This window comes from Pelophylax lessonae (assembly GCF_965119305.1).
Source record: "Pelophylax lessonae genome assembly, chromosome: 6".
NCBI classification, from domain to species: Eukaryota; Metazoa; Chordata; class Amphibia; order Anura; family Ranidae; genus Pelophylax; species Pelophylax lessonae.
The window spans coordinates 25167734-25311320 of NC_138773.1; the positions used below are offsets into that span (position 1 = coordinate 25167734).

General features: G+C 42.9%; 2 protein-coding genes across 2 annotated transcripts; both read right to left on the reverse strand.

Annotated features, from left to right (window-relative positions):
• Positions 1–13170: 13170 nt before the first annotated feature.
• Positions 13171–74110, reverse strand: LOC309558502 (uncharacterized protein; the record flags this gene model as incomplete). The annotated part of the gene is made up of 5 exons (XM_082261582.1): positions 73792–74110; positions 51059–55767; positions 27101–27135; positions 24389–24702; positions 13171–17867 (listed from the first exon to the last, which is right to left on the reverse strand). Exons 1-5 carry the CDS (start codon positions 74081–74083, stop codon positions 13171–13173), a joined length of 10047 nt encoding a protein of 3348 aa, XP_082117708.1. The 5' UTR covers positions 74084–74110.
• A 21407-nt stretch (positions 74111–95517) lies between these two features.
• On the reverse strand, positions 95518–105856 carry LOC309558503 (interferon-induced very large GTPase 1-like; the record flags this gene model as incomplete). Its single annotated transcript, XM_082261583.1, has 2 exons — positions 95518–100184; positions 105571–105856. 2 exons carry the CDS (start codon positions 105854–105856, stop codon positions 95518–95520), a joined length of 4953 nt encoding a protein of 1650 aa, XP_082117709.1.
• Positions 105857–143587: the final 37731 nt, after the last annotated feature.

Genomic DNA, 143587 nt, shown 5'->3' on the forward strand with positions numbered 1-143587 from the left:
TGGGTACCATTTGGTTGCGCTTCTTCCACCGCTCATCAGGCTAACTTTAATATTTGTTACTCATATTTTAATATTTGTTAATAAGCCTAATATTTTAGTTGGCATGGGGATTCGTCCTCTGGTCAACTCGACAAGAGTCTTGTCTTTTCTTCCTTTCTTCCTTTTTTCTATATCTTTCTCTGTCCCCCTCCTCCCCCTCCTTCCCCATTTGGACCTTTCCCTTTCCCTCTATCCCTTTACCCGTGAAATTTCAAAAGATGGCTTTTTCTCACCTGGGGAAGAATACTATGATTATTTCACACAATGCAAATGGCCTCAACGTTCCCAAAAAGAGGAGGAAATTGTTGACCAAATTGAAAAAATGTAGGGCCCAACTCGTGTTTATACAAGAGATGCATTTTAAAGGTGATAATAACCCTAAACTTACTGATAAACACTTCCCCACAGTCTACACCACCTCGAACCCACTGCCAAAAACTAAGGGAGTAGCCATTTTACTAAGCAAAAATGCGCCCTTTATTGTTGAAAAAGTACATGCTGATCCAGATGGTAGGTTTATCTTTTTAACAGGTTCTGTGAACGGTCGCCCCATGACATTAGCTAATGTCTTCTTCCCTAATAAGGCCCACGTGTCCTTCTGCACAAAACTCATAGACGAACTTAAAAGCTTCGTGGTTGGTTGCATCATTTTGGGAGGGGACTTCAACGTTCCGTTGGACCCCCTGCATGATTCCTCCTCCGGTAAAACTAGCATAGCTTATAAGAAAATTTAAAAAATTAAAGATTTGCTGAGGTCTTTAAATTTGGTGGATACGTGGCGATCCTTACATCCCTCAGAGAAGGACTTTACACACTATTCAGCCCCGCATAATAAATATGCAAGAATAGACCTTCTTTTTATTTCTCAAAGAGATCTACCAGACTTACTAGAAACCAAGATAGGGCTCATTGCACTATCTGATCATGCTCCTATCTCGATCACAATCAACACTGATACTGTTTGTAAGCCAACGTTTAATTGGAGATTGAACCCCTCACTACTAATTGACCCAAAGATTAAATCAAATATACTATTGACTATCTCTAACTATTTTCGGGAGAACTCTTCACCTGACGTTTCTCCGATCACCATCTGGGAAGCACATAAAAGTGTTGTCAGGGGGGAGTTTATTAAATTCGGCTCGAGAAGAAAAAGAGAAATTAATCTGTGATTTGGTTTCCAAAATTTCTCGCTTGGAGGCCCAACACAAAATTTCTCTAGCACAATCTCTTATGCAGGAATTGTCGGACACGAGAAAAGCCCTGGCAGATGTTCTTATCTTAATAACAAAACTAAAAGATCTCTCTATTTAAACAGAGCAGTCTATTATGAACATGGCGACAAAAGTAGCAAATATCTTGCCAGAGCACTCAAGGACCTTCAAGCTGCTTCCCACATTCCTTTTATGAGAGATAAACAAAACAATAAAATTCATGACTCAAGATTCATCGCGGAATCGTTCCGCTCCTTTTACGAAAATTTCTACAATCTTCCTCCACAAACTCGACCAGCGGACCTTCAGGGCTCCAGGGCCTCACTCATTATCCAATACATTAAAGATAGTGGCCTCTCTAGCCTCACACAGTCAGACATTACTCAACTGGAAAGAGACGTCTCTTCAGAAGAGGTTCAACAGGCGATCAGTTCCTTGAAATGTGGTAAAAGTCCGAGACCAGACGGGTTAACCTCCCAATACTATAAAACTTTTGACTCAGTATTAACCACCCCCTTAACGGAGGCCTTGAACACTCTCTCCAAACAATCCAAACCTTCACCCGAATTCTTAACGGCACACATTACGGTCATCCCCAAAAAAGATAAGGACCCGACCATTTGCGCCAATTATAGGCCAATCTCCCTCCTTAATCTAGATGTCAAACTTTTGGCAAAATTATGGCAAATAGACTCAGACTCCTGCTACATCTCATCATAGGGCCAGAACAAGTAGGCTTCATGCCTGGTCGAGAGGCCAGAGACAATATCATAAAATCTCTCAATTTGATTCATGAAGCTCGTAAAAATGGCCTGGAAGGCTTGATACTGTCAACTGATGCTGAAAAGGCCTTTGACAGAGTGGCCTGGGATTATCTCCTGGCCACCTGTCGCCACTTAGGTCTAGGCAACAATATGATGGGATGGATCTGGGCTCTTTATGCGGACCCAATAGCCAAGGTCAAAGTAAATAATATCTTCTCTACTCCGCTACATTTGAGGAATGGGACGAGACAAGGATGCCCTCTATCTCCGATTCTATTCATATTGGCTCTTGAGCCGCTGATAAGACATGTGAATGCTGAGCCGGCGATCCATGGATTCCATGTGGGGGATAGAGATTTCAAGGTCTCCGCTTACGCAGACGAATTATTATTTTACATCACCCAACCTCATATTTCGATACCAAACTTGAACCTTAAATTTCGGACATTCAGATTTTTATCCAATTTTAAAATCAACCATTCAAAATCGGAAGCGATGGATATTTCCTTGTCAGATAACATTAAATCTTTGACCCAAAGTAATTGCCCATATAAATGGGAAACTAAGTCATTAAAATATTTAGGAATCCAGCTTACCCCTAAAATTGACTCTCTCTTTGAGGCACATTTTATTCCCCTTTTAGGTAACATAAGTAGAGATCTTCGAAATTGGAATTTAAAAAGTTTCTCATGGTTTGGGAGAGCAGACATCTTAAAAATGGTCATACTACCCAGACTACTCTATTTGTTTCACGCTCTCCCGATTAAAATTCCAAATAGCTTTTTTCGTAAGTTACTTATAGTTCAACGTCAATTTGTCTGGGCTCTTAAGAGACCCAGAATTAGCCTGCAGATTTTACAGCTGTCTAAGGTCGGAGGAGGAATAGGCCTACCAGACTTTATCAAATATTATCAGGCTTCCCACATCACAAGGGTGGTCGACTGGCATTGCCACTCCCACCAAAAAGATTGGGTAGATCTGGAGAGACTCTGCTCGAGATTTTTTGCACATAACTTGATCTGGACAAATCCCGCTAACTACCCCACAGAAATTAGGCGACATCCCTTGGTTTCCCCCACACTATCAATTTTCAACCGCTTAGCCTTAGATCACAAGCTTGTCTCGAACCCTGGGCTCATGACACCTATTACAAATAATCCTGACTTCATTCCTGGCTTAGGTTTCAAAACGCTGAACGTGAATCCTCAACAAATAGACACCCCACTAGGTGTTAAAGACTGCCTTATGCACTCACGTTTATTATCCTTTAAGGATTTTAATAGGTTAAAACCTAAAGGCTACACAATTTCCTACTGGAATTACATGCAATTACATGATTTTGTTCGGAACCAGAAAGGCAAACTCCTCTTGACCAACCCGGTGACGGCTTTTGAGAAAATCTGCGGGGATCAAACACCATGTTTTAAAACCATGTCCCAGGCGTATTTCAACCCTCCATTGAGACGCCGGACAAATACAAAATAGTGTGGGAGAGAGACCTGAATTGCACCATTTCAGATAAAAATTGGGCGAAAGCTTGTGTTTTCACACACAGGTGCTCCCTAAGCACAAAAATTCTGGAAACTTTGTTTAAAATCCGCAATGGTATCTAACTCCGGTGAAATTGAAGACTTGGTCTCCGCACAGTTCTGATAATTGCTGGAGGTGCCTAAAAGAAAGGGGAACCTTCCTACACATATGGTGGTCTTGCACTCAAATTCAAACGTTCTGGAACAAGTTTATTCACCTTATAAAAACCATCACAGGCACCGTTCTCACTTTAGACGCTGCCTGCTGCTTACTGCATATAAACAATTTTTCTTATAAGAGATATAAGCGATCTTTGTCTAGACATCTGTTGAATGCGGCTAAGGCGGTCATTCCACTTCACTGGAATTCCCAAATTACGCCTTCGACAAAGGAATGGGCCGAAAAAGTCAAACTACTTTACGAAATGGAAGAGATTGTAGCCATTAAGAAAGAAAATGATATTTCTTTCCAAAAAACCTGGAGACCTTGGACAGATTTTGTCCTTTCCGATGCTTTCACAAATCTCATTACTCATTAGATGTGTCAGTGAAACACTTGTACTATGGTAATTCTAATTAGCTGTATCATCTTTTGACGCTGTTAACCCTCCTATAGTTCAAAGAGATATACCTCACAACCCTTACCAGCTCCCCCCCCCCCCCTCCACCCTCACTCATCTATTTTCTTCCTTTCTAACTTTCTCTTCTTTTTCCTTCTTTCTTCCTTCCTCAAGGCTCTAAGCCTTAGGTGTAGACCTCGGCCTATACCCTACCCATGTTCATTGACTGAATATTACTCCTTATATGTGGGTTTCAGTATATAGTTATTGTGAACTGGTTCATTTTGATTCCTGGTGAAACCAATGTATATAATACCGTTTTCATTCGTTGCATTTAACATGTTATTTCATTGTTGCTAATGTTTGCTTGATTATTCTCAATAAAGCTTTTTATTGCAAAAAAAAATCAACATAGTAATAAAGATGAATACATGTAACACAGTAATAATTTGTAAAAAACTTGTCATAGCTGGACAAAAAAGTTGTGGAGCATAGATTTCCAATGGGCACCCGACACCCTACGCGTTGCGGGAATACCCATCATCAGGGGTGTGAGCGAAGGAATTCAACATGCATACATAAATACGTTTCCTGCATAGCTGACCAAGTCGAGATGGAAGAAGGATCCAAAAAAGGTAGACAAAGAGAGAAGCAGATCAAAAAGGAACGTCAAGAGTGGAGATAAGGAGATGGCCCGAGAAATGTCTCCAACACAGGTCCCCTGTATAGGGAAATTACTTTGCTTGATTGTTATGAGAACTCCAAATAAAATTGTGAGCAATTCTTCAACAGCTGTTTCCATTGACTCAGACGGAGGTCACTAGTATCCACTATCCTGAAGCTCATCATTACCAGGGGCTTTCAGGCTAGGATTGTCTTCTATAGTAGCTGATCAATGTTATGATCGTTATGATCCAGTAGTGCCATTCATATATGGGCTTCAGTAAGGACATTTCATGAAGAATTGCTCACAATTTCATATGGAGTTCTCATAACAATAAAAATGGAAAAATCCATGCAGGAGAAAATGTAAAAGAATACAAATGGCAGATGTATATATGCATAAGTGTGTTGTAATTGATTACAGGGCTACATGGCTCTCATGTCCTATTCACAAAAATGTTGAATACCAATAGAACTAAAAAATGAGAGGTGTTGCAGTTCCTATCCACTCTATACTAAACATGGTTCCAAGTTGGGGTATTATAAAACCAAATTAAAAGGCAAACTGTTGGTCATTTTTGGGAGATAATGGAGAGGGACTAGAACAGCAGTCAGGTTTTTGTTGTTGTCAGTGCACCCATCAGAGAGATTTACCGGGTCAATTTAGTAATGACATTAACATCTACTATGTACTTAAAACTTGTTTCTGCTCACTCTTATGCCCCGTACACACGTGCAGATTATCTGAAGACTTTTGTCTGTAGACTTACCAAAACCATATAATATGAGGTCAAACCTAAACACTTTCAATTTGTATGCAATCCGGCAGGCCCTTGCACTACATAGAAAAGGTAAGTCTGCAGACAAAAGTCTGCAGATAATCTGCACATGTGTATGGGGCATTAGGCTGATAACATCTTGTGTGTAAGTCATGGCATGTGCCCTTGGAAGCCTGTTAGGAAGCACTGTCTGGCATCACAGGTGTGGTCCTTAATAGAAATTATTATTATATAACTCATGCACTGCAAAAGCATAAAAGAAAGCTCCAGCTAGCTTGCAATGATACGTGAATGTCAATGAAATGTTACTTATTCTTTTACAGGTGTAACCCTGCTTGTAGTGCCTGGAGGAGGCCATCTTCAGGTAATCCACTCGGATACCTTTGTGGAAAGTGAATTTGTTGTGGTGCAAGTGGATAATGGATTCCCCATGGTTTCAAAATGGGGGGTGTGGATCTGTTGGTGAAGAGCGGGGCCTTTTGTTTACATTATTTTTCTGTTTGTGGCCTCTAAAACACCAAATTAAACAGATTTTGGCCATGCTATTTGTGTGTGAGGAGTTATACTGGGAAGTATAGCTGGGTGCCACAAAGGGGGACTTTACAATAGGGTGCTTGGGTATTATGTGGTGTACCAGATATGACAAAAAAAATGCTATTTGTGTTGTTTGTTTCCCTCTGATGCAGCTGGCTTGGACTAGCAAAACCAGTCAAGTTAAAGTGTTTTTAACCCTAAAAAAATAAGAATGGATCCTGTTCCTTTAAACTATGTTATACAGTACAGTGCTTGTGCTGTGTAATTTGACTCCTTCTATCACCTGAAATACCTGGCTGATCCTGCCTGGTTCTTCCCTCCCCCCTGTAAACTGACCGCGGTTTATCATGGTTGTTGGACCCTGACACCGTGGTCAGTTCATGTGCATCTGTCATCAGCAGCTCTGCTCTGTCCTCCTCTCCCCCTTACTCACTGCCTGTCAGCTCCGATCTGCTCCCAGCCCTCCCCTCCTGCTGCTAACATAACTGTGTCTTCTTGCTACAATCTTGTCTGTTATATCAAATGATGTGCCCCAGTGTATGTGTTTTGTAAAAAATAAGCTGCTCTCGACATTATTTTATACCACACTCTGCTCTCACATGACCGGCCGCATCTCTCCTCCTCTCCTCTATTCTTGGCTAACGCCAGCGGGGGTTTCTCGGCTCCTCCTGCTGTAGCTGTCAGATCGAGAGAGGAGAGAGGTGGTCGGTCACGTGAGCGCCGAGCGGCGCTATAAAATAAGGTATACAATGGCTTATTTTTTACAAAACACATACACTGGGGCATAACAGACAAGATTTTAGCAAGAAGACACAGTGGCTTAACAACTACTTTAAAGTCTCCTCTGAACCCCCCTCACAGATTTTCTTTCTCAACTGAACCCATATGCAATTACATTCTGAATTCATCTTTTTGGACTCAGCATTATGTGGATCATAAAAAGGACCTGCTGAGTTCCAAGGTAGATCTAATGGCACTTTTCCACTGCAAGTACTGGCTCGGCTCTACTTGGCCCTGCTTGGCCCGGTTTGCTTTTCCACTGCTGGTACCGCATGGTACGGTGTTGGAACGGTTCGGTGCGGTACGGTATAGTTTGCTTTTCCACTGTTTATAGTACTGATAAGTAGTGGGCAGGATTACTCTGTGGTTCCACCGCCTCTACTGCCGCATAAACAATGACAGTGATGATTATTGACCAATCACTGCCTTGTAGTGAGGACCAATCAGGCTGCATGGCAGGGGTTGTGGAATTTAGTACCGGTACGGTACTCTTGGAACCACAATCGAGTAGGTAATGTTTTTCAGAGCCGTACCGTTCGGTTCCATGCAGTGGAAAAGCGCCGCCGTACCGTACCGAACCGTTCCTACACCGTACCATGCGGTACCAGCAGTGGAAAAGCAAAAAAGCGAGCCGTACCTTTCGGTTCCATGCAGTGGAAAAGCGCCATAAATGTTTGAAAAGGTGATTGGTTGCTTCTTACCCCCCCCCCCCCCCCCCCATCACAAATTATCTTAGTCTTATGCTTTTAACCTAGTTTGGATGGACTGTGAGGGGGGTTTACTAAAACTGGATAGAGCAAAATCTGGTGCAGCTCTGCATAGAAACCAATCAGTTTACAGGTTTTATTGTCAAAGCTTAATTGAACAAGCTGAAGTTAGAAGCTGATTGGCTGCCATGTACAGCTGCACTGGATTCTGATTGCTCCAGTTTTAGTAAATCTCCCCCAGTCTGATTGGAACGTATGGTCATGAACACACTCCTTTATTTCAAAGTACATCAGATCAATGATTTCTTATAAGCTGTATACTAAGTTTATTTAATCAAGTCATGTATGGCATCAGGTGTGTGTGTGAAGAAGAGGTTTCCCTGGTCGTAGGACCAATGCCTTCATGAATATTGTTATCTATAATATCATAAGAGCTGTTTGCGCTTATAGAGACACAGGTGTGAGCCATTAAAGGATTACTTAGTTACATAGATAGACAGGTTGAAAAAAAACACAAGTCCATCTGGCTCAACCAATAAAAAACAAAAAAGAAAACCCAACCATACAATCTCATATACACAATCCTATACCCGCAGTTAATCCAGAGGAAGTCGAAAAACCCCAGCAAAACATGATCCAATTTGCTACAGCAGGGGAAGAAATTCCTTCCTGATCCCCCAAGAGGCAATCGGATATTCCCTGGATCAACTTTACCTATAAAAATTAGTATCCATTTATATTATTTACTCCAAGGAAAGAATCCAGGCCTTTTTTTTATAGCAATCTACTGAGCTTTCACATTTTCACAGCTCTTACGGTGAAGAAACCTGACCATATTTGGAGAGCAAATCTCTTTTCCTCTAGATGTAAAGAGTGCCCCCTTGTCTTCTGTGATGACCTTAAAATGAATAACTCAACCCCAAGTTCCCTATATGGACCCCTTATGTATTTATACATGGTGATCATATCCCCCCTTAATCTCCTCTTCTCAAGAGAGAATAAATTCAGTTCCTCTAATCTTTCCTCATAGCTGAGCTCCTCCATGCCTCTTATCAGTTTGGTTGCCCTTCTCTGCACTTTCTTCAGTTCCCCGATATCCTTTCAGTGCCCAAAACTGAACTGCATATTCCAGATGAGGTCTTACTAATGATTTGTACAGGGGCAAAATGATATCTCTGTCTCTGGAGTCCATGCCTCTGTTAATACAAGAAAGGACTTTGCTTGCTTGGGAAACCGCAGCTTGGCATTGCATGCTATTAATAAGCTTAGGATCTACCAGAACACCCAGATCCTTCTCCGCTATGGATTCCCCCAGTTCTACTCCACCTAGTATGTATGATGCATGCATCTTACCCCCCCAAGTGCATTTTCCACAGTAAACTTAATTTGCCACATAGTTGCCCAATGAAACAATGCATTGAGGTCAGCTAGTAAGTTGGAGACATCTTGTAAACAAGTTATTCCACTGCAAAGCTTGGTGTCATCTGCAAAGACTGAAATGGTACTTTTAATCCCAGACCCTATATCATTTATAAAGGTATTAAAAAGTAAGGGTCCCAACACTGAACCTTGGGGTACACCACTGATAACCTTAGACCATTCAGAGTAAGAATCAATAACCACTACTCTCTGAATTCTATCTTTTATCCAATTTTCTATCCATTTACAAACTGATCTTTCCAAGACAGTAGACTTTACCTTACACATTAGCCGTGTGTGGGGAACTGTGTCAAACGCTTTTGCAAAATCCAAGTTTACTACGTCTACAGCCACCCCTCTGTTCAAGGTTTTACTTACCTCCTCATAATTACTGTATGTAAAATGGGAAAAATTTCACTTCAGATGTTAAATATTTACTAACATTTATGTGAGCAATTGTACACTTTTATGTATTTATCACTTCCGGAGCTCCCACAGCTGCGAGCATTTCTCATAGCACCTAAATTGATTTGCGCTGGCACATTAATTAATCAATTGGCCAGAAGTGTCCTTTTTCTTTAGCGAATTGGCCTGCCAGTTGACATGTCTTATTAAGCCACGCATTAACTTCTACTGTCACAGAGACATGAAATAAATGGGTGCAGTGAATGAAATTATTCTTTAACCACTTGCCTACCGGGCACTTAAACCCCCTTCCTGCCCTGCCCAGCACTGATGGGCACTGATAGGCTGCACTGTTGGGCACTGATAGGCAACACAGATGAGCACTGATAAGATGGCACTGATAAGGTGGCACTGGTGGGCACTGATGGGTGGCACTGATGAACACTGATGGGCGGCATTGAAGGGCACTGAAGGGCACTGGTAGGTGGCACTGAAGGGCACTAATAGGTGGCACTGATAGGTGGCACTGATGGGCACTAATAGGTGGAACTGATGGGCACTGATAGATGGCACTGATGGGTGGCACTGATAGGCAATGATAGGCACTGGTAGGTGACACTTATGGGCAGCACTGATGATGGGGCACTGATTGGCACTGATAGGTGGCACTGGTGGGGACTGGTGGGCATTGATAGGTAGCACTGGTGGGCACCAGTAGGTTGTGCTGGTGAGCACTGGTAGATGGCACTGGTGGGCACAGATGCCCCTCTCCTCTTCGGGACTGATGTCCCTCTAACAGCAGTGGCAAAAAAAAAAAAAAGCTGATCTCCGGCTGCTGTGTTACATCAGCTAATCACGTGGTAAGGGGCCAAGACTGGCCCCTTACTCCGATCTGTGATCAGCCGAGTCTCATGAACTCGCTGATTCACAGTGCGAGTAACGCACGCCCCGCAGGGAGCGCGCAGGCAGCTCATGCACGGGAGGACGCACGTGAACGCCCTCCCGGCAATTAAGGTCAGAAGGACGGCTACAGCGCGGACAGGAAGAAGTTAATACATTTACTTTTATTGTCAATCTTTTTGCATTTTATTCACAACGCATCTTTTTTCTTACAATCACATTCAAGGTTTTTATACACTGCTGCAAAAAACATCTAACATCAGCTGCAAAACAGCAACTGTGAATCACATTTTCTGGACTTTTCATCTCTTATTAAATGGGGCTTCATTTTACAGTAGTGAAATGTTGACCTTTTTTTGGTAAGAAATCTACATCTATCTATCTACATCTGATTATATGTTATATTTTTTATCTTGTAAGCAGCATTTATACAAATGACTCAACATAAGGATTACACCGCATTTTACTGTGTAACATAAAAATTATTCTTAACATTGAAATTACGGAAGTAGTAATACAGAAGTATTTACTGTAGTGGTACACAAACCAACATTTGTCATTATACATAGACTATAAAAAAAATGTAATAAAATACACAAATACACAGAATGCATTTCCTTCCTTTTTCTTTAACTCAATGGAATCACACCAATTAAGAGTCCCAGAATTATTTTGCATGCCCCGTAACAAGAAGCCAGTGTCTGACCTAGAAGTTGGTTTTCCTCTACTGAAAACTGGGGTGGCTGCTCTTAGTGAAGGAGGACAGGTGGAAATGTTTTCTAGTTTCCACATGTTCTTTTTATGGAAATGTTTCAACAAATTATAATTTAACATGTATTATTAATACATGAGTTCAATTTTGTCATGGACATGCACTTAGCACTGATGATTTTAGCTGAACTTATTTAATTTCACGGTCTTGGGACCAGTCTGCAGCTCAGGAGATGAAGAATCTATGAACAGAATATTCTGACACCTCTCTGCACTCAGAGCACATTTCTCTTTAATAGTTTCCCATACCACCAGAGTGCTCATACAAAACCTTAAGCTAATTTAAAGTCGACAGAGTATCCAAGCATTAAATGTTAATTTTGTGTAAGAATTATGTGGACAGAGTTAAAAGTATGTTACCGTAGTTTAAAACCGAACATCTATTCGAAAACAAAAACTTTGCAGGACGAATGTCACAAGCATTTACCCAGCTATCATGAATTCTGAATGTATGCTTAAAGCGGAGTTCCACCCTAAAAATGAAGTTTGCACCGTCCGCTAGCTTAAAAACACGTGAAAAAGAATTGGATAATTTTTGTTTCACTTACCTTGTTTTTTAATGAACATATACTTACCTTCCTTACTCTTCCTCCCTCTGCGGCCGCGGCCCACAACGTCACTTCCTCCTTGCATTGACTCCTGGGAGATGAGCGTCATTAAACCCAGGAGTCAATGCGCCTGCACCGGTGTCACTCGTCACTTCCGGTTCAGGCCCGTCATTCCCTGCTAAACAGCTTCTGGGCATGTGCAGAAGCTATTCAGGGATGACGCGCCTGCACCGGAAGTGACGAGCAGGACATTCTGGGACACCGACGTCACCGAAGAGGACACGAAGAGGGATGCTGCGGCTTCAGCTGCCCACACCTGAGATGGCAGCGCTGGGCAAGACATTTTTTAAGGTAAGTATTTCTTCTTACAGGTAAGTGAAACAGGGGACAGTTCAGAGGTTATCGTTGCTTAAATGCACTAGCCCTGACTGTCCCAGGGGTATTTTTAGCTAAAAAAAATTTTTTTCCCGAAACTCCGCTTTAAATCATTGATTTCTTATGATATATAGCTCCATCTAGTGGACACATAATGTGGTCTTTTTCTAAAATACCTCTATGAGTTAAATACTGCATTAAGGCTACTAAACGAAGCTGACATTCAAAAGAAATCACTGTATTAAATTTATACTAAATTCTTTTTTTTTTTTTTTCAAAAATAACAAACATGTTATACTTACCTGCTCTGTGTAATGGTTTTGCACAGAGCAGCCCAGATCCTCTTCTTCTTGGGTCCCCCGCCAGCACTCCTGGCCCCTTCCTCCTGCCGAGAGTCCCCAAAGCAAGCTTGCTATGGGGCACTCGAACCGAGCCCCTGCTCTGTGTGTCCATTCAGACACAGAGCTGTTGCTCGGCCCCGCCCCCTCTCTCTCTCCTCATTGGCTTACTGACTTTGACAGCAGCAGCAGGGGCCAATGGCGCCCACTGTGTCTCAGTCAATCAGGAGGGAGAGTCCCACACAACTGAGTCTCTTGTGCAACATCGCTGGATCAAGATGGGGCTCAGGTAAGTATTAGAGGAGCTTAGGGAGGCTGCTGCACACAGAAGGCTTTTAAATCTTGATGCATAGAATGCATTAAGATAAATAAACTGTCTGACTTTAGAACCACTTTAAGAAAAACACAGTCAGAATTAGTGACAACTTGGAAAATGCTTGAGAAATTCATCCAGCAAATTTTTTTATACCTAGGCAACTTAAAGTTACTGTACATTGTTGTCTGAAATATGTGGACACATTTTTACTGCTTAAGAGCCGGTTCACACTGGGGCGACTTGTCAGGCGACCTGGTCGCCTGACAAGTCGCCGCGGGTCGCCTGCCATAGATTAGCACAGGACCCGTTCTAATAGGAGCGACACAAGTCGCTCCGACTTAGAAAAAGGGTCCTGAGCTACTTTGGGGCGACCTGGAGCGACCTGCATTGACTTCAATGATATGAAGTCCGTGCATGCCGCTCCGAGGTTGCGGTGCGAGCTGCGCACCGCGACTTCACAGGTCGCCCGGCAAAGTCGGGTCGCGCCTGTGTGAACCGGCTCTTAGAGGTGTATGTTAGTAAAAGTATGTTAGTTTACATTAAACACTTTCTTCATGCTGTTGATAGCTTGATCTTTGGTGATTTTCTTCCAGTCTTCTGGAAGTTCAGCTGGTTCTGCACTGTATTCTTCTGCAAAATTTTTATTAAACTGTACAAACATGTATTTCCAGTAATCCGAGGACTCTATACTGGGGTCAGGCTGGATGGCCCAATCTGGATAATATGTTCGATACTCTTTGTAGGGATGATATTGAAATCCTGTGTCAACATTTTGGAAAGTGGCAGTGGATACAACCAGAGTTGAACATATATCAATTACCAATTTTTCATCACTCAGCCATCTCCATGCTCCCAGTCCTGTGGATCTGTGGATCGATGAAAAGTGCTCCTTGTGGTCACCACCTCCGGCCTCACAGGGGACACCACAGAATGGGCACTGCTTTCCACATCCAACCACCTTCCTGAACAATTCATCCTGAGGCTTTAGCGTCAGTTTGGAAAGTACAGTGTCAATATCCAAAGATCCCAGCTCTGTTAGGATTTGTTGTTCCGTCTCCGTGAGGAAGTGTTGAATGGCAGATGAAAGCTGCTCAACTGCAGCCGTGTTATGGAAGGTGATCACTTTCATCTCATTCTGTGGTATTACCAGTTCCCTTTGTAACATTTCACAAACCTTCTCTAAAAATGATGAAACATCAGGACTTTGTAAACATGATATGTCTTCAAGTACAGTTTGAATATCTGTCTTTATAGAGGACAGAATCTTTGTGTATAAATTTTCCAAAATTACTGAACCATCATACCTTTCATAGATGTAATCCAATATCCATGATTCAGAAAATTTCTTATATGACTTAATATAGTCTATATACATCTGAAAGGACATTTCTTCCAATAATTTTTCCAGTATGTTATACTGGAAAAAGGTCCTGCTACTGAATAACATACTCTCAGAGCTGTTTAGGATGTCATCCACTATTTTTTGTCCAAGATGTTTGAAGACATAATCGGTCATTGCTGGTTTGAGACATCGTTCACAGAATTGTCTGGCTCTGTTGTGGCTTTCATCTTTCTCTTGAAATATGCTGATGAATATTGATAAATATTGAGGTTTTAGGTTCTCCAGACAAGTTATTGGGTCATTATTTTTTATAAATGTGTCATGCATCCTTTGAAACATGTGAGCTGCGTTTCCAAAAATGATAAGTTTGACATCGAGCTCAAAACGTACTGAGAATGGAAGTCCAGTGGCATTTCCAAGTTGTGTATTGATAATGTACAGTAATTCCTGACAATAGGTGTCATCGTAATCCTCCGGAGTATCCACTTTTTCTTTAATGTACTTATCACACATATCGATTAGAGAGACAGCAAATACCTCTATCATTTCAGATGTTTTTTTATCAAGGCCAAATGTGTGTATTAAATAATCCCACCAATAGCAATCGATATACCTTTTTCTCATTTTAAATGTACGCTGTCCATTGTTTGCTAGATTTTTTACGCACTTTAATTCTTCATGTACATCAGGCCCTTTGCTGCTCAGGTCATTCCTCAAATGTTGTAAAACTGCTTGGCCAACATTAAGTCTATCTAATTTCTTTATCTGTAAATCTGTCACAGTTTTTTTCCACATTAATTCGAATTCTTGTTGTATTTTTTCATCATTTAATTTAACGTTCATCTCCCTACAGTTTTCCAAGAGATCACTAATTTTTTCTTCTATCAGCTGTTGATATTGATTCTGGATGTTCTGAATCTTATACTTCCCTTTCTGGATAGAAACTGCTTTGGTACATTTGTTTAGAGCATTTCTTTCAAGCTCTTTTCTTAAGAAATTTACACTCAGTCTAAAATCTTCCCGATAACGTTCTATAAGATGAACATTTTCATCGTTATTGTCATAGTATTTTTCCAACAAAGCTAACATTTTGTTTTCTTCCTCAAACAACAACTGTTGCAGTTTTCTCCTGTACTCCTCAGAGGTTTCTGTATCCAAACTCTCAGATGACTGGTTTTTTATATTATTTTCTGTGCTGATGACAAAGCTGTAGACTTTTTTGGAGAATTCCCATTCCCATGATGAAAACTGTATAGACAGCTTATTATAAGCATCAGCTACCAAACTGTTCCGGAAGCTGAAGATGAATTTTTCGTGTTTCACCGCTTTCCACAAACTTTCTATCCATGTGATAAATTCACCAATGCTGCATGAAGCATTCTGGGATTTCATTAATTCAAACAAGTTCTGCTTCAGATTATGAACATTTTCACTGTACCCAGAGTTCACTGGAGCCATTGGAGGAACCCCCCGCCACAGACCAGGAATGTACCAGCTATGTTTGTCCAGATCGTAGTCTAACACATCATTGAAAGATGTGATTCTACTTTTCTTCTCCATTTTTGCAGCCACTTTTGTCATTTCATCCAGCTGTTCCAAAAGTTTCTTTCTGTCTCTCATATTCTTTTCATAGGCTGACACGTCACTCACATTTTGATGTACAAACTGGCAGTTGGGTTTCTTTCCTATTTCTTTCATCCTAAGAAAAGCATGGACCACAATCTGTAAGATATCCTTCATTTCTGTGGTGTTTTCCATAGACATATTGATGATGGTGATATCACTCAACCCCACCACTAGTGTGGCCAGTTCATTGTCATGTTCATAACTATCCTCCAAAGATGCTAGTTCTGGAGCTTTCAGCCCCTCAGTGTCAATCACCAGGATGAAGTGACAGCCCAGCTCCTCCTGGAAATTCTCTTTCACATTAAGAAGGGTCATGAAGGCTCCTCGTGTGCATCGTCCACTGGCCACCGGGAACTGCAGACCAAACATGGTGTTCAGAAGGGTGGATTTCCCCGTACTCTGCACTCCCAGCACAGTTATTACTCTTATTCTACATCCTCCTCCTGTTTTTGTGTCCAGCTCATTTAGAACATCAGTAATCCACTTTAGGGGGATGTTGGAGGCATCTCCATCTATAAGCTCCAACGGGAACCCATCCAAGAGAAGATCAGCAGCAATCCCCGGAAGTCCAGTAAACTGTGCTCTCTCTACTGAAATAATTTCTTCTTTAACCATAGAACATTCAGCCTCATAAAACTGCCCTAACTCACGAAGGAAATGTTCAATCCCTAAAGAACTGTCTGAGATTTTTTGATCTACCTGCTTTAGTTCTTCTGGATTATCTGAGCTGCTTTTACATTTTTCCCTGTATTCCACTTGTAGAGCAGACAGATTCCTCCTAGCGATCAAATCAAGTTCTAGTTTCATCCACATAAGAAAATATTGTTTCTCTACTTGAGACAAATGGGTGATTGCATTAATAAACAATATCATAGCATCAGTCAAACTATGTTGGTTTTGTTCCTTATGCAGTGTAATACGTTGCTGTTTCAGTTGAGACTGATATTCTTCCGTTCCCACTTTCCCTTGTTTTGTCATTCTGCAAAGTTCTTTTTCTACTTTGGACAATTGTTTCCACAGATCCCCTTGTAGTTTCAGCATTTCTTTCTTAAACACTTCCACATCTTTGATTACAGAGGTAATATTACATGCGCATGCTCTTGCTTTTTGACATTCTGGATTGTTCTCATCTACATCAATCTGGAGCCCATATGTTTGTTTTTTCAGAGTCTCCAAAGATAGTTGTTGGATTTCTGTACTTAATAAACTTTTGAGGATGCTCTGTATCTTTTTTACAAATTCAGCCTCATTTGAATTGTTCCTTTGGACGATAATTTGTTTCTTATTAATCTTTAATGTTTCCATTATTTGTTTTAAAAAAGTTTGAGTTTCTGGGTTAATATTTCTACCTGGACCTGGAGTAACAATAAAATAATACTGGGTATCAGTGTTATTACATGTGGACAACAGCCTGAATTGACTCTCAGAAATATTCTCAACAAATATAAACACAGCTGATGAAATTCGAGTGAGAAACTGGAACTGCTCCCAGTTGGTTTCCAGGTCTCCACGTAAGTTGGTCACTGCGATGGGTTCTGGGAAAACATCTGAGCTACCACAAGGAAAATACCAAGACATTTCTACCAGTCCATCAGATATTTCCCTCTTAATGTTCCCTCCTTCCATATCATGGTAAATGAAAAAGTTGTGATGTTGTTGGGCTGGATTTAGAATCTGGTTTAGGATTTTAGATTTGGATAATTTATCTTTTCCTAACCTGGCAAATGAGAAGATTGGCATGGAAGTATTCACCACATTTTCTTCTCTAAAACCTTTACTGCCTGTTAATGACTGAGGTCTCCATTTCTTCACAATGCCCCTCATTGCCCAAAGCAAGAAGGTGCAGTGTGATCCCTCACCAGTAGAGGGGAGTAGCAGAGGGACGGCAAACTGACACATGGACATTTTGGTTACAATCTCTTGTTGAAGAAAATTGTCTGAACAATGCAGGAGAACACAGAGGACATCCAGGGGGTGGATGGTATTTGATATAACATTTTCAGCTTGAAATATATCAAATGCATCATCATCATTTGATTCTAGGGTTGGATCTTTCTTGAGTTGAGTATTTCTTGAGGTCCTGGTCAAAGCCATGAGGTTTCTCAAGAAGTGCCATGGAATTTCTTGAAAATCGTAAAGTTCTACTTCTTTTAAGTTTTCAGATCCAATGCTCAGAATATCACGCAAAGTTACTTTTGAAGACAGGTGCTTTTCCATATTCAGCTGTTCTACAAGCCCCTGAAATTTGTTTTTCTTCTCTGTAAATGGAAAATAAATACTTATATTAAAAAAGACTATTTCACAAAATGAAAACAGTAAATCGTTATATATATAATAACACTTCAAAACCATGGAATATTTATATTCTATGCCTTTCAGAGAACAGCTTTAGCTAAAGAGATAGTTGAAATAAATACTGTACAGCATATAGAAACCAATTCAGCTACCACATGTTTGTTAACCTCCCTGGCGGTAGATTATGATTATCTCAGATTTTCATAATAATTTTCAGCTGAAAGCGGTACCATTATTTTGTGTGTGTGTGTGTGTGTGTGTATATATATATATATATATTATATATATATATATATATATATATATATATATATATATATATATAAAACTGCAGGCAAGGGCACTGGGGGGCAATTTATTTTATTTAGTAATGTAATCCATTAGGATTACAATATATCAGTGTGTTTTGTGTGTTTTACTTTTTGAATTTGCTGCTGGTTCCACCCCCCTACAACGCGACGTGACGCGATGCTCGCAGGCAACAGAAGCTGGGGCATAGAGGATCAGGCGTAACATCGGACCGCCGTATGCTGCGGGGATACATCGCTGGATCCCGAGGAAAAGGTAAGTAACCTCTTTTCCTGGATCCAGCGATGCTCCCTGGCGGTACCCCGAGTGTGGCTCGGGGTTACCGCTTATGGCACTGAAATTCCACCCCAAGCCACACTCGGGAATACCGCCAAGGAGGTTAAAGAGGAGCTGACTTTTATTATGACAATTACCTGTCCAGGGATCCATAAATGTCCTCACCCAAGCCAATTCATCAGTTGGCTTTATTTGCAGGTGCAGGCATCTCTAGTAAGGGAAACAGGTAATGAAGCCATACGTGAGTCATGCTGCGCCTTGTGAATGGTCCCGTAGTCTTCTGGGACCTGTGATGTATCCCAGAAGACTGCGAGGGAAGGAGGGGAGTTTTCGGCTCAGCTTGCTGTGGCGACCTGAGCTAGAAGTGGGAGCAGGTACCTGTCAAAACTGCCCCCCCCCAAAACAAAAGTGCTAAATGTGGCAGTGGATGGGAAGGAGGGTGCAAACAAGCAGAGCTTATCCTTTTCGGTATGTTGCTCATTTGTTAAGTTCTGTGTATTGCCATTAGAAGAAATTGTTTTGGTATTTCTGCTTTAAGAGCTGAAACATAAAAATTGCCAATGCAACACACTCAATAATGAGGGTTTGGTGGTTGGTTGCCCTTCCCCCCTCCTTTTTTGATTTTTCTATTTTTCTTACTTTTTTACTGTTTTTCCTTCTTGTTATATATATATGTTTTGCACACAAGTTCATGTATATACAATACATACATCTCACATTCTTCACACATACTATTCCTTTCTTGTTAACAATGGTAGTTTTATGTCATTTATTCTAACACATAAGACACATCTTTCAAAGCAATCAAGGTGGAGGACTTGTTGGATTGCTCTCCATGCCCCCCATTACATCTTGTCCTGTTTGCACTGCTGGGCCTTTTGAATCCCACACCCACAGTTCCCGGGTCAGACTTGGCCAGGCGACTACCATTAGGTTATAAACATGTGATATCTTGCAGATTTTCAAGTATGGGTCCCCTTTTGGATGGCGCCCAATGTTTGTAATAACAGAATACATTGTATTATGAGTGTCATATATTCCTAAACTATTTCTACTTTATAGACAATTCTGTGTGCATCAACCCCTGAGGAAGTGATGCCATGTCACGAAACATGTCGGGTTATATAGATGCAAGTTCACACCTATTTATGTCACTGTTGATCTGTTGGAAATTGTATTTACCAATAAATCTTTACTTTATCTATGTTTTTATTGAGTGTTTTGTGCCTCATCTAAAGTCCCCCCCTTGACAACGTTGTAATGAAGAAACGCGTTGGGAGGAGCTAGTTCAGCGTCACCACGTCACACCCAGTAGACTGCAGCGATACATGCATTGTTTTATTCTTTGTGAGTGAGTGTATCTCCTATTTATCTTCAATAAACTATCATTGAGGTAATGCACTATGGTCTCGCCCCGTCTGTTTGTTGTCCCCCACCTTCCATGAGTCATCCTGTGAGGCATTCTGAGAGGGGTCTTTGAGTGGAGTCTGAGTCGGTTCCATCAGGTGGCTTGGATGTCCTGGGAGCTGCTGTGCTTGAGAGATAGGCTGGAGTAGTCCTGAACTACCCGATGCACATATCCCACTGCTTTCTTGCGCAAGAGCCTCTGTCACAATATCTCGAATATATAGAGGTGTGGAAGAGATATATAGACGACATCTTTGTTCTATGGTCGGGCCCCCTTGAGAGTTTAAAGTATTTCGTTGAAATTCTCAACGAAAACACCTTTAACTTACATTTTACATATGTTCATGATCAGAACAAAATCCCCTTCTTGGATTTGGAGATCTACAGGGACTCTAACAACCTGTTAGCAACAACGCTCTTCAGAAAACCTACCGCTACTAATTCGTTACTACACGCAAACAGTAGTCATCCGAAACATGTCATAGAAGGCATACCAATGGGACAATACTGTAGAATTAGACGCAATTGTTCATAAGATTCTACCTTCGAACTAGAAGCAGAACAATTACAGACAAGATTTCTAAATAGAGTCTATAGCAGAAAAAGCACTAAAAGGGCGTACAAAAATGCGAAAGATAGTCCGAGGGACCTCCTCCTATTCCAAGGAGAACCTGCTCCAACCCCTAATAAGACAAGAATGATCACAAGATTCTGCTCCCAATCTAACCAACTGAAGGCAATTATTGCCAAACACTGGCATTTGCTAACGGAAGATAAAATTCTAAGTAATTTTGTTGAGAACAGACCGAATCTAATTTTTAGAAGAAACAAATCTATTAAAGACTTAGTAACAGCCAGTCACTATGAACGAAATAAAAGAATTGATCCATGTGCAAAACTCCCTCACGGAACCTTCCCATGTGGGTCGTGCATTTATTGCAAACTTATCGCTACAAAATCCCAGCAAACTCTTCCCAATGGCAAAGCTTTTGTCTCAAGACACTTTGTCACATGTCAGACCATTGGGATCATATATCTGTGGAAATGTGAATGCCCAGCATTCTATGTGGGCAAAAATAAGCGACGATTTTGGGAAAGAATCAAAGACCATGTAACATACACAAAAGGAGGAGATTTGGAGAGCCCGATTGCCCGACATATAGCATATATACACAGATATAGACGCCCTAAATTTAGATTCTTTGCCCTTGAAAGGGTCCATCCAGGCCCCAGGGGTGGACCCTTTGATAATGTCATTCTTCAAAGAGAATCACGCTGGATCTTCTCCTTGATGCGTGTGTCCCTCCTGGACTTAATGAACACCTGAGTTACGCTCCCTTCTTGGAATAATGACATTATCTAATAAGGGGTATTTTTGAGAGGTCCACCACCTTATAGGTGAATTCTATTATTTCTAAAATATGTTGCTAAGATATGTGTCAGATCATGCTGTTCCTGTCACATTCAATTCCCCCCCTCCCCCCCTTTTTTTTTTTTTTTTTCTTTACCCCCCTGTGGGACTAGTTATCTAGGGGGGACAATAGAGACCTATTGTCCTGTGTTCGATTACTCCTATTTTATTTACATGTTTAAATGTTTAATGAGCAATAGATCTATGTCTACAAACTTATTATAATAAGACATGTCTGAGAAAAATGTGCAAATATTCCTAGATATAACAATATATTATATGTCATAATAAGACACTTTGCCGTCTATATCAAATGTCTCTGTACATTGGAATATAATTATAGATACTTTATCCTAATGTTGCATATATTTATTCCTGTACTTACCTTATCATCTAACATCGAATATTGGAAAAATAATGACTATTAGGAATGACACACTTCTCTTATTTTAGAAGTCATTCTCAAGTCTAATAGGAAAAAAATTGTTAGTTCTTGATACGTTTTATATATTTATATGTTATGACACAAATATAAATGTACACTCCGGGTCTGATTTTTAATGGCCCATTGACTCTATCGCCGTTTGTAAACCTAAGATCCTTTTGTCCCTTCTCTCTTCCCATACTATAGTTATCGTAGACACGAATGTGGAGCCTCATCGTCACTTCCGGTCTCTCGGACCGGAAGCTGGCGTAGCGTGCGTACACAGGAACAGCCTCCCGCATGTCCGGTTCGGACATTTGGCGGGCGGATGTGGGGGGCGGGAGACGTGAGGGAGGCGGGTTTGGCGCCACTTTCCCTGCTCATTTAAACACTGCTTTGGCGAGTGGCTGAGCATGTTCTGGCGGATCGAGGGGGTAAGCGCTCTGGGAACTTCTCTGTCAATATGGTCTCTATCTAGTACGATCTTGAAATAGGGTAAGCTATATTCAATTTTCCATCTCCTTATCTGTCAAATTTTGGAATTTTGATTGATTTTTGGAACCTCTTTCCCTTTTTTGACTCCAATCTGCAGATGGTCTCTCCTTCTTAAAGTAACATTGGCTATATCTATGCCGGACTGGCTGGTGTTTTTTCCCAACCCTTGGAACCATCCAATAATCTTGAGGATCCCCTCTAATGCCATTATATACCCTGTTTAACCTTTATCTGTGCTGGAATCATACCTATACACAGATATATATCGAAATGGAAATATGATCACCCCCTTGCTATTCTCGAGAATTATTTCAAAGTGACACTAATCAATGGCTTTCCCATGGTGAGTCACTGTTTGTTTACACATACGGTTTCACGATTGCACTCATATTGTCCTTTCTCTATCCGTAAGACGGACACTTAATTCATAGCCTATTATTCTTGGGATCTACATCTCTCACCGGATATAATAGACGTCTTTTTTCACCCCCTTTTTTTTAAATAAGCACTTCTCTCTTCTCACCCCTCACGTCCTTTCCAATTATAAACACACCCTTCTCTATTTTATGGCTAACTGCACTTATTAAGATATAATCTCTGGTATATTCCATTTTATATGATACAATACAGGTAAAGCTGAGCCTCTCTTCTTTCATCGATACCTACCTGCACAAATATGTATACATCATACAACCTGACCGAGCTGTTTATAATTGAATTTAATGGTAAGCGTTCCTTGATAGAAGTCTCTTTCTCTTCATATATCAAGACAGCAGTTGTAGTAGCCCCCCCCCCTTTTTTTCTATTTTTGGTTTATATGGTATAAGTAAGGACTAAGGTGGTAGCCAATTATCTTACATCTACCCTCCCCCTCCCCTCTCGTTGTGGTGAGTATATCTTCCTCGGGGGGTTTTTTGTCCCCTGTGAGGCTTCTCACCCAATATATGCCCCCCCTTTAGGTCATCTGGTAAACCTCTCCTTACAAGTGGGTATTGTTTGGCCTTTCCCTTCCCTTTTTTCCTGTTACTCTTCCCTTTCCTTTCCCCTCCCCCCTCCCCCTTTGGTTTTTTTTTTTTTTTTCCTTTGTACAGATGTATCACATCCTTATACCTTTATCGTAATGGGATCTACATATTTTTATGAATATACAGAAACAACTATCTTTCTTATGTAGATAAAGAGAGTTGTCAAATTAAAGATTTGAAAGTAATTTTTTTGTCTTCTCAGAGAATGATAATTAAATAACTTATGTACTATCGACTATATATAAATTATGGGCAAGAAAAAAAACCCTTAGCTGACCCACATATGGGAAATAAACTGTATATTTGTTATATGTCCTTTTCAGGAATTAATAACCTAAGTATACTAAGAATCTAACATGTTTTGGATGTCATACTTATCCTTGGCTAATATATATTATTTACTCTATAGAGTCGGCATATATATTACGAATATTTTGAAACAACTGGAGCCTGAGGAAGCACTTATAGCGAAACGCGTAGTTCCAGCAACTATTTACGCTCTTTCACAACCCCCTTTATGGGGCTGTTAGTGTCGAAGTAATTTACTATTTTGTATAATTTATGTATGTTAATGTGTAATAAACATGTATGTCTATTTGTTTTTAATGTATATGAAATAAAAACTTTTTTTATAATTTTAAAATGGACTGAATCTGGAAAAAGTTATTACATCTGTGGCACACTTAAATCCCCTTTGGTTCCATATCTGTTCAAGTGCAACAGACCTGGAAACCCCCTCTCCCTTTTCTTTACAAATTTGTACAATGGGGAAGGTGCCAATCAATTACTAAAGATTAATAGAGCCAATCTCTCCCCCACCACAACCATCATGTACAGTAGCATATGTTCTTTCTTCTTTGAAGAGAATTGTGGAGAGACTCTCCACAGTGGCCATCACCTTTAGACACTGGCGGAAAAACTGAGGTACTTCCTGTGTGGGAGGGGTTATATAGGGGGGCATCCTTTCTGATTGGTTGCCAGTGTCCTTCACCTGTAGGTGGCTATATAACCCATATGTTATTATTTATGGCTCTGTTTCCTGTGATGTACGAAAAAAAATGAATCCAGGATATCTCATGCTACCCGTAGACATGAGAGATTACTCTACTGCCTGTGTTGTCCTGTGCAATGACTCACCTTCATAAAGGAACTCCGGCAACCTGGACATTGATGGAAACCTGAGAATCATATTATTGAAATGATCTAGGAGTTTCCTTGAGGCTGGTTCCCCCTTCTGAATTATAATATCAATCATCTTTCCCGTTCTCACCCCGGGATCCTCATCATACTGGAGATCCATATATTCCTCCAGGGATAAGAGATGGAGGGAGTCCAACTCATCACACAATCCATCCACATCCTCTTCAAATATTTCTACTAATTTCTCTCTCAGACATCTTACAGTTGACGACACTTCCTCAGGAGATGACATGGTATAAACCATTTCATGTCTGTAAGTAAATATAAAAAAAAAGAAAAAAAACTAAAACATAAATATTCTGTAGTAGTAATTGAACTAAGTCTAGAAAATGTTGGTTATTATAATATCATAATATATATATATCTATACTAGACATTAAGCCCATTAAATTAACGGGCGCTAGAACATATGTGGTCAAACATTTGTAAAAACAGACTTGTTCCAGTTAAGCGAGAGCCTCTGTCAGCTCTGCATCCCTGTTGCCCTAGCAACGTCGGGGACATGCGCAGAGCTGACTGAGACAGAGCTCTCGCTTATCTCGTTCTGTTTTTCTAACAACGCGAGAGCCGCATGATGTAGCCAGCTCTGCGCATAGCGTCCCTGTTGCCCTAGAGCTGTAACGGCTGCTGCCGCTAAGCAGTAAGTCCACGCTAGCGCGTGCCCACGCACACCCACCGCTTCAACAGTTTCGCCCGGTAATATAATATAATATATATAATGTTTTTTTTTAATTAATTTCTTATTATTTACTTTTTATGATTATTATTCTTCCCGCCAAAAAATGCATCTGATGGACTGCGCACGCGTAATAATGACGTAAACCCCAGCTGAGCGGAGCAGTCAGCTGGAGTGACGCCATTTACCGCGCATGCGCAGTCCGTCGGATGCACTGACGGAAGGCATTATCCGACATGACGCCGGCGCTGGGTGGGCGTGTACAGTAGCAGATCCAGCTGGGAAGGAGAAGTACTTCACCTCGGTGGCGGAGAAGAGCTTGGCTCTGGTGGAAGACGCCTGTCGGATGATGCCTCTGTCAAGTCAGATAATGCCTTCGAGGCATCATCCGACAGGCCTCTTCCTCCGGAGCCGCGCTCTTCTCCGCCACAGAGGTGAAGTACTTCTCCTTCCCCAGCTGGATCGGAACGGCAGCCAATCCTGAGGAGGAAGTGAAGTGGGCGGGGATCCGCTCCTGTGTAACACGCCCACCCAGTGCCGGCCGGCCGCCCGAAGTCTCTCTGCGTCCCAACGACTGTCCGTGCGGCACATGCGCAGTAGCGCAATTCCACGGACACAGGGACGGACGCAGAGACACTTGGATATTATTATATATATATATATATATATATATATATAATCATTTGGGAAGGATCAGAAAATAAAAGTAGAACCTGCAATGAAATGTCAGTGCCCTAATGCCTTTGTTCCCCAATTACATAACGAATAATGCATTAAATTTAATGGTATTGCAATCTTAATCCATAGGGTTCAATATTGAGTTGGCCCACCCTTTGCAGCTATAACAGCTTCAACTCTTCTGGGAAGGCTGTCCACAAGGTTTAGTAGTGTGTCTATGGGAATTCTTGACCATTCTTTCAGAAGTGCATTTATGAGGTCAGGCATTGATGTTGGACGAGAAGGGCTGGCTCGCAGTCTCCACTCTAATTCATCCCAAAGGTGTTTTATCTGGTTGAGGTCAGGACTCTGGGTGGGCCAGTCAAGTTCCTCCACCTCAAACTCACTCATCCATGTCTTTATGGATCTTGCTTTGTGCACTGGTCCAAATCATTTGGTGGAGGACAATTTCATGCTCCCAAATTTGTGGAATTAGTTTGGGGATGGCCCCTTCCTGTTCCAACATGACTGCGTACCAGTGCACAAAGCAAGGTCCATAAAGACACGGATGAGTGAGTTTGGGTTGGAGGAATTTGACTGACCTGTACAGAGTCCTGACCTCAACCCGAAAGAACACCTTTGGGATGAGTTAGAGCAGAGACTGCGAGCCAGGCTTTCTCGTCAAACATCAGTGCCTGACCTCGCAAATGCACTTCTGGAAGAATGGTCAAACATTCCCATAGACACTCCTAAACCTTATGGACAGCTTTCCCAGAAGAGTTGAAGCTGTTAGAGCTGCAAAGGGTGGGCCAACTCAATATTAAACCTTACGGACTAAGACTGGGATGCCATTAAAGTTCATGTGTGTGTAAAGGCAGGCGTCCCAATACTTTTGGCAATATATTGTATGTGTAATTTATAACAGCATAAAGTTAATCAATGGTGTGCAATGTGTAGAAGTGATCAGAAGTCCTGATATGTCTCTGTACTCTGAATACTGTACATTAGATCTGAAGGGTTGCTATATTATATTATATTATATCTTAATTTACTTTATTATAAATCATATTATGTTACATTATGTTATATTAACTACTTACAAGTAAGGCCATCCTATGAATGAACTCAAATATCATTTCATATTCCCATTTACTACAAAGGTTTTACTATAACTGCACTTTCCTACACTAGGAATTCTAAAAGTAAATTTAGATATGAGAAATCTACAAAGATACATGTAATATATGAGCTGTAGAAACAAATTAAAAAGATGAACTTACAGGAAAAGAAAGACAAATTATCTGTAATCTACTGACCTGCCATCCATCGTCCTGTTCTGTGGAGAGGAAATCTGGATATCTGGTCACACTATGCCCAGTTCTCATATATATAGAGGGGGAGGGTAAATGCAGAACTATTCTGGAGAAATGAAACTAACATTTCCAGTATCTGTTTTGAATTTGGTGTTTGCAACTCTGATGCCATCTATTCAGATAGAAACACAATCAACTCCATTCATGTCTTATTCAGCCTATTTTTTTCATGGTTACCTTTTCTCAATGTAGGTGTATGTATAGCCAGAATCTTTTTTTTAAGCTTTGGGTGGTGCAGGGGAGGATTAGAACCCTTGTCAGGTTGTCACAACTTTTTGGGGCTTTGTTAGAGAGATTTACCGTTGATTATGGTTTTCCCAGACAAGAGGTGAGACAGGAACCTGACTCATTAAAGCTGAACTCTGAGCAAAAAAAATACCACTGCAAGGGTTAAATACCTAAAGTATTCATAACAAGGAAAACATTTGTCTTTGTAACAAGAGATTAAATGTAAACATTTTAGAGAATGCTAGAGGGAACAAATACCATTCTCAACATTTACTTGCTAATACCATCAAGTGTTCTCTAGAATTGTTACAAAGATGTATATATTTCCTATGCTCCTCAGCTCCATCTAGTGACCATAATGTGGTATTTTGTCCATAATAAAAATACATTTGTACAAAAGAGAAAGCAGTTTAAGGAACATTCGTATTTGGCTTGCTTGCAGTCTCTGCTCTAATTCCTCCCAAAGGTGTTCTATTGGGTTGAGGTCAGGACTCTGTGCAGGCCGGTCAAGTTCCTCCACCCCAAACTCGCTCATCCATGTCTTTATGGACCTTGCTTTGTGCACTTGTGTGCAGTCATGTTGGAACAGTAAGGGGCCATCCCCAAACTGTCCCCACAAAGTTGGGAGCATGAAATTGTCCACAATGTCTTGGTATGCTGATGCCTTAAGTGTTCCCCTCACTGGAACTAAGGGGCCAAGCCAAAGCCTTTAACCACTTGCTGACCTCTCCATGCAGATTTACTGCGGCAGGGCGGCTTGGCTGCACATAATCACGTAGAGGTTGTAGCGGGCTGCGTGCGCCGCTGAAGCTGCGCTTCCACTGTGAATAGACACAGCGGGAGGCAGACTGTGGGAGGTGTGGGTGTGATCGCTGCTGACCTCTCACGATCTTCAGCTAGACTGACAGGAAAACCATCTAGAATGTAAACAATGCAAGACGGCTCTCCTGTCAGAGAGGCAGGGAAAGATTGTGTGATTCAGCTAAGCTCAATCACCTCCATCTCTGTGCCTCTGTTCAATCCATCCTCCCCCACAGTAAGAAAGCACAAATAGGGAAGACATTTAACCCCTTGATCACCCCTAGTGTTAACCCCTTCCCTGCCAGTGTAATTTATACAGGAACAGTGCATATTATTTAGCACTGATTACTGTATTAATGTCACTGGTCCCCAAAAAGTATCACGAAAGTGTCAGATTTGTCCACTGCAATGTTGCAGTCCCGATAAAAATCGTTGATCCTCGCCATTACTAATAAAATAAATAAAAAGTCCAAAAATCTATCCCATAGTTTGTAAACGTAATAACTTTTGTGCAAACCCTGATGAAGTCACGTGACGGTGACGACACACGCAGGGCAGCTGATAGACTATCGGAACTGTTGCCGGAGGACCGGCCGACCATCCACACCCTTTATGCTGCTTTGCGGCTTCATTTTATGTGAGTTTTTTAGCCTTTTGTTTAATACATTTTTTAAAACAATATTATACTATTGGAGCCAATTCTCGCCTTATTACTGCCAGTGAAAACCATCCATTCCGAGCATCCACCGCCGTCAGGACGTACACACCAGCTGCAGAAGCAAACCCCGGAGAGGTGTGGAGGTAACACGAGGTTCCCGTAGCACAAACCGGCCGTAGTGTTGGAGCTTATGCTGTCCTTCAGCAATTTGTAAGGTAAGCAGGTAGTGTGGCCACATCCACCAGGGATCCTTGCGCCTCCTTTCTTTATCATATTATCCACCGCTGCAGATCTGAGTGACCCTTGTCTTTGGAGGAAATAGCTGGAAGGGACTTTGTCTATTTGACTCCAATTTGAACATTACCCACAGACTGCTTTTTAAATTCACCAGTGTGCTATCCATGATTAGGAGGAGTCCCTTCATTCATTTTTTTGCTCCTATTAGCATAACATGTGCCTGTATGCTATTTGCCGTTAATTAATACCAATCTGATTATCCCCTTTCTTTGGTTTATTATTATTGGAAAATTCATTACTGGGTTTTCCCTTATTATTTCTTTGTATATATTTATGATTCCTTCGTAATTAATGGTTTTACACTATTTATTCCACTGCAGTGATTTAGATACAACTGCCTATCATCTTTTGATTGCATTCATTTATACACCTTTGTCTGACTGCATTTCACATACACCTCTGTCTACCTGTAATACACCATTTATCCTTGCCTTATTATTTATTTTAGCACTGTGCACTTTACCCACCTGGCCCACTACTATATGTAGATATATGCCTCATGATATATAATGGCACTTTTCCACTGCAAGTACTGGTTCGGCTCCAGCTCGGCTCAGTTTGCTTTTCCACTGCATGGTACGAGTCGGCACGTTTCAGCACTGTATAGGCTCTACTCGGCTCGGTTTGTTTTTCCACTAAAGTAGTAAGTGGGTGGGATTACAACGATTCTCTGACCAATCAGTGGCTAGTAGTGACAAACAATCAAGGCTGCATGCAAAGGATTGTGGGATATTGTATAGGTACGGCCCGCTTGGAACCCCAACCGTGGTGGTACTGTTTAAGCGAGGCGTACCGAGCCGTACCATGTAGTGGAAAAGCGCCACTGTACCAAACCGTACCGAACTGTGGAAAAGCGCCATATGTGACTCAGCATATCTTTTGACTAGCGCAGCATCATTTCTTCTCTATTCACCCCCTTGATGTATTTAAACGTTTCAAACATGTCTTCCCTTTCCCTTCTTTGCTCCAGACTGTACATATTAACCACCTCCCACCCGGGCCATAGTACATATACGGACGGGTGGGAGTCTCGTCCTTCTGAATGGACGTTCCGGAACGTCCTTCAGAAGGAGAGAGATCGCGCCGCCGCGAGCACGCGCAGCGGCGCGATCTCGATGTGCCTGTGTCCCTAGGACACAGAGCAACAAGACTCGGCAGGAGGGCCCTGTGATTGGCCCTCCTGATCACATGACGGCTGTGACCAATCACAGCCGTCATGTAATGTCAATACAGCCGTTGTAACGGCTTCGATCTCTTCTCCTCCTGACAGATCCTGTCAGTGTGAGGAGAAGGAGAGGATCGATTCTGCAGCTGGGGTGATCAGTGAGTATTTCTAATTACTCACTGATCACAGGGGGGGTCTGTGCTGGTAATCTGATGATTGATTACCAGTGCAGCCCTGGGGGGAGGGGATGCCCACCCATGACCACCAGGGATGCCCACCATGGCCACCAGGGATGGCAAACAGGGCTCAGAGAGCCTGCCAGTGGTGCCCCCCTATCAGTGCTGCCCACCAATGCCATCTATCAGTGCTGCCCACCAGTGCCCGTTATTGCCATCTATCAGTGCCGCCCACCAGTGCCCATTATTGCCCACCAGTGCTGCCTATCAGTGCCCATCAGTGCCCCCCATCAGAGCCGATCAGTGCCGCCCATCAGTGCCACCCATCAGTGCCCATCAGTGCCGCCTATCAGTGCCCATCAGTGCTGCCTATCAGTGCCCATCAGCACTGCCTATCAGTGCCCACCAATGCTGCATATCAGTGCTATCTATCAGTGCCACATATCAGTGCCCATCAGTGCTGCATATCAGTGCTACCTATCAGTGCCCATCAGTGCTGCATATCAGTGCCACCCCATCAGTGCCACCCCATCAGTGCCACCCCATCAATGTCTCCTCATCAGTGCCTGTCAGTGCGGTGTCATCAGTGCTCACCAGTGCAGGAAAAAACGTATCTATTTACAAAATTTTATAACCTAAACTAAAAAACGTTTTTTTTTTCAAACTTTTCGGTCTTTTTTTATTTGTGCACCAAAAAAGAAAAAACCTGGCGGTGATCAAATACCACCAAAAGAAAGCTCTATTTGTGGGGAAAAAATGACATCAATTTGGTTTAGGTACAGTGTTGCATGACCGCGCAATTGTCATTCAAAATGCAACAGCGCTAAAAGCTGAAAATTGGTCTGGGAAGGAAGGGGGTTTAAGTGCCCAGTATTGAGGTAGTTAAAGAGGAGCTCTAGTCTGGGCAAAACATAAATAAAAGTCAGCAGCTACAAATACTGTAGCAGCTGACTTTTAATATAAGGACACTTACCTGTCCAGGGTTCTCGCGATATTGGTACCCAAATCCAATTCTTCAAACAGGTCCGAGTGCAGGCGCCAACATCTTCACTCACTAAGGGAAACCTTCAGGCTTTACAGCCAGTTTCCTACTACGCATGTGCGAGTCACGCTGTGCTTTCTGAATGGTCCTTTCCAGGGCTTTTTTCAGCAGGAATACAGAGGAAAGCAGTTCCAGGCACCTCCAGCACTGGCTCTATATATGTCATGGCAAGGGGTGCTGGTGTGTGCTTCAGGGTCTATTAATGCTGGCTGCTGGGGGGATCTATTCTAGAGGGAGGGAATATATTTTTGCAGGTAGTCTATTGTTGCTGGTGGGGACCTATTGTTCCTGGGGGTGGGTCTTTTATTACTGGGAGAGATCTACTGTTGACTGAGGGGTCTATTGTTGCTGGCTGCTGGAGAGTCTGTTGATGCTGGCTGTGGGGAGACCTGCTGTTTCTGCCGGGGGGGTCTATTGTTGCTGGAGGAGGGAACCTGTTTCGTGTGGTCTATTGTTCTTGGGGGGGGGGGGGCTCTATTGTTACTGGCTACAGGGGACCTATTTCCTGCTTTTCCTGTTATTATTGACAAATTCCATTTAAATTACTAATCACCACAAGATGATACTTTGTTCTCTAAAAGGGCAGTAATGGGAGGTGGTGTATCGGAACCGCGAGCCACACTGTGCTTGTGGACTTCCGTCAGTATATGGCTTCCCCCCAGTCGTGAACGAAAATATCAGATTTTCCAGCCGTCCTCAAACAAAGCTAACCCACAACTGTACTGCAACCTTTTCCATGGCAGCTGATATCTGTACCTCTCCTCGTCTGCTATCTGGACCTTGGATCCCGGTGGAAGTTTGGATGTCCCAGACTGCAGGAAGCATCCACCGCTTGCCACCTATGTTTGTTCTCTAAAAGGGCAGTAAAGTGAGGTGATGTATATCGGAACCGCAACCCACACTGTACTTGTTGACTTCCGTATATGGCTTCCACCCAGTCGTAAACATAGATATCAGATTTTCCAGTACAAGCTAAGTTGTCAGCTAGCTTTGTATGGGGGCGGCTGGAAAATCTGATATCTATGTTCACGACTGGGAGGAAGCCGTATACTGACAGAAGTCCACAAGTACAGTGTGGGTTGCGGTTCCATTACAGGTGGGTAGGGGTTGGAACCAAGGAATGGTGCTCAGAGGTGGGTAGGGTGGAGAAAAGGGGTAACTCAGAAAGAGGGAAAGCCCTGATCCTTTCGTCTTCTGGGACCTGTGTTTGTCCCAGAAGGCATTGGAGGCAAGGAAGAGGGGTCAGACATATTTGGAGATTGCCATGGTTATCTTATCCGTAAGTGTGAGTGGGTACTCATCAAAACCAAGTAGGTGGCGATGGGGGGGGGGGTCTGTGAACAAGTAGAGCTTCACCTTGTGGGTGGAGATCTGATTTAAGTTCCTGAAGGTGCTCTTGATATGTCCTAAAAGGGCTTATTCATTTTATTGTATTCATTTATATTATAGTTTTGATCAACATTCACACAATATTGTGGGATGGAGATCTTTTTTATTCTTAAAGTGGAGTTCCACCCATTTTTAATAAATTGGATTACATAGATGTATGTAATCCCCTTTAAAACGACTTTTACCAATGGAAAGATTTTTTTTTTGCTAGTAAATACCTGATTTTCTGCTTTATTTATCCTCGTCTCACTTCCGGGTCTGGTGGGCGATTACGTCATTCGGCGATTCGCAGTGTGTGCTGGGATGGCATGAAATCTCGCATTATTACACAGGAGATGAGCTGCACTGTGTGCTCTGCCCCGCCTCCCCTCAGTGAGCTGTATGTATGTAGTGTATTGAGGTTGTGCTCCGCCCCGCCTCCGCCCCGCCTCCGCCATGTATGTAGTGTATTGAGGTTGTGCTCCGCCCCGCCTCCTCTCAGTGAGCTGTAGGTATGTAGTGTATTCAGGCCGTGCTCCGCCCCGCCTCCTCTCAGTGAGCTCTAATGCTTTCAGTCCTCGCTCACTGAGAGGAGGCGGGGCGGAGGCGGGGCGGAGCACGGCCTGAATACACTATATACATACAGCTCACTGAGAGGAGGCAGGGCGGAGCATGGCCTGAATACGCTACATACATACAGCTCACTGAGTGGAGGCGGGGCGGAGCACAACCTCAACAAACTACATACATACAGCTCACTGAGAGGAAGCGGGGCGGAGGCGGGCAGAGCACACAGTGCATCTCATCTCCTGTGTAATAATGCAAGATTTCATGCCATCCCAGCACACACTGCGAATCGCCGAATGACGTAATCGCCGACCAGACGCAGAAGTGAGAAGAGGATAAATAAAGCAGAAAATCAGGTATTTACTAGCAACAAAAAAAAAAAAAACTTTCCATTGGTAAAAGTCGTTTTAAAGGGGATTACATAGATCTAAAGTGAAAAAAATGGGTGGAACTCCACTTTAAGGTCCTCTGTTTTTAGAAAATATATGATTTGGGGATGGGGGAACCTCCATAAATGTTCAGGTTTAATAAAATTCATTGTAGCTCATGTGGAAATAGTAAAACGGAACAACTGTCTGAAAAGAGTTAAAACAAGCAACATTGCTAAAGTGACAAGGACTTCCTGGAGAGGGCGGGATAATATAACAAACCTTGAGCTTAGTGGAGAATCGAAACTCTTTATCAACAAAGAAAAAAAAATGTCTCTGTTACTTTCTTTGTTGCATAAATATCAAACAATGAAAGCTGGATATTCTTTTAAAAATTTCATTTTACCATTTTATTTTACTGTATTTTTATATTACACTGGGTTTTATATCCCATTGTACAGCCCTAATGAGACAAAGATTGGTATTGATTAAACCTTAATTAACTAAGTTAAATTAACTTAAATTAACTGTAGTTTCTTGTTAGATTCATAGTGGTTTAGCTCTGTAACCTTGCAGGTCCGGCGTCTTTAGTTTTGTTCCCACAATACAGTATTTTTGTCGCCCCGTGTTTTAGTTAATTGTCATGTTCTCACTCATATCTGTATGCTGGATGATTGCAAAGAGGACATTAGAATGTGAGCTTCATTGAGGGCAGACACTGATGGATCTAGGCACTTTCTATAGCCAGGGCTGTCTTTAAGGCAGGGCAAAAGGGGCAGCTGCCCCGGGCCCAGTCATTGTTGCAGGGCCCAAAGTAGCTGCCCCTTGAGCCCGCACTGCCCGCAAACAGTTGATAAGTGGATTTGGGAGGGCCCAAGAACATGTTTGCCCAGGGTCAAATCGATATTAAAGATGGCCCTGTCTATAGCACTGTGTAATGTGCTGGAGACATAAATAATTGGATGCGATTGCCAAGAGACAATAGAGTGTAAGCTCCTCTGGTGCAAGGACGGATGTGACTGGCCTAGTGTTCTCTGTACAGCATTGCGGTATATTTCAGAGCTATATAAATATATAATAATAATAGTGTGTGACTGTGGGGGGGACATTAGATTGTAAATTGTGGTTTGTTAAAAATCTTACAAACATACAACATAATAAAAACATATTTACATATATACAGAAAAAAAATAATATATACAGTATTTCACAAAAGTAAGTACACCCCTCACATTTTTCTAAATATTTTATTATATCTTTTCATGTGACAACACAATCACTGGCAACAAAAGTGAGTACACCCCTAAGCCTGTCAGTGCTCAGACCATACGCCGCACACTGCATCAAATTAGTCTGCATGGCTGCCGTCCCAGAGGGAGGTCTCTACTAAAGATGATGCACAAGAAAGCCCGCAAACAGTTTGCTGAAGACAAGCAGACTAAGGACATGGATTACTGGAACCATGTCCTGTGGTCTGATGAGACCAAGATAAACGTATTTGGTTCAGATGGTGCCAAGCCTGTGTGGTGGAAACCAGGTGAGGAGTATAAAGTCAAGTGTGTCTTGCCTTCAGTCAAGCATGGTGGTGGGAGTGTCATGGTCTGGGGTTGCATGAGTGCTTCCGCCACTGGGGAGCTACAGTTCATTGAGGGAACCATGAATGCCAATATGTACTGTGACATACTGAAGCAGAGCATGATCCCCTTCTTTCGGAGACTGGGGCGCAGGCCAGTATTCCAACATGATAATGACCCCAAACACCCCTCCAAGATGACCACTGCTTTTCTAAAGAAGCTGAGGGTAAAAGTGATAGACCAAGCATGTTTCCAGACCTAAACCCTTTTGAGCATCTGTGGGGCAAGCTCTCTAACATCCACCAGCTTCGTGATGTCATCATGGAGGAGTGGAAGAGGACTCCAGTGCCAACCTGTGAAGCTCTGGTGAACTCCATGCCCAAGAGGGTTAAGGCAGTGCTGGAAAATAATGGTGGCCACACAAAATATTGACACTTTGGGCCCAATTTGGACATTTTAACTTAGGGGTGCACTCACTTTTGTTGCCAGTGGTTTAGACATTAATGTTTGTGTGTTGAGTTATTTTGAAGGGACAGAAGATTTACACTGTTAGGGTCCTTTCACACGGTCAGCTCCGTTTTTTGTTCAGTCACTTTTTTCTTTTTTTTAAATGGACACGGATGTCACTTTTTAGGGTCCGTTCCATATGTCCGTTTTTCATCCATCCGTTTGCGGATGAAAAACTGACATAATGTATGTCTATGGGCTGGTGGACGTTAGCGGATGACAATCCGCTGACATCCGTTTTTCGTCCGTTCCGTTTTTTAAACGGAAGAAAAATAGGGTTCTCTTCCGTCTCAAAAAACGGAACTTAATGGAACGGATGAAAAACGGATGTCAGCAGATAGTCATCCGCTAACGTCAACTAGCCCATAGACATACATTATGTCCGTTTTTCATCCGCAAATGGATGGAGGAAAAACAGACATGCGGAACGCCCGTGTGAAAGGACCCTTCAAGCTGTACACTCACTACTTTACATTGTAGCAAAGTGTCATTTCTTCAGTGTTGTCACATGAAAAGATATAATAAAATATTTACAAAAATGTGAGGGGTGTACTTACTTTTGTGAGATACTGTACATAAATAAACAAACACACTTACATCAGCAAATAACCGAAAAGAAAATGTATTTTCCGGAAAATAACATAAATAGAACTATGTACAAAGAAACATAATTTTATTATCCATGAACTAATAAATTATACAAAACACAACCCTACTTTGACCAGAGACGGACAGACAGCAGCTAAGGGGACCTGACATTCCTACACACCTTTGTGTAGGCCCCAGGCCACCACCTGTCCTTCTCAAGACCCCGAATCTTCCCAACCTTACCCAGAATGCTGTGTACCACCACCTTGACAGGAAGGACTTTTTTCTGAGTGGAAACCTGACATTGTGCATTCCACATGAAGTAACAGACTACTAAGCTAACTATAAAAAGTGTCTCAAAATCAAAATACCATTGAGTTTGAAAGGCTCCATATGACCACTCAAGCGTTAAAGAAATGGGATACCTAGAGCCCCGTCCATTCTCTTGTTGTAGGACTGTCATTTTTAGGGTGTTTTCTTTGCTTTTGTTGTTTCTGTAGCTTCAGCCATGGTGGAGCAGGCGGAGGAGGAGGAGAAGGAAGCCACCAAGGTGGGGGTGGAGGAGGAGAAAGCTGCTGAGGTGGGGGCGGAAGACGAGGAGGAGGAGGAAGCCGTCGAGGTGGGGGCAGAAGAGGAGGGTGAGGAAGCCACCGAGGGGGCGGAGGAGGGGGAGGATGCCCCTCTGCCTGGAGACCACTGTAAGTACTTAAGTACTTTGACTGTGAATGTCTGTGTTCTGTGTCCTTGTTCCAACTTGTAGGACTGCAATTTTTAGTGTTTTTTTCTTAATTGTTTATTTTTGATGTCCAGGAGGGAGGAGGAAGAGGACGAGGGGGAGGATGCAGCCGAGGCTGGCCCAACCTTCCCAGAGGGTGCACCGCTGCCTGGAGACCACTGTAAGTACCTTTAATGGGATTCACCCATTTAAGATGTGTGCTATGTGCAAATGTGCAAATGTAAGTTTGGCGAAGATCCATTATATTTTATATAGATGTGACAGGAAGGTTGAAGTTTAGAAAACCAGTTTCAGTACTGAAAAGATGCTTAAAGCACCCTTTCAGGGGAGGGTGGAGGGGAGCAATGAGAGAGAGAGAGACATCGGTGGGGGAGAAGAGGATAGGAGAGAGCAGTGGTGTACCAACAAGGGTGGCGGGGGAGGCGGTCCGCCCTGGGTGCCAAACATTGGGGGGTGCCAGGGAGCCCCAGGGTGACATCCAGGGCCAGGACTGTCGCTGCCGCTCACTGACCCAGGAGAGTGGAGCAGGAGGCAGTAAGTGTAAGCAGAACGTATCAGGAAAAATCATTCATCAGCGCTGAATATACAGCAGGGTGGGAACTGCCAGAGTTAACTTTGTAAGTTAATGAGCAGGCGATTGGTTGCAAACAATCACCTGCTGTTAACTAGCAAAGTTAACTTCGGCAGTTCCCACCCTGCTGTATATTCAGCTCTGATGAATGATTCTCCCTGACACGTTCTGCTTTACACTTACTGCTTCCTGCTCTGCTGTCCTATTAAGGCAGGATGGGGGGATGGGGGCTTTTGCTGTATAATATAAATGGTTCATGGGAGGGGCCTGTAGAATCTCTAGGGTTCCATGGGGTGGGGGGGGGCTGTATAATGTAAAGGGTTCCCTGGGAGGGGGGCTGTAAGTTATAAAGAGTTCCATGGTGGGGGGGGAGGCTGTATGAATGTAAAGGGGCCCACGGGGGGGGCTGTGTAATGTTAAGGTGGTCTTCCAACATTTTTCCCGCAGTAATAGCTGCATTCATATAGATTTATATTAGATTGTGCATTTTTGTTCTGCTTTTTCTGAAAGCGCACCAAAAGTCCCACATGCTGCCTCTTTGGCACACTTTCAGATAACCGGAAAATAATTTTTTGGCGGGGGGGTGACAACATGTTTTACTGCGCCAGGTGACAGCAATCCTAGTGATGCCACTGTGATTTACATGTGTTTCTGTCTGTTGCCTGGTCAGTCAGCGCCGATTTTGGAGGAGGAGGGGGGCCTGGCCACCGGGGTTAGCAGAGGGAGGAGGATTCTTTCTGGTTTTGGGCCGCAGTGCGCGAAAGCGCTACATGTGACATCACTTGTTGACACATCAATGTGTGTTGCATTGCATGACCGCCTGGGGGGGCTGATATAGGATCCACCCCGGGTGCCAAATGCTCTAGGTATGCCCCTGGGAGAGAGAGAAAGGTGCAAAAGAGTAAGGGGGTTTTATGGGTGAACATTTATAGAAAGAGCAAAAAGGGGTAGTGTGGATATGGTGTGGATAAAGATGAAAGTGAGAGGGGATTTGATGTTTTTCATGACTGCCTTTCCTCCATTTGTTGTTTGAATTTCATAGCTAAACTTAGGTTTCTTCTTTTTTATCTCTCTTCACACAGATTCTCAGGAAGAAAGAAGGGCTAATCAGAGGAACGACCAACCCCTTACACAGGCCCAGCTCCTGCCTGATAGTGGTGGGTCTCTCCACTCTCTTTTTACTAGATATGTGCACATGTAGCCTAGCTAGCAATTGGACACAACACATACCACTGTTACAAATTTTGGTTTCTCCTAACCTGTTGAGGTTTGCATGGCAGGCCTTTTACATTGTTTTTGGGGAACAGCTAATATAGTCCAAAGTCATCTTTTTGAACCTTTAGAACTCTTTCCCGACAGACAGCTTATTGTCTATGCTTATGGCCCCTTAAAGTTGTTTCACATTTGGGAGAAGGTTTGCTAAAACTGGAGAAACTAGTGAGTATTTACCTGTTAGGCCAAACCTTCCTCCACTGTCATCTCTACCATCTTCAGCCTTCAATGCTAAGAGATGAGAGACCACACCTCAGCTCCCTAGGAGCTGGGCCTCCTCCCTTCCACCACACCTGATTAATCAAACCATTAGGTGAATAGCCAACTCTGACCCTGTGTGGATTGAATTTGACATCATTCCCAACGTAGATATATCCATAGAGATTGCATGTAACAATTTCATCTTGTTGGCCAAGGAATTCACCTTACACGTGTCCTGAACATTTTTTGAATTAACCTTTTGAATCTGACTACGTAGACCATCAATCTACCATGTTTGAGCAAGAATGTATGTTAAACAGGACAAATATGCTACAGTGCCTAGTTTTTGTGGTGGTTTTGTGAATCCTTTGTTGATGCATTTTTCCTCCAGGTAATTATCTTGTCTCTTTTTCTCCATAGTTGTGACGGAACCAACTATAGAGGAGATGCGAGGGTGGATGTGGTGGGCCATCCAACGCTATTAGGCGTTTGAGCGGCTATTTGGGGTTGCTCATTCCCCTGATCAGCCCAACTTCTTTAAAAATGTATAAGTTTAATTTTTATTATTTTACAAAATGTTATATGTTTTAGCAAATAAATCTTTGTTACATTTTCTACCAATTCAAGCGTCTGTCTGTCATATTCAAACTTCAAGGTTTTCAGCCCTTTAGGTCTGGTATGCATTTTAAGGGGAACCCCACGCCAAAATTCAAACCTAAAAACTACATAGGGCCCCCCCCAAATCCATAACAGACCCTTATCCAAGCATGCAGCCTGGCAGGCCAGGATAGGGGGGGGGGGGCGAGTGAGCACCCCCCCTCCCTGAACCATACCAGGCCGCTTGCCCTCAACATAGGGAGGGTGCCCCCAAAAGCACCTTGTCCTCATGTTGATGTTGACAAGGGCCTCTCCCAACAACCCTGGGCTTTGGTTTTGGGGGTCTGTGGGTGGGGGGCTTATCGAAATCTGGAAGCCCCCTTGAACAAGGGAGCCCCCAGATCCCGCCCCCCCATGTGAATGGGTATCAGGTACATCGTAGCCCTACCCATTCACCCAAAAATGTTCAAGAAGTAAACAAAGCAGAACACAGTTATGGACAAGCCCTTTATTCAAAATCAAATTTCCAAAATAGTGTCCCTCGATGTAAATCCATCGTCAATCACGACGGCGGCTGGACTAGTAATAATAAAAAACACAAAAACGGCTTTGCCTCTTCTGAGGCTCCCCGTCGTCTGCCAATTTGGATCTTTGGCAGCTCTTTTCTAGGCAAGGGGTGGGGCTACCCGGTTACGTCACCCTGTGGCACCGCCCCCGTCTGACGTCACGTGCCATTAGGTGACGTCAGAAGGGGGCAGGATCACCAGGGGGTGGAAACGGGTGGTCCCGCAACTTGCCTAGAAAAGAGCTGTCGAAGATCCAAATTGGCAGACGGCGGGGAGCCTCAGAAGAGGCTAAGCGGCTTTTTATTGTTGCCAATTTTGAGGGGACAGCGGGCGTCGTGATTGACGATGGATTTACATTACATTACAAATTAGCGTCAATTTTACAATGATCATGCATTTGAGCACTATATATATTTTGGAGATTTCTGTAATTAGCCACTTCCTGACCATCATATAGTAAAATGACAGCCACAAAGTGGTTGTCCCATCCCAACCAGGCGTCATATGATGTCCAGCAGGATAGGCTGCTCTGCACACCCCCGGAGGGTGCACAGAGCGGCGATCGGTGGTGCAGTGTGTCACTCTGAAACACCACATCTCCGATCCCGGTAAAGAGCCTATGATGTAGTCTCTTTACCATGTGACCAGCTGTCTCCAATCACAGCTGGTCACATAGAAAATTGGAAGTGCCATTACACCGTTGATCTGCTTTCCTCAGTTCGCACCTAACAGGCGAGTAGAGGAAACATAGAAACATAGAATGTGTCGGCAGATAAGAACCATTTGGCCCATCTAGTCTGCCCAATATATCTGAATCCTATGAATAGTCCCTGGCCCTATCTTATATGAAGGATAGCCTTATGCCTATCCCATGCATGCTTAAACTCCTTCACTGTATTTGCAGCTACCACTTCTGCAGGAAGGTTATTCCATGCATCCACTACTCTCTCAGTAAAGTAATACTTCCTCATATTACTTTTAAACCTTTGCCCCTCTAGTTTAAAATGGTGTCCTCTTGTGGTAGTTTTTCTTCTTTTAAATATGCTCTCCTCCTTTACCGAGTTGATTCCCTTTATGTATTTAAAAGTTTCTATCATATCCCCTCTGTCTCTTCTTTCTTCCAAGCTATACATGTTAAGGTCCTTTAACCTTTCCTGGTAAGTTTTTTCCTGCAATCCATGTACTAGTTTAGTAGCTCTTCTCTGAACTCTCTCTAGAGTATCTATATCCTTCTGGAGATATGGCCTCCAGTACTGCGCACAATACTCCAAGTGAGGTCTCACCAGTGTTCTGTACAGCGGCATAAGCACTTCTCTCTTTCTACTGCTTATACCTCTCCCTATACATCCAAGCATTCTGCTGGAATTTCGTGCTGCTCTATTACATTGTCTTCCCACCTGTAAGTCTTCTGAAATAATTACTCCTAAATCCCTTTCCTCAGATACTGAGGTCAGGACTGTGTCAAATATTCTATATTCTGCCCTTGGGTTTTTACGCCCCAGGTGCATTATCTTGCACTTATCCACATTAAATTTCAGTTGCCAGAGTTCTGACCATCCTTCTAGTTTTCCTAAATCCTTTTCCATTTGGCATTTCCCTCCAGGAACATCAACCCTGTTACATATCTTTGTGTCATCAGCAAAAAGACAAACCTTACCATCGAGGCCTTTTGCAATATCACTTATGAAGATATTAAACAAAATTGGTCCCAGTACAGATCCCTGAGGTACCCCACTGGTAACATGACCTTGTTCTGAATGTTCTCCATTGACTACAACCCTCTGTTGTCTGTCACTCAGCCACTGCCTAATCCACTCAACAATATGGGAGTCCATGCTCAATGACTGTAGTTTATTGATAAGTCTTCTATGTGGGACAGTGTCAAAAGCCTTACTAAAATCTAGATATGCAATGTCTACTGCACCTCCACCGTCTATTATTTTAGTCACCCAGTCAAAAAAATCTATAAGATTTGTTTGACATGATCTCCCTGAAGTAAACCCATGTTGTTTTTCATCTTGCAATCCATGGAATTTAAGATGTTCCACAATTCTATCCTTTAATAGCGTTTCCATTAATTTGCCTACTATTGATGTCAGACTCACTGGTCTATAGTTGCTCGATTCCTCCCTACTACCTTTTTTGTGAATGGGCACGACATTTGCCAATTTCCAATCTTCTGGGACGACTCCTGTTACTAATGATTGGTTAAATAAATCTGTTAATGGTTTTGCCAGCTCACCACTAAGCTCTTTTAATAATTTTGGGTGTATCTCATCAGGACCCTGTGACTTATTTGTCTTCACTTTAGACAGCAATCTTAGAACGTCTTCCTCTGTAAAGACACATGCATCAAACGATTCATTAGTCATCCTTTCAAGTGGAGGTCCTTCTTCTTTTTCTTCTGTAAAAACTGAACAGAAGTATTCATTAAGGCAGTCGGCTAGCCCTTTATTCTCTTCTACATACCTTCCGTCCTTTGTTTTTAATTTAGTTATTCCTTGTTTTAATTTCCTTTTTTCATTTATATATCTGAAGAATGTCTTATCCCCCTTTTTCATAGACTGAGCTAGTTTTTCTTCTGCCTGCGCTTTAGAAGTTCTTATAACTTGCTTGGCCTTTTTCTGCCTAATCTTGTAGATTTCCTTATCTTCATTGCTCTGGGTTTTTTTATAATTACAAAATGCTAGCTTTTTATTTTTAATGATTTGGGCCACTTCTGCTGAGTACCACAGTGGTCTCTTCCTTTTTTTGCTTTTACTGACAAGTCGAATGCAATTTTCTGTTGCCTTCAATAGTGCACCTTTTAAGTAGTCCCATTTCTCCTGGACTCCATGTAATCCGTTCCAGTCTGATAAGGACTCATTTATGACTAATTTCATTTTTGAAAAGTCTGTTTTTCTAAAATCTAAAACTTTTGTTTTTGTGTGGTGTGATTCTTTCACAGTTCTTATATTAAACCACACTGACTGGTGATCACTAGATCCCAAGGTTTCGCCTACAATGACATCATATACCGAATCCCCATTTGTGAATACCAAATCCAAAATGGCCTCCCTCCGGGTTGGCTCCTCAACCACTTGTTGCAGAGACAACCCCAGTAGGGAATTTAGAATATCTGTACTCCTGGTAGAACTTGCTATTTTGGTTTTCCAGTTTATATCTGGAAGATTGAAATCTCCCATAATGATAACTTCTCCTTTCATTGTCATTTTAGCTATTTCTTCAACTAGTAGATCATCTAGTTCTTTAACTTGACCAGGTGGTCTATATATCACACCTACACGAGTTACTGCATGATTAGCAAACTGCAACGTAACCCAAACTGACTCTATGTTGGCCTCACCAACTTGTATTAGGTTAGATTTAATGCTATCTTTCACATACAGGGCCACTCCTCCTCCTTTCTTGCCTTCTCTGTCTCTTCTGTATAAAGAGTACCCTGGTATGGTTATGTCCCAGTCATTTCTTTCATTAAACCATGTCTCCGTAACAGCCACTAAATCTACATTCTCAGATGCCATTATTGACCCAAGTTCATTGATTTTTTTACCTAAACTGCGAGCATTTGTAGACAGGACTCTGAGCTTATCATTTCTTAACCTCTGTGCTTCTGACCTGTTCTGGCATTGTTTCGGGGGGCAATTGGACTCTTGTATTTTCACTCTTTTGCCCCCCCCTTCCTAGTTTAAATACTCTTTCGCAAATTCTTGGAGTTGTTCACTAAGTATATTTGTTCCTTTGAGAGAAAGATGCAAACCATCTTTTTTGTACAGTTCCTTTCTATTCCAAGTAGAGCTATCATGAGAAACAAAGCCAAATCCTTGCTCTTGACACCATTTACTAAGCCATATGTTGAACTCCTTTATGCGCCTCTGCCTATCATTCTGAACATTATGCACAGGCAGAACTTCAGAAAATGAAATGGTGGATGCAAAATCCTGTATGTCATTTCCAAGTGTGATAAAAGATTTTTTCACCTCTGACACTTCATTGCAAGCCAGGTCATTTGTCCCTAGATGGACAAGAACATCCACGTCCCCTTCCTGCTTTGCTTGCTTAACAATTTTAATAATACGTCTTCTATCTCGCCTAGCAGTAGCACCAGGGAGACATCTCACAAAACCATTTTCTTTAAGCGCCACACTTCTTATGATTGAATCACCCAGCAACAGCTGCTTCCTTTGAGACTTCACTTTATCTTTTTTGTCCTTGGCTGCAGTCTTGCATACATTAGACATAGGAGTCGATGGTTTCTCACCCTCTGTGCTTGAGTCCATATCCATGTTGTCCTTACATTCTGAGAGTGCTGAAAATGAATTTTGGAGAACCACCGACTGTGGGACATGTCTTCTATCCACCACTCTAAGGAGAGCTGATCGGCAGCTCTTTGATTACCAGTGCAGACCCTTGGGGGATGCCACTAGAACCACCAGGGATTGCTCACCCATGGCCACCAGGGATGCCCACCCATGCCACCAGGGATGCCAATCAGTGCTCAGGGAGCCTGTTAGTGCCCTCCTCATCAGTGCTGCCCATCATTACATCTATCAGTGCCACCCACCAGTGCTCAAGATGCCCATCAATGCTGCATATTAGTGTCTCATCAGTGCCTGCCAGTGTGGCCTCATCAATGCTCATCAGTGCAAGAAAAAACATATTGATTTCCAAAATTTTATTACATAAACTAAACAAATTTTTTTAGGGTTCAAACATTTAGGTCTTTTTTTTTTGTTTAGTAAAAAAAAAAAAACCTTGCGGTGATCAAATACCACCAAAAGAAAGCACTATTTGTGTGAAAGAAATGCCAGAAATTTGGGTTAGGTACAGGGTTGCATGACCGCGCAATTGTCATTCAAAATGCAACAGCACAAAAAGCTGAAACTTGGCCTGGGCAGGAAGTGGGTGTAACTGCCCTGTAAGGAAGTGGTTAACTATTGAAACGTGGGACTAAATATTCCAAGGGTAATCATGCTCAGCTCAATGGTTTAGTGGTTAGTGCTCCTATCTATAAACACTGAGAGCATGAGTTCAAATCCAAGTATGCCATCACCTCCCTAAATTTTAGACAGCTGTAAATACTGAAATTTGGCAAATGCATAATTGCACCCGGCACATATGCGTGTCTGTTTCTTGAATATATGTGGCCATTTACATGCAAATTGAGGTGATGTAGCCAATGTATTACTATGTGGCAAAAAAATAATCACACACAAATGTGAACACACAGGGTGTTAGCATGGTTGGGCCTTGAACTCATGACCTAACAATCTTTGTCCATGGGCATAGACCACTACACCAAAGTGCTGAATATAATCAGACATGCCTGAAAGTTTCAGATGAATAAAGAATGAAGATTGATAATTAGACAGCTGTGTAGTCTGCTATTAGTACATCTAAAGGTTAAAACACATAAGATACATAACTATACCTAAAAAATAAACAAAAACCTAATAGATGACATTGCTGTGTAATAGTGATTCAGAATAGACAAATTTCCTTTTATGAAAAACACCAACGGAATTTGGTTAACTCCAAACCCGAATTCACTATTTGGTTAACTCCAAAACCAAATTCACTAAAGCACCTAGTTGAAGTTTTAACTCAGGCAGCTTCACCTAATTAAGATGCTAATGAGTTTAGATTGGAGTTAGTTTTGGAGAAGTGAGCAGCTCTATTCCTTTCTCTTAGTGAATTAGGCCCAAAGTGTGACTGTGATCATGTGCCTGGCTTTAGGGCAATCTACTGGGAAAAGAACCTGGGCAATTTCCAGTGGCTCTTAAGGGGTAATGCTACATACAGTACATCTTTCAAATCACAAGTAGGAGGTAATTGAGACCAACAGGATAATCTCACATAATCACTTAGCCAGAGTTCTGCTAACACTTCCTCAGCTTATGCATTTATCCCAGTGACAGCCTAGTTTGTTTCAACTAGTGTTTACCTTTAGTGTTTTGCTTAAAAAGGAAAATGCAATCTGACTTTCCTTCGGAGCTAAGCAGCAAGTTGAAACCAAGGAGGCAATGGTGCCTATATCAAGATACCCAACATTTAGAATGAGATATTATGTTTTAGGGGTGATACCTTGCTGCTAGGGAAGAGGTGGAGACTGTGGAGAAGAGACCTTTTTTGTGTTTATAGAGTTGGTGGAGATGGTGATGTCCATAGCAGTTATGGAGGATGAAAGGTGAAGATAGTTGGGGAGCATTGATGCCAAATCCTGACCTTTACTAAGATGCAGTTTGGAGTCAGATGACCGTCAGTAAGCAAAGAACCTGAAAACAAGGAGAAGGTGGAGGGTGTTGAAGAGAGGAGATGAATTGCAGTGACATATTCAAAATGCATTACTTTGTCAGAAGGCAGAACCATTTCTTCTATCAGTGTCTTCAGTACAGGTCATACTGCTGCTGCCTCTTATTCTCTAAGCATAAGATGTGGACCAGCTTGCTAATTGTGGTCTGTTTGGATCTCTGGTCTTGTTTTTCTATATATTGTTTAAATGAATAGAGTAAAACACAAATCCAAATAGCATATACAGTTGTGTTCAAAATTATTCAACCCCCAATGCTGTAAAGGGTTTTAGGGAATTTAGTGTACATTTGTAATTGTATTCAGAATGAAATCCTACAAGGACTTCTTAAAGAACCATATGCAACTAAAATGACATCAATTGGTTTTGTAATACAGTAGTAAATGTTTATTTTGGGAATTCTTCATTGACACAATTATTCAACCCCTTAAAGACTACCACTCTGAAGAACAGAGGTTCATTGAAGTGTTTTCAATCAGGTATTAAAAACACCTGTGGATGTCAGGGAGCAGCAATAAAGCCTAATAAGCACCAATTAGGCAGCTTTAAAATGACTGTGATACTCAGCTCCTTCTAGACATTTACTGGTGTGGTTACAAACATGGTGAAGTTAAGAGAATGGTCCAGGAAGAAAAGAGAAGAGGTGATTACTCTTCACAGGAAGGGCAATAGCTATAAGAAGATTGCAAAGATGTTAAACATACCAAGAGACACCATAGGAAGCATCATTCGCAAATTCAAGGCAAAGGGCACCGTTGAAACGCTACCTGGTCGTGGCAGAAAGAAGATGCTGACTTCGACTGCTGTGCGCTACCTGAAGCGTAGAGTGGAGAAAAGTCTCCGTGTGACTGCTGAGGAACTGAGAAAATATTTGTCAGATGTGGGTACTGAAGTTTCTGCTCAGACAATACGGCTCACACTGCGTAATGAAGGCCTCCATGCCAGAACTACCAGGCGCACCCCCTTGCTGTCTCCAAAGAATAAGAAGAGTCGACTGCAGTATGCCAAAAGTCATGTGGACAAACCCCAGAAGTTTTGGGATAGTGTTCTGTGGACTGATGAAACAAAATTAGAACTGTTTGGGCCCATGGATCAACGCTATGTTTGGAGGAGGAAGAACAAGGCCTATGAAGAAAAGGACACCTTGCCTACTGTGAAGGAAGGCGGGGGGTCAATCATGCTTTGGGGCTGTTTTGCTTCTGCAGGTACAGGGAAGCTTCAGCGTGTGCAAGGTACCATGAATTCTCTTTAGTACCAGGGAATATTCGATGACAATGTGATGCAGTCCATCACAAACCTGAGGCTTGGGAGACCTTTCAACAGGACAATGATCCCAAGCATACCTCCAAGTCCACTAGAGCATGGTTGCAGATTAAAGGCTGGAACATTTTGGAGTGGCCATCACACTCACCAGACTTAAATCCGATTGAGAACCTCTGGTGGGACTTAAAGAAAGCAGTTGCAGTGCACAAGCCTAAGAATGTGACTGAACTGGAGGCTTTTGCCCATGACGAATGGGCGAAGATACCCGTAGATTGCTGCAAGACACTTGTGTCAAGCTATGCTTCACGTTTAAAAGCTGTTATAACTGTAAAAGGATGTTGTACTAAGTACTAAGATTGAATGTCACTTGGGGGTTGAATAAAACTGATAATGATGTGAGCACAGAAAAGACATTTGTGGTTATTTCATTATAAATGTTATGTTATATTTGTCTGAGCTACACGTGCCTCTTTGATTTAATTGTAAGCAGGATGACTGAATGACCAAAATCAATGTAAAACTGGCCAAAACAATCAATTTCAGTGGGGGTTGAATAATTTTGAACACAACTGTATATAAACAGAAGATAAGAAGGTAATTTTGTGTTGCCAACCATGTACCAACAGTTTGGTGAAGGATCTATTCCAGTATAGCTGTGTCCCTGCGCACATAGCCAGCTCCATAATGATATATTTTTACCCGTTTGGTGTGGGAGAACTCAAGTGGCCTGAACAGAGCCCTGACCTTAACCCCACTGAACACCTTTGTGATAAAGTTTAGCTCTTATTGGAGGCCAGGTTTTCTCATCCAACATCAGTACCTGAAATCTCAAATGCTCTACTGGTTGAATGGAAACAATCTCCCCAAGACACACTCCAAAATCTCATGGAAAGCCTTCGCATTACAGTGAAGGCTGTTATAGTCTTTAATAAAATCAAGGGTTGTAGGGTTTTTACAGGAAAGCTCTGGACAACCACCAACATGACATTTTTCATAAAGCAAACAATCTATTTAAAGTTCCATGTTTTCTCTTCAGATGAATAAATAATAATCTTTAAAGTTTGGACCCATAGAAGGAAACAAACTCCTTCTCTGACAAAGTGCCAATTTGGTGCAGGCACCAATTAGCTATTACATATTACCTAGTTCCACCCAACCCTGGCCATCCCAGCCAACCCTAAAATTAGAAGTTAGCTCTTCAGTGCTGTTAAGTGATCTTTTTGTGTTTTTCTTTCTGTCATAAACCAATGACCCACCAAACCCCACTCTGCCTCAGGGAAGAATGTTGCTCTCATAACTGAATGAATACAATGCCTTCTCTTATTGGATGAGGTGGCACGGTGATATAACAATATCCACTCCATCCGTTTAGAGAATGCTTTGCATTCATTCAGAAAATGCAAAGTATTCTCTGAATGGTTCCCATACTAAGCATCCAGCCTTCTGTGTTCAGTTTGCAGCAGGGCAGTCGATCAGTCCGGGACCCAGAAGCAAGTGGAGATCATTGGAGTAGTGGTGTCTACATCAGTGATTTCTGGCTTCTAGGGGGCATCAATCAGGTATGGTATATTCATGGTTACATTGATCAAAGCCGGTCAATGTAACTATGCATAAAAATATCCATACTTGGAATTCTTCTCGTTTTAGCTGCTCTTCCATGTGCACCTTCCTCAAAAACAGACATTTTTAATCTGGGTTCTGTGCAGCCCTAGGATTCCCCCTGAGGTTTCTAGGGGTTATTTGAGCTGCTTGATGTTTTATTTGATGGTGCCTGCATCGTTTCAGGACCAACACAACGTGGCAGAGTCAGCAGCATGGCACCAATGGCCTTTTCAGCTATCTGCAAGGGTGGCGTTCTGACCACGACTGTAGGAGGGGCATTCTTCTTAATGGCCACCAATGTAAGGGAAGTTTTCCACTGACCTTCAATTCCCTTGTTTTAGCAGGGATTTCCTTAAACCTGAAAATTAATTCAACAGTTCCTTTAGGGTATGAGGGTTGAGAAAATCTGCTCTAAAAGCTAGTTATCAGTTGGGGTGGTTACCATTTTTGTTAAGTTCCATAACTGAATTTATTGACTTGATATATTAATGTTGGCCGATATGTATGTCATTCTGATCTCTCCTACTTTTTTAATGTTTTTCTTTGTTTTCTTCTTTTCATGTTTCATTTTATGGAAAATCATTTGGAAAATGTGTTTAGCAAGTTTTATTGGTTAACAATGTATAATCTAATTTGCATCTATTTCCAGTTATAACTGATTAAATTTTTTTAGGATTTAGTTTGTAAACAGCATATTTTTTTAATGAATGAAAGATTATAGTAAATCGTATTTAGTAATACAAGAACTTTATTATGGAAATGCAACTATTAGACTTGCTTACATTACATTTTATTATCAATCAGTCACATAAAAATTAACATTTTACATTGAAAAGTAATTAAGAAAACAGCAAAATACCTTTTCTTGCTAAGCAAACTTCACTCCTAGCACACAAACTGTTTTCAAATCACTTCTATCATTTTTCATTTGTATAGCAATGAAGATAGTAGGGGTTGATTTACCTAGGAATATACAGTAGACTGTTCACTTTGCATCGGGGAGGTGCACATTGCAAGGGAATTTTCCCCAGAGGTTTATCAGTCTTCTGTACGTTTCACAGAGACTAATAGTCACAATGAGCTGTAAAGAGCTCACATTTCAATGGAGCAGGGTATCCGAAAAGGGTGGGGGCAGAGGTAGTTCTGCACTGCAATATGACATAGTAAGGGGTCTGTTAAAGGTAGACTTTGTGAGACTTATTATTCTAGGTCTCAGCATTTAAGTTATTTCTGGTTCTCCACCGGTGGTATACGATGTTTATATGAAGATCTAGGCTCGTTCAGCAGAGCATCTCATTATTAGGAGGTACAAGTCAGTAGATGTAGGCAACTATAGAAGAGTCTGGAAGATTATACCAAGTTGAAAAATCTATTTGGGTACACATAGTAGGTGGACAGTCTTTTACTGCTTTATCAGTTGTTGTTGATAACATTTAGGATGTTAGTCCATGTTGAACACTTGCATTAAGTTGTTAAGAGCTTGAATTTCTGTGATTTTTTCCCAGTCTTCTGGAAGTTTGGCTGGTTTTGCTTTGTATTCTTCTGCAAACTGCTGATTGAACTGTACAAATATAAATTTCCAGTAGTCTGAGCACTCAATGCTGGGATCAGGCTGAATGGTCCAGTCTGGATAATATGTAAGGTACTCTTTGCATGGATGCCATTTTCCTTCTGTATCTGAATTACTAAAGTTGTTTTTAGATACAACAAGTGTGGAACAGATGTCCGTTAATAAAGTATCATCACTTTGCCATCTATTTTGTCCCAATCCTGTTGATCTGTGGATAGATGCAAAGTGATGCTTATGTTCTCCGCCTCCTGCTTCACAAGGGACTTTGCAGAATGGGCATTGTTTGCCACAACCAATCACCTTCTTGAGCAATTCATCTTGAGGCTTCAGTGTTACTTTAGAAAGTACAGACTCAATTTCCAATGATCCCAGCTCTGTTAGAATTTGCTGCTCTGTCAATGTGAGGAAATGTTGAATGTCGGATGAAAACTGCTCAACTGCAGTTTTGTTTCGGAAAGTGATAACCTTCATCTCATTCTGTGGTATTACCAGTTCCTTTTGTAACTTGTCACAAACTTTTTCTAAAAATGATGATATAGTAGGCATTTCTATGCATGCTTTCTCTTTAAGTACAGTTTTTATTTCCATCGTTATAGAGGAGACAAGATTTTTGCATAAATTATTTAACATGCCTGAGCTCTTGTACTTTTTGGAGATGTAACTTAGTATCCATGATTCTGAAAATTTCTCATATGAACGAATGTATTTTACATATTCCTGGAAAGACATGTCTTCCAATAGCTTTTCGAGCATCTTACACTGAAAAAAGCTTCTGCTACTGAATATGATGTTTTCAGAACTGTGTAAAATGTCATCCACAATTTTTTCCCCAAGATGTTTATAGACATAGATAGTAATTGCCGGTTTGATGCATCGTTCACAGAATTGTCTGGCTCTGTTTTGGCTTTCACCTTTCTCTTGAAAAATACTGAGAAATACTGCCAAGTATTGAGGCTTCAGGCTTTCCAGACAATGTGTTGGGTCATTATTTCTGATAAATGTATCATGCAGTTGCTGAAACATTTGAGCCGCATTTCCAAGAGTGATCAGTTTGATATCCAGCTCCAGTTCTCTTGAAACATGAAGATTGGGAGTACTTTCAAGTTGTTCATTGATCTTGTAGAGTAATTCTTGGCTGTAGGTATCATCGTAATCCTCAGAAGTATCAGCTTTTTCTTTAACATATTTGTTGCACATATCTATTAGAGAGACAGCAAAATTCTCTACTCTTTCAAATATTTGACTTTTAATGCCCAATTTGTCCTTGACTCGATCCCACCAAGAGTGATCAATATACTTTACATCCATTTTAAAAGTTTGTTGACCATAATCGAGTAGACTGTTTATGCCCTTTAGTTTTTCATGTACAACAGGTCCCTTTTTGCTCAGATCATGTCTCAGTTGCTGTAATATTAAATGACTTATATTCTGTCTTTCTAATTTCTTCATCTCCAGATCTCTCAATGTCTTCTTCCACATTGACTCAAATTCCTGTTCTACTTTTTTAGGACTTAGCTTAGATTTTTTCTTTTTACCAGTTTCTAAGAGAAAGCTAATTTTTTTTTCTATTAACATTTGATATTGACTCTGGATGTTCTGGATCTCAAACTTCCCTTTCTGGATAGAAACTGCCTTGTTACATTTGTTCAGAGCATTTCTTTCAAGTTCCCGTCTTAGGAACTGTATACTCTTTTTGAATTCTTCTCGATAACGTTCTATAAGATTAACATTTCCAGACTTACTGTCAAAATAATTGTCTAGCAAATCCAGCATTTTCTTTTCCTCCTCAAAAACCAGCTGGTAAAGTTCTTTACTGTACTCTTCACTGACATGCATTTCCAGACTCTCAGCTGACTGGTTTTTTATATTATTTTCTGTGCTGGTGACAAAGTTGTAGACTTTTTTGCAGAATTCCCACTCCCAAAGGGAAAACTGCATAGACAGATTATTATAAGCTTCGGCTACCAGACTGTTTTTAAAACTAAAAATGAATTTTTCATGTTTTACTCCTTTCCACAAGCTTTCTATCCATGTAATAAATTCATTTATGCTGAAAACTGCATTTTGGGTTTTCATGAACTCAAATAAATATTTCTTCAGCTTTTGGACATTCTCACTGTAACCAGAGTTCACTGGAGCCATTGGAGGAACCCCTTGCCACAAACCAGGAATATACCAGCTGTGCTTCTCCAAATCGTAGTCTATCACATCTTTAAAAGAAGTGATTCCATCTTGCTTCTCCATTTTTGCAGCCAGTTTGGTCATTTCATCCAGCTGTTCCAGAAGTTTCTTCCGATCTCTCATGTTCTTTTCATGAGCAGATACATCACTTACATTCTGATGTACAAACTGGCAGTTGGGTTTCTTCCCTACTTTCTTCATCCGAAGGAAAGCATGGACCACAATCTGTAAAATATCTTTCATTTCGGTTGAGTTTTCCATGGCCATATTGACGATAGTGATATCGCTCAATCCAACTACAAGTGTGGCCAGTTCATTGTCATGTTCATAACTGTCCTCTAGGGAGGCCAACTCTGGAGCTTTTAGCCCCTCAGTGTCAATCACTATAATGAATTTACAACCTAGTTGCACCTCAAAATCCTTTTTCACCTTTAATAAAGTCATGAAAGCCCCTCTAGTACATCGTCCACTAGCCACTGGGAACTGCAGACCAAACATGGTGTTCAGAAGGGTGGATTTTCCAGTACTCTGCACTCCCAGGACTGTTATCACTCGAATTTTACTTTTCATTTCTGTTTTGTTGCTTAATTCAGTCAAAACGTCGGTTATCCACTTCATGGGGATGTTTGAGGCATCTCCATCTATGAGCTCCAATGGAAACCCATCCAAAAGAAGGTCAGCAGCAACTCCTGGAAGTCCTGTAAACTGTGCTCTCTCTGCTGAAATAATTTCTTCTTTAACCATAGAACACTCAGCCTCATAAAATTGCCCTAACTCCCGGATGAAATGTTCAATTCCTAAAGAACTGTCTGAGATTTTTTGGTCAACCTCTTTGAGTTCCCCAGAACTGTCTGGCTTGCTTTTGCATTTTTCTTTGTACTCCACCTGTAAGGCAGTAAGATTCTTCCTGGCGATGGTATCCAGTTCTAATTTCATCCATTTTAAAAAATATTGTTTCTGCACCTGAGACAAATGAGTGATTGCTGTAACAAAGAGAATTATAGGATTGGGTAAATCATGCTCATGTTGTGTTTTGTGCAGTGCAATACGTTTTTGTTCCAGTTCATTTTTATATTGTTGGGCATCCTTGTTACCTTGGCTTGTCATTCTGCAAAGTTCTTTTTCTACTTTGGACAGTTGTTTCCACAGATCTCCCTGTAGTTTTAGCGTTTCTTTTTTATACCCTTCCACATCTCCTATTGTGGAGGTAATAACACATGCACATGCTCTTGCTTTTTGACAGTCAGGGAAGTTCTCATCCACATCTATCTTGAGCCCATGTGTCTGTGTTTTCATACTCTCTAATGATGGTTGTTGTCTCTCTTTGTGTATTATGTTTTTAAGGATGCTTTGTATCATTTTCACAAATGCAGCATCATTTAGATCGTTTCTTTTGACTATCAATTGCTTTTTACTAACATGTAATGTTTCCATTAATTGTTTCAAACATTTCTGAGTTTCTTGGTTTATCTCTTTGCCAGGGCCTGGGGTAACAATAATATAAAATTCAGTGTCAGTGTTATTACATATAGACAACAGTCTGACTTGGTTCTCACAAATGTCCTCAACAAAAATGAAGACAGCTGATGACACTCGAGTCAGAAATGTGAACTGGTTCCAGCTAGACTCCAGGTCTCCACGTAGGTTGATCATTGAGATGGGTTCTTGAAAAACATCAGAATTATCACAAGGAAAATACCATGAAACTTCCACCAGCCCATCAGATATTTTTCTGGTAATGTTGCCACCTTCCATATCATGGAAGATAAAGAAGTTATGTTGTTGTTGGGTTGGATTAAGAATTTGGTTCAGGGTTTTAGATTTGGATAATTTATTTTTCCCTAATCTGACAAAAGAGACAGTAGGCATTGGGATATTCACCACATTTTCCTCTCTGAACCCTTTACTGTCCAATAATGAATGAGGTCTCCACTTCTTTACAATGCCCCTCATTGCCCAAAGCAAGAAGGTGCAATGTAACCCATCACCAACTGGGGGGAGCAGCAGAGGGACTGCAAACTGACACATGGACATTTTGGTTACAATCTCTTGCTGTAGAAAACTGTCTGAGCAATGCAAGAGAACACATAGGGCATCCAATGGGTGGATAGTACTTGAGGTATCATGCGCAACTTTACGTACATCAAACATATCATCATTATCATCATCATCATTATTTTCTTGACTAGCTGGATCTTTTTTCAGTTGAGTGCTTAGTGAGGACCTGTTCAAAGCCATGAGGTTTCTCAAGAAGTGCCATGGAATTTCGTTAATATTGTGAAGCTCAACATCTTTCAGATCTTCCGATCCAATGCTCAGGACATCAGTTAAGGTCACTCTTGAAGTCAAGTAGTTTTTCATATTTAGCTGTTCTACAAGTTCTTGAAATTCACTTTTCTTTTCTACGAGTAAAAAAAAAAAAATTCAATAAAAGTTTCATGAAATACTGTGTTCTGAAATCAATCTTATGAATATTGCCACTGAACCTAAGACAATATATTAAAATACAGATACTGTATATATTAGGCCTCGTATATAAAGATGGCAGGTCTTCTACTCTATAATATAAGTGAAAGGGGAGGACCTATAAGAGTGACCAAATAAATGAAAGATGAAGATAACAAAGTTCTTCTCCTCCCCTGATACACAGGTTATCAAAGTGCCTTTTTTCTAAGTACAGTAAAACCGTGGATTGCGAGTAACTTGGTCTGCATGTGTTTTACCCGACGAGCAAAATTTTTAAATACATTTTAACTTGACAAACGAGCAAGGTCTTGCAATACGAGTAGTATATCACAACTGAGTAAAAAAGAGAAGAGAAATCCCATGTTAGTCATGGAGAGCTGTCTTATTTAGCAATACTGAAGTCGCTCCGACTTTAGAAAAGTTTCCTGTACTACTTCAAGGTGACTTCTATGCGACCTGTGCCCATTAAGGCTTTAAGGAGAGTTTGTGGGAAAAAATTGCCTATGCTCAAAGGAGCTCAAAGAAGCTCAATAAAAATATGCACAACCACACAGAAAATCACAAGCTTCTTCAAGCTGAAATAAAAGCTCAAATGCCTGTAAAAGCAGCTTTTTTTTTTTTTAGCTGTAGTGTGCATGAGCCCTAAGTCGGATCCTTATCTTAATTAATGTGATTTGGATCAGACATTACAGGACGATTACCCAGGAATTCCCTGAAGTTGCCTTGAAGTCACATTGCTATCATCTTTTTATATGGACTAAAGGACTGAAGGGCTTATGAATAAATGGTTGTGGAACAAATCATCTGAGCTTCCATTATTTCTTATGGGGAAATTCGCTTTGATATAAGAGTGCTTTGAAATACAAGCATGTTTCTGGAATGAATTATGATCGCAATCTAAGGTTTTACTATATTTAGTTCAATATCGATCCAATCAGCATCTGTCCTGGGCTGCTTTGTTGTTTGTGTGACAACCCAATCTGCATGTAAACTTTATACGTACCGTATTTTCCGGCGTATAAGATGACTGGGCGTATAAGACGACCCCCCTAATTTTCAAGTTAAAACATAGGTTTTGGGCTATACTCGCCATATAAGACTACCCCCCTTCAGAAGCAAAGCAACACCATTGAAAAACATCAGATTTCTCATAGATCTCCAAGGTACCCCAAGTACTGTAATACATGTAATCTCTCATAATATCTCCAAGGTACCCTAAGCATAAGTATTACCAGTAGATGTAATCTCAAAACGCTGCCTGTGTGGGAATCTTGTACCGGTATTACCGTATGTACCATAGCTTTGGTTACATACAGTATACCGTGCTGAGCCAATCACAGTGAGCGATGTATTCTATTATTGAATGCAAAGCCTGCTCAGATTGGTAGAGTCAGAGAAGCGGGCTGATGTTACTCCGCCAATCCGAGCAGGCCTTGCATTCAATAATAGTATACATCGCTCTCCCTGATTGGCTCAGCGCGGTACACTGTATGTAACCCAAGCTACGGTACATACGGTATACCGGTACAGGATTTCCACACAGCCAGCGTCTTGAGAGATTACATCTACTGGTAATACTTATACTTAGGTTACCTTGGAGATATTATACTCGGCGTATAAGACGACCCCCCATTTTTGGGAGATTCTTTTGAGGTTCAAAAGTAGTCTTATACGCCAGAAAATACAGTATGTGTCCTATGCCAGTGCATCAGTCACTGGGTCTGGCTACTCCTCTCACTCCCTAGCAGGTCTCTGGTGTATTAAAATCAGTTCTGTGGGAGGTCTGATGTGCCCTGGAGCTTGCTGATGCATAGACCGCAACGTGCTGTTATCTAATCTTGCTGGGAGATGATTTAAAGCTCAGTTGGGCAGAGGGCTGAAGATGAGTGGTATTGCAATGCATTTGGGGATTCAATAAGGTTCTTTCAGGTACAAGTAGATATAAACACTTTAATTCAATGCGTTTCCTAACGGTACCTCCGATCCCTCATCAGGAAGAGTGTTTAGAATGCAAAGAGATATCAAGAAGACTAACAATGCAATCACAAGATATACAGTATCTCACAAAAGTGAGTACACCCCTCACATTTTTGTAAATATTTTATTCTATCTTTTCATGTGACAACACTGAAGAAATGACACTTTGCTACAATGTAAAGTAGTGAGTGTACAGCTTGTATAACAGTGTAAATTTGCTGTCCCCTCAAAACAACTCAACACACAGCCAATAAAGTCTAAACTTCCGGCAACAAAAGTGAGTGCACCCCTGAGTAAAAATGTCCAATTAGACATTTTCCCTCCCAGGTGTCATGTAACTCGTTAGTGTTACAAGCTCTCAGGTGTGAATGGGGAGCAGATGGGTTAAATTTGGTGTTATCGCTTTCACTCGCTCATACTGGTCACTGGAAGTTCAATATGGCACCTCATGGCAAAGAACTCTCTGAGAATCTGAAAAAAAGAATTTTTGCTCTACAAAAAGATGGCCTAGGCTATAAGAAGATTGCCAAGAACCTGAAATGTAGCTGCAGCACGGTGGCCAAGACCATACAGCGGTTTAACAGGACAGGTTCTACTCAGAACCAGGCCCACCATGGTCGATCAAAGAAGTTGAGTGCACGTGTTTAGCGTCATATCCAGAGGTTGTCTTTGGGAAATAGACGTATGCTGCCAACATTGCTGCAGAGATTGAAGGGGTGTGTGTGGGGGGGGGGCAGCCTGTCAGTGCTCAGACCATACGCCGCACACTGCATTAAATTGGTCTGCATGACTGTCATCCCAGAAGGAAGCCTCTTCTAAAGATGATGCACAAGAAAGCCCACAAACAGTTTGCTGAATACAATCAGACTAAGGACATGAATTACTGAAACCATGTCCATGATGAGACCAAAATAAACGTATTTGGTTCAGATGGTGTCAAGCGTGTGTGGTGGCAACCAGGTGAGGAGTACAAAGACAAGTGTGTCTTGCCTACAGTCAAGCATGGTGGTGGGAGTGTCATGGTCTGGGGCTGCATGAGTGCTGTTGGCACTGGGGATATACAGTTCATTGAGGGAACCATGAATGCCAACATGTACTGTGACATACTGAAGCAGAGCATGATCCCCTCCCTACAGAGACTGGGCCACAGGCCAGTATTCCAACATGATAACGACCCCAAACACAACTCCAAGACGACCGCTGCCTTGCTAAAGAAGCTGAGGGTAAAGTGATGGACTGGCCAAGCATTTCTCCAGACCTAAACCCGATTGAGCATCTGTGGGGCATCGTCAAACGGAAGGTGAAGGAGCGCAAGGTCTCTAACATCCACCAGCTCCGTGATGTCGTCATGCAGGAGTGGAAGAGGACTCCAGTGGCAACCTGTGAAGCTCTGGTGAACTCCATGCCCAAGAGGGTTAGGGCAGTGTTGCAAAATAATGGTGATCACACAAAACATTGACACTTTGGGCCCAATTTTGACATTTTCACTTAGGGGTGTACTCTCTTTTGATGCCAACGGTTAAGACATTAATGGCTGTGTGTTGAGTTATTTTGAGGGGACAGCAAATTTACACTGTTATACAAGCTGTACACTCACTACTTTATATTGTAGCAAAGTGTAATTTCTTCAGTGTTGTCACATGAAAAGATAGAATAAAATATTTACAAAAATGTGAGGGGTGTACTCACTTTTGTGAGATGCTCTATATTCAAAAGACCACATGGATATCACAATTGGAAGCAGTGTTTTAACCCTAGCTTTACTGGACACAGTCTCGATTAAATCAATGCTAAAATAACACTATAGCTAAATAACTCTTATCTTATGGGGGAAAAAATATATATTTTTTAAACATTTTATAGTTATATAATGAATTTTAGTTATTATATTAGTTTCTAAATCTAGCAAATATATTAGTTTATATAATGGAGTAATAAGAAAATGGATGTATACTGTAACATCTATTTTAACTCACAATTGCAAATATATAAAGAGGACGTTCAGCCTAAAATGAACTAACTCGAAATCTACCGCCGGCCGCATTCTAAGACTAATCTATCTAACCCTGTGAAGCAAAAATCGCTATACATATCTTTTTTGCAGCCGGTTTGGTTCAGCCCCCAGCGGCAAATGTGGCAGTCAGTCCTTTGGACATCTCTCACAATTGTTTGATGCTTTGTAGAAGAGACAGCCGACAACGTCTAGGAAATGCCTGGGAAGTGACGTTGCCCATAGACGTACTATGGGGCTTCCGTTGTCGGCTGCCTTTCCTGCACACACACCTACACAGAGAAGCCACCGCTGACAGCTCAGCGTGGAACCGGATCGGCTGCAGAAAAGGTATGTATAGCAATTTTTGCTTTACAGGGTTACATAGATTAGTCTTAGAATGTGGCTGTTTGAATGGTAAGCAGTGTTCATTTTGTCGACTAAAATATTTTCGTTGACTAAATTAACACTATTTTAGTCAATTAAAATACGAATAAAACGAAAACAATTCAGATGACTAAAATAAGACTAAAACTAAAATGGCATTTTAGTCATAAGACTAAAATATGATTAAAACTCAAATGATATTTTAGTCAAAAGACTATGGCTAAAACTAAAGCGAAAATTGACATAAAAAATAACACTACTCTGCTGGCCACTGCTAAATCAGCAACACAATTCCATCCAGAGCCTGTAATAATAGCACATTAAAGTTTAAACATGTATTGCAACACCGCATAAGCATAAGTAAGGGACATCTTCTAATCTGCTGAAAGAGAAAAAATTAAGAAAAAGGCTTTTCGTATATTTTTTCTCAATATTAATGTTGGTAATACAATTCGGGTAATATGTGCAATGACATTACAGCCAATAGAGTTTACAGTTTTTTGGCGGGATTTTTTATTTTAAAGTTGCACTTCTGTTTGTCAAAAAGTAATATTTTTGTTTGTTTATGAAACTTGGTTTTAGTTATAAAGATGACGTCGATGTGACGAAACGTGTACATCGTCACACGTCACTTCCGGTATAGTGGATCCGGTCCATGGAAAGCGGAAGCGTTAAGGCGATCCCGCTGAATGGTGAACTTCTGACTAAGTTCTCTGCAATCTCTTTTTTACATTCGAATACTACGCAATGGGGAATCTTCCGCTTTTCTCTTGAGCCGGTCAGACCCACTGGATGCCCTAGAGGGTGACCTAACGCTACTGTGCCAACTGACCCACTGGATATCCAAGAGGGGCTTATCACGAGCTGGACAAGACATTTGTTATACACAGCCTGCACCTATGTTGAAAGGGGGATTCAGTGTGGTGAGTGCAATACCTAGTGGGGGGCCACGTGTAATGCACCGGAACACCTGCGCCGTATCTGGTTGATACCTCACTGGGAGAAACTAGACACCCCACTGTCTGGCACAGATCACTACATGGTATCAACAGTCGTTGATACCATTTATACTGCCAATTGTTTGCATCATCACTTGGTCTGCACAAGTTGCACTTGGTATAACTTAATATACCATCCCCTGAAGTGTCAGGGATCACCACAGCACTTGTACTATATATTTATATTGAAGCTGATTAATTATATACAGCACAAGGATCACTACAGCACGTGCAACATTATATATATATGTATTTCATAATAAAGCTGATTATATTTACACAGCACATTCCTTTAAGGACTAAGTGGTCACAAGCACAAATAGTCTTTATTTACTTGTTCACATATATTATAAGTTGATAAGTAGCACTTGTACACAGCAGACAGCACCTTTTCACGGGCTGCCTGTAGGCACCCAGCACGCTGACACTTTTTTTCCAGTTTTAACACAGTGCACTTATTTTCATTTACTGTTTTTACGTTTACACTGTACCATATAGCATGGTGATTGATTTATGTGAATAATCAAGATATACAATTGTGGGCATAGGTAAATCCCAGCATATCCATATTTCTTTGCACTAAACCACTTTACTTATATTCCCTCTGAGTGGGTAGCGCCATATACCAACTTCATACTGCATATACCTTTCCCCCTTAATGACCAGGCCATATTTTGCGATTCAGCACTGCTTTATTTTAACAGACAATTGCGCAGTCATGCGACGCTGTACCCAAACAAAATTTATGTCCTTTTTTCCCCACAAATAGAGCTTTCTTTTGGTGGTATTTGATCACCTGTGCAATTTTTATTTTTTGCGCTATGAACAAAATCCCTCTGCTCGGTAGAGTAATCTAATCCAGTGGTCCTCAACTCCGGTCCTCAGGGCCCACTAACAGGCCAGATTTTAAGTATTACCTTGGGGAGATGCAGACTAGAGTACTGCAATCACTGAGCAGCAAATGATATCTCCTGGGATGTATTTCAGTTATCTTGCAAACCTGGCCTGTTAGTGGGCCCTGTAGGCCAGGGTTGAGGACCACTGATTTAATCCATGTCTTTGTAATTTCTTGTATTTATTCTCATATATATATATTTCTCCCATCTTAATAACCAATTAGATTAGATATTTGTATGTTTAACGTAATAAATTTGGGGTCATCCAAATTCATAACTATATATTTTCTAATCTCTTGTATTTGTTCAAGAGCTTCTGAAATTATACGTTTTCTTTTATCTATAATAAATTCAATTCCTTATATGGAATATGTATCCCAAAAAAATATTCCATATTCCATAAGTCTGTAAAATACAGTACTATATGTAGCACTGCCCCCCATGGGAGCTGCTTTAAGCGGATTCCTCTGGGTTACCCATAGTAACAACAATATTTCTCCTGCGCTCAAGTGGTATGCGGGAAGGTGAATCTTCTAGGCGGTTTTATGACACAAAAGAAGTGGTCTTGCTGCCCCCCTCAGGACCAAGGGTATCCAAAAGGCACTACAAGAAAACAACAAGAGAAGGGCGCACCGACCTTGTGCATTACCACTTAAATGTGAGTGAGTGGCGATTTTGGCTCTGAGGAAGAGGGTCCTCCCTCGAAACGCGTAAGCAACATCAGGTTTTGAGGACGCCATCACGCTATCCAGCAGTAGAGAAGTGTCCTGGAAGCGAGCGGTGCCCATTTCCTATATGCTTGTTCAAATGCTACGTTTGTGAGTATATTGTACGCTACCCTTACCCATAGTAACACCTTAGTGAATTGAAGTACTCTAAGTACTTGGCTCAGTCAGAAAACAGTCCAGGGGATTTGGTTTTGTTATTTTATTGAGAACTGGAATAAGAGAAGGGAGGAGTGGGATACTCCAACTAGATGAACTATGCACAATTTCAGGACTTCTAACTGAGGTTCAATGCGGCAAGGCCACTTTTCCTTGCCACTAAAGTGAAGTAGTAGTAATAAGCGAACTGTAGAATGAATCCCTCTTCAGGGCCCCGCTTGGCACCCCCTTCACCCCTACTCTTCAGGGTTCTATTTGGCACCTACTTTACTCTGACATACTGTGTGGACTGACCTTCTATCCTCTGACTTCACTGGAGTGATCCCCCTTCCTGGGCAGACCCTTAGGCAAGTTCCCTGGTACTCACGGACAATGTTTTTCCCAGATGACTCTGCCAGCAGCTTGTAACGCTCCTGCGTTTTATGTATAATGTGGATTTACAGCTGCAGAAATATTCCACTTCAGTAGTCATGTAGAGAAACGCTGAGACACCAATCCCAACTCCCAAGACTCATCATGTGTGGATAGTCTCAATTCAGCAAGTAAATACACACACTCAATAAGATGTTCCTAGAGTCACTTATATGTATAGTAATATAGTGATGATAGGCTGAAGAGACAGGTTGGGTAGAGATGGTAGATGACAGACACTTGAAAGGAATGTTCTTGAAAGTAAGATAGTAGCAGATGGGATGCAGATAGGTTTAGCAATCATGTATGGTAGCAGATGATAGAGTAGCAGGTGAACATACAGGATAGACCAACCCAGTGCAAGAGCAGATGGTATTAGGCTCAAGAGCTAGCAATCTTAGTTAATGCAGATGTAGTAATAGTCCTTAGTATGCAGAGCTAGATAGTGTAAGCTTTAGTATGTAAGTTATAGAGGTTTCCCCTGTGGGGTACTTATCACTAGTAGCAATGTAGTAGAGGAGAGGTTCGGCAAGAGCGGATGATCCGGTAACGGGATACAGGGATCAGCAGCGTGGTTCCGATAGAGAGGTATGCTTGCAAGCATGAGAGCTTCAAGGCAGATTATGCGGCGTTGAACGAACATGTGAGTGAGACCGCCGGAGGTTGAAATAGCCGCTCCAGCGGCGCTCAGTGATGACAGCATCGGTCTTAAAGGTGTATGCGCACCTTACCAAAAGAGAATGGTGGGGCGCATACACTTAGGAAAAGTGGAATTAGGGTACCAAAGGTACCAGAACATTACAGTACCCCCCCCTTAAGGCCGGCTCCTGAAGGCCTCTGGAGCTGGTTTGTCTGGGTACTTCGCATGAAAGTTGCGGATTAATCTAGGGGCATGTATGTCAGAGGTGTTTAGCCAGGTGTCGTCTTGGGGCCCATAGTTCTTCCATCGAACTAAGTATTGAAGTTTTCTTCTGTGGATACGAGAATCCAGAATCTCTTTTATCTCATATTCTTCTCCACCTTCAACTTGTACAGGAGGAGGAAGTGGGATAGTAGGCCTTATTCCTTGGTCAGGAACATGGGGCTTCAGTAGCGACACATGGAAAATGGGATGTATTTTGAGGTCTATTGGCAATGTAAGCTGTACTGCAGCTTTTCCAATAAGTTTCTTGATTGGGAAAGGTCCCAAGAAGAGAGGTCCAAGCTTTTTGCTAGGGATTTTCAGTCTTAAATTTTTTGTTGAGAGCCAAACGAGGTCCCCAATAGCATACTGAGGAGAAGGTCTTCTGCGAAGATCATAGTACTTCTTTTGTTGACTATGAGCGTGTGCAATGGTAGTATTAAGCAAACCCAGAGAGTCCTTTATTTGGGTAAGATAGTCTGAGGCTACTGGGTTAATTGAAGGAAGGATGCGTGGTGGAAGAATAGAGGGATGAAACCCATAGTTCAAGTAGAACGGACTCTGCTTGGTCGTACTGTGGGTTGCGTTGTTGTAGGCAAATTCTGCCAGAGGGAGAAGATCCACCCAATCATCCTGTTGGTAAGAAGTGTAACAACGTAAATATTGCTTGATGCATTGGTTGACTCTTTCAGTCTGTCCGTTGGTCTGCGGATGGTAAGGAGAAGTGAGCTTCCGCTCAATTCGTAGTATGTGACATAGTTCTTGCCAGAACTTGGAAATAAATTGTGATCCACGGTCAGACAGAAGAGTTTTTGGGATACCATGTAACTTAAAGACATGTTTCATCAGGAGTTCTGCCGTTTGTTTGGACGAAGGTAGTCTGCGAATAGCAATGAAATGTGCCATCTTTGTCAGATGGTCCACTGACACCAAGATGATATTAAATCCTTTGGAAGGAGGTAGTTCTACTATAAAGTCCAAGGACACAACTTCCCATGGAGTTTGGGGTATTGGTAGACTGCATAGTAGACCGGATGGTCTCGTAGTGTCAATTTTGGACCTGGCACAGACATTGCATGAAGAGACGAATTTTTGTATAGATGTTTTCATGTCAGGCCACCAGAATTGTCTGGTAATCAGATTAAGAGTCTTTGTCATACCCATATGTCCTGCCATAGGCACATCATGCGATAATTCCAAGATCTTGGTGCGCATGGTAGGTGGTATGTAAAGTTTGTCGTTGTAGTAGAGGAAGCCTTCTGCATCGGTATTTAATTGTGGTGGGGGTGAATCCAAACTTATACCATGCAAAACCTCTTCCTTCAAAGAACGGACAACTCCAATAATACGCTTGTGAGGTATTATAGGAACGGAAGGGATTTCGAAGTAGTTTTCTTCAGTTAGTCGTGATAGTGCATCCGCCTTTTTGTTCTTATCTGCAGGTGTGTAGGTCACTAGGAAGTTAAACCTTAGAAAGAATAGTGACCATCGTACCTGTTGGTGAGAGAGAGTTTTGTTAGTCTGAAGATATTGAAGATTTTTATGGTCCGTGTATATAAGTATTGGTAATCGGGTGCCTTCGAGTAGATGTCGCCAATTCTCCAGAGCCAATTTTATAGCAAGCAGTTCCTTTTCACCCACGGGGTAATTTACCTCTGGACTGCTTAAGGATTTAGAAAAGAAGGCGACTGGATGGAGTGGTGAAGTGTTAGTTGGTCGTTGGGAGAGTATTGCTCCTACTGCCATGTTTGACGCATCTACTTCCAGAATGTATTGGAGGGATGGGTCTGGATGGCGTAGTATGGGAGCAGAAGTAAACCTTGTCTTTAACAGGTGAAAAGCTTTATTTGCTTCATCTGACCATTTGAATGGTCTCTTAATGCTAGTGAGCTGTGTGAGGGGTCTCACAATGGCAGAGAAGTTCCTGATGAATTTCCTGTAGAAATTAGAAAATCCAAGGAATCGCTGTAGCGCCTTGCGGGTGGTTGGTGTAGGCCAATCCTGAATGCAGGATATCTTACTCATGTCCATCTTGATTCCTGTTTTGGATATGATGTAGCCTAGAAACCATACCTCTTCTTTATGAAACAAGCATTTTTTCAGTTTCACGTATAGGTTGTGTGCAAGCAATCTCGATAATACTAGTCTTACATGTCTTATGTGTTCAGACAAGGATCGTGAATATATAAGTATATCGTCCAGATATACCACAACACAGACATCTAGTAAGTCTCTGAAAATATCGTTTATAAATCGTTGAAAGGCTGCAGGGGCGTTGCATAGCCCGAATGGCATTACAAGATATTCGAACAATCCGTATCTGGTTCTGAATGCAGTCTTCCACTCGTGTCCATCACGGATTCGAATGAGATTGTATGCCCCTTTCAGGTCCAATTTTGAAAAATAGGTAGCTCCACGCACCTGCTCAATGAGCTCAGGGATAAGCGGTAGAGGATAGCGATCTTTTATTGTAATAGCATTCAATTGCCTATAGTCGATGATAGGCCTGAGACTTGAGTCCTTATTGCGGACAAAAAAGAGTCATGCTGCTGTGGAAGAAGTGGAAGGTCTAATAAAACCTTTTTTCAAATTCTCATCCAAATATTCTTTGAGATGGGAAAGTTCATCCTGTGAAAGAGGATAAACATGACCGAACGGCAATTTGCTATTTGGGAGTAGATCAATACTACAATCATAGTCTCGATGGGGAGGTAGTGCTTGAGCATTTTTCTCAAGAAAAACCTCAGAGAGATCCTGATAACATAGTGGTGCAATCTCATCTGTCACCACAGACAGGATCTTCCCGGAAGACGGGAGGTTACACGCACCCTCGCAATAGCAAGAGAGGAAGGCCAGGGTCCGTTCCTTCCAATCTATGGTTGGTTGATGTGTGTGTAACCAGGGAAGTCCCAAAACAATGGGAAAGTGGGGTGAAGGTATTAGATCGAAGGTAGTGGTCTCCATATGAGACCCATTAGTAGTGACTAGGAGTGCCTGTGTCTGATCAGTGATCGGACCAGAGGATAAAGGAACACCGTTAATAAGACTCACTGAGACAGGTTTAGGTTTAGAAATAATAGGGACTTTATTTAAAGCAGCAAAACGTATGTCAATATAATTTCCACAAGATCCTGTGTCAATCATGGCCTTAGTAGTAATCCTGTTCTGGTCCCACTGTAATGTTAAGCAAACAAAAAGGTAAGGGTTAGTAATTGAAGTTGTCAATCCCCCTAGGAGGACATGTGAACACTCACCCTTCTTTTTGTAGACTAGGGGACAGACGTTTATCTTGTGATCCGGGGATGCACAGTACAAGCAGAGATTACCAGATCGTCTTCTGGCTCTTTCCATAGTTGATAGAGGTGGGCGTATGGTTCCTACCTCCATAGGAGTGGGGTCATCGGCCGAAATCCGAGAAGAACTGGATAATGGCATTCCCATTTTTTCAGCCTTTCTTTCTCGTAGTCTTCTATCTATGGTGATACTGAGTTGTATCAATGCATCCAGGGTTTTTGGCAGATCCGCTCGGGTGAGCTCGTCTTTAACGGCCTCTGATAGGCCAAGCCTAAATTGAGTTTTCAGAGATGCATCATTCCATTCTGAATCAAGGGTCCATCCCTTGAATTCTGCGACAAAGTCTTCCACAGGTCTCCTACCTTGTTTCAAGGACCTTAATTGAAGATCGGCAGTACTCTGCCTATTGGGATCATCATATAGGCTAGTAAGTTCTGCTAGAAATAAGGCATAGGATTTGAGAAGCTGATCGTTTTTCTCAAAAAGAGAGTCTGCCCAGGCCCGAGGATCGCCTGTTAGGTAAGAAATAATAGTACAAACCTTAATGTGATCAGTAAGGTAGGTACGGGGTTTTAGCAAGAAAAGTAACTCACATGCGTTTTTAAATTCGCGAAATTTTTTGCAATCGCCTGTAAATACCAAAGGAGGATTTATTTTGGGTTCAGGGGACTGAGCAGTGGTAAGTTGTGTCAGTCTGGTTACCTGCTGCGTCAGAGCCTAATTTTCTTCTCTTAATTCAGCAAGTGCGTGTATTAATGCAGTTACTTGCTGTTTTAATTGTGTCACCTGAGTGGTTATTTCTGCTGAATCCATTTGAGGTTCGTTCAATCTGTAACGCTCCTGCGTTTTATGTATAATGTGGATTTACAGCTGCAGAAATATTCCACTTCAGTAATCATGTAGAGAAACGCTGAGACACCAATCCCAACTCCCAAGACTCATCATGTGTGGATAGTCTCAATTCAGCAAGTAAATACACACACTCAATAAGATGTTCCTAGAGTGACTTATATGTATAGTAATATAGTGATGATAGGCTGAAGAGACAGGTTGGGTAGAGATGGTAGATGACAGACACTTGAAAGGAATGTTCTTGAAATTAAGATAGTAGCAGATGGGATGCAGATAGGTTTAGCAATCATGTATGGTAGCAGATGATAGAGTAGCAGGTGAACATACAGGATAGACCAACCCAGTGCAAGAGCAGATGGTATTAGGCTCAAGAGCTAGCAATCTTAGTTAATGCAGATGTAGTAATAGTCCTTAGTATGCAGAGCTAGATAGTGTAAGCTTTAGTATGAAGGTTATAGAGGTTTCCCCTGTGGGGTACTTATCACTAGTAGCAATGTAGTAGAGGAGAGGTTCGGCAAGAGCGGATGATCCGGTAACGGGATACAGGGATCAGCAGCGTGGTTCCGATAGCGAGGTATGCTTGCAAGCATGAGAGCTTCAAGGCAGATTATGCGGCGTTGAACGAACATGTGAGTGAGACCGCCGGAGGTTGAAATAGCCGCTCCAGCGGCGCTCAGTGATGACAGCATCGGTCTTAAAGGTGTATGCGCACCTTACCAAAAGAGAATGGTGGGGCGCATACACTTAGGAAAAGTGGAATTAGGGTACCAAAGGTACCAGAACATTACAGCTCCACTGTCAGCTATACAGGATCCTTGAGGCTCAGCTCCACCCTGGTTCACAAGGCCGACTGCCCATGACCACCTTCCTCAGGCAGCAGGAGAGGAGGAGAGACAGCCGTCACCCTCCTCCTGGGACTCTGCTTCCCGCCAAAGACACCCTGTCACTTGTCCCTGGGATGCACTGCGTTGTGCCCTCCCACTGGGGCCCTCACAAAAGCCTATGTGTCACTGGCTGCGTTTCCTCAGATAGCACTGATGAGGAGGCACTGATAGGCCGCACTGATGGGCATTGATAAGTGCCACTGATGGTTGCTGATAGGCAACACTGATGGGCACTTATGAGGACGCACTGATAGGCAGCACTGATGGGCACTGATAGGCAGTACTGATGGACACTAATAGGCAGCACTGATGGCCACTGATAGGCAGCACAGATGGGCACTTATGAGGAGGCATTGATAGGCAAGACTGATGGGCACTGATAGGCAGCACTGATGGACACTGATAGGCAGCATTGATGGGCACTGATTGGCACTGATGGGGCTGCACTGATCATCAAGGCACTGATGATCTGTGTCCTAATTATCAGTGTAAATGATGTGCTGATAGGCTTGCTGATTAACAGCTTTCTTTTCCTCCCACGGACACAGCACATGAGAAATAGAATTGTCAGAATATTTATACTGCTCTGATATAACAGTGTCTCCATTTAATATGTTGTGCGTTTTACACGTTCGAGAATATTATTCTGAAGGAATATAACGAATTCTTTTTAATCGATTAATTTATTTTTACAGCATATACCAATCTTAGTGAATACAGTCTACAGTAGGGAATATATAAGTATATTAATTCACAAGACACGTATTCACAATAAATGGTTAGACTTGAGGTGACACAAAGAGATAATTTTTACATAAAATACAAACTTAAAATGATAAATGCAATGTGTGTGTAGCTCAATGATTTAGTGAAGTGTTGATGAAGTGTTCTATATAATCAGACCACAAGTGTCTGTGAATTGCGCAGCCAACAGTCACTCCCCTGCAATTGGAGTGAGAACAGGCTATGCAAAACGGGAGACTAAATCGCTAATATTGCGCTAAAATTGATATTAATAAAAACTTATAAAAACAAAAATCAGTTTTCAGAAAAATCTAATATGGTTTATATGGCTGGGACTGTAATCTCGTTACCCTTAAATATGAAATATAAAACATATAAGGAAGGAAATAAACGATAGTAAATAATAATAATCAGATAAACAGCAAGGTATATTTACCAAACTTAAAATGGCTGCTAGCTTAAAATGTTTGTTACCAGAGTTCTTAAGATGGCTGCCTTTCCCAAAATGGTGGCCGGTTAGGGAAGAGTTTCGTCTGGCGTTCTTCAAAGTTTCAGATAAGGGATGGAGCAAGATGGAGTATGTATAGATGAGTATATGTATGGATGTAAGTAGCGTGTGTGTTAGAAGTGTAATGAATGTTGTTGCAATGTGTTTGTCCTATCACATCTGGGGTTCCCTTTTTATATTGTGTTGAACAAAAGGGCAGTAATATACTAATATATATATTAGAAAATATACTAATATATATATATATATATATCTACCCAACATTATATTCCAAGTTCACACTTACTATATCAATAATAGAATAATACATTGTTTTAATAAACATCTTACACATGATGATTCTTTCTAAAACGTATTTTTAAATGAACCTTAAAAAAGAAATATACTTAAAGTATTGTTCATTATAAAATACAGACAGACTATCATCTGGACTGGCACTACTATTATCTCTTATCTGATGAGATGTAAATAGGGCCTCATTATTTACGAGGTAAAGAAATACAAATATCTTCTGTAGAACTTCAAGACATCTTGCAAAAGAACATGAACCTTCAATGACCTCATGCAAGGTGGATGCTGTACTGTTCAAAATTTCTTTGTATAGAACTGAATATACATGGCTTATATAATTCCATTTTTCTTTTATTTAATCTCCCCAATAATCCTGACAGAATGCTGATCACCAGCAAGTCTGTTTACATGTGATTAGCTGCGATTGAACACAGCTGATCACATGGTAAATGACCACTGTGATTGGCTCTTTACCCCGTTCTGTGTCTGAAGGATGCAGTGGTCACAAAGTGTGCCTGATGCGCACTGCGGGAGGCGGGGGTTTGGGGATGACATATATGGACGCCCTTTCAAAACTAGAAGATCGCACTATAGCGGTCCTTTGGCTATAACCCGGTCTGCAAGTGGTTAAACTGTATGTATAGTCAAACCTTTTGGGGTTTTTTTTTTTTTGTTTGTTTGTTTTGGATTAAGTGAAAGTGGTGAAGAATTGGAGCCCTTCTCATGGTGATGCGTCCCCATTGGGGAGATTAACCGTCTCTATTGGCACTTTTCCACTGCAAGTACCGGCTCGGCTCCACTCGGCACTGCCTGGCCCAGCTCGGCTCAGTTTGCTTTTCCACTGCGTGGTATGAGTCTGCACCTTTCAGCACTGTATAGGCTCTACTCGGCTCGATCTGCTTTTCCAATGTTGTACTACTTAGTAGTAAGTGGGTGGGATTACAATGATTCTCTGACCAATCAGTGGCTAGTAGTGACAAACAATCAATGCTGCATGCAAAGGGTTGTGGGATATGGTATAGGTACAGCCTGCTTGGAACCCCAACCGAGGTGGTACTGTTTAAGCGAGCCATATCGACGCTGTACAATGTAGTGGAAAAGCGCCGCTGTACCAAACCGTACCGAACCGTTCTAACCCGTACCATGCGGTACCATGCAGTGGAAAAGCGCCAAACCGATCCGTACCATGCAGTGGAAAAGCGCCTTATTTGTCCTACTGTCCAAAATTGTTGCAGTGATAACTGTTTTTTAGAAATTTCCTTTCACTTTCTGTTGTATCTTTGGGACAGGTAGTGAAGTAAAATCTCCCTTTGCAAACACTGTGAGAGTTCAGCCGCATTGGCTTTGACATAGTTAACAGCTATAAAGATAAAGAGTTAGTCTTCTGAAGATGTGAAACCTCCATGTATAGCTACAGACAATCCACAAAGAGGTAAAAGGCTGGTGAAGTACTTTCTGAATATTGGAGGTTGGGGTACATTTATATTAAATAAAAAAACTAATTCTAACACACGTTTTTTTGTTTTTTTTTTAAATAGCTATTATTCATAAAGTGTAGATTTTGTCATTTTTGATACAATGCCCTTTTATCTACTCGCTCAGTGAAAAGAAACTTGTTACACCTTGTGAGCGGGCTACATCCTGTGCTCTCTGCTGAGTGTATTTTGCATTGTTCTTAACTATATTTGTGCACTACAAAACATACCTCTTATGTTATGGATAAGAGAGGCAAGTGCTCTGTAGTTCTGAAACACATATAGTCTTTGGGTGACAATCTTACTTCTCCATAGATATGTAGCACCGCCCCCCGCAGGGACTGCTTGATATTTGCTCTGTAGGTTCCCCCTGGTTATAAGCACCCCGCCATAATGTAAGGACAAGTCCTTGATTCTCTTTGGCTCACACTCCAATAATCAATCCAGGGGGATTTGGTTGTTTTTGTGGTTTATTGTAAAATGGGCAATAGGAGAAGGAAATAGTGGGATATTCCATCTTTAGCTATTCACAGTGATTGAGGACTCCTATCTTCTCTGCTTTACTATAGATTTGGAACAGCTAGGCTTTCGATTCATCCTGCCACTTCGGATAAATGTGGATTAAGCCTCTTATCCTTAAGATGACTTGATGAACAACTGATAATCTTCAGGACACTCTCCCTAGTATCCTCTCTCTCTTCTTCAGCTGACACCCATCCACTGACTGTCCTACTGACTGGCCCCCCTCAGGTCAGGCCCCTTAACACGAGTCCCTGTACTCATGATACTGTAGTCCCAGGGTCCCCAGTGTCATCCCCTCTCAATCAGCTCTATTGGACCTCTGTATTCAGCTCCTCTCCACCACTCCTCTGGCCCTCAGGATGAATTTTTGTGACCACATGGCATCTCTAGAGAGAAGGAGGCAGCCGCCCCCTCCCTCCGGGACTCTTCCGGCCAAAGACCCCAGCAGCACATGTGCTCCTGGCTTTTATACAGTATCCCAGAATGCACCAAGGCAACCTGCCCTCTGCCAATCACCAGGACTGTATCAAAAGCCTATGTACCCATTCGTCGGGTTTTCTCCCACTGTCCAATATGCCTCCCTATTTGACCAGCATGAAACACTCTTCAGACTGAATGGATCTCATACTGAGCACAATGAGCAGACCCCACTGAAAGATCCCGCTCTCTGATGGGCAGAGAACAATATAGATTTCCCTGCAGCTCCTCTGGTAAGCAGACAGAGCTCAAAACGATACTCTCTCTCTAGCACCTACCTAGGAGGGTGCTACAGATACATAATGGCGAATGAGCGTGATTGCTTTAGGCCAGTTGTATGGTACTAGAAGAAACACCAGGTAAAACAAGAACAAAAGAGCAGCCGTCACATGTATGGCGTACATAATAATGCAAAATAATAATGTTTTGGGGGGGGGGGTGTTAAAAAGCGCTTTAAGAAATCACTTACCCTCTAGATGGAAGAGAGGCAAACTGGACAATTCAGGGAATCTGGAAATCATAACTTTGAGATGATCCAGAAATGTTTTTGAGGATGATTCTCCCTTCTGAAGTACAATATCTATCATCTGCCCACTTTTGACAGGACTTTTATCATTAAAGAGATCAAAGACTTCGTCCAAGGATATAAGATCGAGTGACTCAAGCACCCCGTATAAACCATATATATTCTTTTCAAATATAGTTATTAATTGATCCTTCAGATTCCTTAAAGTCTGCGAGGCTTCCTCAGCAGAAGACATGTTGTGCTGTTTTTTAAGGTCTGCAAGTAAAGAAGAACAAATAAAACTTCAATACATTTTATGTAAACCATTAAATATATTATGTCGGGCTGAGCTTTCAGATTCGCACTGAACCAATGTTTAGTCTGAATTTTACATGTTCAGCATTTGGCCAAACTAAATGAGATGTTCTGCAACCCATCAAGTTGATCATCTGGCTCCAGAGGATGGCCGAACACCCCTTTTAGCTTGGCCATTCACTGAACACCAAGAAAACCAAATTCATGCCCATGCTTTAAGAACTGCACATGCACGGGGAACAGTGCACAGAACCAGGGTTGCATGCACATTTGAATTGACTTTAGTGCCCAGTGGTCTATTTAAAGCACCGCAAGACTCAAAATCATTGCTGAGTGGTCATCATCTCCTGTGAACCATGAGCAGACCCTGCTTGTTCCTTTGATATATCCGGTTTGCCTATTGAAGACTTATCCTGATCCCTCCAGTACCTAATCTCTGATTTGTTTCTTGACTCCACATCCTGCTTGTTGTTTTGGCTCATTCTCTGATCTCTAAAGGTGTACCTCTGCTGCCAGGGGTGTAACTACAGGGGTTGCAGGGGTTGCAATTGCAACCCGGGCCCCATGCTCTAGGGGGCCTGTGTGGCTCCCCTGTACACCTGAATAAAAACTGCTGACACCAGTGGATAAACTTCCAAGATCGCAAAGGTCACACTTGCAACCGGGCCCTAGCATTCCACCACCGTGGGGAGGCCCCAAGATGGCAGGAAGGGGGCCCACTGCACAACTTTTGAAAGGGTCCCACTGTAATAAAGGGCCAGGCAATGAGAGTAAAGGGCCCCAGGATTAGTGGGAAGAGCCCCAGGCTTGAAGGGAAGGGCCCCGGCCAGGGGGTCCTTCATGGTTTCTTGCACCGGGGCCCTGAAGGTTCTAGTTACGCCTCTGTCTGCTGCCCAATTGTTACCAACTTCTACCTGCCTGACCATGTTCCTGCTTTCTGCTTCTGCAAGCCCTAAGATGACATCTGGCATAAGTTCCTGTTCTTCAGCTTCTACTTTACCGCAAGATCTTGTTTTACTGCTTTAAAGCACACCAAAGATGCAGTACACGGGACTGTTTGTGCTCTCTCAGAAAAAGCACCAAAAACACCCAAGCTAATACAGTAGAAGTCTTAGGGGAAGCACAGGTAACTCCCACGAAAAACGCAGGTACACGGCAGATCACATTGCAAAACATCCTTTCCCAGCTAAGCAAGCCAGGGACACTGAGAACTTGACTCAGAACTGATAGCAGATACGTCACTTTCTAGGTCACAACAAGAAGGGGAGAATAGCGGACATGTGTCCACTCTTCCTCTTCCCTCCCACCCGCCGGCACCCGCCGATGAGCAAACAGAGCCTGGAAAACTTGGCAGGGTAAGGTGGCAGGAGGGGGGTGCAGGTTCCGGGGGTGTGTGCATACCTACTAACTGTCACATTTTTGCCGGGAAAGTGCCGGCAAATAGGAGCCTGTCCCCGCTGATTTACACTGCCGGGACTTGTCCCGGCAAATCAGTTTCAACCAGCTCACAGACACACACATAGACTCTGCGGCATAAAGCCACTCCTGCCAATTCCGGCACAGCCAACCCCAGAGATGCCCGTCCTCTGCCAATGGCTGGGAATACGGAGGAATGGACAAGCGCTGATTGGCTGTACTGGGGAGCGCCTGTGTTGATGTTTATGGCAGGGTGAACCCGGGGCACAGAGCAGTGCGCCCTGAGCCCACCCATTGCATGACAATAGCGAATGAATTTTCGCTATTGTCACACGGATCCTCCTCCTGGTTAATCAGGAAGCGGGTCTGAGACCCATTTCCTGATTGGCCGAAAGGCGAACTTTTGCCATTTGCCAAGGAGGAGGAGGACTCGGGACATGCGGAGGACTGAGAACTGAGGAGAAGCCACCGCTGCATCAGTTAAGTGCACTGGTCTCTCTGCACACTGGTCACTCTGCATTGAAGGGAGGACACTGTGGTCACTCTGCATTGAAGGGGGCACGCTGTGGTCACTCTGCATTGATGGGGGCATGCTATGGTCACTCTGCATTGATGGGGGCACACTGTGGTCAATCTGCATTGATGGGGGCACGCTGCGGTCACTCTGCATTGATGGGGGCACGCTGTGGTCACTCTGCATTGAAGGGGACACGCTGTGGTCACTCTGCATTGATGGGGGCACACTGTGGTCACTCTGGATTGAAGGGGGCACGCTGTGGTCACTCTGCATTGATAGGGGCATGCTGTGGTCATTCTGCATTGAAGGGGGCATGCTGTCGTCACTATGCATTGATGGGGCACGCTGTGGTCACTCTGCATTGATGAGGGCACGCTGTGGTCTCTCTGCATTGATGGGGGCACGCTGTTGTCACTCTGCATTCAAGGGGGCATGCTGGTCACTCTGCATTGATGGGGGCACACTGTGGTCACTCTGCATTGATGGGGGCACACTGTGGTCACTCTGCATTGAAGGGGGCAAGCTGTGGTCACTCTGCATTGAAGGGGGTATGCTTTGGTCACTCTGCACTGATAGGGGCATGCTGTGGTTACTCTGCATTGATGGGGGCACGCTGTGGTCAGTCTGCATTGAAGGGGGCAGGCTGTGGTCACTCTGCATTGATGGGGGCACGCTGTGGTCACTCTGCATTGATGGGGGCAGGCTGTGGTCACTCTGCATTGATGGGGGCACGCTGTGGTCACTCTGCATTGAAGGGGGCACGCTGGTCACTCTGCATTGATGGGGGCACGCTGTGGTCACTCTGCATTGATGGGGGCACACTGGTCACTCTGCATTGATGGGGGCACGCTGTGGTCACTCTGCATTGATGGGGGCATGCTGTAGTCACTCTGCATTGATGGGGGCACACTGGTCACTCTGCATTGATGGGGGCACGCTGTGGTCACTCTGCATTGATTGGGGCACACTGTGGTCACTCTGCATTGAAGGGGGCACACTGTGGTCACTCTGCATTGAAGGAGGCACACTGTGGTCACTCTGCATTGAAAGGGGCACGCTGTGGTCCCTCTGCATTGAAGGGGGCACGCTATACTTTTGTGATCTCAAAGTCATGCAATCATTTGTCGTTTTTTGCCGCAAAGCAGTGCCTATTACATTTTTCTGTTTGCCCCCCCCCCCCCCCCCAAAAAAAAATTTGAGCACCAGCCGCCACTGCGGGTGGATTAATGCGTTGTATCGGCTGTCCCCGATTTCCTGAGATGACCTGAGGTTGTGACAAAGTGTTCCTGGAAAGATCCCCGGAGAGCTCTGAGTCATGGATGGCTTCTCTGTACGCATGAGGATAGGAGGTCAGCAGCTTGCAGGACTGTGTGGCGTGTCAGTGCTTTGGGTGAACTGAGCCAGTTTGTACCGGTCTGAGGAGAGACCTCAGTTACAGTGTTACAGAGGTCCGGCTTTGTCGTACTGAGGGGGCTCCTCATTCGGTAATGTCTAAGAGGAACGGGAGAGGGGGAAGGGAGGTGTCCCCTCAGTGTTGGGGGGTTCTGTCATGTGTCAGAGGGGTCCCCTCTGCATTTTTGGGTTGACAGGTGCCAGAATGGGGTTCTGTCATGTGACTGGGGGTCCCCTCTGCACTGTTGGGGTCACAGGTGCCAGAATGGGGTTCTGTCATGTGTCAGAGGGGTCCCCTCTGCACTGTTGGGGTCACAGGTGCCAGAATGGGGTTCTGTCATGTGACTGGGGGTCGCCTCTGCACTGTTGGGGGGTCACAGGTGCCAGAATGGGGTTCTGTCATGTGTCAGAGGGGTCCCCTCTGCACTGTTGGGGGGTCCCAGGTGCCAGAATGGGGTTCTGTCATGTGTCAGAGGGGTCCCCTCTGCGCTGTTGGGGGTCACAGGTGTTAGAATAGGGTTTTGTCATGTAACTGAAAGGGTCCCCTCTCCACTGTTGGGGGGTCACCGGTGCCAGAAAGGGGTTCTGTCATGTGACTGGAGGGGTCCCCTCTCCACTGTTGGGGGGTCACCGGTGCCAGAAAGGGGTTCTGTCATGTGACTGGAGGGGTTCCCTCTCCACTGTTGGGGGGTCATAGGTGCCAGAATGGGGTTCTGTCATGTGACTGGGGGGGTCCCCTCTGCACTGTGTTGGGATCACTCATGGTGGGATGGGGAAGGTCTGTCATGTTCGGGTGTCCCCTCTTTTCTGTATTGGGGTAACAAGTGAGGGGAGTGGAGTTTTTGTCATGGGGTTGGGGTGTCCCCTTTTGTAGTAAGTTCAGATCACTAGTGGCGGGATGGATGAAGGGTCTTTCATGTAACTGGGGTGTACCCTCTCCACTATTGGTCCTTGATAAGGGGGGGGGGGTCTGTTATGTCACTGGTGCCTCCCCTCTGCATTGTGTTGGGGGTCAAATTTGCTCAGGTGTGCCCAGACAAAAAATGGAATATGTAAATATAAATAAAGTGCAAGGTGTAAATAAGTACAATAAAACCTAATTATACCAGATAGTATAATCGTACTTATTTACACCTTGCACTTTATTTATATTTCCATATTACATTTTTCTATGGTCACATCTGAGCACATTTCACACTTTAGAATTGCAGGGAATTGTGATGAAAATGTTAAACTTTAAGCAGAAGTAGTGCAGCTGAATGGGAGAATTAGTCCAACTCTGCTTATTTGGCCTCAAGTTTGAAATTCCCCTTTTCAATTTCCTGTAATTCTCTCTTTATTGAGTAGACCCTATAATTTGATAAGTAGGCGGAGATTAATTATGCAGAGTGGGCGGAGCTTAAGGGACGTGGGTGTGGTAAGTAATTGATAGCTGTGCTGCAAAGTGTCCCTGGAATTTTTTTTCAAATGTTGGCAACTGTGTGTGTGTGAGCTATCGGGTTGCAGAGGAGCCCCCCCCTGATCGCTCTCACCTGACAGGCAGGTGTCTGTCAGTTTCACATACAATCCTGGCTGCTGCACAAATTGTGTGTTAAACCATACCCCCCTCTCCCGCTGTCAGATCCGTACGACATACGGACCTGGTAGCAAAAGGATTAATTTCACTTTAACCCCTTTAACTTTCACGCCGGCGGATTGCAAATATGTGGCCTTGGCTTCAGGGGGTTGTACCGGGGTGATGCCTGCAGCTAGAGGCATCACCCCAATACCATTGTTTAGAACTGACGGTCGGCTTTCTTGTAGTAACAACCGATGCAGCTGAGCAGCTGAGCAGCCACTCGGCTCTCATTACAGGGAGCAGGAGGGGACATCCCCCCACCTCTCCCGTGGCCTCCTGCAGCCCACCCGGGTCTCCCGTCCCACTTGGATACCCTAGTGACCAGCCAGCATGTCCGCTGGCTGGCCGGAGACCCATGCAAAGTCGGAAGCGATGTCATGAAGAAATTACAGCATTCACAACAGCCAAACTTGGCATTTTGAATCCTTTTAAGTGCAGTGGAGGGGTTTGGGGTCTTTTAAACCCTCCAGATCTCTCCATAAAGAGTACCTGTCACTGCCTATTACTGTCAAAAGGGATGCTTACATTCCTTGTGACAGCAATAAAAGTGATTAAAAAAAAAAACATTTTTTAAAGGAACAGTGTAGAAATAAAAAATAAAATGAAATTAATTAATTAAAAAAATAAAAAGTTTTAAGCGCCCCCTCTCCATGCTCGTGCGCAGAAGCAAACGCATACACAAGTCGCACCCGCATATGTAAACGGTGTTCAAACCACACAAGTGAGGTTTCGCGGCGATCGTTAGAGCGAGAGCAATAATTCTAGCACTAGACCTCCTCTGTAACTATAAACTGGTAACTGTTAACATTTTTTAATGGAGATTTTTAAGTACTGTAGTTTGCGCCCATTCCATGAATTTGGGCAATTTTAAAGCGCAACAGGTATCTATTTACGCGGCGTAACATCATCTTTCACATTATACAAGAAAATTGGGCTAACTTTACTGCTTTGGTTTTTTTTTTTATTCATGAATGTGTAATTCTTACCATAAAATTGCATTTGGAAGACCGCGGCGCAAATACTGTGTGCCATAAAATATTGCGAGGATCGCCATTTTATTCTCTAGGGTCTATGCTAAAAAAATATATATATATATATATATATATATATATATATATAATGTTTGGGGGTTCTAAGTAATTTTCTAGGAAAAAATACTGATTTTAACTTGTAAGCAAGAAGGGTCAGAAAAAGGCTTAGGCTCCAAGGGGTTAAGATCAGGGAATAAAATTGCACTTACCTAAATAAGTTTCTAGTGGTAGTCGGTTAAAGGAGCGCCCAAAGTCAGCAATAAGAATCCCACTTGAATCAAAAGATTGTCGCTTTATTGGTAGCAGAACATGTTAAATCCAACACGTTTCGGGGGACTCCCCCTTCTTCAGGGCATAAATGATGCTATTCGTATCTGCAACCGACAGCGCAGCCATCAACTTTTCAAAAAAACGAATTACATAAATAAAGAATGTATTGGCTTTACAATCAGAGGTAGAAATTGTAGAGAACAGAAGCTCCAACACAGTCCAGGAATGCCGCTGGTTCGCGTGCGTTCCATGGACCGGACGTAACGTCACAAGAAAACTGAAAAACTGCACCAGTAGTTAGTATTTACACGTATCGCAATTTTCTTTACTCAGTCAGTTAGGGGGAAGCTACAGCCAAGAAAGCCTATGGACTTTTTTTTTTACTCAAAGGCCTCATGCACACAGGGCATTTTTACAGCTGCTTTTTTTTTTTTTTGCAGCTTTAAAAATGCCCCTCCATGTTATTCTATGACCTCATGCACACACAGGATTTTAGGAGCTGTAAGTGGCATAGGTGTTTTCAAGCTGTAAAAAAAAAAAAAAAAAAAACCCAGGGCCTGAGCGTTCTGGAGCAACAATGTTAAGCTGTAAAAACGCCTGATGCTGCTAAGAGCTGCTAAAGGCTGCTAAAGACTGTCAAAGGTTGCATACAACGTTAGGCCACATCAGACATTTTTCAAGCTGTAGTAGTTGGATTTTAGGTTGAAAAATAGAAGAGGGCAGAGAAAGGCTGTTAAACACTAAAGCTGCTAAACGTGGCGAAAATGTGCATTAACTTCAATACAAAACGCTTCTAAAAGCACATTTTTACAGCTTATTTTTCCTGGCGTCAGAACTGGCTTTGCAGCTAATTTTTTTTCAAACGCCCCGTGTGCATGAGGCCTATAGAGAAGTATGAGGTTTGGTATTTTTCCCCTTTATACTTACCTAGGTGGATGCAGCATCGGTCCCCTGCACCTCTGCACTGAGAACTGAGCGATCAAACACCGCAGATCGCTCGGTTCTGACAGATCCCCGAGCAGAGAGCTGCTGACTGTCAGTCACCGCTCTCTGCTCTGCCCGATCCTCGTTTATTAGAGAGCTAAGCTGTGGAGGGACGGGGAGGGGCTGGCTCAGGCTCTCAGCGGCTCACTAAGAGGCTGAGCTGGGTGTCGGTCCAGGAATCTGGCGGATCCCGACTCCGTGGTCGTGATGATGCGGTGCCTGGACTGACTTCTGTGATATCAGCAGAGAGCGGAATTCAGCCCGCTCTCTGCTGAAAACGGGTCACAGGAATGCAAAACGAACTGCACAACTGTGATCCATAGGGAATGCACAGCTAGACGAGCTTTCCCAGTACTTCTCCTTTAACTATTTTTTTTTTTGTCATTACATAGGGGACAAAAAGTTGCCTATGCATCCTATCCAAAGGCTTCAGCAGGGGTAGCATTACATTATCTGTTTAAAAAGTGAGTTTTCTATGCTAATAGATCTCAGTGTACACATTAGCCATCTGCGGAAAGTCCAAATATTTATTACATATATCCACAGCCACCCCCGTGGTTTGTTCTCTTTTCCATACAAAGAATATTGTTTTTTTTTTTTTTTGACCATAGTGGTCTTCATAAATCAATGCTGGCTACCACCCTGCACATTATATTATAATTGCATGCTTTCTAATTACCTTGTAGGTGTAGTCCTGGTCGGATGATCAGAGTAGAGTAAAGCAGAAATCTCCACACTGGTGAGCTTCACCGTTCCCTTGTCTATTATAGAGTCTGAAATTTAGGTGAGGTAAATGCAAATAAGATGAGAGAAACGAAACTCGAAAGTTTAAACCTTTGCACTGATGGCATCCATCCAAACAGCAATATAACCAACTCTGCTGGTTACATTCATTCTTCTCAGGATAATGGTGGTGACATGTAGATGTTTGCAAGTGGTTTAAAGTTTCTTAACCATTTGAGTTCCAGCACCTGTACAGTCTGTATAGACCAGATCCATTTTTACATTTTTGATATGCGCCTACTGAGCCAGAGTTTCTCAACCAGGGTTGTGTGGAACCCAAAGGTTCTTCCTGAGGTTGCTAGGGGTTCCTTGAGCAATGGGGCAATTTCTGTCTTTTAGATAAATTTCCAATGACACCATTGTTCCTTTTAGCTATCTGTAAGGGGGTAATTCTTCCCAATCAGGAGCGTAACTACAGGGGATGCAGGGTAGCAATTGCAACCGGGGCCCATACTCCGGGGGCCTGTGTGGCTCCCCTGTACACCTGGATGGGGGGGCGGGGGGCAGAATGTAGAGAAATCACTGTCCTCCTTTTTCCTCCTATAGCTGCAGGAGGAAAATGGAGGAGATTGGTTCCTCTGTATGCTGCCCCCGCCACTCCGCCTATCCAGTTCACTTGTGTTCTGCTGTCTCTGGGCCCCTGTGTACTCCCCTAGCCCCCCCCCCCCCCCCACTGTGCTCCCTTCCCTTTCCTGCTGGCTGCTGCATGTGTCACAATAGAGAACCATGAAGGGGTCAGTAAATATGTAATTTACCAGTTCCTGCCTTTTCTGAATGGACAGAGTCATAGTCAGTAACATTGTAAAAATATAAAATAAAAAGATAAAAAATAATACAATTAAAATACCAAAAAATAAAACCTACTGACACCAGTGGGTGAACTTCCAGGACCGCAAAGGCCACACTTGCAACTGGCATTCCACCACCGTGAGGAAGACCCAAGATGTCAGGAAGGTGTTAAAGTGTCCCGCTGCGGGACCTTAATAAAGTGCCCCGCAACAAGAGTAAAGGGCCCCAGGCTTGAAAGGAAGGGCCCCGGGGGGCCCTTCATGGTTTCTTGCACCGGGACCCTGAAGGTTTTAGTTACACCTCTGTTCCCAATGATGACAAGAGTGTCACACTAATGTGTCATGAGTTGTAGATTTTTCATTTTTAGCAGGAGTTCCCCAAGACCAGAAACTTATTTCAAGGGTTCTTCTGTGTTGAAAAGGTTGAGAAAGGCTGTATTGAGCAATGCCAAACAAGGTTACATTCTCTATATATTCTAAGGTCAGTTAGTAGAAAGAAAAATACCGCTTTCCATTTCGAGGAGTGATATGTAGTAAAACAACTGAAAGATAAAATCATAAAATTATTCGCCAGCAGGGAAGCCGATTCACAGGGCTGGTGGCCGCAATTGCCGCCGGGCACCCGCGATCCCTCCCCGTGGAGAGAGAACAGCGGTCTGCTGTTGTAAACACAGCAGACCGTTGTTCTCTATGGAATGGTCACAGAGGAACGATGTTTAGGAACACAGGTCTCTGTTGATTCCACAAGCCCATCCCCCTCACAGTTAGAAAACACCCCCCTAGGCATACATTTAACCATTTTATCCCCCCCTGGGTTAACCCCTTCCCTGCCAGTGTCATCATTACTGTGACAGTGCATATTTTTAGCACTGATTACTGTAGTAATGTCACTGGTCCCCCAAAAAACGTCAGTTAGGGGTTCTATCTGTTCGCCGCAATGTTGCAGTCCCGCTAAAAATCACTGATCACCGCCATTACTGGTGTAGCACCCTACAGGTAGGTGCTTGGTAAATGCATAGTGGGCCTTGTCTGCTTAACAGCAGGGCCATGATTGTTTTTGGTTAGGGTGTCATGGTTTCCAGATGTGTCTGCTGAGAGGGGAGTCTCCAAAATGGCTCCGTGAGAGGCTTCTCATAGGGCAGTGGAGGAAACCCAATCAGGGACACATTCAGGCTTGTAACTAACCCAGAAGGCAGATTATGCTGCAAAGGATTCTGGGAGTGGGTATAAGTCTAAGGGGAGCGCATGACTCATTGTCTTTGGCGGGAAGCAGAGTCCTAGGAGGGAGAGAACGGCTGTCTCTCCTCCTGTAAGAGGAAGCAGATGTCTCTGGGTGCTGCCTGAGAATCCAGAGAGTGCTGAGTTGAGCTGAGGGGATCCGGTGTGCAGATAACCAGCGGAGAGAGAGAGGGGTCCAGTCCCAGGAAAGCCTACACAGGTCGTGAGTGCTGAGGATTGCCCCTGGGGTCTGCCTAGAGTGAGAGGGGACCACTCCAGAGAAGGTTCTAGAATCCAGTGTCAGCTAGTGATAAAGGGGGTACCTGGTCAGAGGGCCCTGGAGTGATAGAGGGGGTACCTAGGTTGAGGACCCTGAACTGTTAAAGGGGGTGCATGCAGTTTGGGCCCTGAAGAGATAGTGCACAGTGTGAGTGCACCTGTTGAGAGTTGCAGCCATACAGGATTTCACAACGTGCTACCTCAAGCCGGTGCAAGGCTGGAGGGAGTAGTCAGGGACTTTTGAGTGCAAGTAGTGTCAGAAGTCCCACATGCTACAGTCCTGGATCTTCTGGACTTAAGTCGGAGTTCCAGCACAGCTTTCAGAGATACAGTGTGTTTCAAGCGCCTGTAAGCGTTGGCTAGCATCGACTGGCGTCAAGACAGCGCTAAAGGGCATTTTTCTACAACAGTCCCAGAACTGTATATAGTCGAGCCAAAGGAGTAACCCACTCACTCTCTTCTCCCATTCCCTAAAATTACAATAAAACAACAAAACAAAGATGCCGGAGTTGTCAATGTCTCAGTTCTCACACCCAGGGTCGCAGCTCACATGGGCTGGAGAGGTAACCAGTAACAATGGCAGACCCACATCAGGCCCAATGCCTGGAAAATCTGCTACAGTAGTAAAAATAAATAAATAAATAAAAATGACATAAATCTTTCCCCTAGTTTGTAGACGTGATACCTTTTGCGCAAAACCAATCAAAATACGCTTAGTGTCCATTCACACTACCGCGACTTGTCAGGCGACTTGTCAGCCTGACATGTCGCGGTCCATGCAGTGCTACAGGACCCAATCTAATAGGAGCGACACAAGTCACTCCGACTTAGAAAAAGGGTCCTGTACTACTTCGGCGACCTCGGAGCGACTTGCATAGACATTCATTATATGAAGCCCGTGCAAGTCGCGCCGAAGTCGCGGTGCACGCAACTTCACAGGTCATCCCCGAGGTCGGAGCGACCTAATGTGAACCGGCACTAATTGGGATATTTTTTACCAAAAATATGTAGCAGAATGCAAATTGGCCTAAAAAGATGAAAACATTAGATTGTTACATTTTTTTATTGGCAATATTTCATAGCAGAAAGCTCTGTTTGTGGGGAAAAAGGACATCAATTTTATTTGGGTACAGCGTCGCACGACCGTGCAATTGCCAGTTAAAGTAAAAAAAGTGCAGAATCACAAAAAATGGCCTGGTCATTAAGGGGGGAAATCTTCTGGTCCAGAATTGGTTAATAGGGTGAGGATATCCAGTTTAAGATTCAGCTCTCAGCTTGACTTGTTTTGCGCAGACCGCTCTTCTTCAGGAGCTTATAATATCAAAAAACGATATTTCTAAATAGAAATACATTTCCTGGCCCTACCTCACGTCAGCACACAATGGGTTAACACCTCCTCTGGAGCCCACAGGACCACCTCTTCCTAGCTAAATAAAAGACAGCCCCTCCCCCACTGAAGTCTTCTTCTTTTTTTGGTCATGCTCCAGGCGAGCCGTGGATTGCAGGGATGGAGACCATAGCATGACCTGCTTGTCTCATGTAAAGTCCCATATATTTTATGAAATTAGGGATGGAGGCACTGTGCTATACATGCAAATTGCCTCATATAAAGTCCCAATCTGTGTTTTACACTACATCCGCCAAGGGGTTGGAGGTGTATGCTTCTCGGCTGGTTGTTTTCAGTTTGTACCATCTTAAGAACATTGCTATTAGAGTTTTGAGATACTATACAAGTCGTGGATGGAGGTGGGTTGGGGGAAGTTTGGGCTGCTCCCTCCCACCTGCCTCCTATCCATCCATTAGCATCCATGTGCTCCCAGAGTGGAGACACTCAAATTTAAAAGTGTTAGGACTGCAGATCAAACAGGGTGCCGTGTCATGGCTCTGCAGCTTACACATGCATTTGCAAATGCGTGTCAACTAAATCCCTGTTCTTTATTTATATCGAGACAGGTCTACTTGGTTGGTGGCAGACTGGAGGGTGAGTACATCAGACATGGGGGCTGGCTGGCTTCCATGCACCTCTCTTAATCATTTTCAATTTGTTTTTCCGATACAGGGATGGAGACGCTGAGCATACCTTCCGGTGTCTCACTTAAAGTCCCACATAGCCCACATTGTCTATGCAGTTGTTAAGTACTTTGGTTGCCACAAGTATATCCCGACACCCCCCCCCCCCCCCCTGCCAAACCTACCCCTCCATGTTCAGCCTCTCATGGAGTTGGAAGACCCTGAATGTTGGATGGTAAACCCTCCTGAAACTGGGTGCCCTGTGTGCCGGGCCGCGGGCAATGTTGCTTAAACAGCTCAAATATTCTACAGGTGTGGTATCAGAAAGCTCTGCAGTGACACCATTGGGGGGTTTTCCTGTCTTGTATAGGCAGCGTGACGCACTGCTCTCTTGGCTTTGTCTTCGGTCTGAGAGCAGCAGTGGATAATGTCACAGGGGGCAGGGAGACACGGCAGCGCGGGTTAGTGACCGCCAGTCACCAATCAACAGCTTGACCACTTTACCACCGGAGTATTTTCCTGCTTTACATCCAGGCCACTTTTTGCAACTTGGCACTGCGCGACTTTAACTGACAATTGCGCGGTCATGCAACGCCGTACCCAAACAAAATTTACATCCTTTTTTCCCACAAACAGAGCTTTCTTTTGGTGGTATTTGATCACCTCTGCGCTTTTCATTTTTTGTTTTATTTTAAAAAAAAATAGGGAAAATTTTGCAAAAAATTTAACATTTTATACTTTGACAGTTAAAAAATATCCAATATATTCAATTTTTGTCATATTTAGGCCAAAATGTATTGTCCTTTTTTTCCCCACAAATAGATCTTTCTTTTGGTGGTATTTGATCACCTGTGCGATTTTTAATTTTTGAAAAAAAGAGCGACAATTCTGAAAAAAAAAACAATATTTTTTACATTCTGATATATAACATCCCTAAAAAAATGTACAAATCAAAATTTTTTATCATTTTAGGCCAATTTGTCTTCTGCTACATATTTTTGGTAGAAAAAAAAATCACAATAAGCGTATTTTGATTAGTTTGCGCAAAAGTTATTGCGTTTACTAACTACAGGAAAGATTTGTCATTTTTATTGTTTATTTTTTTTTACTAGTAATGGCGGCGATCTGCGATTTTTTTTGCAGGACTGCGACATTGTGGCGGACAGATCGGACCCCTAACTAACATTTTGACACTTTTGGGGGTACCAGTGACATTACTACAGTAATCAGTGCTATAAATATGCACTGTTACTGTAATAATGACACTGGCAGGGAAGGGGTTAACTTTATTGGTGATCAAGGGGTTAAATGTATGCCTCATGCTTACTGACGTGTGTGGGGGGAGGGGATTGTGTGACACAGACACAGATCGCAGGTTCAGCTATGCTGAATCCTGTGATCTGTCCCTGCCTGTCACATAGGAGATCCGCCGGCTTTGTTTACACAAGTGGGCGGATTTCCTCACTCGATCCCCAATGATCGGGGAAGAGCGGCGGTGATCACCGCCTCTCCTCCCCTGGCCCGACTCCTGCTGTGTCTGAATACAGCAGGAGCAAGCCTACGGCGGCGCGCGGGCAAGGCCGAGAGAGAGGGGAGAGTCTGGTGACGTAGGTCTACGTCGCCAGACGATAACGAGCCACTTTGCCGCAGTACCAGCTCAGTGAGCGGTCGGCAAGTGGTTAAACAATCTTAGAGCCGGCAGAGGAACTGGTTTCTCTCCCTCTCTCTGCAGTCCTGCCAGATTTCTCTTGTGAGATAAAGACTTGTTGCTGTTTGCTCCCCTGCTGTGCTGTGTATTCCCGGGGGTTAGACAGTCTGACTGGTTTTTGTCTCAGATTCTGTGTCTTCTGTCTGCCTCTGGAAGGGCTGCCTGACCTACTGCTGCTTCTGAAGAAAGTAGATGAAAGCAGATGGGTCTAAAAGGGACAGGGTACCTGTTTTTTCTTGGTGAGAGATTTTTTTCCATATTTCTTTTTTGTATGAGCTCACCACACCTGTCAGTGGCACGGAAGACTAGCAAAGAGTGCTCAAGGAATGCAAAGTATGGTGTTTTGCATTATTTTAGGAGCAGAAGCACTAGACACAAACACTCAAGAAAACATAAGACCCGCATCTGGTCATCTCCTGACCAAGACAATATGCATTCCTCAGATTCCTGCACAGGTCGGCTTTCATGCTCCTCAAGCAGCTCATGTGGCAATGGCTCACATACATTTAAATCAGCGCAATAGAAAATGCCTTGTCCAGCCCTGGATGCAGGTTGGTATGCCCGAACTGGGACAAAAAAATAGGCCCAGGCATTTTCGAACTGAGCAGCCAATTTTTTCAGTTAGTCTGTGACGAAACGCGTAGGGTTATTGCGTCATACGTCACATCCGGTGGCGGTGGTTTCCGGGCTGTAGAACGCGGAAGCGCTCAGACTTGCCGAACCCTGCATGCTGACGGTGAACTTCCTCAACTGTGAGTGGATATGGCTTTCATCTTTTATTCCTAACTATACTACGCAATGGAAGCTACTTTATATTTGCAGTGCCTATGGTAACTTTGAGGGGGACCCAGCATTTACGTGCAGCTCTTACCCCTACTCTGTCTGTGCGGTAAGTGCTTTTACCTTGTAGGGCCATGGGTAACGGCACCGTATACACTAGCACGATATATCCTGTGAACACTCTTCTCCCAAAATTCACTGGCACAAAAATCAACGAGTAGAACCTACAACAAATTTGTTTGTTTCTCAGCACTTTATGTTGTGGCACCTCGGCCCCCTGCAGGTCCACATGAGTATGACATGAATGCACAGTGCACTTTTATGATCTTTTAAGGTTTTATGTGATTTTTGTTTGTCACTGTCATTTTTTGCACACTGTGGTAGCACCGACCTACCAACATCACCTGCACTTTATATTGGTGACGGGATAGTGCGGCGTCGGTCCTCCGCACTGTAATGTAAAGGGGGCTGCACTGTAATTAATACAGTTCCCCTTTACAGTGCAGTCCCCTTTACATAACAGTGCCCCTAGCAATTACAGCCCCCCCTTGCAGTCATGCCCCCTCCCCCCTTTTATTCTCTGCCTCCCCTGCACAGTCCTATCTTCTGGAGGACAGAGGCAGGATTCAGCCTTTGTGTCCTCTCCCACATCTCCCACCCCCTGACGATGTCATGCTATCAGCAGGACAGGTGTCAGGAACGCTCCCTTTGCACACTGAAGTGCTGTCATGAGTCTGCCAACTAAGGGTTAACCTAGTGCAGGCTAATATCAGTAATTGGCAACAGGCTGCCTTATTTAAACACCTCAGCAGCACTGTGTCTTTGCTGTCTGATCTGCAGCTTCTCCTGTGTTCCTGAACCTGAGACCTGTTGTATCCAGTTTGATTCCTGTTGGACCTCCTGGCTTGTCTCTCACCTCGCTTGTATGCTGCCCGCCCTGACCTCGGCTTGTTTGTGACCATTCTTCTGCCTTATACGTGTTTGTTTATCTGCCACCAGATCCGGACCTGTTCACTTCCTGGCAGGGCAACCCAGAGGACCGCGACCTGGTGCTATAAGCACAGCGAAATCCATCCTCACCATCAGAGGCTCTGGTGAAGATCGGTTGGCACTTATGGCGCTTTTCCACTGCATGGAACCGTACGGTTTTCGGCTCGCTTTTGCGCTTTTCCACTGCATGGTACCGCATGGTACGGTGTAGGAACGGTTCGGTACGGTACGGTACGGTGGCGCTTTTCCACTACATGGAACCGAACGGTATGGCTCGCTTAAACAGTACCACCTCGGTTGTGGTTCCAAGAGGGCCGTACCGGTACCATATCCCCTAATCCTTTGCATGCAGCCTTGACTGTTTGTCACTACTAGCCACTGATTGGTCAGAGAATCGCTGTTATCCCACCCACTTACTACTTTAGTGGAAAAGCAAACTGTACCAAACCGTACTGAACCGTTCCAACACCGTACCATGCGGTACCATGCAGTGGAAAACCAAACCGAGCCAAGCAGGGCCGAGTGGAGCCAAGTGGAGCCGAGCCGGTACTTGCAGTGGAAAAGTGCCATTAAATTCCGCACCTCGGGTTAGCCTGTGTCTACTCCCTGGGTGCTCCATCTCTCAGTGAGCTAGAGGTTACCCTCTGCACCTCAGGCTCACCTCCACAGTCCTGACAGCAGGGGGCGGCAGGTGACTACCTGCTTATGAACATGAAAAGACTCCCACTCTCTGTGCAGATCTCCAGCCCCTAGCACTACATTCAGATCTGCAAAATTGTCCATGCATAATACTGAATACTCATACACATGTGTACACACATAAACCACCCCCCCCCCCCCAAAAAAAAATCTAAGAAGAGTCACCAAGATTAGCAATTACTATATTAATTGAAGATTTTTTCATGCAAAAGAGCCACATGGGAGGTGGAAGAATTGGACACACTTATACTCACATGGATGTCTACACATCTATACAGAGTAAACGCATGCACAAGATGGATCGTTTTCATTTTCTTTTCTTTCTTCCAGGAAGTACACCTCCATGAGAACTCGAAATACAAGCGTGCTCCTAAATCCACCATCACTAAGTGTTAAAGCCTCTCACCTTCCTATCTGACCCAAGAGTCACCAATGGGTCAGATACAGCAGTACCCTTAAAGGGTTAATGGATCGATGGGCGGGTCTTACACTTGGAGATCAGCAGATAATTCCAGGACTGGACTCCGGATTACTCGTGGTTCACCCCAGGCATGAGCAAGAAATACAGCAGAATCGAATGCTCTCTGATAAGGTGCACAAATAATTTATTCACAGATAACACACTTACATAGATCAGCACTTCAGCAGTGCGAGTTGTTACACAGTTCTGTATAGCAGAAGAGAGGATGTGACATGTGACCAACATACGCCCCCTATACGCGTTACGTCCAAGTGACGATGAAGTCAATGCTGAGTCACTGGAGTCAATTCTGGATTGTTTGATTTTTTTTTGGACACTTGGATTTTTTGGACACCTGGACTTTATTTTCACTTGATGTATTTAATATATCACTGAAATATTTACATGTATTTATTCAGTTAATTTTAATACTCCTTGGAGATTTTTTTTGCTGGGGGGTCATATTTCTTTTTATTTCGCTCTTGATTTTTGTGCATTATATTTATCACATATATTTATCTGGCCCAGCACTTTTTTGTTTATTATGGTAATATAGGAGTGTTTCTATAAAACGACTTGTGCACAACCAGCGTGCTGGAAATTTTTCTTTTGATTAGCGCCACCAGCTATAGCCCGTGGTGCTGATGTGTGTATTCTGATGGCGGGGAAATCTCCCCGGTGTCAGAATACAAGGGTTCATTGGGAGGGATTCCCCTATCCACATCCACAAGCGGATGAGGTAATTGAGGCATTTCTTTCGCTCAACCCACTGGTTGAACATAAAAAAATGTATGTATTTTAATTATTGGACTTGGATTAAGAAAGTTACACGTTTTGCCAGGGACAATACTCAGCAGCAACAGCTGATGGTTGCATTGGCTAATTAACCACTTAAGGACCGGAAGGTTTTACCCCCTTAATGACCTGACCATTTTTTGCAGTTCTGCACTGCTTTACTTTACCTGACAATTGTGCGGTCGTGCGACGCTGCACCCAAAGGAAATTGATGTCCTTTTTTTCCCACAAATAGAGCTTTCTTTTGGCGGTATTTGATCACCACCTTTTTATTTGCACTAAAAACAAAACAAGAACAACAATTCTGAAGAAAAAAAACAATATTTTTTACATACTGCTAATAAACATTCCCAATAAAAAAAATGTAAAGATCAAATTTTTTTCTTTAACCACTTAACGCAAACTGACGTAGACCTACGTCGGCTCACTTTAAGTGGTTGTACCGGGATGATGCCTCTAGCTAGAGGCATCATCCCGGTACCGTTGTTTAGAGCCGGCGGTCGGCTTTCCAGCGGTAATTGGAGACTCGGCTTTGATCGAGTCTCCAATGACGTAACCCGGAGGCGGCGTCCATGACATCACATCCGGGTTACTCGGCTGCTAAAGGCGGCAGTTTAAAAAAATTTATGTATTCAAAAATGCAGTTTTCGGCATTTTGAATACATGGAAGTGTAGTAGAGGGGTTTGGGGTCTTTTAGACCCTCAATCTCTCCATAAAGAGTACCTGTCACTGCATATTGGTGTCACAAGGGATGTTTGCATTGCTTGTGACAGCAATAAAAGTGATCAGATTTTTTTTTTTTAAAAACCTGTGTTAAAATTAAAAAAATAAATAAATAAATAGGAAAAAAAATTTAAAATGTAGCTGCCTCCATCGCCGTTAGCTCGCGCTTGAAAGAAAACATATGGAAGTTGCGCCGCAAATGAAATCGCTGTTCAAACCACACATGTGAGGTATCACCGCGTTCGCCAGAGCGTGAGCAATAATTTAAAAAAAGAGCTACACTCTAACCCTAAACTGATAACCGTTAAAAAAATTTAAAGCGTCGCCTATGGAGATTTTTATTGACCGTATTTTTTCGCCATTCCGTGGGTGTGCGCAATTTTAAACCGTAATATGTGGGTATCTATTTACTCGACGTAACATCATCTTTCACAATATAGGAAAAAAAATGGGGTAACTTTACTGTTTAGTTTTTTTTAAATGCAGTGAAATGTGATTTTTCATAATTTTTCCAAACAAATTGCGTTTAAAACACCGCTGCGCAAATACCGCATGACAAAAAATATTGCAATGACCACCATTTTATTCTCCAGAGTCTTCGCTAAGTAGTTTTCTAGCAAAAAATACTGATTTTAACTTGTAAACAAAAAGTGTCAAAAATAGGCTCAGTCTTAAAGTGGTTCATTTAGACCAGTTTGTATTCTGCTACATATTTTTGGTAAAAAAAAATCCCAATAGGTGTATATTGATTGGTTTGCGCAAAAGTTATCGCATCTACAAACTAGGGGATAGATTTATGTCATTTTTATTTCTTTATTTATGTTTTACTAGTAATAGTGGCAATCAGCGATTTTTAGCGGGACTGCGACATTGGGGCGGACAGATCAGACACTTAACTTACACTTTTGACACTTTTGGGGGGACCAGTGAAATTTCTACAGTAATCTGTGCTAAAATATACTGTACTAATGAAACTGGCAGGGAAGAGGTTAACACCAGGGGGCGATCAAAGGATGAAATATGTGCCTAGGGGGTGCTTTCTAATTCTATGGGGGCTGTATTCATTGGATAAACACAGAGATCTGTGTTCCTAAATAGGAGGAACACAGGATCCCTGTGTTCTTCACTGACAGAACAGCAGTCTGCCATGTTTACATCAGCAGACCTTCGTTCTGTCTCAATGGGGAGCGATTGTGGGTGCCCGGCAGACATTGCCTCCTCCAGCAGGCTCGCATACCCCCATTCTCTGCTACGTGAAGCGACGTTCAGGTACGTCGTTTCGCGTAACAGAGCCGACCTGCTGCAGTAAAACTACGGTGGCTGGTTGGAAAGTGGTTAAACAGATTGAACTTTTATTGGCATAAACTTGTTTTTTAAGCTTCAGTTCTTCAGAGTGGAGTCTTTAATGTAGTAGGGCCGACAGCTGAATGTCACCACACTGTCATCTCACCATCTGGTGGAAATAGATCCAGTTTGGAGTTCCAGTGCCAGATATTTACCCTTCTAGCAACCAAAACCAGTCTGAGGTTCTAACTTTTTCATATTCTATCCAACATTGAAATGACAATTTGGCTAGAAATATACTTTAAAAAAGATTAGAGGAAAATACAAAAGTAGTTAATGTAGAACAAGGGTCTTCAAACTATGGCCCTCCAGTTGTTCAGGAACTACCATTCCCATCATGCCTAGTCATGTCTGTAAATGTCAGAGTTTTACAATGCCTCATGGGATGTGTGGTTACGCAACAGCTGGAGGACCGTAGTTTGAGGATCCCTGATGTAGAAGGTATACAAATAAATATCTTCCTATGGAATAAATTACATTTCTAGGATGATAGCTGAACTGTCCAGGATAAGTCAGGTCACCACCTTGTGGACCATATTGGGACTTTTGTACTTAGCGTACTTACGATGATTGTAGCTGGTGAAGTTTTGGTTATTTTCTCTAACAGTGCCGGGCTCGGATTGTCTGTATTGCAGTGGCTGGTTTAAGATCGCGGCTCCCTGCCAGACCTGTCAGACATAGGCATTGCTCCATCTACTGGATCCCATTGGAGCTTCTTTTGATTACATCTGATGATTGTCTTTTTATTCCCTCTGGTAAGCGCATAGCGTGGTCTTAGCATGCAGCACTGAGTGTGGAAGAAGTCACATCATATGGTGAAGGATTCCTTTCTTGCACCTGGCACTTATATTTGGACTCTTTTACTTTTTATACCTATATGATATATATATATGGATATTATGTTATGATTAGATTTATTCATTCACTGCCATGTTTTATTTATTTGGACATTATGGTATGATTTGAAGCACAGCTCACTGTCACAGTATTTTTTGGTTTCATTTTGGTTTTATTATCATTGTGTCAATTTAGCGCGGCTTTCCTTTTGCATTTACTATTTGGTGTTTCCCACTACAGCTGCAACTTTTCACATTTATATATATTTCATTTTTTGCATCATTATTAATTTACATTGGTTTATTCATTTATTTAATCTCTTACTTTTGTGCTTATTTTTTATACAGCTTATTGCACAGATAATATACATATATGGGAGTTGTTTGACTTGCCAAAAGATTTGTGATGATCCTGAGTGGCTCAAAAAGCATTGAATCAGGTTGACAATTAGGCAATTAACATTTTTACCACTACAGACATAGCAAGACAGGCACTGTTGTTTTTTCAATTTGTAGAGAAACATGTTGTTTTACCTTTTCATACTTGGGTACAACCCATGGTGGGTTGTTGGAACATTTCATTTTATCACCTTTCTTGCCCTAAAGAACTCAGAGGTTGGAAATAAAGCAATCACTGGCAGGTGGTTGATTCAAGGGAGAATGTTTTGCTGTACTAGACTAAAAATACTTTTTTCCTAATTCATTAGTCAGCTGTCTTGATATTGTTCAAATCTTACAGTTCAAAGCTGTAAAGAGCTTTTTCTTTGGTTATTAGCCCCCACTGTCTGGGCAGTACAGCTGGCTCAGTACCATATTTCTTCGCAAACTCTTCATTAAATGTCACAAAAATGAACTTCCAGTAGTCTGTTGCCTCCGTAGAATAGTCCGGTTTTATCTCCCAGTCTGGGTAAAGTTCTTTGTACTTTTTATATTCATGAAATTTCCACTCTGTATCTGGATTCTTGAATTTGTCCCCAGAAGCCACTGAAGTGGTGCAAATCCCAGTGGACAGTGTGTTTGTTTTTATCATTTTGAATCTTCCCAATCCCTCTGGTCTGTGGATAGAAGCAGAGTGTTTTAGATGATTTATGCCTCCATCCTCACAGGGGGCTTTACAGAATGGGCACTGCTTCCCGCATCCAATCACCTTCCTGAGCAGTTCCTCCTGAGGCTTCAAGGTGACCGATTGAAGTATACACTCAATTCTTATGGACTGCAAGTTTGACAAAATATTTTGTTTCCTTTCCTTTAGCAATGACTTGATGTATGATGAGAACTCTCCAACATTTGCTTTGCTGTGGAATGTGATAAACTTCAATCCTCTCTTGCTAATTACTAATTCTCTCTTTAGCATCTCAAAAACATTGTCTAAATATTTTCCTATGTCTTCACTCTGGAGACACTTTTCATCACTAAGGACATCTGTGATCTTTTTCTCGATGGAATTTAAAATTTCCCCTTCAAATCTTCTGAGAGTCGATGAATTTCGGTATTTGTCTGAGATGTACTGAAGTATCCATTCAGCTAAAAATTCTTCATAAGACTGAATGTAACGGAGATATTTCTCAAATGACATCTCTTTGAGGAGACTCTTCAGGACTGTAAACTGAAAACATGTTCTACTTGTGAAGACCTCCTTGTCAGAACTTCTTAGAATATCATCAACAATTTTCCCACCAAGCTGTTCAAAAATGTACACAACAATAGCGGGCCCCAGATAGCTCTCACAGAAGAGTTTGGCTCTGCTCTGACATTCATCTTTTTCTTGAAAAATGTTCTTAAACATTAAAAAATACCGAGGCTTCAGTTTATTCAGGTAGATTTTGGGGTCGTTCTCTTCTATGAAGTTTTCATGCATTTTTTCAAAATTTTGCGCTGCTTTTGCTAAAATAAAAAGCTTGATATCCAGCTCAAATATTGTGGGGAAGGTGAGCTTTTTACTGTTTGTGTTAAAGTTTTCATTGATAATGTGCAGTAAATCCTTACAGTACATATCTGTATAGTCTTCAGAGCTGTTAACTTTTTCTGTCACATATTTATTGCACGTTTCAATTAGAGAATGTGCAAAATCTTCTAAAGTTTGATGGTGTTCTTGTCCAGAGAGCGACACACCATGAATTTTTGTGATCTGGGAAAGATCAATGTACTTTTTGTTTTTTATCTCAAAAATGTCTGCATACTTTTCAAAATTGTTATTCTGATGCAATTTCTCTTGTACAGCAGATCCTTTATTTTTCATGTCCTGTCTGAGTTCCTGAAACATTTCTCTGCTTACGTTGCGTCTCTTTATTTTCTCAAAATGTGAATCTGAGAGTGTATTTTCCCACATTGTGTTAAATTTCTTACGTAATTCTTCATCGTTGAGTTCCCCCTTCTGACTTTTGATTTGCAGAAGCTCTGTGATTTTATCTTCAATCACTTTCTGATATCTGTTTTGAATGTTCTGAATCTCCGACTTTCCTTTCTGAATATTAAAAGCCTCTAAACACTTATTATGTGCATTTCTTTGATGACTTTGTATTAGAACAGATATATTTATTACAAATACTTCTCTGTATTCTTCTATTAATTTATTTTCAGTTTTATTCTCATAATAATGTTCTAGCAATTCCAGCATTTCTTTGAGTTCTTCAGCCAGAATGTTTTCAAGTTCTTGTGTGTACTGGGCATATGTTTCGGCATTAAGAGTGTCTGCAGAATGATTTTTAATATCATTTTTTATGCTGGTCACAACATTGTTGACCTTTTCGCTCAGTTGCCATTCCCATTGAGAAAATTCACTGCAAAGTTTGTTGTAGGCATCTGCTACTAAGCTGTTTTTGAAACTAAAAATAAATTTCTCATGCTTAACGGCCCTCCATAAATTTTCCATCCAGATTATGAATTCCCGGATGCTGAGTGCTTTGACAGTAGATTTTTGAGTTTTCAGGAACTGAAATAAAAACTTTTTTAATTCATAAACATGTTCACTGTAGCCAATATTTACAGAAGCCATAGGTGGCACTCCTTGAAATAATGCTGGAATGTACCAATTGTGGTTTTCAAAATCATAATCCATGACATCACCAAAAGTAATTATGCTGGTCTTCTTTTCCATTTTTGCTGCCACTTCTGTCATCTTGTCCAGCAGATCCAGAAGTTTCTTCCTGTCTCTCATATTCTTATCATGAGCAGACACATCACTGACATTCTGATGTACAAACTGGCAGTTGGGTTTTTTTCCTACTTCTCTCATTCGAAGAAAAGCATGGACCACAATCTGTAAAATATCCTTCATATCTGTTGTGGTTTCCATGGCCATATTGATGATGGTGATATCACTCAACCCAACCACTAATGTGGCCAGTTCATTGTCATGTTCATAACTGCCCTCCAGAGAGGCCAACTCTGGGGCTTTCAACCCCTCCGTGTCTATCACCAGAATGAAGTGACAACCTATTTCCTTCTGGAAGCTCTCCTTCACTTTTAGAAGAGTCATGAAGGCTCCTCGTGTACATCTTCCACTGGCCACTGGGAACTGCAGACCAAACATGGTGTTGAGAAGGGTGGACTTCCCTGTACTCTGCACTCCCAGTACAGATATTACTCTCATTTGACATTGTCCTCCTGTCTTGTTGTCCAGCTCAGTCAGGATATCAGTTATCCATTGTATGGGAATGTTGGAGGCATCTCCATCAATCAGCTCTAATGGAAACCCATCCAACAGAAGATCAGCTGCTATTCCTGGAAGCCCCATAAATTGTCTCTTTTCTTCTCTAGCACTACTGAATCTACTCACATAACACTCAGCCTCATAAATCTGCCCTATCTCCCGAATGAAGTGTTCAATTCCTAAACAGCTGTGGGAGGTACTTTCATCTAACTGCTTAAGTTCTTCTCTGTTTCGCTCACAATATTTCTTGTATTTGTCTTGCAACAACAAAAGATTTTTTCTAGTAATTGAATCTAGCAGACGTTTTATCCATTTTAAAAAGATCTGTCTTTCTTTCTGAGTCAAATTAGTTATTGCATTTATAAATAAAAGTATGCTACCTGGAAGGTGTTGCTCATTTTGTGTGGTGCGTATTGAAAAGCGTTGTAATTCCAGTTCAGAATGATATTCTTGTGTATCTTTTCCTCCTTGCCTTTTCATTCTGCACAGCTCTTTTTCAATTTCTGACAGTTTTTTCCACAGATCCCCTTGTAGTATCAATGATTCCTTCTTAAATTCTTCCACATTTTCTATTGCAGCAGTAATATTACATGCATACTTTTTTGCTGTCTGACATTCAAGAAATTCTTCATCTACTAGAAAGTCATGAGTTTCTTTACCCACATGCTCCAATAGTACCCGTTTGTTGTTATTTAGGATACTAATGCATTTTTGTATCCTCTTCACAAATTCTACATTATTCCATGTTTGTGCATTTGCTAATATGTTTTTTTTATCTAAGTTTAATATTGGCATTAGTTTTTTTAGATAATGCAGTGTCTCACTTTTAATTTCTATACCAGGACCGGGAGTAACAATGAAGTAATACTGGGTACCAGGGTTACTGCAGGATGATAACAATCTGAATTCCCTCTCAGAAATATTCTCAATGAATATAAATACAGCTGAGGAGACTCGAGTCAGAAATATAAACTGGTCCCAGTTTGTCTCCAGGTCGCCTCGAAGGTTGGTGACAGCGATGGGCTCTGGGAAAACATCAGACTTACCGCAGGGAAAATACCAGGACATTTCCACAAGGCCATCAGATATTTTCCTCTCCATGTTTCCCCCCTCCAAATCATGGTGAATGAAGAAGTTGTTATGTTGCTGAACTGGATTAAGAACTTGGTTCAGAATTTTAGATTTAGATAATTTTCTTTCCCCCAGCCTAACAAAGGAGAAGATCGGCATGGGTATGTTGAGCACAGTTTCTTCTCTGAACCCTTTATTGTCAGCTAGTGAATTAGGTTTCCATCTCTTCACTATATCTCTCATTGCCTCCAGCATAAGGGTGCATTGTGACCCGTCATCAGCAGGAAGTAGCAGTGGGACCGCAAATTGGCACAAGGACAATTTTTTTACAATCTCTCCCTGAACAAAACTGTCTGAACAATGGAGGAGTGCACATAGGACATCCAGAGGGTGAATGGAACGTGAATAATGTTTAACTGTATTTTTAAAAATTTCAAGCAGGTCATCATCTTCATTCGACTCAGCACATAATGAATCGTTTTCAATTAAAGTGTTTCTTGCAGTTATGTTCACAGCCATTAACCTCCGTAGAAAATGCCAGGGAAGGTCTTCTATCTTCTTAGGCTTGTGATCCTCTAGACTTTCTGGTCCAATAGTAAGGACATCGCTTAATGTTAGTTTTTCATCTTTTTTCAAATTCAACTGTGTTAGGAGATCTAAGAAGGTCTTTCTTCTGTCTGTAAAAAACATAAGAGCACAGTTAGTTTTCAATGAAAATTAAAAAGGTACATATTTAAATTAAATTAAATTAAAATGTAAGTAAAAGTTGCAAATTAAAATGTAAAAGTTACAATGGTGCTTGCTAATACATTTACACATCATTATTATTATTTTTATTATTATTAATATTAATATTATTCAGAATTTATATAGCACCAACAGTTTTCGCAGCACTTTACAATATATAGGGAGACAGCACAGTTACAATACAATACAAGCAGGTTAGGAGGACCCAGCTGATGACAGCTTACAATCTACTAAGGAGGGGCAAGTAATACAAAAGCTAATAACTGTGAGGGATGAGCTGATGGAAGAATTAAAAATTCAGTTGTTAGGTGGAGGTGTGATAGGCTTCCCCGAAGAGATGACTTTTCAGGGATCACCTAAAAGTGGACAGAGTAGGAGATAGCCGGACAGACTGAAGTAGGCTGTCAGTACATCAGAATTTATCTTTAAATACTGTACGTATATACAGTATCTCACAAAAGTGAGTACACCCCTCACATTTTTGTAAATATTTTATTAGATCTTTTCATGTGACAACACTGAAGAAATTACACTTTGCTACAATGTAAAGTAGTGAGTGTACAGCTTGTATAACAGTGTAAATTTGCTGTCCCCTCAAAATAACTCAACCCATTTTCCCTCCCCGGTGTCATGTGACTCGTTAGTGCTAAAAGGTCTCAGATGTGAATGGGGAGCAGGTGTATTCAATTTGGTGTTACCGCTCTCACTCTCTCATACTGGTCACTGGAAGTTCAACATGGCACTTCATTGCAAAGAACTCTCTGTAGATCTGAAAAAAAAAATGTTGCTCTGTATAAAGATGGCCAAGGCTATAAGAAGAGTGCAAAGACCCTGAAACTGAGCTGCAGCACGGTGGCCAAGACCATGCAGCGCTTTAACAGGACAGGTTCCACTCAGAACAGGCATTGCCAAGGTCGACAAAAGAAGTTGAGCGCACATGCTCAGTGTCATATCCAGAGGTTGTCTTTGGGAAATAGACGTATGAGTGCTGCCAGCATTGCTGCAGAGGTTGAAGGGGTGGGGGGTCAGCCTGTCAGTGCTCAGACCATACGCCGCACACTGCATCAAATTGGTCTGCATGGCTGTCGTCCCAGAAGGAAGCCTCTTCTAAAGATGATGCACAAGAAAGCCCGCAAACAGTTTGCTGAAGACAAGCAGACTAAGGGCATGGATTACTGGAACCATGTCCTATGGTCTGATGAGACCAAGATAAACTTATTTGGTTCTGATGGTGTAAAGCGTGTGTGGCGGCAACCAGGTGAGGAGTACAAAGACAAGTGTGTCTTGCCTACAGTCAAGCATGGTGGTAAGAGTGTCATGGTCTGGGGCTGCATGAGTGCTGCCGGCATTGGGGTGCTACAGTTCATTGAGGGAACCATGAATGCCAACATGTACTGTGACATATTGAAGCAGAGCATGATCCCCTCCCTTCGGAGACTGGGCTGCAGGGCAGTATTCCAACATGATAACAACCCCAAACACACCTCCAAGATAACCACTTCCTTTGTAAAGAAGCTGAGGGTAAAGGTGATGGACTGGCCAAGTATGTCTCCAGACCTAAACCCTATTGAGCATCTTTGGGGCATCCTCAAATGGAAGGTGGAGGAGCGCAAGGTCTCTAATATCCACCAGCTCTGTGATGTCATCATGGAGGAGTGGAAGAGGCCACACAAAATATTGACACTCTGGGCCAATTTGGACATTTTAACTAAGGGGTGTACTCACTTTTGTTGCCAGCGGTTTAGACATTAATGGCTGCGTGTTGAGTTATTTTGAGGGGACAGCAAATTTACTCTGTTATACAAGTTGTACACTCACTACATTACATTGTAGCAAAGTGTTATTTGTTCAGTGTTGTCACATGAAAAGATCTTATAAAATATTTACAAAAATGTGAGGGGTGTACTCACTTTTGTGAGATACTGTAAATCCCATAGTTTGTAGATGCTATAACTTTCACAAAAACCAATTAATATACACTTATTGTGATTTGTTTTTTTCTTAGACCCAAGACCTCTCCCCTGGCCTCCAATGCAGCCACTCAGACACAGATCAGTTTGATCGGCTGATCGGCTTCACTGGCCCGTAACAGGCGAGTAAACACTGCACCGAAGCCGGAAGTCACCAAATCCTTGACTCGTCGCTTCCACGTTTCTGATGTCACAGAGGGATAAACAATGTCAGTTCCTCTCTCTTAACTCCAAAGAATGCCACCAGTCTGCGCATTCCCGAGCTCCCCGATTGGATGGGAGAGCCCAGGAAACATGATGGGGAGGGGGAATCCCTTTCCACTGCCTGTAGAAGTGATCAAGTGGCTGTATAGCCACTTGAATCACTTCTACAAGAAAGAGCATCAGCTGCTGCAATATTTGATACCAGGATGATGCCTGTAGCTGCAGGCAGTATCCCAGGACAGCCACCTAAAGCCCAGGAAGTCATAGGATGTCTACCCAGGGAGAAGTGGTTAACGGAAAGCATATGTAGATCAAATGTCATCCCATTGATCTGTTATGAATGAACCAGAGTAATTACAATGTAGCAATAATAACATTCATATAGGCACTTCAGACACTGTACTGTGTCAATAAGAACAGGAACAGCCGGAGTTCTTTACCCAAAAGATCTAATACGTGTTTTAGGGCTGGCCAAGTTCAGGGATTGTTAAAAAAAATTGTCAGCTGCCAAAACCTGAAAGCATTGGGGGTGGCAGGTAGCCATTGTTGTTACACCCATGGGACAAAGATAAAGTTGTCTTTGTCCCATTACCAATATATTTACAATTATAATGTAATAATTAGCTAAAAAAGGCTTTCATGGTCATCACTCTGTATTTTATAACCTGAGCTACTGTATGCGTATGTGTTCTACTGCCAATGCACATGATCCAAGCCCTTTATCCATTTTGAGATGGAACAAAACTCCCGTTCCCCACCTCAGTATATTTATGTTTTTAATAAGATATGGGTTGCTGTCAGGGCACCAATAGCAGGAGGTCTCTAGGACCCAGTATCCGTCAGAACAGGAGAAGGGCTCTAGGACCCAGAATCTCCATCAGCCCTTCACCTGGGCCTTTATAAGGGAGCCAGCCCTTCTCTAAGTGCTGTTTGATCTTCAGCTTCTACCAACATTCTGTGTTTCCTGTGATTCCTGGTTACTGACTCAGCTTGTTACACCTCCGTCTCTGGCTTGCTTCCTGACTTTGACTTCCGCTTATTTAACAGATCTCCTCTGCCTGCTACCTGTCCAGACCTTGGCTACCACTTGACCTTGTCTTCTCCGCTACCCACCTGGCATCGAACCTTGGCTTGAATCAACCACCCTCTGTCTCAGCGATCTTAAAGCGGAGTTCCGGGCACAAAAACATTTTTTCAATGAACATACCCCCGGGACAGTCAGGGCTAGTACATTCCACAATGGCTAGCCTCTGATCTATCCCGGTTCGCACTTACCTGCAAGAAGAAATACTCACTTATAAAATTTCTTCTACAGCGTTGCCATCTCTGTTGTGGGCAGCTGAAGCCAGCGTGATCCTCTTCTGCGTCCTCTTCTGCGTCTTCTTCTCCCAGAATGCGCCTTCACCGGCCCCTCTCGTCACTTCCGGTGCGGCGCCGCATTCCTACACAGCTTCTGGGCATGCCCAGAAGCTGTTTAGCAGGGAATGCGGCGTCGCACCGGAAGTGACGAGCGGGGCCGGTGCCGTTGCATTGATTCCTGGGAGCGATGACGTTCAGCTCCCAGGAATCATTGCAAACCGGAAGTGACGGCACGGGCCGCGGCCACAGAGGGAGGAAGTGGAAAATAGGTGAGCATTTCTTTCTACAATTACAAGGTAAGTAAAAAAATAAAAATAATCCTAACTATCCAATTCCTTTTCAGGTGAAGAAGAGCAAGCGGATGGCCACAAAATCGATTAGGTCGATTTTGTGCCCGAAACTCCGCTTTAAGTACCTGCTTCATCTCACAGGTGCCATCTGCCTGCAGTAACCCTGCAGCACAACAGCGGTATCCCTGAACCCTTTCTGCAAGCAACTATGCAGGTGACCTGTGAGACTTTGGGCCTAACTCCTCCTGTCTCATCTCCAGGGGAGTTTGGATATAAGCTGCAAGGGAAGCCCTCTCTCCATTGGCCTCCAGCACTTGATACCTGATAGTTGCTATCACGTACCTGGTGGAGATCGAGCTCTAGATGGGGCTTCTCTTGCACCTCCTGTCCAACACCCCTGGTAGAGATGACAGGTAGTGTGGGACACAGAGTGGCACAACGGCCGGTATAGCAGGTAGTCCTAGCTTGACAGAAAACCGATGGCTGTGGATCACCAGACGGGCACCTGGAACTGGAACGGGAACTACGCGATGCTGGATCAGTAGGAAGGAGCGTTGCCGGAACACAAGCCAGGAGATCATCAACAGTCAGGGGAAGCGGGCACAGGAACATGAGACAAGAGCAGGGTCAGGATACAAGCCAGAGTCGGTACACAGTCAGGCAGTGAGGTACAAGAGCATGAGACAGGAGCAGGGTCAAAGCACAGGCCAAGATCACGGGTTGACAGGCGGGAACCCAGAGGAGAGAAAAGGTCAATCCGGGTCAAACACAGGTAGGCAGGAAGCAGATCAGGGCACAGGTAAAAAGGAACAAGCTGAAAGACTACTCAGCAATGTGTTCCTGTCATTGCTCAGCTTAAATAGGCCGCTTGGCGCCAGTGCGTGCACGCATGCTCACTCTTGCGCGCCAATGCCTGTTTGGTTTCAACTGAACTTCTCTTACAGTTGCCTTGCAATATAGAACAAACCTGACTGAACAAGACAAGACTGAACATCACATCCTAATGCAATACCTAACTGACTTTCCATGGCCTGCGTCTTGGAAACAATGATAAAGGGTCAAAGCCCCTGTTAGGTATTTATTGCACTCAGTGTTACAGTTGCATAGATTTCTTTCACTTCATGACCACTGTCTTTGGGGACAGTAAGTGGTGGAACTTCGCCAGAGGGTACCTATTGCAGATTTCATGTATGTGGAAGACACTGCAACAAAAAAAAACATCTTACCATTGTGGCCGAAAACATGTGGAATAGCCTTTGCCATTCATTGGCAAACACAAGCATATGAAAGCATAAAAAACATTCACATGCAGAAAGACATTCACATGCAGCATTTTCATTACCATGGAATATTTCCTTTTTAAATTCACAGTCACTATAACTCAGACTTAATGATCTGATCGGGGTAGAGGAAATATACAGTTCTCAATTACAATGGGATCCATAACATTTAAACAGATACGTCTATAATGTCAGTAGCCACAAATTACTCACAGTCATTTATGTATTGGGATAAGCCAGTCGGTTCAGGATAACTTGGTGTCATTTTCTTTAGGTTGATGAGAAATTCACAGCAGGCCTTTTCTCCTTTGTCATGTAGAATGTGTAGTAAAATTTCAATCCTCTCTTTTGGGGTCTTTGATGTATCCAGAATTTTTTGGTCATCCTGAGTAATAGAGTGCAAATCCTCATATAACCAGCTTGCTTCTTTTTCCAGTATTTCCGGTAATTTCCCCATCAATTCAGCAATGATTGATAGCACCGATCTGTCTGTAGCCATGGCTTTTTATTATAGAAGCCTTGAAAAAAATAAAACTGATAATATTACAAGTTGTGTAAAAAGTTATTTATCAGTGGCGCATCATCGATTGCGCAAGTGTGTGCAGGGAACTCGGGCCCCAACAGAAGGGGGCCCACTGTGCCCTGTCACACACTGCACACTTGAAGTAATCTAATCCCCTGCAGCACCGCCAATCCCCATCAGCCTCTCCCCTCCTTTTCCCCGGTGCTGCAGGGAAGTCACAGGGGGATTTAACTGTCTAAATAAATCCCTTCGTACCCTGCTCTGACACCCCCCCCCCCTGCACTAGAACACCTGTGCAACCCATTTTCATGTAAACACAGCCCTCACATGGGTGTATACTTTAGTATGCCCTGACGAAGTGGTCCTGCGTGACTTGTAACGTGACGTAACATTTGGACTCAATCTGAAGATCTGCGGTGTGATGGCAAATATTTTATATTATAGCAGGGGACAGACTGACCTGGAGGGAATTATAATGAGGCCAGATTGACCTGGAGGGAAGGATTATACTGGTGGATAGATTGACCTAGAGTGGAATATACTGGTGGACAGATTGACCTTGGGGGTATGATTGTACAGGGGGACAGATTGATCTGGGGGGGGGGATTACACTGGGGAGAAAATTGTCCTGGAGGGGATTATACTGGAGGAGAGGCTAACATAGAGGGCGTAGAGGGCATATTGCGGGACAGGTTGATTATAGGGAGGAGGACTATACTGAAGGACAGACTGATATAGGGGGGATTATACTGGAGAACAAATTGACCTGGAGAGGGGAGGATTATACTGGGGCAGACTGATTTTGGGGATTGCACTGGGGGACAGTTTGACCTGGGGGGATTTTACCAGAGTACAGATTGACCTGGGGGGATTATACTGGGGCACAGATTGACCTGAAGGGGGGAAGGATTATACTGAGGGACAGACTGACCTGGGGGGGGAAACTGGCCCCAGGTCTTTCACAATCCTAGCAATACCCCTGGCCTAAAAACCATGAAACATGTTCCCAAAGTCATGTAAAATAAGTCATTTTCTTGCTCTCTCTATTGCTGAAGGAACATATATGTTTATGAAGGTACCCTGCCCTTCAGTCCTCTTTATATGGGCCAATAAATTTAAAAATTATTTGTAGCATCCCAAGTAAAGTTATATTTATATTATTGAAGCCCAGTTATGTTACAAAATATATATTTTTTTAAAGAGAACATTTATATTAAATTTGCGGCACGTAAAGCAGTACATGCCAATGCAGTAAGTCGAAATCCAGATTCAATTGAATAACAAACATTCAGAGCTATAAGCATATATCAGAAACTGTAGATCTGACAAAGAAGCAGAGCTTGCTTTGGAATCCAACAGGTGTCAGGCTCAAGCGACCACTTGAACAGAAGCCGGATAATGGCTAATGTCAATTCAGATGTGAGGAAGGCCGATGATGAATCCAGTCAGATTCCACAATCTCTTAATGCAAAGCAAAACACCCATAGAGGAGCGTTCCGAGGCTGTCGGGATCCAAAGCAGGTAAAGATCACATTATTTTTTTTATTTTTTAAAGAAGTAAGAAAGAAAAGGAACAGAAATGCAAGGGAAAAATTACAAGTTAGTTTAAAAGAGGAAATGAAGGAGAAGTCTGGCGGGGTGGAAAGCACCCTATAAGTGCATGTCAAACCATTATTTGGACAGCAGTTAAGTGAGGAAGGATAATCATTTAGTTGACGTAGAAATATCTATCCATGTAAACAACAGTTCACTGAATTTGGTGTAGTTTTTGTTGGCAATGGAAAACAGCTCCTCCATTCTCTTTAAATGATTCATTTCAGTAACCCATTCCCTAATTGAGGGGACAAGAGAAGTATTCCAATATCTGGGAATCAAGGCCCGACCTGCTAGGATGAAAAATCGGAAAAGGCCCTTTTTGATTCTGGTAGTAGACCCCAGGATCACAGAGAGAAGTGCTACCTCCAGTCATTTCGGCCAGTGTTTCCCCTTAAGGAGGGTGGCTGGAGGGTGGCTTAGTTTAAAAATGGGATTCCAAAATGTGAGATTCTCGGGCAAGACCACAACACATGGAGATGCGTACCGCTTGGCTCTCCGCATCTCCAGCATTGGTCAAGGATAGAAGGAATAATTTTATGAAGGAGTGACAGGCTCCTGTACCACCTTGTCAATGTTTTGTAATTCCTCTTCTGTGCCTGAGAGGCTAGAGACAGTTTAAAGGTAGGAAGAAAGGCTTTATCCCAATTATCTTGGGAGGGTGTGTGCCCCAGTTCCCTCTCCCAATCTCGGATTTAGATGGAGCAGTTGGAGAAAGTGTTTAAAAGCAATCTACCCTAAACTTTCAAAATGGCAGGGAAGCAGTCCAAACCAGGGAGACAAAGATTTTCAAAGGGGGTCAGGTCTCTATAGAAGCCACTCCAGTCCTGGTGGTTATAGAACTGTCAGAGTCTGAAAATAGCTGAGCCATCTGCCATAATGTGACAGAGCTGGTTCTATTAGGGCACGTAAGGGCTGTAGTCCACTGGAGCTGAGTGCTTAATCAAAAGGGGGATGGGGAAACATCCCATCTCAAAAAACAAACTGCAGCCCATCCGAGTTGGGAAATCTCGGTTACCCATGATTGTAGTCAAGGGGCCAGATTAAGAAGAGGTGCTGTATATGCGAACCATGGAGTCCCAAACCTGAAGAAGTAGCTAAGAGGGGTCGGGATGTTGAGGGTGGGCGGCTCAGAGGGTGAGCCCAGGGAAGCAGGGTCAAGGCTAGCAATAAAACGTCTCATTCCAGGAATACCCACCTCTCGTTTTGATCATTATGATGCCCATCCAGGATTCTGCATAATACCACAGCGGCATAATAGCGCTCGAGATGGGGAAGTCCAGCGACACCCTCTGATTTGTGCTTGACTAAGATATCATGGCATATGTGAGCCGGAGGGTGAGGCCACAGAAATTTAAGTAATGCCGATCAGGCTGCATTAAAAAAAAAAAAAGAGGGGGGCCTGAATCTGTACAGTCTGGAATACATTGAGGTACCAAGGGAGAATATTCATCTTAAAAGGGAACGTTCGTCCAATTCAGGAGTGTTCTAGATGAGACCAACTCCTCAACCTGTCTTGCATAGTATTGAGAATGGGAAGGTAGTTTAAAATATATTATTAGTCTCAGTGGTGGCCGACATATTGCAATAAAAGGAGTTTGCAATGTGTATGTGTAGATAAAGCAGAGCCTGGCTGGGAGACTTTCAGTAAAGAAGCCCTACGGCTTGTAGCAGGCAATGCAGTGAAGGTCTCAGAGGTGCGACAACAGGAAAGTGTAAGAGACAGTGCTGAATGGGGCATAGGGGATACTTTTAAAGTAGGGCACAATCTCACTTAAATGAAAAGTGATATTGTATTGTGTAGCATCCCTGTTTGGAAGCCTCTAAAAAATCCACATATTAGAAATTTTAAGTGTGTTTCTCCTGAAGTTATGCTTTCTCTATTAACATGTGGCCTGCCATGCCCCACATGGTACCTAAACTGGAAGGTGTGACATTTTGAAAATAATTTTTTAAAGTGCCATCATTACCATCATTTTCAAGAACATGTATGACAGATGTAGGGGGAAGTCTTATGGTCATATTACTCGGTCTGCAACTCATCCAACTGTTACCTCAAGGCATTTTAAAAAACATGTTAATCACTCTCTTGTTGATTCCATCATCCTTTCACTCAAAATCTTCTTCCCTTCCTCCTATGTTCCAGGGGTGTCACCACTAGTGCTAACACCAGCAATATGGGGAAAAAAACTGCTCAGCTTCAGTAGTCTCTATTGCAGGGACATACTGTATATCCCAGCAGACTGGTCACATTCTAATATTTGTTAATCTTCACAAAGTTATTATGGCACCCCAGTAGCAACAGTTTGCTGCTAACTTTTCATCCCACCCACAAGGCAGCCTTTGGAGGTTTCAGGTGCAGGGCCAGCATTTAGGGAATCAAATTGGGACCCCAGAAGCTCGTCCCTACCTACAGTCTTCCTTTTTCTCCCCTCCCCATAGTGACACTTATCTCCTCTCCCAACCTTCTTCATAGTGATACTTGTCTTCTTCCCCTCTGCTCATCTTCTTGGCCTCCCCTCTCCATGCTGTCACTCAACTCCTCCACCTCCCATCTATACAGTTATCTCTTCTGCCTCCAAAGTCACTCCAATTTTTTTTTCTTTCCCCTTTCCATAGTGATGCTCATCTCCTCCCCTCTTTATACAATCTCACTGATTTCCTCCTCTTCCCCATTCCATTGTGATGCTCCTCTGTTCCACCTCCCCTCTCCATAGTGTTTATTACTTTGTAAGCCTACCCTCTCCATACTGTTACCTATCATTTCCACATCCTCACTCCAAAGCTCTATTCCTTTCCTCTGTTTCTTCCCACAATACAATTGCTCATCCTCTCCACCTCTCCTCCTCATGGTGATGATCATCTCCTGTGCCTTCCTTCTCTACACCAGCAGTCATCTGATCTGCCTCTGCTCTCCACAATTATATGAATTTCCTCTGCCTCCCCTCTCAGTAGTGATGCTCATCTTCTACACTTTTCTCCTCCATAGTGATGATCCTCTCCGTCCCCAAATCTCTCTGTCTTTTATCTCCTCTGTCTCCACTTTCCATAGTGATACTCTTTTCCTCCAATTCCCTCCTATAACAACACCTATGTGCACTATCTTCTTTCCCCATACTATCGCTCTTGTTTATCTATTCTGCATCCCACCTCTATAGTGTGGCTAGTCTGCTCCACTTCCCATCTCCATAGCTCATTATCTCCGCCTCTCATCTCCGTAGTGTGTTTCATTTCCTTCACTTTCCCTCTCCAAAGTGTGGCAAATTTTCTCCATTTTCCCTCTCTATATAGTTGCTTATCTCCTATACCTTCAATCTCCATAGTGCGTGTGAAAATATATAAGGTGACAAAACCCTAAACCTGCGCAAAGTGACAAAATAGTGAAGAGAAAAAACTTGTATCTTATTTTTAAAATAACATAGACACAAACAAGTCTTATAATAGTGACAAATTGTGAATATAAACAGTGGGGGAGTGATCCCAAATTAGAAGCCGCAATCAACACAAATACGTGAAGAGTGTTAAAATGGGTACTTATTCCTAAATATACGATTGCGCTAAACCAAAACCACTGTGTGAAACAAATCATCAAACTGTAGGATAGAACATTACAAACAATATATCCAGTAGCTGGTGAAGAAATAATAAGTGATACAGTCACTCAATTTTAAGTGTCCATAAAATAGTCCATAGATGGCAGCAGATATTCAGATGTTATGTATCAAAGGATTTGCTTATAATATGGCACTATATACCTCCACCAGGACACCCAAGATGTGCATGCGCTTACCGGAAGCTGTGGACCCCTTATTATAGGGGGTCAGACACGCAAGTAAGATCATAAACACCAGGCATGGGATAGAGGCACCTTTTCCCCGTAAACACTGCAAGTCCCGATCTGTTGACCCAGGATATGGGCTTCCAAACAATATATCCAGGGAGAAAACAAGAAGGGCTCGTCGGTGAAGTACGTTAAAACCATACAAGTTTATTCAGAAAAGAATGCACTTACAATTAGGATGAAAAATAGAAGCTCAAATGTACATCAAACGGCTTTCCAGGTGTAGGAACGCCTTCCGCATTCCACGAGCGTACCACCGAGAAACCGGAAGAAGGGATGGCGTAGTCACAAGTCCTTAGCGTCCCGATGCGTTTCGTAAGCACGCCGGCTTACATTATCATATTGCCCCTGATGACGTAAGCCGGCGTGCTTACGAAACTGTTGCTCAATTTTTCTCCTTTCCCTCTCCATAGTTATGCTTCTTACTTCCACCTCCCCCTGGAGATGCTAATATCTTCCACCTTCCCTTTACATAGTGTTATCTGTATAATATCTCCCCTCTTCATATTCATGAAAAAAAAATCTATTTTTTTCACCATTTTAGGCCAATTTGTATTCTGCTACATATTTTTGGTAAACAAAAATCCCAATAGGCGTATTTTGATTGGTTTGCGCAAAAATTATGGTGTCTACAAACTAGGGGAAAGATTATTTCATTTTTATTTAGTAATGGCGGCGATCAGCAATTTTCAGCGGGACTGCGACATTGCAGAGGATAGATCGGACCCCTAACTGATATTTTTAAAATTTTTTGGGGGGACCAGTGACATTACTACAGTAATCAGTGCTAAAAATATGTGCGGTTACTGTAATAATCAGGGAAGGGGTTAACCCAGGTGCGATCAAAGGGTTACGTGTATTCCTAGGGGGTGTTTTCTAACTGTGAGGGGGATGGGCTTGTGGGATCAAAACAGAGACCTGTGTTCCTAAATAGGAGGATCACAGGCGCTCTGTACTAATTCCTGAGAGAACAACGGTCTGCTGTGTTTACAAAAGCAGACTAGTGATGGAAGAACATCGGCCAGGGCGGTTCGCGAACGTTAGCCGTGAATTTTCTCAAATGTCCGTCGGCCCCTTTGACTTTAATAGGAGGCAAACTTTAAAAACCTTTAGGTCATATTTGCAGCCACAAAAGACGTACTAGCTGTGCACAAATAGTCCCACCACATGGACAATGTCATAACAGAAGTATTGCAATTGAAAAAGTTGCCCTAAAAATTTTTTTTTTTTACAGCAAAAAAATGTATTTTTTTTTTCATAAATCAGCCAGAACTGAGAGCAGCAGGTAAATACATGTCAAATACATATAGGGTCCATTCACACATCTGTAAAATGGGTGCGCATCCATTCCACAATTTGGCGGAACGTTTACAGACCCATTGATTTTCAATTTCAGTCTGAAAAATTAGGCATTCACAGGATAAAGAGTGTCAGTCAGTACAGGCCCCAAAAAATTAGCCCACATGCGTTTACCTGACAGCTAAGAACATTGCATTCTGTGGCTGAAGGTACATTAGGCATTCACAGGATACAGAAGTAAGTGTCGGCCAGTATAGGCCCCAAAAATTAGCCCACATGGGTTTACCTGGCAGCTAAGAACATAGTATTCTGTGGCTGAAGGTTTATTAGGCATTCACAGGATAAAGAAGTAAGTGTCGGCCAGTATAGGCCCCAAAAATTAGCCCACATGGGTTTACGTGACAGCTAAGAACAAAGTATTCTGTGGCTGAAGGTTCATTAGGCATTCACAGGATACAGAAGTAAGTGTTGGCCAGTATAAGCCCCAAAAATTAGCCCACATGGGTTAACCTGACAGCTAAGAACGTAGTAGTTGGTGGCTGGAGGTACATTAGGCATTCACAGGATAAAGAAGTAAGTGTCGGCCAGTATAGGCCCCAAAAATTAGCCCACATGAGTTTACCTGACAGCAAAGAACATTGTATTCTGTGGTTGGAGGTACATTAGGCATTCAAAGGATAAAGAAGTAAGTGTCGGCCAGTATAGGCCCAAAAATTAGCCCACATGGGTTTACCCGACAGCAAAGAACGTCGTATTTGGTGGCTGGAGGTACATTAGGCATTCACAGGATAAAGAAGTAAGTGTCGACCAGTATAGGCCCCAAAAATTAGCCCACATGAGTTTACCTGACAGCAAAGAACATTGTATTCTGTGGTTGGAGGTACATTAGGCATTCACAGGATAAAGAAGTAAGTGTCGGCCAGTATAGGCCCCAAAAATTAGCCCACATGGGTTTACCTGACAGCAAAGAACGTTGTATTCTGTGGCTGGAGGTACATTAGGCATTCACAAGATAAAGAAGTAAGATTCGGCCAGTATAGGCCCCAAAAATTAGCACACATGGGTTTACCTGACAGCTAAAAATGTAGTATTCTGTGGCTGAAGGTTCATTAGGCATTCACAGGATACAGAAGTAAGTGTCGGCCACTATAGGCTCTAAAAATTAGCCCACATGGGTTTACCTGACAGCAAAGAACGTTGTATTCTGTGGCTGGAGGTAAATTAGGCATTCACAGGTACAACCAAATCTACACGGGTGCCACGGGTTACATGCTTGATGGCCGTCAGAAGGTTCACCCAGTGGGCAGTAAAAGTGATATACCTTCCCTGCCTGTGTTTACTAGACCATGTGTCTGTGGTCAGATGTATCTTGGCACCAACACTGTGTGCCAGAGATATATTCACTTGCCGCTGAACATGGCCATACAGCTCTGGAATGCCCTTCTGCGAGAAATATTTCCTGCCTGGGACCTTCCATTGTGGTGTTCCAATGGCCACAAATTTACGAAAGGCCTCCGAGTCCACCAGTTGATATGGCAGTAGTTGGCGGGCTATCAGTTCAGACAAGCCAGCAGTTAAACATTGAGCAAGAGGGTTATCCTTTTTTTCCGCTCCAACATTTGGGCCACAGAAGCCTGCCTTTTTCCAGAACAACGTGACGACGGCATCATGAAAGGTGGACTGGAGGACAATTGTGAGGAGAGAGGAAAAGGAGAAGAGGCTGGACGGTGAGAGCCTGGAGTGTGGCTTTGTGGGTTCTGACTGGGTTCTGCCTTTGTGGGTTCTGACTGGGTTCTGAATTTGTGGGTTCTGACTGGTTCTGCCCAGTGCTCCCACTGGGCTCGGTGATGGGAGTTCAGGTGCCTTCTTAAGGCGGTCGTCCCTAGGTGAGTTTTGGGCTTACCGTGACTTATGCGTTAACTGCAAAGACTGCAGATGGCAACACTGTTGTCAGCAGCGGACACATTAAAAAAAAAGCCCACACTGAGGAGCCATGTGGCGGCGTCCTGGGAGCGCCAGATGTGACTGTACATGGTTGATGGCTCGCTCCTGATACATTTGCAGTCTGCTTTGTACCTCTTGTGCAATGCAAGTTTCGCCTGCCTCTCCTCCCTATCTGCTGGTCCGTCTTTCCCTCTGAACTCCCCTCCTCTTCCTCTCTTGTGGCCACCCACGTGACGTCCATAGACACGTCATCATCCACGTCACCTTCACTGCCACTACCATTCGAGATCTCGGAGTAGGCAGCAACAGCGGGGACCAACCTCCTTGTGCTGATCTGGGTACTGTCGTCAGACTGCTGAGTGGCGGCTGTTGCTACCTCCTCTTCCTGATCCGATGCCAACAATGGCTTGTGATGATCGGAAAATAATTCCAGTGACTCAAGCGGAGGGTATATGGTGGTGGTGGTGGTGTTTGTGGTGGTGTCTTTGGGGGTGCACACAGCAGAGAATGAAGAGTGTGCAGATAGAGAGGATGAGGAGGGTGCAGAAGAGGAAGGCTGAGTGAGCCACTCAACCAAGTCTGGTGCATCCTTTGATGTAATCAAACTCACCTTCTGAAACTTCACACTTTGGCTCCGGCCTCCTGCTCCTGCCCTACCCCTACCACCCCTGCGTAAGGGCCTGCCTCCTCCTCTGCCTGTAATTTTTTTAAATTACCCTGTGACAAAAGTCTCTAGAGAATCGCAGTATATCTGGAACTAGGTATATAACACCCCGCTTCAATCTGTGGTATTGGGGGCCACAGGTTTATCACACCAGTTCTACAAATAATTGGCCAGTAACTGTTGTCACTGTGTGTAGCACAGTTAACGCAGCAAAAGAGGCCACATTTTTGCAGGACTAAAATACACTCTTAGAAACGTATACTGTTAAATAGCACCCCACTTCAATATGTGGTATTGGGGGGCCACTGGTCTATCACACCAGTTGTTCAAAAAATTGGCCAGTGAGTTTGGCACTGTGTGTATCAGAGTTAACACAGCAAAAGAGGCAATATTGTTGCAGGACACAAATACACTTATAAAAGTATACGCAGATAACACCCCACTTCAATATGTGGTATTGGGGGGGCACTGGTCTATCACACCAGTTATAATACATTAAAAGTGCTTTTGTCACTGTTTGTAGTATTGCTGCAGCAACGCTCACCACACCAGTCACAATGTTGCACAGTGCACAATACAAATCCACTATAATATGCTTTCTATATTACAAAGTATATTATACGTGGATTACACCCCTATATAGTGCACTGCCCACCTATACCAAATAGCAGCCCTTAAAATGACTTTTGTTGACCTTAACAGAGCAATTTTTGTCACTGATGATCTGTCCCTGGTGCACACAGCATACCTGTCCCTACACTGAAAAGATACTGTAGACCTATACCAAATACCAGCCCTTAAAAGGACTTTTGTGGACCTTAACAGAGCGATTTATGTCACCGACGATCTGTCCCTGATGCACACAGCATACCTGTCCCTACACTGAAAAGAGACTGTAGACATATACCAAATACCAGCCCTTAAAAGGACTTTTGTGGATCTTAACAGAGCTATTTGTGTCACTGGCAATCTGTCCCTGATGCACTAGCCAACCACTCCCTACACTGACAAAAAGCAGAATGTGAAATGGCCGCCAGCTCAGGTCTATTTATAAGGTAGGGGGCATGTCCATGTGCTGAAATGTTTCAATTGGCTTTCCCGTTCCACCTGATGGCTGTGTCATGGGTCAAAGTTCTTCCCAATGTAAACTAATATGGCCGCCGCAAACAACGCCGTGTGTTCGCAAAATTGGCGGGCTGCGAACGAGCAATATTTGCCGCAAAACCGACCGCCGGGCGAACCGCAAGGCCATCCCTACAGCAGACCACACTCTCTCTCCATGGGGAGTGATCGTGGGTGCCCCGGGGCAATTGTGGCCGCTGGTCCCGTGAATCATCTTCCCTGCTGGCTAATGGGGGGCACGTGAGTGCCTCTAGGATCACTTGTGCCCCCAAGATCGCTCCTGTGGGTCTGCGTACAGGTACGTCAATTCGCGCAGCCAAGCCAGCCTGCCGCAGTATGTATGCGGCGTGTGGTCGGCAAGCAGTTAATCATAAAGCCCAGTTTCCTTTTAGCACAAGGATTTTCTGCACTCCCATGAGATCATACAGTGAAGTGCCAAAGCACAGAAATGCTGTTTTTAGGGTAGAATTCAAGACAAACTGTAGACTTTTCAGGCTACTGCTTTGACACAATATTTGTAAACGTTTCTTGTGATAATACACTTTTGGTCTTTAATGTAGCTTGATATTGGCCAGATTTGGGCAAATTCTCCCAGGCATATTTTGCAGCCACCCACAATGCTCTGTACACCCTCTAACATAAATATTACTAGCAAACTGAAAAGAGCCATCAACTCAAAGGAAATGGATAAGCTAAATATCTCACTATTAAAGGAGAGGGGTATTGGGGAAGTCATAGTGTCCGTGTACTGAAACTGCTGTACAGGGAAGATAAGGAGATCTGACAAGCTGACATTACCAAACTTTACTTTATTTCTGGGAATTGCAGTGATGAAGAATCATTGTCTTGTGTGGCCACCCACCTGTGTTAACCCAAGTGGAGCTCCAGGCAAAAAGACAACTCTGTCTTAAATAAAAGTACACCCCTGCCCCCTTCTTTTTGGATATAAACTGTATATATATATATATATATATATATATATATATTATTTATTTTTATTTATTTTTTGGCTTCTTGATACCTTTTCTGCTCTTTTTCTTCTGGACTTCTATCCTATGTCGCATCAGCCAGGTACTTCATTTCCACGGTCACATTGTGCCCTCCTCCTTTCTTCCCCTGCCTTCTGGGACCTGTGTGTGTCCCAGAAGACAATGAGGCCATTCAGAAAGCGTTGTGCGGCTCACGCATGCACAGTAGAGAAACAGCTGTGAAGCCTGAAGTCTTCACTGCCAGGATCCCATACTAGCAATGCTGGCGCCTGCACCCGGAGCCAATAGACGGCTTTGAGTGCCGACATTGCAGGCTCCCTGGACAGGTAAGTGTCCTTATATAAAAAGTCAGCAGCTACAGTATTTGTAGCTGCTGACTTTTAATTTTTTTTTTCCCCCAGGCTGGAACTCTGCTTTAACCCAAAAGTCCTTATTAGGATTACTATCTATATCAGCAAATGCTAGGTCTTAGGCAATCCCCCTCATTGTTGCCTCAATCTACTTTTTATTTTTCAGGGCTTTGGAGTGTTCAACATACAGCATTCACTTGCTGACAACCATCTGTTCCTGAACCTGCCCTCTGTTTGTGGCATGCTGCTGCATCAGTTGAATAAAAAAGTGAAAAATACAGTGTGAGCAAAACCACCTTATATCCCTTACATTCATAGCACCCTAATATAACCACAGTAAAAATAAAAGTTAGGGATAAACATGTTAGGCCTGTTCTTGGTGCTTCCAAACTGTCCTGTCTCTAACCAGTTTTTAGAAACCAGTATCTAAGGACTGGTGCTCAGTGACAGAGGTGTAAAACCTGGCTAATCAGTACAGTTTTGCATCAGAGAGAAGAGGCCCAAAGGCAGAGAAACTAGCCACAAGCGGGTATTTTCATTTTTAAAAAAAAGCCTCAGAACTCAGATATAGCCATGTAAAACTGACCTGAGTAGTTTTCTGTTTGCTATAATGCCATTTATTTTTATTGCATCTCATAGTCCCTAAGCCAATGGAGCACAGAGCATATGGGGTGAATTCACTAAGCATTAAATAATGCTGGAAAAAAATGTGGTAAAATAACGCTTGCGGAAACAATTGTTCAAATGTACCCTTACTCATTTACAAGGGGGGGTTCTGTTGAAGGAGGTTTCCAGATTCTGATAAGCCCCCCCTGCAAACACCCACAACCACTGGCCAGGGTTGTGGGGAAAAGGCTCTTTTCCCCATTAACATGGGGAATAGGTGCTTTGGGGTGGGTGGGCAGAGCCCCCCTCTACCCCAAAACATGACCCATGTTGAGGGCATGTGGCCTGGTATAGTTCAGGAGGGGGGCGCTCATCCCTTCCCTTTTCCTGACCATGCTCGGATAAGGGTAAGGTATGAATTTTGGGGGGCCCAACGCCATTTTTTTTTAAATTTTGGCATGGGGTTCCCCTCCAAATCCATACCAGCCCCAAAGAGTCTGGTATGCATTGGGGGGGGGGGGGCCCTACTCTGTTGTTTTTTTTTTTATTTGTTCATAATTTTTAATCGCCAGCAGGTTTTCTTTATATTCAGCTGTCAGCAGGGAACCTGCTAAAAGCTGATGAGTCATTCATTGTTAAGGATGCAGCGGCTGGCTTTAAGGCCCGCTCCTTAGCAACTAGCTATTGGGAGGGACCACCATGCGGTTTCTGACAAATTCCACATGTGATACCGCCAGCAAAACCCTGGTGATAAATATCGCATGTTTTTTTACTCTTTGCTTTGTTTTTGAATTAGACTTAAGGGTTTACCGCATGTGATATTTACCGACACATTTTTCATTTAGCGTTAAATACTGCACAATTATTTATATATTTTTTTTATGAATCAAACATTTTTTTACCGCATGCGATAAGAGCCACATGACGGCGTTATCTCATGCGGTAACCGTTATTGAATGGACCCCATAGTATGTTTGTTCTTTTACCACTGAGCTCCTTAGTATAGCTGTTGCAAAGTAATCATTTTTATAAACTTATACAGACTAGTAAAATCGTCCACCTACCTTTTATTCAGAGTCGCCGTGCTCATCACAAGTGTTTCAGTAGAGGAAAGTTGAAGATGTTTCATGCAAGAGAAGTAGATGGTGACTACAAATTATTTCCCCGTCTTGGCACTATGTAAGCTTTGTCAGCGCAGTTCTTCTTTCTAAGCCTCTTCCACTTTCACATGCTGATCTGTCAATTATTTTCTCTTTGGATAGCGTGGCTGTTACACTGAATGTATGTTATTGGTCATACCATGTTATTCTCATGTAGTACATTTTATATGTATCATATTAAATTCGGGGGGGGGGGGGGGGGTCATGTATAACAGAGCAGATATTTCTCTCTACTCTCCACTATACTCCATGTGGCTATGCCCACTGCAGCCCATATACTACGGCCATTCATAAAATGTGGGCCGTGATATAGATTCTGGGGTAATACTTAGTACTTAACACAGCACAGAGAAAGATCACATAACTGGCCTCTCTTCCTGCCCCTTTTAAAAAAGAAAATGTATTTCCCGAACATCAAAACTGTATTCAATGTTCCATGTATCTCTATTGAAAGGAAATGCTGTATAATATAGAGTAATATTCAAAAATGTGAAAATAAATATCTAATATAGGCCCAGATGATACAAACACATTCTCAAAGGAGATTCATTCATCTCTGATTTAAAGCGTAACTCCACTTTTGTTGAGAAAAGAACATTCCCCGCTGGATGATCTCTGTACATTGCAGGGATTGTAACAAACTTTGTTGCAGATTCCTTCCTTTTGTTATTCTGAAGAAATCATTGTTTGTTCCTCTGTGCTGAGTGGGTCTAATGGGAGTGGTTTTATAATTGTAGCTACAGACATGGGCGTCCGCAAGGGAGGGCGAGGGAGGGCGAGTGCCCCGAATGCCTGGAATGCAAACCTCCGTGTGCCAATCAGATAACACTTTCCATCAGCGTGACAGTCTATGGATGCAGGCTTGCAGTACCTCTTCTCTCCATTTGTAAGCCGCTGTACAGAAGGGGGAGTGGGCGGGACGTTTTCTCACAAGCATCAGCTTCTGAATGTCTATTGCTTGTGTGCACCTGTGAGGCTGTGGGCTGCTGAAAAACTCTAGGTCTCCCTCAGCATGTACTCCTGCCAGAATAGGAGAATGAGGAAGAAGATGGTGTGAAGGTACTGTAACTGCACAAACAATAGGGAGGAGTTCTTGGAGTTGTAATGAGGGAGTGGGGGGCACATTTTCAGGCAGTGTTTTGCTGGGGAGGGGGCAATGGAGGCAGTGCTGTGTCCATTCAATCTTAGAAGGTGATCCCTGATGACTGGATATTCACCCTCTTATTGCTGGCAGATGAGTTGGAAATGTGTGATCAACCCTTTGCTGCAAGATCTGTGTGTTGGAAGTCATGATTATTAACCATTTCATTGCTAGCAGATCCCTCTTAGAAATGCAGATTTACCTCTTTAACCACTTGCCGACTGCCTAACGCCGATCTACGTCGGCAGTCAGCCCCTCACAGGCAAACTAACGTAGGGCTACGTCACTAGCTTGTGAGGGTCTAGGGAGCGAGCGCGCGCCCCCCGGAGGCGCGCTCCCGCTCCCGCGTGGTCACGGACCCCCCCGCGCGTGTGACCAGCGGACCCGATGTCCGCCGGTCACTCTGCGATCGGCGGGGGAGAGGGAGAATGTCAGGCAGCTTGTGTAAACAAGCTGCCTGTCATTCTCCTCGCTGTAAAGACACTGATAAAACGGATCTACTATGTAGATCCGTTGATCAGTGTCCTTACAGCTCAAGCCACAGCCAATCACAGTAGAAAGCACGCCCCTAGAGACACACACAGCCCCTCCCTTCCAAATACAGTTAACCCCTTCACAACCAGTGTATTTTTACAGTAACAGTGCATATGTATAGCACTGATTACTGCAGTAATGTCACTGGTAACCCCAAAAGTGTCAAAAATGTCAGTCAAGGGTCCGATCTGTCCGCCGCAATGTCGCAGTACCGCAAAAAAAATCGCAGATCGCCGCCATTACGCGTTAAAAAAAAAAACAACAAAAATGACAAAAATCTTTCCCTTTGTTAGTAAACGCGATAACTTTTGCGCAAACCAATCAAAATACGCTTTTTGCGATTTTTTTTACCAAACATAGGTAGCATAAAACAAATTGGCCGAAAATTGTAAAAAATTTTGATTTTTACTTTTTTTTTTGGGGAATTTCATATAAAAAAATTTGAAAAATATTGTTATTTTTGCAAAATTGACGCTCTTTTTTTGTTTATAGCGCGTGATCAAAAAATCGCACAGGTGATCAAATACCACCAAAAGAAAGCTCTGTTTGTGGGAAAAAAAGGACGTCAAATTCGTTTAGGTACAGCGTCGCATGACCGCGCAATTGTCCGTTAAAGTCACGCAGTGCCGAATCGCAAAATACCCCCTGGTCAGGAAGGGGGTAAAATCTTCCGGGGCTTAAGTGGTTAATAGCAAGAATAAAGAGATAATCATGCATTTCTACCAGTGCTCAGCCATCAAAGAAAGGGCTAATCATGTGCTTCCATCAGAGATCTGACAGCAAAGAAATAATTAATTATGTTCAGCCACCAGGCCAGCAAGGATCTGGAGTGAATCCCCTTTTATATACATCCCAGTATTCTGTTGGCTTTGCTTGCAGCGGCTTGGCATTGCATGCCACTGCCAAGCCTGTTGTCCACCAGTACCCCCAAGTCTTTTTCCATCCTAGACTCACCCAGAGGTTCCCCCCCTAGTCAGGGCTGTCGCGTCAAGGCAGGCAAACCAAGCAATTGCTTGGGGCCCCGAGCTGGCCTGGGGCCCCAAGACCCGACACAGACTGACATTATCATCCAGGGCTCGAGTTCGGCTGCGGGAACGCAGGGGAACGCAGAGGAACGATGACGTCGGTTCCTGAACTCTTTCCATAGCAGGAATGCAGTTCCCATTACCTCCTGTAGGGGGCCCGGCCGGCAGCTGTGTTTCACAGAGCATCCAAAGTGTGCGTGCAGGCACTTTTTTTTTTTTTGCTTCTGAAGTTCTGCCTGTTTGCCGAGTTCCCTGCTGCTCCCATGTGGTCTGACTGACCAATGATCATATATCCTGGGCCCCAAGAATATATCTGTGTCACAGGGAGCAGAGGCTGTCAGCAGACAGCAGCTTCTTCACTGACTGTCTCTCGTGTCTCCTTCAGCAAGTAAGTGCTGAGCTGAGGAGAGGGAAGGCTCAGGCTCTGGGGAAATCAGCAGCAGCCAAAAGCCACCAAAGCACAGAGGGACAGACAGTATGAGGAAAGTGGGGACCAGCAAGTCTGCAGTGAATGTTGCTTAAATAAGGTATTGTCATTTTCACTAAAAAAACAGCTTCTTTCTTCACCTAAGCCATGCCTCTGTTGCACATTATTGATGATACAGCAGCTAAATGTGATCATTATCATCATGTTAATCACACAGTGCAGTTGCATTGAACCACAGCATCTGTATTGTGTGAATATTATCATGATGATAATGATGATGATCACAGGACAGTGAAAAGCATTCTTAGGCCTCATTTAGGGCCCTTTTAGGGACACCCGGACACTTGGCGTTGCAGATATGTGTCTCCTGTGCAGAGCCATCTTTTGCCAGCATGGGATGCACAAAGTGTTGTGTGCGCATACGCCTCGCCTGCCAGTGTCCTATTCATTTCTACTGGGAAACGCAGTTGCATGGGTACAACCACTGGGTCCTATTCTAACATGCAGGTAGGTGTGGGTGCGGGTCCAAATAGAAATGAATGGGAAGCTGGCACGTGGACGCCCACAATACTTTATGCATCGTCATGCTGGTAAAATACAGCTCTGAACAGGAGACACAACCTACACTTGCTTCATGTGAATGAGCCCCTTACACTTGTGTTTAGGGTGTGGAAAAAAACTTTTTTTTTTTTTTTTTTTACCATCCCCAAACATTCACCCTTATACTGCAAAACAGCAGAGGATGGATACTATATGCTGTGGCCATGATGCCTTTTGTGTAGCAAAAATGATCCCCATGGTTGTGTTCAGCCGCCACTTGCACCTGTTTTCCTGGGTTCTCCCATTCCAACAGGTTGGGTTGGCATTGCACAAAGAAGAAGAAGGAACACATTTTTCTTTCTCTCCTCTGTGAAAAATAAAGCTGGAGGCTTTGCGTGTGTGCGGGGGGGCCTCCATGTCCATTTTGCTTGGGGCCCCCAAATTCCTTCAAACTGCCCTGCCCCTAGTGAGTAGCTTTCTTTCTGGTTTCTGGCACCCAGGTGCATTACTTTACATTTTTCAACATTAAAGCGGAGTTCCGGGCACAAAATCGATCTTTTTTTTTTGTGCCCATCCACTTGTTCTCCTTCACCTGAAAAGGAATTGGATAGTTAGGTTTTTTTTTTTTTTTACTCACCTTGTAATTGAAGATCAAAAATACTCACCTCAGTGTACTTCCTCCCTCAGCGCCGCGGCTCCGCCGTCACTTCCTGTCTTGCGATGATTCCTGGGAGCTGAACGTCATCGCTCCCAGGAATCAATGCGACGGCACCGGCCCCGCTCGTCACTTCCGGGGCGACGCCGCATTCCCCTGCTAAACAGCTTCTGGGCATGCCCAGAAGCTGTGGAGGAATGCGGCGCCGCACCGGAAGTGACGAGAGGGGCCAGTGCAGGCGCATTCTGGGAGAACAGGACGCGGAAGAAGACGCAGAAGAGGAGCGCGTCGGCTTCAGCTGCCCACAAGAGAGATGGAAACGCTGTGGAAGAAATTTTATAAGTGAGTATTTCATCTTGCAGGTAAGTGCGAACCGGGACAGATCAGAGGCCAGCCATTGTGGAATGTACTAGCCCTGACTGTCCCGGGGGTATGTTCACTGAAAAATGCTTTCTGTGCCCGGAACTCCGCTTTAAACCTCATCTGCCATGTAGTTGCCCACCCCATAATTTTGTTCAGGTCCGCTTGTAAGGTTTCCACATCCTGCCCAGAAGATATTGGCAAGCTTAGTTTAGTATCATCTGCAAATACTAAGATTTTACCCGATATCCCCTCCTCTAGATCGTTTATGAATAAATTAAACAGGATTGGCCCCAGGACAGAACCCTGGGGGACCCCGCTTTCCACACCCGCCCAATCTGAGTACTCGCCTGACACCCGTCCTCTGACTATCCTACACTGGAGTGGACCCCCTCAGGTCAGACCCCTAGACACAATCCCCTGTACTCACTATACTGTTTTCTAGGGTTTCCAGTGTCTCTACCCCTCCAGTCAGCTCTCCTGCACCTCTGGGTTCAGTTCCTTCAGTCTGGTCCCCAGGCCGAACGCCTGTGACCACATGCCAACAATGCAGAGGAGGAAGAGGAGGCCGCTGCCATCCTCCCTCCGAGACTCTGCTCAACAGCCAAAGACCCCACAGCACATGTGCTCTTGGCTTATATACAACTCCCCAGAATGCACCGAGACAGCTAGTCTCTGCCAATTGGTGGGGCTGTATCAACGCCTGTGTGCCCATTGGTCAGGTTTTCTCCACTGTCCAATATGCCTCCCTATTGTACCAGTGTGAAACACTCTCTAGAGTAGACCATATGAATCACACACTGAGCACTATGAGCCGGTTCACACTAGTGCGGCTGCGGAGATCGCATGTAATTCGGAGTGCACTGCTCCTTCATTACATGCGATCTCCTGTGCAGATGCAAATTCAGCCATACACTTTGTATGGCTGAAATTCGCACCGCACCCGCACAAAAGACGCACAGGACCCTTTTTTTCAGCCGCATCAGGATCGGATCGCACAGTGGTTCACACTTGTTTGATCCGATCCTGTGCGAACTGTCAGATCGCACTGTGATATGCGATCAAACTGGGGGTGTCGTTAACATTTAATTGACACCCCCTGCGTATCGCATATGGCTGTGTGAACTGACTCTTGTGCGGATGCGATGCGGAAACAGGCTGCGAATTCACAGCCTTCCCGCATCGCACAAGTGTGAACCGGCACTCAGGGTCTGCCCCCCCAACCCTTTGTTTGTTTGTTATTCATAATTGTAGCACCCTCCTAGGTAGGTGCTAGAGAGTGAGTATAGTTATTGGGTCTGTCTGCTTATCAGAGGAGCAGCAGGTAAATTCTTTATTCTCTCTACTTAACAGGGGACAGGATCTGTGAGTTAGGTCTGCTCAGTGTGTGATTCATATGGTCTGAGGGAGTGTCCCCACTGTGCCCAATGGGGAGGCACATTGGAAAAGTGGAGGAAACCTGGCCAATGAGGACACAGGCTTTGATACAGCCCCAGGGGTTGGCACAAACTGCTATCTCGATGCATTGTGGGCTGTAGTATATAAAGCCAGGGGCACATGTGCTCAAGGTCTTTGGCTGGTAAGCAGAGACCTGGAAGGAGGGTGGCGGCTGCCTCCTCTTCTGCAGCAGTTGGTGTATGGTCACAGGCAGTCGGCCTGGTGAGCCAGGAGTGTGGAGCTGAACCCAGAGGTCCAGAAGAGCTGACTGAAGGAGTTGAGGCACTGGAGAACCTGGAAAGCAGTATCGCGTGTACAGAGGATCGTGCCTATGAGGCCTGACCAGGAAGGGGGGCACCTCGGAGTAGAGTAGTCAGTGGATGGGTGTCAGCTGGTGGATAGAAAGGGGGTACCTAAGCTGAAGATAAGTACCTAAAGGAACATTTACCTCAGATTCATCTAGGGGCAGGATGAAGCTGCGGCCTTGCCACATTCTCAGATAGAAGTCCTCAGCATTGTGAATAGCTCAATTGTTGTAGTATCCCACTCATCCCTTCTCCCATCCCAATATTAAATAAAACCACAAAAACAACAACCCCTAGACTGTTTATTGATTGAGCCAAGAAAGTAAAGTGTTAAGATTTTTGCAGGCAGTTGCTGCAGGTAACCCAGGGGAATCCAAAAGTGTAAAAAACCAGCAGCTCCTAAGGGGGCAGTGCTACATAATTATCATTCAGCTGTGCAGCTGCAGGGCACTAATAAGAAAAGCTGCTGGGCCTGCATCCCTTTAGACTTGTTCCTATTGGGAGTATTTCACCAAAAATGGCATTTTTGTTGCAGGGGATGCCAGAAATCTAGTAGAATGATTGGCGTTATGCGCCAATAGTACCTGCGCAAATGGTAAATAAAAAGTGCAAATATATTCAAAATAAAATGTCTTAGGTAAATAAAAAAGTGCATGTATGGCACAAATTTATGTATTGATGTGAGCCGAATAAGCAAATAAATGAATATAAGTGTGCATATATTGGTGTAAACCAAAAAATGGGGAGCTGCAGCTGAATCGTAAAAACGTGGGAATGGTAAATAATACACCTATGGTGTACTAAGCTGCGCTCACCTAAAAGTGCAATATGTGATTAGATATCAACAGACTCTTAGATATAAAGTGCATGAATTGTAAAGTGCATCAGCTAATGACAAAGCCAATGATGCAAGATATAATGAACTATAAAATCACAAGCTTTTAAATATAAAGTGCTTAATCAAATAAAAAGTGCATCAAAGATAATAATCTTATACAAAGTGCATATAGCAAATATAAAGTGCATCAATAGTCAGTGAATAGATGAATCATAAGTAATGTCCCATACACCAACAAATATACAGTGCCTTGTGAAAGTATTCGGCCCCCTTGAACTTTTCGACCTTTTGTCACATTTCAGGCTTCAAACATAAATATATAAAACTGTATTTTTTTGTGAAGAATCAACAACAAGTGGGACACAATCATGAAGTGTAACGAAATTTATTGGATATTTCAAACTTTGTTAACAAATAAAAAACTGAAAAATTGGGCGTGCAAAATTATTCAGCCCCTTTACTTTCAGTGCAGCAAACTCTCTCTAGAAGTTCAGTGAGGATCTCTGAATGATCCAATGTTGACTCAAATGACCCTAATGATGATAAATAGAATCCACCTGTGTGTAATCAAGTCTCCGTATAAAAGCACCTGCACTGTGATAGTCTCAGAGGTCCGTTTAAAGCGCAGAGAGCATCATGAAGAACAAGGAACACACCAGGCAGGTCCGAGATACTGTTGTGGAGAAGTTTAAAGCTGGATTTGGATACAAAAAGATTTAAACATCCCAAGGAGCACTGTGCAAGCGATAATATTGAAATGGAAGGAGTATCAGACCACTGCAAATCTACGAAGACCTGGCCGTCCCTTTAAACTTTCAGCTCATACAAGGAGAAGACTGATCAGAGATGCAGCCAAGAGGCCCATGATCACTCTGGATGAACTGCAGAGATCTACAGCTGAGGTGGGAGACTCTGTCCATAAGACAACAATCAGTCGTATACTGCACAAATCTGGCCTTTATGGAAGAGTGGCAAGAAGAAAGCCATTTCTTAAAGATATCCATAAAATGTGTTGTTTAAAGTTTGCCACAAGCCACCTGGGAGACACACCAAACATGTGGAAGAAGGTGCTCTGGTCAGATGAAACCAAAATCAAACTTTTTGGCAACAATGCAAAACGTTATGTTTTGCGTAAAAGCAACGCAGCTCATCACCCTGAACACACCATCCCCACTGTCAAACATGGTGGTGGCAGCATCATGGTTTGGGCCTGCTTTTCTTCAGCAGGGACAGGGAAGATGGTTACAATTGATGGGAAGATGGATGGAGCCAAATACAGGACCATTCTGGAAGAAAACCTGATGGAGTCTGCAAAAGACCTGAGACTGGGACGGAGATTTGTCTTCCAACAAGACAATGATCCAAAACATAAAGCAACATAAAGCAAAATCTACAATGGAATGGTTCACAAATAAACATATCCAGGTGTTAGAATGGCCAACTCAAAGTCCAGACCTGAATCCAATCGAGAATCTGTGGAAAGAACTGAAAACTGCTGTTCACAAATGCTCTCCATCAAACCTCACTGAGCTCAAGCTGTTTTGCAAGGAGGAATGGGCAAAAATTTCACTCTCTCGATGTGCAAAACTGATAGAGACATACCCAAAGCGACTTACAGCTGTAATCGCAGCAAAAGGTGGCGCTACAAAGTATTAACTTAAGGGGCATGAATAATTTTGCACGCCCAATTTTTTCGTTTTTTATTTGTTAAAAAAGTTTGAAATATCCAATAAATTTCGTTCCACTTCATGATTGTGTCCCACTTGTTTTATATCTTTATGTTTGCAGCCTGAAATGTGGCAAAAGGTCGAAAAGTTCAAGGGGGCCAAATACTTTCACAAGGCACTGTAAATGGTGCAGTCTCCAAGGGATGATTCTTCCTCATGAAACAAATCTTCACTCCCTTCACCACATGGGCACCCGGTGTATGGGAATGCTTACCAGAAAGCACCGACCCCTTAATTATAGGGGGTCAGTGCAAGCAGAATGATATCAGAATAACCAGAATCCGGTGTGAAAGACCGAGCCCTCCTGGAGCATCCACTTTACAATCGCCTGTATGTCAAAAACTTCACACTCCTCCGCCAACCTCACGCTCCTCAGCAGTATGTAAATGAAGGAATGGCCAGAATGGTGAAGTACGTTCAAGCAATTTATTTAAAAATAAAGTAGACACACTTACATCATAAACAGAAAAACAGGCATTCAAATCAGGATCCGAAGATGACACAAGAAGGTGCCGCTTCCGCGTTACTCCGTATCATTCGGTCCCGGAAATGGCAGAAAAACCAGCGTAATTGCTCTCCAATTCTCCCGACTGTTTTCGTCAGCACGTAGACCGTCGTTATCAAGGGTCATGTGATCGCAATCACTCTATTGGTAACTTAAGTATATGTTCCAACCCCCTCTTTCAACCAATCAGCCAAAGCCAGAACAATAATACACGCCCACCGGAAATGATGTCTCTATGACCAGACAACATAATCACACTATCCCGGAAGGGGGGGCAGGTCAATAATATACGCCCACCGGAAATTATGTCTCCACAACCAAAACGGCATAATCACAATGTCCCGGAAGAAGGGCAAGTACCTTTCCCATAAGATTCCACTCCGCCCTTACTATGGACATCCGGGCAATCACGATCCGCGAATAAGACATCAGTGACAACATCCAACAGACTCCTCACTTCCGGAGAAGAAAGGGGAAATTTTAAAAATGGTCACAGTAAAATAATAATCCATTTAGCCAACAGCCGAATGAGTTCATTAAATTAATGGCAAAGTATATATATATAAAATACATATACATATAGGCGATTGGTGGCAAAGGGAATTGTATACCCAAATATACATATATAATCCAATAAACCACAATATAAATGTACAACAATAATAATATTCAGTATGATATTAAAATTTGGTATTAAACCTTTTGGCCCATATAGGGCGCAATTTATATGACACAATGCTCAAACTTCTGATGAGTCAAATAATTAGATTAAAAATTAAATTTAAAATTAAATGTGTGTATATGTACGACATAATGAATAATCGTTGAATTAATTAGATACGGGGTAAAATTAGACTATATTAAAGTTGGTTTTAGAATTTAAATATTTAAAATTCAATTAATATTAAAATTCAATTAATATTAAATCCAATATATTAAATCTTGAATAGACGGGATGTGGGTGGCAGTATATATATTGATAAATTATTTCCCACCATATAAATAGATTTAAAAGGTTAAAAAATGAATTAAAAATTAAGTGTAAACATGATCTATGTGGCTATAATCCTACCTATATGTGACATTATTTATTGGACCAATGATGGTTGAAATTGTGGTTACCCATATCCCAGAATTCACGATCAATAATTGGAAATATAGAAATTTAGATCAATGTCTATATTATGACCTAAAGGTCGCAAGGTATTTAAACGGTATATCCATTCCGTTTCGTTCATGGAAATACGTTGGGTCTGATTTTGCCTAGACAGGCTATGTTTGGGAAATCCTTTTAAAATGTTGTTGAGGTGTTCATTGACCCTAACCTTTAATTGGCGGGTGGTTCGCCCAACGTACTGAAGACCACACGGACAGGATAATAAATAAGTGACATGTGTGGAATAACATGATATAAATTTTTTGATGTTATAGGTACGTCCTGTAGCATGGGACTTAAATTGTGAAATCTTTTTGTAATTTTTTGTAGTAGTGCAAACTTTGCAACTCTTGCAAGGATAAAAACCTTTACGATTTAAAAAGGTAACCAGTCTTTTTGGGGGGTTAGCAACATTGGGGGCTAAACTATGTCTCAGATTGGGAACTTTTCGGTATAGGAACTGAGGTTTATTGGGAAGTAAACCTTTCAGAGTTCTGTCCATCTGAAGGATGGGCCAGTGTTTGCGTATAATGGCCTCCACTTGTTTATAATTGCGATTGAAGCTGGTGAGTATGGCTAGTTCTCCTTTAGTGTTGACCTGTTTGGGTTTGTCCTTCAGTAAATCTTTTCTAGGAATCGTAATAACTTTGTCTCTCACTTTCTGTATATCAGTTTTGTTGTACCCTTTTTCTACAAACCTTTTAAGAAGTAGGTCTGACTGAGTTACATAATCCTCATCCTATTTGCAATTGCGGCAAATCCTCATAAATTGCCCTTTTGGGATTGCTCCCAGCCATTGTGGATGGTGGCAACTTGTGACGGGGATGTAACTATTTTTATCTGTGTCCTTAAAAAAGGTTTTAGTATTGATAGTGTTGTTATATTTTTCTAGGGTCAAATCTAGGAAATGTACTTCCTCTTTACTCCAAGTAGCGGTGAAAGTCAAACCAAATTCATTGCTATTGAGTCCCTCAATGAATCTCTGCAGAGAGTCTTCAGATCCCTCCCAGAGGACCAGAAGATCATCAATATATTTTTCTAGGGTCAAATCTAGGAAATGTACTTCCTCTTTACTCCAAGTAGCGGTGAAAGTCAAACCAAATTCATTGCTATTGAGTCCCTCGATGAATCTCCGCAGAGAGTCTTCAGATCCCTCCCAGAGGACCAGGAGATCATCAATATATTTTTCTAGGGTCAAATCTAGGAAATGTACTTCCTCTTTACTCCAAGTAGCGGTGAAAGTCAAACCAAATTCATTGCTATTGAGTCCCTCAATGAATCTCCACAGAGAGTCTTCAGATCCCTCCCAGAGGACCAGGAGATCATCAATAGGGATGATCGAACTTTTCAAAAGTTCGGTCCGGCCAGAACATCCGAACTTCCCGAAAGTTCGACCCGGATTTCAGAACCCCATTGAAATCAATGGAACCCGAACTTCGGTAATCAAAAAACACAATTTTGAAGCCCTAAAACCCAATAAATGCCCCTAAAAAGTACCTAGGGTTCTGGGTCATACCCCAGGGACTATTAATCACACAAAAAAAAGTTCTTAAAAATTGTCATTTTTGATAGAGAGCCAATTATTGAAAAAATTAAAAAAAAAAGAAAATTTCTTTGGATTTAGTATGGGGGGGGGGGGTCTAAAAAGTGTACCTGTGAAGTTTCAGCTCTGCAGCATGTCCAGAACCATAAAAAAAAAGATTGTTTGTATTAGGTCACTTATAGAACAGGTTAGTGGCTTCTCTCTTTTCACACCTTGCCGGTTTAGTAGCAAGCGTTTTTTTGGGCATTTTTTGGGGTCTTTTGAGGCAGGCAAAACATCTGAACTTGTGTATACAGGTATATATACACACACATATTTATATGTATATATACACCTAGACATATATAGGTGTGATAGTAGCAGAAATATATGCTTGCGCTAATGAAATCATTTACACTAATATGGCTCCGTTCCTATAACACCTATATACAGTGGGTACGGAAAGTATTCAGACCCCCTTAAATTTTTCACTCTTTGTTATATTGCAGCCATTTGCTAAAATCATTTAAGTTCATTCTTCTTCCTCATGAATGTACACATAGCACCCCATACTGACAGAAAAACACAGAATTGTTGACATTGTTGCAGATTTATTAAAAAAGAAAAACTGAAATATCACATGGTCCTAAGTATTCAGACCCGTTGCTCAGTATTTAGTAGAAGCCCCCTTTTGATCTAATACAGCCAGGAGTCTTTTTGGGAAAGATGCAACAAGTCTTTCACACCTGGATTTGGGGATCCTCTGCCATTCCTCCTTGCAGATCCTCTCCAGTTCTGTCAGGTTGGATGGTAAACGTTGGTGGACAGCCATTTTTAGGTCTCTCCAGAGATGCTCAATTGGGTTTAAGTCAGGGCTCTGGCTGGGCCATTCAAGAACAGTCACGGAGTTGTTGTGAAGCCACTCCTTCGTTATTTTAGCTGTGTGCTTAGGGTCATTGTCTTGTTGGAAGGTAAACTTTAGGCCCAGTCTGAGGTCCAGAGCACTCTGGAGAAGGTTTTTGTCCAGGATATCCCTGTACTTGGCCGCATTCATCTTTCCCTGGATTGCAACCAGTCGTCCTGTCCCTGCAGCTGAAAAACACCCCCACAGCATGATGCTGCCACCACCATGCTTCACTGTTGGGACTGTATTGGACAGGTGATGAGCAGTGCCTGGTTTTCTCCACACATACCGCTTAGAATTAAGGCCAAAAAGTTCTATTTTGGCCTCATCAGACCAGAGAATCTTATTTCTCACCATCTTGGAGTCCTTCAGGTGTTTTTTAGCAAACTCCATGCGGGCTTTCATGTGTCTTACACTGAGGAGAGGCTTCCGTCGGTCCACTCTGCCATAAAGCCCCGACTGGTGGAGGGCTGCAGTGATGGTTGACTTTCTACAACTTTCTCCCATCTTTTGACTGCATCTCTGGAGCTCAGCCACAGTGATCTTTGGGCTCTTCTTTACCTCTCTCACCAAGGCTCTTCTCCCCCGATAGCTCAGTTTGGCCGGACGGCCAGCTCTAGGAAGGGTTCTGGTCGTCCCAAACGTCTTCCATTTGAGGATTATGGAGGCCACTGTGCTCTTAGGAACCTTAAGTGCAGCAGGAATCTTTTTGTAACCTTGGCCAGATCTGTGCCTTGCCACAATTCTGTCTCTGAGCTCTTCAGGCAGTTCCTTTGACCTCATGATTCTCATTTGCTCTGACATGCATTGTGATCTGGAAGGTCTTATATAGACAGGTGTGTGGCTTTCCTAATCAAGTCCAATCAGTACAATCAAACACAGCTGGACTCAAATGAAGGTGTAGAACCATCTCAAGGATGATCAGAAGAAATGGAAAGCACCTGAGTTAAATATATGAGTGTCACAGCAAAGGGTCTGAATACTTAGGACCATGTGATATTTCAGTTTTTCTTTTTTAATAAATCTGCAACAATGTAAACAATTCTGTGTTTTTCTGTCAGTATGGGGTGCTATGTGTACATTCATGAGGAAGAAGAATGAACTTAAATGATTTTAGCAAATGGCTGCAATATAACAAAGAGTGAAAAATTTAAGGGGGTCTGAATACTTTCCGTACCCACTGTATGTCTAAGTGTAAAATACATATAAGTATGTGTGTATATATATACCACTATACACAAGTTCAGATGTTTTGCCTGCCTCTAAAGAACCCAAAAAAATGCCCAAAAAAACGCTAGCGCCAAAAAAAAACCGCCCAGGTGTGTTGTTGCAGGTATTTTTGGGGGGTTTTTGGAGGCAGGCAAAACATCTGAACTTGTGCATAGTGGTATATATACACACATACTTATATGTATTTTACACTTAGACATATATAGGTGTTATAGGAGCGGAGCCATATTAGTGTAAATGATTTCATTAGCGCAAGCATATATTTCTGCTACTATCACACCTATATATGTCTAGGTGTATATATATACATATAAGTATGTGTGTGTATATATACCCGTATACACAAGTTCAGATGTTTTGCCTGCCTCCAAAAAACCCCCAAAAAATGCCTGCAACAACACACCTGGGCGTTTTTTTTTTTTTTTTGGCGCTAGCGTTTTTTTGGGCATTTTTTTGGGTTCTTTGGACATTACGGTCACCCTGATATGGAACGGTTTGGTCACCCTGCCATAGCAATCAGTTAACCCTACACTACATTATGGTCACCCTGACACTTCACACTTTCCCTACAGAAACAACATTTTTGCATCTAACTAAAATGTAAAAGAGCACTCTAACTACACTAGACATCCCTTTCCTCACACTAATAAATGCTAAATGACACTTTTAAAGTAAAATTAACAGAACTGCTTCCACTCTCTTCCATGTCCCTGTATAACAATGCTAGGAAATTGGCAGGGGCTATCTTATATACTGGGGGGCGTATTCACTATGATTGGACTATGGACCCCCTAGTCACTCCAATCACATTCCTAGCATTCTCCTGCCCCCTCAATTGGCTTTTGCTAATGGTTCTGGTCCAATCACAGGCTTTTAAAGCCCATTTCCTGGCCCATTGCATTTTGGTCGGTTCTGGTTGCCAAATTCCGAACTTTTTCAGCAAAAAGTTCTAAATTCGGCCGAACCTCGAACAGTCAATGTTCGGGTCGAACCGATGGTCGACCCGAACCATTCGATCATCCCTAATCATCAATATATCTCCTGTATAACCTCAAGGAGGGGTCTGGTCTGGAGAAGATAGTCTTATCCTCCCACTCTCCCAACAGAATGTTGGCCACACTTGGTGCGTACTTTGCACCGAGATGCCAGAAATCTGACTAGTATCTTAGTGCAGATTTCTGGGAAAATTGGTGACCCAATCACACAAGCAGGAAATTATGTTTCTGGTGGTGTGGTCAGTATACATTCTGTGTACAGAACCGCTCCAGGTAGCCATATTACATTGCAATTTCAGAAATTTACAACAGCTGCAGATTGAAAAGGAAAGGTAATTTGTAATAACATTCAATCATAATATGATTTGTGAAGGTGGAGTTACCCGTTAACCACCTGACGACCAGCCGCCATACTTATACGACGGCAGGTCGGCTCTGTCCCATGAAACGCTGTACCTGTACATTGTGTCGTGGGATAGCTAGTGAGGGCGAGCGTGCCAGAGGCACGCACACACACCAATTGGCCACAGGGTAGCCAATTAGCGAATCGCTCCCTGTGGAGACAGATCGGCGGTCTGGCAATGTAAACACAGCAGACCGTTGCTCTGTCAGTGATGAACACATGGATCCTGTGTTCCTCCTATTTAGGAATACAGGTCTCTGTGTTCATCCAGCAAGTGCATCCTCCACACAGTTAGAAAGCACCCCCTATGGACACATTTAATCCTTTGATTACCCCTGGTTTGAACCCCTTCCCTGCCAGCACTTATTACTGCAGTAATGTCAATGGTCCCCCCAAAAATGTCAAAAATGTCAGTTAGGTGTCTGATCTGTCCGCGGAATATCGCAGTCCCGCAGTTACATAAATCTTTCCCCTAATTTGTGGGCACGATAGCTTTTGCGCAAGCCATTCAAAATACCTTTATTGGGATATTTTTTACAAAAAATATGAAGCAGAAAACAAATTGACCTAAAATGATGAAAACATTTGATTTTTTAATTTTTTTTTATTGGGAATGTTATATAGCAGAAAGTAAAAAATATAGTTTTTTTCAGAATTGTCGCACTTTTTTGTTTATAGCGCAAAAAATAAAAACCACAAAGGTGATTAAATACCACCAAAAGAAAGCTCTATTTCTAGGAAAAAAAGGACATAAATTTTATTTGGGTACAGCGTCGCACGACCATGCAAATGTCAGTTAAATTAATGCAGTGCCGAATCGCAAAAAATTATCATTAAGGGGGTAAAACCTTCCGGTCCAGAAGTGGTTAATGATTTAAATAAATCCCAATAATTAGACCATTGGGCCTTATTGTTCACATGGTTCCATTCCAAAATAACTGTGGGGTTGATTTACAAAAACTGGAGAGTGCAAAATCTGGTGCAGCTGTGTATGGCAGCCAATCAGCTTCTAACTTCAGCTTGTTCAGGTAAGCATTGACAAAAAAAAACTGGAAGCTGATTGGTTTATATGCAGAGGTGCACCAGATTTTGCACTCTACAGTTTTAGCAAATAAACCCCACTGTGACAATATTACTTCCTTTTAAAATCTTAACATTTTTTCTACCCTACATACTTTTAAGCCAGAAGGAACTCCCATGTTACTCTTAAAAGTGTTCTGACAATCTACATGCTATTGTACCTTTTTCCTGTTTCTAAGTTGCTCAACAATTCTTAGCCTACAGTGAACTTATGCTCAGTGTCCCACTTACAGATGTTTTTTGTTTCTTTGCTAGGGTGAATTTACACATGTTGTACCCTCTAGTGTGCATAGTTTTTAGTGTAGGAAAATTTAGCTTGGTTAGAAGCCAGGCCTGGGTTGAATCTGGGTCAGGGTTAAGTGACTTAGGGAGGCTGGATGATTCAGCAAGCAGAATCTCTGGTAATTCCTCCTTCTCTCCGGAACCTTGGAGAAGCTTCCAAAAGAAGAGAGTGGAGTTTAGGAGGAGTTGCTTGGTATATTCATGAGGGCCCCCAGCCAGTCCCCAGAAAAGTGGGCTGGCAGAGGGAAATCCACCTCATAAGTACTCATGTGTCATGCCAATAGGAGGCAGTCAGGTGGAAGATGGAGGAGTGCTGAAGAGACTGTCAGTGGCCCTTGAGGGTGCCCCCTAGTCTGGGGGGTGACCTCGGGCCTGAGGCTTGGGTGCTGGAGGGACACTCTACAACACACAGAGGAAATCCTTTCTGGAGGCATGGGAGTAAGTGTGAGGGCAGCAGGTCAGCATGTCCAGGAGTTGCCCAGGAGAAGTCAGTCTGGTGGGCTGGTGAGTGTGCAGTCTGGGAGAACTGTGGGAAGATTGTCAGTCTGGGAGGACTGCGGAGAAGTAGCCAGGAGGACTAGTGAGAGAGGCAGCTGTAGCTAGGCGGGCTGGCAGTGCTTGAAGAGGTGGTGCTGGGATCAGTAGCCAAAGAAATGTAAGCTAGATACTGGACTTTGCTACACAACTAAAAGGGCCCGGGAGTCCCTGCCTGTAAAGGGCTCTTGCTTTGATCTGGCTGAGTGTTTTGTCAGATTTACCAAAAGTGTCCCAGCTAAGTCTGTGTTTTTTGCAAGTATGTGAAGTGCTGGAGAAAGAGAAAGGCGTGTATATAGACTGTATACAGGAGAGTTGTCCCTGAAGTTGTCTGAAGTCAAGTGGGCATCCCATTATACCCCTACTCCCTATCTAAGTTTTTGCCCTCAATAAAAATACAAAAACAAGCACCGGAATGTTTCCTGACTCAAGTGTACCTGTGGAAATTCGGTGTGCCTGGCTGTGCAGGGGGGGGATCCTAGTTCACCAGCCGTTCCTACGTGGGGTGCACTACACGCACAACAGAAAGATGCCCCAAAGCTTTATTGCTGTGACAGCTACCCATTGCCAGCTGCGGTAGGGGGCTGTGTGGTGCGCCATTCAGCACATTACACAGTTCCATTTTTTTTGTTTGTTTTTTTACTAACTTTATTTGAAGCGTAAAGCCCTGTGATGCACTGCTTTGCTCTACATTGCTGTGTGATTCAGCATTGTGCGCTGCGGTAAAATGCAGCATGTCTAAACTGGTTTGCAGTGTGAATGGTCGACATAGGAAACAATTGCTTCCTGCGTGTCACTGAGGTGACAGATGTTTTAACTTGCAGTAAAACATCTATCATCACATTTGGTGTGAATTCACCCTTAGTGTTAGTACTTTGCAGGGACAGGATGAATAGCTCCCAACTGTCCAGGATTTCAAGGGACTGTGCCTGATTTGGAACAAAGTCCCTCCGTTCCTCTTCATTTGTCCCTCATTTCTATTCAAAAAAGTGTTTCCCAGTGCTAAACCTTTCATCCAATTTCTAAATTGCTGCATTTGTAAATTCCAAAAGCCAGTATAAAGGAATAGTTGTGGTAAAAAAAAAAAAACACTTGCGGGTTTAACTAATAATTTCTTTTTGCATATTTCTCCTCTAAGGGGGCGTGGCAGGGGGTATATATTATGCCTACATACTTTTGCTAATAAGTGTCCCTCAGGGGAGGACTGGGCCAGGGGGCAGGGGGCCAATTGCCCCCTGGGCTGCTCTGATGCCCCGTAAAAAGGCTGCACTGCTTCTGCCACAGACATGCCCTAAGGGATTCCTGGTGAAGAGAAGTAAAAAGTCTCTGCCACTGACCTACTAAGTGCGGGTTGAAGACAAGGACAAAGCGCAGGTCTCCCCCGCCCCCCCCCCCCCCCCCTCCAGCATGGATGGTGTAAACTGTGTCTGTGCAGAGGTCAGTTCCATGCCCCACTGGAGACTCTTCTCCCCCTCCAGCCCCAACTGAGCTGTCCCAGCTCCCCCCAACCTCCCCCTGCTGGCCAGGTTAGGAACCCCGATTTAGAAGGTGAGTAGAGAGTACCTGGAGCGAAACTTCAGCCTGGAATGGGGGTCAGGAGGAGGCCGGGAAGAGGTAGATTGGTGGGGGGGGGGGCAGAGTTTTCTGCACCATGGCCCTCTGGTTCGTACTTTCCCCCTGGGCCAAAAGTTGCCAGTCAGCCCCTGGTGTCCCTCGTTCCCATCTCAAAAAGTTGGAAAGTATGAGGATGGATAGAGAAATACATTGGGGTTTATTTACCAAAGGCAAATCCACTGTGCACTTGGAAGTGCAGTTGGAAGTGAAATTGCTGTAGATCTGAGGGGGACATGCAAGGAAAATAAAAAACAGCATTTTTGCTTGCACATGATTGGATGATAGAAATCAGCAGAACTTCCCCTCATTTCCGATCTTCCCCTGAGATCTACAGTGCCAGCACTTCCAAGAGCATTTGCAGTGCACTTGTAGAGCACATTGGATTTGCCTTTAGTAAATCATCCCCAGTGTCCCTTTTATTACAAAAGACTGCTATTCGCTAAAGTACAATTGTGTTGGATTCAACTTCTGTGTCTTATTGAAGAGTTAAACTGCCTGTGGATGGTGCCAGGTCAGCAGGTGACCATACTGCCTGGACACACTGGGTGTAAGAAGGTACCGTATGTCAATGCATAAAGTGGCATTTGAAACAGAATAAAAGTATTTGCTTATTCTTAACAGGCATTAAAAGCCATCATTAACCTCTGTAGCTATAGGCATTGTAGGAAGATTGATCAATAAGGCTCCATTCAGAACTGAGCATAGTGTATTCAGGCAATGTTAAAGGTGTTTTTTGTGGGGGGGGGGGGGGGGATTGCATGTTTTTTATGTGTTATATGTGTGATGTGCTGTATTGGAGCTTCTTTGGGGCAGGATTATGCCCCACAGGCTTTTATTATGGGAACGCCTAAAAAAAGTGCATAATATGCATTTTTGTGCTTCCTTTAACTGCCTCCCACCCACCATATTGACAAATGACTGGCAGGCGGCGGCTCTCTTGCTCTACGACATTGTCATATGATGTTGTTGCGCTCGCACCCCCCTGGGGGCACGCAGTATGGAGATTGGTAGTGCAATCTGTCCCTGGTGCAGCCCCAACAGTGCCCAGCTGGGATGCCAATCAGTGCCCATCAGTAATCCCAATCAGTGCTGCCTTTCAGTGCCTGCTCATCAGTGCCCATCAGTACCGCCTATCCCTGCCACCTATCAATGCCCATAAGTGCCACCTATCAGTGCTCATCAGTGCTGCATATCAGTGCCACCTTTTAGTGCTTATAACTGAAACTAAAAAAAAACTTTTTTTTTAATTTGCAGTTGATTTTCTCCTCACTTCCTGTTTGGCTATGGGACAGGACGTAAAGGGAAATCTCCCCAATGGGACAGAGATGGCAAAAATAAATCATACAGGGGTTATAACCCTCCCTTATGCTATCCAAAATGAAAAAAATGGCTTTGCCTATGGTTCTACTTTCAGCTTTCCTCTTTCACTTCTATGCAATAACACGAGTGCTTCCTCCAACCTCTTGGCTCACTCTTGCAGGGCCACTTCACTGGCCTCAAGCTTACTCCTTTCATCTGTTCCTTCATACTGTCTTAAAGCAACACTGTGCTCATGTGCAACCGCTGCACCTCTCTCTTGCAGCTTCCTGCTGCACTGGCTCACATCCTGACCTCTGGGCAGGGGACCTCCTGTCTCCCGGGTGGAGCCCTGAACTATAGACAACAGTCCCTTGATAATAAAGGCTGTGCACACCTGCACACACAGTTGCTGGTCCATAGAAAAACAAGGTTAAAGGCTTCTTCCCTCCCAAGACTCTTTAAAAGTCTCTGGACTACAGAGCCCAAACCTGGAGAAAACTGAAAACACTATTTTATCCACTCAGAACCAACATTCTGGAGCCCATCAACCTGCCACATCCATTATAACACTGTGACCTACCTTAAAGGAATTGTAAAGGCAGAAGTTTTTTTTCTTTTAATTTTAATGCATTCTATGGGATAGGATAAAAAAAAAAACCTTCTGTGGTCAGCAGCCCCCCTCAGCCCTCCTAATACTTACCTGAGTCCATCTATATCCAGTGATGTTGCAGGAGTGTCTGTGTTGCTATAGATATTTGATGATTTTATAGAAAATGTTTTTGTTAGTTAGATTCTGTGTTAAGAAGCTAGGTTCTCCCGCCATTGGTATGCAAATAAACAAGTCTGATTGGTTTAGGAGCTAAATAGAGGAACAATAAGTATGGGGAGGTGGTATTTAGGACTTTTGAAACAAGCATGTGTTCAGACAAAGGAGAGTTGTTTTTGGAACACAAAATGAACATGTCTGCCTTAGGCCCCTTTCACACAGGCGGACCGTTCAGATCCGCCTGTCCATTTTTTTGGCAGATCTGAATGGATGCCCCATGCATCTCTATGGGGCATCAGATGTCAGCGGAGACATGTCCGCTGACATCCGATCCGTCAAATCTGGACGGATGGAAACCCTATTTTCCATCCGTCCAGCGGATCGGATGGGATTGGATGAGAACGGACAGACGGTCCGTTCTCATCCGATTCCCCCATAGAGAACAGCGGGGACCTTACAGCTCCGTCTCTGCACACAGCGCGGAGACAGAGCTGCCATCCGCCTGCTCAGTGGGGGATCGGTGGATCGATCCCCCGCTGAGAAAAACCGATGGACCCCCCTGTGTGAAAGGGGCCTTAGACTTGATAAGCAGTTTAGACTCTGAGCAAAGAACTATGAAGATTCTATCTTGATTTCATCTTTGAGTAACTGTAGGATATTTATTGCATACACGTTGTACATGTTTATTTGAAGATAATTCGCTTATGCAAGTTTTAAGCATATTTTTGTAACTATGAATTGTGTGATGTGAGTGATATATATAGGTATAAAACCATTGAGGATATTTTTAACTGATTCCTGACAAATGTCCCTATACAGTACATGTGTAATAATATCTCTCACCCACAGGTGGTTTGGTGAGCTTTGACGCCGTGTGTAAAGATGGCTGCCGCATATCCAATTGACCATGTGGTTTTGGGGGGAAGTGCAACCCTGTCTTTCTGGCATCACTCACAAAACAACCTGTGAGTGGTCAGCAGGAATATTTACCACCTGTGGGTGGTCTCTTTTCTTCAGGACTATAAATAGAGTCTCTACTCTCTAGAATGGGGGAAAGAGAGGTTCGTTTTTTGGAATTGTGGAAGGAAAGCATGCAGCAAAAACCTCCTCACTGTCCTGTTCCAGATTTCAAGTGCAAGTTGTTGCCAGAGGTAAGTATTATTTGACCTTTCTTTGTGTTTTTCAGAAAAAGAGTATATGTTTGAGTCTTGGTAATGCTTATTATTATTATTATTATTATATAGGATTTATATAGCGCCGACAGTTTACGCAGCGCTTTACAACTTGAGGTTATGGTAACTTTTATGTGTAAGAAGCTTTATGTATTTTGGTGTCCAGTACAGTTTTGTTTTAAGCTTTTTATCAAAACTGCTCTTGGTGTGTTTGTTCATTTTAAATATTCCCTAGATATTTCAGTGGCTGTCCAGTATACCTTCATTATAAATTTTGTTGTTCCCACATTTGATACCCCGTCTCAGCTGCCCAGGACTTTTCCCTTCACATTGGCTAAGACAAAAAAAAAAAAAACTAGACTTTAAAATCTTTTTAATTCCACCAACACATTGGCAGGGTATAGCAATGTCACGACATTTATTGCTGCCCACAGGGGCATTCAAGTAAATTTTAAATTCTAAATTAAGCATAGATTGATCCCAGTTTCCTACACATATGTACATGGCCTATCTAAATCTGCAAAGTGGTCACACCTTTCTAGCACCTCACTTGTTATATAAATGTAAGCCATTGGCATTTGAGCAAAAGAGACATCCTTCCATTTCAATTGAATAGTCCAGGTCAGTGACCAGATCTTGATCTGTAATGTAATTGATCAAACATGACCATGCAGCTAAATTATGTCAATGATGTCACAAGCATCCCCACCCCTTTGTATAATTGTACCTGCGGGGTGGGGAATCTCCCTCTCATAAGCACAGCAGTAACAGCTTATAGATTTGGTCTGAACCCCAGCTCACCCCTACTCACTAGCAGCCATCATGTAATTTGCTTTATGCAACGTCAACGACAAAGGTAATGCTGTGGTTTGAACATCTGCTCACTATTTGAATATCATTTCTGCTTTTGGACACTTGTACTTCCCTTTAAATTAGTAGCAGTCCCATATACACAGGTTCTCGGTGTGGGAGCCGCCTGTCAGCAGTAGGAAAAGGGATCATTCTGACACAGCAACTACAGTATTATTCCTTCATTAGGAATCTTAAACCTCTATGTGTGAGTTATAGAATCTGGTGATTGTGATACCTATAGGGTCTCCCAATAGGGGAATATTGCTTTCATTTGTTGGATCAGATGGGAGCACATATTGGGCACATATAGGTGTTTTAAAGGAATTATTTATCTTTATAAACTGCATTATGGAACTTTAGAGATTCAGTATGCCTTTTAGCATACACAGATCAGCCATAACTTTGACCACCCACCTAATATTGAGTAAGTCTTCCTTTTGCTGTCAAAACAGCCCTGACCCATCGAGGCCTGGACTCCACTAGACTCTCAAGGTATGCTGTGGTCTCCATCACCAAGCTGGCAGTAGCAGATCCTTTAAGTCCTGTAAGTTGAGAAGTGGAGCTTCTGTGGATCTGACTTGTTTTTCCACAAATGCTTGATTGGATTGAGATCTGGAGAACTTGGGGTTCAAGTCAGCTCCTCAAACTCATTGTTGTGCTCCTCAAACCATTATTGAACCATTTTTGCAGTGTTTAAGTAGTTTGACACCCATAGCCTACCTCTGGGGAGTGAATAATTATCTGATTTAAGTTATCTTATATTCTTGTGTTTCCTTTATTGAAATCAGAAGTGTTGTAATTCTGGTTGCCCTTCCTTCATATGGGCTATCAGTAAG